Below are 143,004 nucleotides of genomic sequence, written 5' to 3'. Positions count from 1 at the left end.
TCCAAAAAAATATTAAAATACTGTAGTACATCAAACATTAAAAGCTTCCCTAAACAGGGTTGCCTTCAGATGTCTTCTAAAAGTCTGGTAGTTGTTGTTCTCTTTGACATCTGGTGGGAGGGCGTTCCACAGGGCGGGTGCCACTACCCAGAAGACCCTCTGCCTGGTTCCCTGTAACTTGGCTTCTCGCGGTGAGGGAACCGCCAGAAGGCCCTCAGAGCTGGACCTCAGTGTCTGGGTAGAACAATGGGGGTGGAGACGCTCCTTCAGATATAGTGGACCAAGGCCATTTTGTGCTTTAAAGATCAGCACCAACACTTTGAATTGTGCTCGGAAACGTACTGGGAGCTAGTAGCATCCATGCTGCTGTTGTCGCTAACATAGTCTTTTCTGATCCTTTGGGATGTTGGTACCGAAAATTCCTAATAAAAAGGCTTCTGGGTTTTTTTAACAAAACTTATTTTAAACATTTTTTTCAGTTCATGATATATCATTTCCCAGAAAGCCTTTATTGCCTTACATGACCCCCACATATGATAAAAGGTACCTTCTTTACATTTCCAGCAGGTATTTGTACTTGCTTAGTTTTTCGACAGCTCTTCTCCCAACTGTTATCAGTAGATCCTGTGCGCCTCCATAGACTCATGTTCACTGTAAAAATCATAAACTGGGCACTTTATGGCACTTTTTACTCCAGATTTTTGAGTCACCACCGATAAGCTGGCTTGAGTTTTGCAAAGTACCTGGTGGGTCTGAATTCTCAATGGAGGTATCACCACAGTGGTAGATCTTGTCGTTTTCTTCCCTTCCCCATGCTCAGAGAATGACGGTGTGGGTGTGGCTTTGTGTTTGTTTGGATGTTATTCGAGTAACATGTTGTGCAAGGATTGACACTGGCACAAAGGGATTTCTCCCCTCTCTCCTCTCTGTGCTCCGGAACAGATACAGGGCTAAGAGAGGGGGAGAATGTTCTGTTGTGCAAGGAAAAATCCCGGTGCTGATGGAACATTCGCTTTAGTGCTCTGTTGAATGCAACCCTTTTAAGTTTAGTTTCGTGAGCACTTATCAGACCCCCTTGAGGGTTTGCCTGAGTTTGTCAATAACACTTGGGGGTGCCATTGATTTTCAGAGCAAGAACAGCTACTCTCACCTATCCGTAATTTATTTTAAGCTGTGCACAAATGGACTCTCAATATTCTCCACACTCTTTGTGGGACAGAGACGTTCACTGGCATGGATGGGGAGAGTCATTTAAACGAATTTCTCCACGGGGAGAAGAAATTTCCCATTTTTCTTCAGGAGCAGGGCACACCGTTAGCAGGGGCAATAGCACAGCTTTTTCTTTTCCTGAGGTCTGTTTGTTAGCTTGCTCAGCTGCTGCAAATGTGTTGCCATTCTTGCCCACTGTTTTGCCTGTCCCATGGTGCCCTGGGCTTGTGGTTCTGGGGTATTGTCATGGAGAGGTGGTAGCTGCCTCTAAAGTTAAACAAAACAAAACAGTTGAGACTATTCAGAGAAAATTCTTCCAGGCGGGATGAGAAAAATAAAAATCAGAAAAACCTCTTGCCAGGAATTTCAGCTCAGCTCTAATTTATTTATTTCTGCTCTCTGCTTCCAGTTCTTTTAAGTTGCTACAGAGACTTGCCCTTCTATTCCATGACAGTTTAAGGTTCCTTAGGCTCTTTGGGGGAGATAGTTTGTTGGGAGTGTTTGGGAAGTACAAATAAGGAATTGTTGTTGGCTCACACACCTAAGTAAACCAAACGATGAAGCAGGACTTCCTTTAAGGATGCTTTTTACCCCTTTGTTTTTTCTCTCTCCATGGCTCCCCGCAGGGAAACCTAAGGAAATAATTACGCAGAGAGGTTGCCCCGACATACAGTTCCCTGTGTTGCTTGTTTGGCTCCCCAGAACTTCATTCTCCATATTGTCAGATCAGCTTCCGTCCAGCAGCACTAAATCCACTTGCAAGATTTACAGAATGTGGAAATGAAATCAATGTGGCTGTGTTTTGAGTTATGTGAATATAATAAACTCGGCGTGTCCTGCTTTAGATGCAGTTTGTGCTGCCCATAACTCATCAGCTTGTTCATTAAATAAACAAAAAGGAGAGGTAGGCAGCTGAGCTATTAGTAGACATCCCCCCGGGGGCGGGGGGGGGGAGGCAAAGGCAAAGGCAAAAAGGCAAGCAAGTCTGTCCAGGAATACCCTGAGCTCTATCCAAATCCCACCGCATTAGCATTCTGCTCTCACCAACTTCCTTTGCAAGCTCAACCAAATAGTCTCCCCAGGCAGAACGGTCAAAGGGCTGTCATGGAATTCTACTCAATAGGATCCAGAGCAGAACTCCAGCATATAGTTAGCAAAGTAAAAACTTAAACACACTGCGGGATTCCCCCCCAAAATAGACCAGAGGCAATTGTATTTCATCCTGCAGAGCTTTACTGCTCCTGAAGGCAAATGAGCAGCATGGTTGCAAATCCAAAACATTCAGGATTGGCCCTGTCCATAAGAAATCCAGTTGCGGCAGACTTAACTTAAACTTACAATAATTTATAATAAGTCTAAACCTGAACACTAAGCATACTATGTACAGAACACTACACCAGAAGGGAGAGATAGAAAGATAACATGAAATCCAGGCTCCTTCTGGCCTTATTATTATACAGTGGTACCTCAGGTTACATATGCTTCAGGTTACAGACTCCGCTAACCCAGAAATAGTGCTTCAGGTTAAGAACTTTGCTTCAGGATGAAAACAGAAATTGTGCTCCGGCGGTGTGGCGGCAGCAGGAGGCCCCATTAGCTAAAGTGATGCTTCAGGTTAAGAACAGTTTCAGGTTAAGAACAGACCTCCGGAACAAAGAGGTACCACTGTACAGTCAAACCTTGGCTCCCGAACGACAAAAACCCGTAAGTAAATGCTCCGGTTTTCAAACATTTTTCGGAAGCCGAACATTCGCCACGGCTTCCGCTTGAGTGAAGGCAGCTCCTGCCACCAATCGGAAGCCATGCTTTGGTTGTCAAACATTTCGGAAGCTGAACGGGCTTCCGGAACAGATGACGTTCGACAACCGAGGTTTGACTGTAGTCAGCATGACCTTGACTAAAGAGATAACAGAGGCAGTTTAAGCCAGCTGAACTCGGCTTCTCTGAAGGAATAACCCAAACATCATGAACCTTCTGCTTGCTTCTTTCACACAGAGAAGCTTCCAGGACCCTCTTGAATTAATTAGAACAGGAAAGATCTCTCTGCACATTTGATCAATACTTTCTGTACCAAGAAATGCAAACTGCTGTGCATCTGATACTTGATGCTGTCATTTCTTCATTCACCTGCAGGTCCTTAAATCTTAACAAAATGACCTCTCTTTGAATATTATGTTCAGTGAAAATGCATGACTATAGCTGCACATATATTAGGGTTGCCGTACAGCAGGCTGGGCTGAAATCTGGATAAATCTGGACATATGGCATCCCATGTTGGCAGTGCCGTTTTCCCATAAAAATAGCTGAAAAAACAGCTTTTTGTGACCCCCCCCCCATTGCTTCAGGTGGGAAGAAAACTTGCTAAATTAGGATCTCTGGGAAGTATGTAAGTTGCAGTAAAGTGCCATTGATCAAGTTGTGACCGTGGTCCAAATTTCATTTTGGAGCCTAGTACAAAGATGTAATTTGGGTCCCCTTTCACAACCCCAATTCCAAAACTCCACCCTCTCATGAGTCACAAAGTGGAAGTTTCTGCTTTAAATCTGAAATGCCATTTTCCACATGTCTGAAATCAATACTATACATGGGGTTTTCTGCTATGCCCCCCCCCCCCGTTTCTTTTCTTTTTGCTATTTTTGTAAAACGTAACAGTCTGTTTGACTGTTTGGTAACATTTTCACTTACACTACTAAAGATATTGTCCTGTTGGTGTTTTGATTTTTAAAAATATCCTTATTATAGACGGACATGACTGCAACCTGCTTAGAAACAGACCACTTCACTTCATAACTTGATTTTTCTGGTCTTTTTCATTTGATTTCTTTCCACTTGTTCTTCAGCTAAAAGGATGGTCGGGTAAAAATAATGAATTAGCCCTCAAAGTCGATCTCCTTTGCAAAGTTCACATTTACTAGACAAAGTAACTTGGTTAATTGCTGCCATCAGTCAAGCACCAACAATTTGAATTGCACTCGGAAACATACTGGGAGCCAGTGTAGGTCTTTCAGGTGTTATATGGTCTCGGCTGCCACTCCCAGTCACCAGTCTAGCTGTCGCATTCTGGATTAATTGTAGTTTCCGCGTCACCTTCAAAGGCAGCCCCACGTAGAGCGCATTGCAGTAGTCCAAGCGGGAGATAACCAGAGCATGCACCACTCTGGCGAGACAGTCTGTGGGCAGGTAGGGTCTCAGCCGGTGTACCAGACGGAGCTGGTAGACAGCTGCCCTGGACACAGAATTGACCTGTGCCTCCATGGACAGCTGTGAGTCCAAAATGACTCCCAGGCTGTGCATCTGGTCGTTCAGGGGCACAGTTACCCTATTCATGGCCAGAGAATGAGATTCCAAAAACTATCAGGACCAATATTCAGTGTGAGCTCTTCTTTCTTCTCTTCTTCCCTTTACTATTCTGCTGGACCCCGGGGGGGTTTACCGAGAGGCGTGGTCAGAGTCCGGTCCTGAGTCGAGGGTCTGGAGACTGGCCACCAAAGGCGAAGTGGGGTCCAAAGCAAGAAGCCGGGCGTGGTCAGGAACTCCGGAAGAACAGGACTGGGTGCTGGCAGAAACAGGTTTCCAACGACGTTGCTCCCGCAACCTGGGACTGGGCTAACTGGCCTTTATCTCCTCTGGGGCCTAGGGCGGTCCCGGCCCACAGGTGACCCGCCTCTCCTGGCCTTAAGGCGAGCACTCCTCCTGGGAGAACTTAGTTCCCTCCGCCTCTCTGCCCTGAGCCTCTGCAGCTCCGGAGAGGCTGGAGGGTTACTGGACCCAGGGAGAGACTCACCTTCCCCTGACAGGGCTGGGAGAGGCACACCTGCAGGCAATGGGCCCTCAATCACCTCCGGAGCCAGAGTGGATACATCTGGTGTCTGGTCCTGAGGACCCGGCACAGGTGCAGGCCCTTCAGATTCAAGCCCCTGCCCCAGCTCAGCCGGCCCTGGAGGCAGGGACTCCTCTGCAGGCTGGGACTCCTCAGATTCAGCTTCTGAATCAGAATCCCAGGCCATCACAACTATGCATTTTCCTCACAGGTGAGGTTGCTTGTTATTCTGCCTTGTTCCCCACCTGAGCCCCATCATTGCCTCTTCCCCTCTTGACACAGCAACCAGCGGCTGGTTGTAAACTGATTAGGTATATTAGTAGCCATTTAACATTCAACACTTAGACTTCATAACTCTTCCCACGTTGTCATTCTTTATACTTATAAGACATCTGGCAAGTAATTGATCCTTGGTGGGACCTGCTGGTCATTCTCATTGGCGTATCTTTCACACAACGGGGCAAACCAGAGATTTATAGCAGCCACTAAAGGTTGCTTCCAAAAGTAGAGTCTCTCTCTCTCTCTCTTCCCCTTTGTGTATATGCTAATTTCTAATAACTCTTAGGCATGATAGCAATTACTGACAAGAGCCAGCCTCCGTTAATAGTTTATCACAGTTCATCATACATCCTTTGTCAGTGGAAGCACTTTGACAAGCCTGGGGTTAATTAAAACCAAGAAGACAATAAAATACACCTAATCAAACATTACAGGTACAGAAATCAATTAGCAGATTTATGGTTCTTTGGAACTTTCTATAATGTGCCAAATTCAAAGAAAACTGTCAGCCCCGTCTCCCCAAGACAGTGTAATTGAATTTTTAATTGAAACTACCTTTCAATGAGTAACACAATCTAGCAAAGTTTGGTTTGCATAAAGGGAGGTCTACAGAGGCCAAAAGAAGCCCAAAAGAACCTGCATCCCCCAAGCTGCTTCCTCATTACGGCATGATTTCAAGTGTTTGGAATCAATACGATGTAGAGGAATTGCATCTGATGGATCTCAGATGGTGTCAGATCCTGGCAAGGAAAGCTGAACTGTTCCTCAAAACAAGCTCTTGGAAGACTCACCCCATTAATGCAAACACACTAATCAATAATTCCTATGCCAGACCTATATGATAGATAAATAAAACTTTATTCGCATTAGCCAATGGCCATAGCAACAGTAAAACATTACAGTATATGCAGAAAAGGAAATTTGATATAAGAGCACAATTTAAAGTCCTGAATCAGCCGTCAGTTAGTGGCCCTTATTCTGATTGCCCCTGCTATGAACCTAGCTACCTTTGCTGTTATCTGCTCATTTTGATCTGATAGAAGAAAGGACATGGTGGCAGTGGTTGAGCGCCCTGGGATGGTTAGTACGAGTGGGGTGATGATTTCGTTCCTCAGGCCTTTGTAGAGAGTACAAGACAGGAGGACGTGAGCCGCTGTTTCGGTGCTACCATCTCCACAGGGGCAAAGACGTTTCTCAGGCAGGATCTTTTGGAATCGACCCTCAAGTACCGCAGGTGGCAAAACATCCAGTCTCGCAAGTTTGGTTTGCGCGTCTGTATTTTGGGATAATAAGTTTGTGCAGATATGGGGCCAGAGAATCAAAATGGAGAGGTGGAAAATGAACATACCAAGGGCAGAATTTCCTTATAGTGGCCAGGTTGTTTTAATGCTCGATATCTTTTACACGTTGACCAGTTAGACTGTTTGCTTTGTAGGCTCATCCAGACCTATATGGATTAATGATCAACAGGCTTTCATTCCCCTTCTGAGATATGGCATATTGGCATTTCCAAACAAGAACCCCAAAGCTCAGGGCAGTATCAGAGTTGCACCACCAGCTCCTGACTCTCCTGTCCCAAATATGTGGAGTGGAGACCAGTTCTGGTGACTTGATGGTGAAGGAAAAGCACTTGGTCTTTGCTGAGGGCACTAGGGCTTTACAGGAGATGCTACTAGATCTGAGTATGAAAGCTGGTGCCAAGGTTAATGCTTGGCTCAAATTAAGCCCTGGAAGGACTGAGAGTCCGGCCGGTTTGGAGGGACCATGGTGGGGGAATATGAAGAAGAAGGAGAAGGAGAAGGAGAAGGAGAAGGAGAAGGAGAAGGAGGAGGAGGAGGAGGAGGAGGAGGAGGAGGAGGAGGAGGAGAAGAAGAAGAAGAAGAAGAAGAAGAAGAAGAAGAAGAAGAAGTATACCCCACCCATCTGGCTGGGTTTCCCCAGCCACTCTGGGTGGCTCCCAACAGAATATTAAAAACACGATAAAACATCAAACATTAAAAACTTCCCTAAACAGGGCTGCCTTCATGAGTGAAACAGACAACGTCAGGGTTTTGTGTTTTTTTTTGGCAAAAATGTGACTCAAATTAGACCCAAAGTCTAATTTTCTGGGGTGCTGTGAAACGTGAGGTTTTCACTGCCAAACATTTTAGGGGGTCTTTTGCGAGTATTTGGCACCGCTTTTGACTGAATCCTACAACGTTGGGTTTTCAGTGAAATTGTGACCCTTTGGGTTTGGGGGCCGAGGGCTCATTTTGTGGGGTGCCGTGAAACTTGGGGTGTTTCCGAAAGCAGAAATCTTGCAGTGGAATCTGACTAAGTCATTCTCAAAGTGGACCCCCAAAAGAAATAGGCGGAGTTAGTCATGATGATGATTTCTATTGATTTCAACACATCTACTCAAAATATGACTAAGTCAGATATCACCCATTGGAATTAATGTTCCGCTGCTCCTTGATGTCACAGAATTATTAAACTTTTTAAGCTGCAATCCTAACCCCAATTACCTAGAAGTAAGACCCTCTGAATTCAATGAGACTTCTGGTTAGACATGGTGAAGCTTACAGCCTTGCTTGTATATCCCCGCCAAGCTTTCATAACGAGGGTGGCTAAAAATCTGAACGACTTGCACCCAGATGCAAATTAATTGAAACAAACAATGTACAGTGGTGCCCCGCAAGACGAACGCCTCGCAAGATGGAAAACTTGCTAGACGAAAGAGTTTTCCATTTTGGAGGTGCTTCGCAAAACGAATTTCCTATGGGCTTGCTTCGCAAGACGAAAATGTCTTGCGAGTTCCTGCGGGGTTTTTTCCCTTTTCCCCCCTTTTTCTAAGCCGCTAAGCCACTTATCCGCTTATCCGCTAAGCCGCTAAGCTGCTAAAAGCCGCTAAAAGCCGCTAAGCCGCTAATAGCGCTAATCCGCTAATCCGTCAATGGGCTTGCTTCGCAAGACGAAAAAACCGCTAGACGAAGAGAATCGCGGAACGGATTCTTTTCGTCTTGCAAGGCACCACTGTAGTTTATTGTACAAAACTCACATATACATACATTGGTCATGGATATGACCTCTGCTGTTTTTAAGCAGCATTTGAACACAGTTTGGCATGGAGCCTACTAGTTTTGAACAGTCACTGTTGATTTTTGGATCCCTGTAACACCCTTGAATCAGCGCCTGAATGAGCTTCTCCATAGTCGTACAGTCTACAGCACGGAGGCGACTTTTGCATATCGCTCACAAATTCTCAATGGGGTTTACATCCGGGGAATTCCCTGGCCAATCAGGTACCTGTATTTTCTTCTCTGTCATGAATTGCTTCACCACTTTCGATGTGTGACAGGGGGCTAGGTCCTGCTGCAATATCCCAGCACCCTCAGGATACCTCTTTTCCAGCTCTGGAATTAATCTCTTTCGTAGAACCTCAATATATTGTGGCGAGCGCATCATTCCTTCTATTGGTTGCAGGCTTCCGACACCATAATGATCAGCTGACTTTTCGTGTTTGTTTTGAGTACAGGATTACGAGTAAGATAGAAAACATGCTTTGTGTCAATTAATTTGCACAAGGCTGTAAATGTGTTTGGATATGTGTAAAAGTAAAGAAAAAGGGAAGAAGAGCTCAGTGCAGTTTGAACAATTGCCCTGTCCAAACAAAGAGTTGCAACTACCGTTTTTAAAGGTGGTTTCATCAGTTCGCAAGAAAGTTTTGGGGAAAGGACTGTCAGAAGCGTGAATATGTTTCGGCACTAGATTTACAGTGTCAGCATTATATCATAGCAAATATTGGCAACTACTACTTTTATTTTTAAAATTTGTTTATTTAGTTTTCAAATCAAAATTTTACAATATCATATCCAAATATATAACATAGAAACAAGATTCAAAGGAATCTTCAGGACTTCCCCTTTGTGGGTCCTATTGTTAATCATTTCCTTCTACATCTTTTATAATAAACCAAATATTTTACATCTCCATTATATCCAAAATTCACCATTAAACTACAAGTGGTATTCCAGTCCTGCTGACAGTTTTAACTGTTTACAATGGTTTTTAAGATATCATAAATTTCCCCCATTCCTTATTGAAATTTTGGTCTTCCTGATTTCTGATTCTTCTGGTCATTTTGGCCAATTCAGCATAATACATCAACTTGATCTCCCATTCTTCTCTGGTAGGGACTTTATATTCTTTCCATCTCTGGGCCAGTAACAACTGCGCAGCTGTGGTCTCACACATAGTCTTTTCTGCTCCCTTGGGATTTCGGCACCTAAGAGTCCTAAAAGAAAAGCTTTGGGGTTTTTAGAAAAAGTTATTTTAAACTTTTTTTTCTCAACTCATTATAAATCATTTCCCAAAATTCAACTACTGCTTTTCAGCACATTTAGTATCAATGATGTGTTAGAAATGTACGGCAACGGCTTGCCGAGCTTAGGGTCAGCCTATGTTCTGTGAGAAATTTGCTAAAGGAATGTGGGCAGCTGGGGAAAAATGGAGGTGCTTAACGGGTTCATAAAATCGTAAGATTGAAGAGTTGGAAGACACCCAGACGATCATCTGGCTCAACCCCTGCTTTGTTCCTCTGAAGTTTTGGACTAGCATTACAAGAGTTCATTTTAGATAAAGAATGGTTTAGATCCTTCCCAATCATTATTTTTTAAACAAACACCTATTCAAAAGCAATTATAGAATGCTTAAGATTTCAAATATCGCCACACAAAAGTTTAGGGGAAGAAGAGTGAGGTTATTTTGGAAAGATCTGCCTGTAGGTGTGTTTTTTAAAGAACCAGACGAAGATGGGCAAAACAGACCCTTCTGCTTTGGCGATCCCTCGTAGCCCAATTAAAATTGTCTTACACGGTCTTAACAGTGAGTCCGTAAGTGACTGTGGAGGCCAATTCTGGATCCATGTGTCCTTCCACAGTGGGGACATTGGTTTCCGGACAGGAGTTGATCATGGTTAGAGTTTGCCAAACGTGCCTTCCTCTTAGCACGTTTCTCCCTTTCGTCTGAATTCAAGTGTCTTCAAAGCCCATGACACCTTTGGTAAAGGCTGTTCTCCAATTGGAGCTCTCACGAGCCAGTGTTTCCCAGGTGTCAATGTTTATACTACATTTTTTTAGATTTGCCTTGAGAGAGTCTTTGAAACACTTTTGTTGACCACCAGCATTACGCTTTCCATTTTTAAGTTGGGAATAGAGTAGTTGTTTTGGAAGAGGATAATCAGGCATCCGCACAACATGACCAACAAAGTCGGTGTTGAAGAATCATTGCTTCAACACTGGGGATCTTTGCTTCTTCCAGTACAATGGCATTAGTTCGCCTGTCTTCCCAAGTGATGTGTATAATTTTACGGAGACACCGTTGATGAAATCTTTCGAGGAGTTGGAGATAGTGTTTATAAGTGGTCCATGTTTCACAAGCATACATTAAGGTTGGTATTACAATGTAAACAAGCATTTTGGTTTCCCTGCAAATGTCCTTGTTCTCAAACACTCTGCACTTCAATCGGGAGAAAGCTGCACTTGTAGAGCTCAGGCGATGCTGGATTTTGGCATGAATGTTGGCCCTTGTGGGAAAATAACTGCCCAGGTAGGAGAAGTGATCAACCACTTTCCAACGTTACACCACTGAGTTAGATTTGTGGCACTGCAGAGGGGTTATTTTGTGCTTGTTGGTGCAGCGTTTTGGTTTTTTGGATGTTGAGCAACAGGCCAAGTTTTTCATAAACTTCTGCGAAGACAGCAGGGTTTTAGATAAGGTGGGAAAGTTAGGTGGTTGGCAGGCAGGCACTGAATTCGCAGCTGAATTTCTGTTAAAGCAGAATTTTGAGATGAATTTAGAGGTTTTTGTTTGATGGGGATTCCAAGGAATTTTAAGCAATGCAAAAAGAAAAATGATTTGTTACAACCAGTGAGATTCCTGGGGCAGGGTCCACACATCCCTTGACCATGATAAGAGGGCAGAGTAAAGTTGGGTGTGTTTTGACTCTGGCTCCAGAAGGCTGCCCTTTCCTTCCACTCTTTAATGTGTTTTGCTTAGAAGTCTGCATCTTTTGTATATCTGCAATTTATTCATGTTCCTTTGCAATAGATAAAATTACTTGAATGCCATTCTCTGTGCTCGCAATAATGAGATTGAAGAGAAAATGCTTCTCCCCTTTCACCCTTCTACTTCCTACATTAAAAAAAAAACCGACTCGCAACCCAGCAGTTCACAAATATTACTCATGTCATTTGCGTGAAGAAAAGGGGAGCTGAATTAAAAGTGTTCAAACTGCACACAAGGAACATTGTTTGCATTATCAGAAAAATTAATCTCCATAGAAAAGCACGAGAGCCTGCAATTCAAAAAGCAAAGAATTAGGACAGCCCAGCTGAGGAAAATTTTCTAGCCAGTTAATTTAATTGCATAAATCATTCCTTTGTTAGCAATAAAGAGATATAATTAAAATGAGATTGCTTCTCATTTCTATTCTCTGGAAACTAAAGGAATTGATTCTGGGGCATGCATTCCCGAATACCACATTGGCAAATTACACACACCTTTTCAGAAAGGCTACACCATCTTGTGCCAATATTGTGGAGAGGTTTAATTAATTATAGATATGCCATATGATCTTAAAGAAATAATTTACTTAATACCTACTGAACTGAAGTTTGCAAATGTGTGCGTACCCTTTGGACAGAAGGTGTTCTGATTTCTACAAACAGGTTAGGAAGTCTAACTGGTAGATGTCAAGGGAAATGCAAGGAAGCACAAATTAATATGATGGTAACCAGGGGAGGAAGCAGAAGGCAAGAGCTGCCTTTCCCTAAATGAGACCAATGGTCCATTGCATCCCCATCGGCTCTGCTAAGCAGCAACTGCCCTTCGGGGTTTGCAAGTTACAACTTCTCCATCTCCATACGACTGTCTGGACCATCTGACTCAACGAGCGATGGTTTTGCTGCATCAACTTTTCATTTCAACTGGCTAAGAAATCGTGATCCAAAGCATTTGGAGGATCTTCAAAGATTTAACAGATTAAAATGGAAGATGCGTCAGAGAGAAGTGACGAAATACCAGCTAAAGAACAACGGCAAGAGAAACTGATAGAATGTGCTGAAATGGCAAAGTTAACTGAAAGACTTTGAGATAAAGACAACAGTGACTTTAAAAAAGACCGAGAACCATTTACCGTATTTTTCGCTCCATAAGATGCACCTGATCATAAGACGCGCCTAGTTTTTAGAGGAGGAAAGGGGGAAAGCCCCGGTTTTTTGAGGATCAGCGCACAGTTGTGCAGCTTCTTTTGCAAAGGGGAAAAGCCCCGGTTTTTTGAGGATCAGCTCAAAGTTGTTGAGCTTACGTTGCAAAGGGGAAAAATCCTGTTTTTATGGGGTTCAACTCACAGTTCTACAACTTCTTTAGGAAAGGAAAGGGAGCCGTTTCTACAGTTTCCAGACAGATAATCTAATCAGCCAGTCACATTTCACTGGGGAAACAAACAGCGTCCATCTGCAGAACATTCAACAATGGAGGCCTGGCCAAGGGGGCGGGGCCAGAAAGGGAGCCAGCTATCGACCACACATTCACTCCATAAGACACACAGACACTTCCCCTTACTTTTTAGGAGGAAAAAAGTGTGTCTTATGGAGCAAAAAATACGGTAGGTTGTATTTACGGAATCAATGTAAAGAAATGGACTCACTAGTAGGGTTTCAGTAAACACTTACAACGAACAAAACCAACATAGAAGCTATAAAGATGAGGTTAAAGTGATAAGAATACAACAATATCTGATTCAAAGAACATAATTTTGAAGTATAGTATCGCAAGCAGGACAAATTCATATGTAAAAAAATCCAGAAGGGGAATTTTGGGGTGAGGGGCAGATTCAGTTTTTTATTATTTGTTATGATGTGATTGTGCTAAAAATGCAAAACCCAATAAAAATATTTTAAAAAGAAGATATGTCAGAGAAAATTATATGAAAATGATATATCAATGGTATCTAACACCGAGAACGGGCAAAAATTCCAAAATAAAAATAAAGCAATTGTCCAGTAGCACCTTAGAGACCAACTAAGTTTGTTCTGGGCATAAGCTTTCATGTGCATGCACACTTTTTCAGATACCCAGAAATGTATAAATCTAAATCAAATAAGTGTTGGAAATGTAAAGAGAAAGAAGGTTCTTTTTAATCATATGTGGTGGTCTTGCAGTAAGGTTAAAGCTTACTGGGAAATGATATATAATGAAATGAAAATGTTTAAAATAATGTTTGTAAAAAAAAACAACAGTCAGAAGCTTTTCTCTTGGGAATTATAGGGACAGAACTACCCAAATTGTTTGGAAACTTATTCATGTATGGCAGTATAATGGCAAGAATGTTTCTCTCCCCAAAATGGAAAGAAGAAGAAGTCCCAGCAAAGGAAGAATGGCTACAAAAGCTTGTGGAACATGCAGAAATGGAAAAACTTACCAGAAGAATAAGAAATCAAGACAACAAACTTTTTATAAAAGAATGGAAATGGTTTATTGAATATTTACAGATAATTTGTAAACAGATAAGAACATTGGAAGGATTATTGTAATAACCTGCAATCTGATAGGGGTATATATTTATAGAACATGAATAAATGAGCAAATAAAGTTAATTAGGATATGCAGAAGATATTGAAAATAAATTTAAGGAACCGCAGAAAGAGGGGGAAGAAAGTCAAGTTTTGAAATGCTAAAATGATTGTAAAATCTGTGAATTGTATAAATCTGAAAAGTATAAATAAATAAAAATACATATTAAAATAAATATTTTCACATTGCCAACCCCCGCCCCAATATTTTACTTTATTTTATAGCAATTCATAATTTCAGAAATGATGTACATAGTTCCAGTTTAGGACAGTAAGTTAGGGTTTGTATTATATTAAATGGCCCAGATTGGGTGTTGGTCCCAAACAAGACTTACAAGGTATCTTACAATGCAGCAATGTGGCTTCCACAAAGTAGTAAAAGTGTACCCTATGTTATAGGAATTCTAAGGTCTTATATATAAAAAAATAAATGTTCATAAATGTACAAGGCAACCACATACATAAGTATATAAACCATGTGTCTGAATAGTACAGGAGAACAATCCTGAAGCCATGTTGACTCTTCCAAATTGACCTCAAATATTTCTCCACAAGGAGGGAGGAAATGGGAAAAGCGATTGTCTTTGGACTATTATACCTCCCTGTAAATACAGTCTGGCAAGTATCTGTTAAGCTGAGCACACTATCAATATGGGTAAGAGATTCAGGAACTTAAGTATTTACCATCTCCAAGGAATGGCCAGGCCACCCAGAAAAGGCAATCAGATAAGGCTTTATCCTGGCAGACAGGAGAGATGCAACACACTCAAATTTCTGCTGGGGACCACCTAATTCTGTGATGTTTTGGGGGGGTGGTCTTGAGATACAGGGTGGGCAGTTTCAAAAGTCTATATAAGAGCTTGCACACCAATGTTCAGGGTCCCTCCTTCCTCCTGCGTGTGGGGAGTGGGGACCCTGTTGCAACAGTTTAATAAAGATCAGGCTTACTAGCTGCTTTGCTTCTCAATACTCTCTGGTTGGCCTCTGTTATTTTCTCCTACCAATAGAGAACCTACTTAAGGACTCTCTATGGGCTCTTAGATACCCCATAAGGGAAAGGAAGCAGTATTTTTCTTATAACACCTATGATGTAATTGTTGTTACCAGAATCTCCATAAAAAGCATGACAGCTTACTAAGCATGTCGGCAGTTACCGTATTTTTTGCTCTATAGGACGCACCGGACCACAAGATGCACCCAGTTTTTAGAGGGGAAAATCAAGAAATCAAGTTTCTCGGGGCTGTGGGGGAAGCCCGGGTTTCCCCCCCCCCAGCCCCCAAAAGCAAAGAAGCCAAGACAGCGAGCGGGATCCATCCTGCTGGCTGTCTTGGCTTCTGCCATAGCCGTGCAACCTCTCCAGCTGGGAGCTAAACCTCTCCAGCGCAGCTATAGAAGCATGGCTAAAGAAGCCAAGGCAGCGAGCGTGATCCATCCTGCTCGCTGCCTTGGCTTCCTCTTTAGCCTTGCACAGCCTCTCCTGGCTGGAGAGGCTGCGTGCGACTATGGCAATTCCCCCACCTCCCGCAAAAGCCCACAGGAGCCGCACACCCTTTAAGGAGCACACGGTTCCTGCGGGCTTTTCTACAAGGAGGGAGAAGGGACTGACCGGCCACGTCAGTCCCTTCTCCCTCCTAGGGAAAAGCCCGCAAGAGACGCGTGAAGCTTGTGTGCAGCTCTTGGGGGCTTTTCATGCCTGCCTCCCCCCTGCATTCGCTCCATAAGACGCACACACATTTCCCCTTACTTTTTAAGAGGGGAAAAGTGTGTCTTATGGAGTGAAAAATACGGTACCCATAAGACTGGCGGTTTGGAAATGCCATAATTTGTGTTGGATATCTAGATAGCCAGACCTTTCGTATCTTCTAATGTTAATGTTATTACTTTAATACTAGGCTCTTGAACTAAAAGCAGCATGTGTGCTAAACAAAACACTAAAATTAAAACCACTTTCACTCTATTTTTAGCTATGGTCTTCTACTTCCTCCATGGAAACAAGAGACTGTAGCATTCACAAGCACTTTTGCAGAGGTCCGGCTCCTAGCGTTCAGAGAATTTCAACTGCAAGTTTCCACTGCAACGTGTCAAAGTGGACAAAAAATCCCAACAGTCAGTTTAACATACAGTGGTACCTCAGGTTACATACGCTTCAGGTTACAGACTCCGCTAACCCAGAAATATTACCTCGGATTAAGAACTTTGCTTCAGGATGAGAACAGAAATCATGCTCCGGCGGCGCGGCAGCAGCTGGAGGCCCCATTAGCTAAAGTGGTGCTTCAGGTTAAGAACAGTTTCAGGTTAAGAACGGACCTCCAGAGCGAATTAAGTACTTAACCCAAGGTACCACTGTATAGAATAAGAGAACAAGAAGAACATACATTTAAAGAAGATTGAATATATGGGAAATAACTGTGTACAGCTTCAAACGCTGGCAACATTAAGATAAATTCAACAGTGTGAACAAGTTTTGATGGCTGTAATAATGGAATACTGAATGGTTTAGTTTTTGTAAAATATGCAGGGATTTATGATCTGTAAAATGAACCATGGAAAGAGAAGGGGAGTCATTAATATCTTAAGGATGTAAAATGAGTATTTTAAATTGTAAAACAGAAAAAAATTAATAAAAATTACATACAAAAAGAAAACCCAACAGTCAACATTTGACTTCAAATGAGGAAACATCTAAAAATGAGGGGATTGGTAAAACAAAGCTGAAAGGGACAGTCAAGAATTCAAAATCTTCCCAGAATGCCAAAGACAGCAAAATGTCTTCAAAATGCGGCCAAGAAGCTGTTCGAAGCAAACACTTCTGCTGTGCTGATAATTTCGGCTGGTTTAGGCTGTGTGAGTTTCACCATTTCCCGTGGGGAAGGGATGCAAAGAGGCTGTTCACAAAAAGATGCAAGTTCAGACGTTTGTGTGCACATTTATGGCGCAGGGTGTGTGCTTTGAAGGTTTGTATACTCTTGATCTTGCTTTAAAAAGACAAGGTGTCGAAACAGAAATCAAAACAGCATTGCACTGGCTTCTCAGCCTCCCGTGCTTTTTTAAAAATGCCCGTCTAGATGACATTACACCAGAACCCCATATAAAGTAGCCCTCTGAGAGTCCTAAGATCAGGGCCTCTTTCCTGGGCTTCGGGTGAGGATGAAGAAATAGCTAATGGAGAGGAGATGCCGATACAAAGAATGCAGAGATTGCTTCTAATATGGCAGCAGTTAAAAGGGTAAAAAGGTAAAGGGACCCCTGACCATTAGGCCCAGTCGTGGCTGACTCTGGGGTTGCGGCGCTCATCTCGCTTTATTGGCCGAGGGAGCCGGCGTACAGCTTCTGGGTCATGTGGCCAGCATGACTAAGCCGCTTCTGGCGAACCAGAGCAGCACACGGAAATGGCGTTTACCTTCCCAGCAGAGCGGTACCTATTTATCTACTTGCACTGGTGTGCTTTCAAACTGCTAGGTTGGCAGGAGCAGGGACCGGACAAAGGGAGCTCACCCCGTCGCAGGGATTCGAACCACCAACCTTCTGATCGGCAAGTCCCAGGCTCTGTGGTTTAACCCACAGCGCCACCCGCGTCCCTAGTTAAAAGGGTACCAATTTATTAACTTGCTAAAAAAAGCAAAAACCATCCAACATCACAGAAGACTCAGCTGAAAGAAACTGATACATCTCCAAGCCTGTGATATGAATTGCACAATAGGTGTTTGCACTGACTTTTAGTCGGTGGCTGTTTTTTGTTTTTAACCTTAGCTGCTTGTACAATTTCAAAGTAAAAAAATTAACTGAGTGTGGTTTTCATCAGAATCCGTTGACAGCCCAATTGCTTCTACTTCCTTCCTGCCCACCGGGTCCTGTTTCCTCCTCCTTTAGGAATTTATTCTGCAAGCTCCCCCTGCCTGTAGCTTGTTACTCCTATAGAGCACCGTGCATATCAATGGTGCAATATCAATTATACCCATAATTGCTTAGAAATTATAATAAAAATAAATTGAACTGCTGTGGGAACCCTAAGACTCTGGATGGCCTTTGGCTAGGACAAATTAAGTTTCACTTTGAAAGAGCTTCGTGGCACAGGAACTCCTAGTTTAAAAGAAAATTAATTGACTTAAAGGCTCTTCTCATTTGAGACATGCAGGATACAATACACTTCGTTTTTAAAAGTTGCCTTTTCATAATAATAATAATAATAATAATAATAATAATAATAATTTATTATTTGTACCCCGCCCATCTGGCTGGGTTTCCCCAGCCACTCTGGGCGGCTTCAGCAGAATTCAGCAGAATTTCAAATCTTGCTAGCCCCTTTGCTGGAAGTTCTGAGAGGCTTCCTACATGAGACAGTGGCATATTGCTCCCTTCCCAAGAAATCCCATCTTCCTAGAACAGCAGTGTCCAGAGACCCAGTGTGGTGTAGTGGTTAAGACTGGTGGACTCGTAATCTGGGGAACCGGGTTCGCGTCTCCGCTCCTCCACATGCAGCTGCTGGGTGACCTTGGGCTAGTCACACTTCTCTGAAGTCTCTCAGCCTCACTCACTTCACAGTGTTTGTTGTGGGGGAGGAAGGGAAAAGGAGATTGTTAGCCGCTTTGAGACTCCTTAAAGGGTAAAGGGACCCCTGACCATTAGGTCGTCGCGGATGACTCTGGGGTTGCGGCGCTCATCTCGCTTTATTCGCCGAGGGAGCCGGGGTACAGCTTCCAGGTCATGTGGCCAGCATGACTAAGTCGCTTCTGGCAAACCAGAGCAGTGCACGGAAACGCCATTTACCTTCCCACCGGAGCGGTACCTATTTATCTACTTGCACTTTGCATGCATTCGAACTGCTAGGTTGGCAGGAGCTGGGACCGAGCAACGGGAGCTCACCCCGTTGCGGGGATTCGAACCACAGACCTTCTGATCGGCAAGCCCTAGGCTCTGTGGTTTAACCCACAGTGCCACCCTTGTCCCTTGAGACTTCTTAGGGTAGTGATAAAGTAGGATATCAAATCCAACGTCGTCTTCTTCTTCCAAGCTTTTTTCAAAGAGGGCCAGCAGGCAGTGATCTAAAGTGAATGGCTGCGCACGGGAAAGGGAACAGGGCTCCAGGGCAGGGGTCAGCAAACTTTCCACGCTTAGGGCCAGTGTCCCCAGCGCCGATCACGCGGTGGACCAGAGGGCGGGGGAGCGCGTGCCCATACACATGCACACGTGCTATTTCCGGTGCACTTCCGGGTCGGAGGAGCACCGGAAATAGCTTGTGCACATGTGCACCGGATATAACGCTTGCACATGCACAAATAACACTTGCGTATGTGCACAAGCTATTTCTGGTGCTCCTCCGACCCGGACGTGGGCAGCCAAGCAGCGCCGGTAAGAGTGGGTGGCAGGGGTCACCACAAGCCGGATAAACGAGTCCCTCGGACCTTATCCTGCTGCGCAGTGGCGTAGCGTGGGGTGCAGGGGGGGCCGGCCGCACCGGGCGCAACATCTGGGGGGGCGCGCTCGCCGCCTCCGGAGTCGCCGAAGAGCCTCGGGCGCAGGCTGTAGCACAGCCCCATGTCTTGCGGAACCGACGAGCTGTGCGCGTGTCCGGGCTGAAGGCGTCCGGCAGGCAGCGGCTCTCAGCGCTCGCCGCACGTCAGGGCCGCGGAGGGCGCGCCAGGCAGCCCCTCCTCACAGCCCCACCGCTGCTGCTGCTGCAGCAGCTGCTGGGCCATGTTGCATTTTCCTCGCCTCTCTGCCCTCCTCCTCCTCCGGGCAAGCAGCGTCGTTTGGGCGGCAGCGCGAACGGCAACTCGCCTCAGATCATCTGATACGGACCCGCCGCCGCCGCCGTGGCTACCTTACCGTAAATACCCCAGCCCAGGCAGCAGCAAGAAGCTGGCAGCGGCGGCAGGTTAGGGGTTAGTGGCGCAAATTACTTGCCTTGCCCCGGGTTAGGGGGCGCAAATTACTTGCCTTGCCCCGGGTGCTGACAACCCACGCTACGCCGCTGTGCCTGCGGGCCTTAGTTTAGGGACCCCTGCTCCAGGGTCTTCAGCCCCTGATCATCACGGGTGGCAAACTGCTGCTGCAGAATTCCCCTCACTTCGCCTTGCCTGCTTCGTCCGCGCAGCACCTGCTCGCTGAGCTCCCGAAGAACGGTGCAGCAAGAGCAGCACCAACCAATCACACAGTGCCGCCACCGAAAGTGCACCAATCGCAACCCACCCTGCCTGCCTCTAGCCTTCCTTGGCTAAGCGTTGGCTCCAGTGAAGAGCAGAGCAGAGCAGCAGGCTCTCGGGGGCAGCAACAGATTTTTTCAAATTGCCTGTGGGGCAATTTTAAACTGGGCCTCGGGCCACAATTGGCCCCCTGGCCGGACTTTGGACATGCCTGTCCTAGAACAGGAACAATTATCTGCTGGAAATGTAAAGAGAAAGAAGGTACCTTTTACCGTATGTGGTGGTCGTGTAAGGTAATAAAAGCTTTCTGGGAAATGATATATCACGAACTGAAAAAAATGTTTAAAATAACTTTTGCAAAAAAACAAACAAAACCCAGAAGCCTTTTTATTAGGAATTCTAGGTGCTGATATCCCAAAGGAGCAGAAAATACTTTTTATGTATGCAATGACAGCCACACAGATGCTACTAGTCCAGAGATGGAAAGAACGAGTCCCTACCAGAGAAAATAACAAACCAAGCTGTTAGAATACGCTGAAATGGCAAAACTGACCGGAAAACGCAGGAAGCAAGAGGACAAAAACTTCAAGGAAGAATGGGGAAAGTTTATCTTTTATTTAGGAGACTACTGTAAGCAGATAAAAATATTAGCAGGATTTTAATCTCATTTGTAATGTAACAATTACTATGGATAATATGGATAAATATAAAATATAGATTATGGTATAATATGCAGTTGAAAACGTTGACAATAGGACCCATGGAGGGGATTGGGGGGGGGGGATCTCGATATTCAGAGACATCTCTTTCTATGGGAATATAAAGAGCCCACAGACTGTCTCGCCTAAGTGGTGCATGCTCTAGTTATCTCCCACTTAGACTACTGCAATGTGCTCTATATGGGGCTACCTTTGAAGGTGACCCAGAAACTACAACTAATCCAGAATGTGGCAGCGAGACTGGTGACTGGGAGGGGCCGCCAAGACCATATAACACCAGTCCTGAAAGACCTACATTGGCTCCCAGCACGTTTCTGAGCACAATTCAAAGTGTTGGTGCTGACCTTGAAAGCCCTAAATGGCCTCGGCCTACTATACCTGAAGACGTGTCTCCACCCCCATTGTTCTACCCAGACACTGAGGTCCAGCTCTGAGGGCCTTCTGGTGGTTCCCTCACTGCAAGAAGCCAAGTTACAGGGAACCAGGCAGAGGGCCTTCTCGGTAGTGGTGCCCTCCCACCAGATGTCAAAGAGAAAAACAACTACCAGACTTTTAGAAGACATCTGAAGGCAGCCGTTTAAGGACGCTTTTGTTTGATGGACTACTGTATTTTAATATTTTGTTGGAAGCTGCCCAGAGTGGCTGGGGAAACCCAACCAGATGGGAAGGGAATGAATGAGTAAAGTAAATGTCTTTGGTTTTGTTATAAATTTATATTTGTAAAATCAAATAAAAAAGATTTTTTAAAAATGCACCTGCATCTTCCTGGCTGTAAGAAATCAGCGCCTCCTATAAACTCTCAGGCTAACTTCCGGGTTGGCGCCATCGCCGAATGGCGGACTCCCTCCGAGCTCCGGAGGGAGCCAGCTCGGCAGGGGCTGGGTCCTACCGCGCAGGCGACGCGGGGACCCTCAAAAACCATGGGCGCTGAAACCCATGGGCATGGTGACTCGGCGGGCACCGTTTGCGCCCCCCCGACCCACGAAGGAGCCTTTTTAAAGGCTGTGGAGCGGGTGCCGGGGGGGTGTGGTGCTATGAGTCCTCCGCTTCCCCTGCCGAGCGAAGCCGCATGCCATTCGGCGGAGAGCGCTGACTTCTTCCATTGAAAATTTGGATCAAAAAGAACAACCCGTGAGTAATTGGAAACTGGACTTAAAAAGGGGGAAAAAAATTAAATTCGGAGCGAGCGGGGGAGGTGCAAAAAGGAAGTCAGTCTCCCCCTGGTTGTAGAGAAATTAAAGCAAAGGATTTGACAACTAAGATCGAGTGCTACCTTATTTTGATAAAGTTACTAATTTCACGATGGAAAACTATAAGATTGGGCTGGAGGAGAAAAGTAAAATGTGAGCTAAAAGGCAACCCCCCCCCGTGAACCGGGAGCGATCCACGAGAGCGCCGGGAGAGGAGCAACAGAGGCTTTGACAGCTGTCAAAGGAGCTGTCAAAGTTGAAGAATAAAAAGAGAACTTTGTTACGAGGACTTTGCCGGTTATATTCGTTACAAATTGGATATTAACTGTTTAAAATAAGGAATAACAAGTTACTTTGACTGTTGGGTGTGATCTGGAAGGAAACTGAGTTACTATAATCCCTCTAGAGGGGATGTGGGACACTACAAGTATTGCTGGTATGGAATTTAAATAGGATTTTATCTCCTGGGAAACTGCAGAAATGGAATACTATTTTGTCTACAGAGGTCTCTACAACTAAAGGAGACAATGGATTTATCTATTGAAGAATGGAAGGGACTTGACGTAAAGTTTTGTTCCTGAATAACAAAGCCTCTGTAGAGGATTTAGAAGCTTTTGGAATTAGAACATTTTTGCAGGGGAGCAGGAAATGAAACTAGAAGAAAGTGAGGAGAGAGAATAACAAGAACAACATGAACAATAAGAATTGGATAAAGTTGGAAGTGGGAACATTTGGGACATCCAGATTTGAAAGGCCTAAAGAAACAAAATTGGAGTTTTTGCTCTTGAATACAGAGATTTGGATGGAAAAAATGGGCCTTTTTGAGATAGAGTTTTTCCAAGATTGGACGTTCAAAATTAAAGATGACCAAAAAGGCGGCAAAGACTTTTAAAAAGACGGCAAAGTGGACTTGTGAAGGATTTCGGCCTAGATGTGGGATCTCCAGGATGACAGCAGGGATGGACACTGGGGAACGCAACCGGGAAAGGGGGGGGGGGATATTGGAATCCAAAGGGTGTTAAACTATACTTTATTCTTTTTTCTATCTTTTTTATTTTAACCTGTTCTGCATATTAAAGAGGGGAACTCGTGGAAGGGAGCGGGGTCGATTTTAGGGGATGGAAAAACATTTTTAACATTGGGTTAATCATAATAAGTTTAAAATTTGGGGTAAGAACTTGTTGAATCTATTTGAAGGAATTGGAATACAAAAGGGAGTGGGGCGGGGAAGTCCTGAAAGGATATCAATGAAAATAAGGTTATAAAATGGATGTTTTATTTTTATTTTTTCTGTTATATTTGAAAATGTTCAATAAATATTATTAAAATATATATATATAAACTCTCAGGCTATTCCCCAAGGCTGTTTGTCTCTTGCCCTCTTTATCCTCACCGCACCCCAAACTCAGGACTCTTTTTTCAGTTCAAGAAAAACCCAGGTAGCAATTCAAAGTTTGCATCAACTATAACCCAGCATACTTTTTGCTCTGCTTCTGCATGTTAACGTAAGAAATTGGTCACAGGCATTTTGACTAAACCCCTCTGGATCACCCGCAAGAGCATATAAATGGGCAACGGAAGCATGCAGGCCTTTTGGAGCAATCACAGTGACATGCAGGTCTTTCAAAGCTTCCTTTTGAGGAGCTGGCAAGAGGATTCACCTTTGTCCTGGAGGATGGAAATAAAGATTTGTTCAGCTCCGTGTAATATAAATTTCAGGGTGCAACAGTGTCACCCAGTGGACACACATGGAACTTATTTGTACAGGGACACTTCCTTATTCTATCTATTCTCGAGAATGCAAAGGGAGGTGGGATATCACAAACATAAAAACTTGGGCATCCCAACAAAATGTAATAATGCAACATTCTTAGTAGCACAAGTGACCTACTTCACAGCAAATAAATTAATTCCAAGATCCAAATTCTATTTTAACCACTGAATAGATTTAGAAGAAATAATATATAGCATTTACATAGTGGCGCTGTGGGTTAAACCACAGAGCCTAGGACTTGCCGATCAGAAGGTTCGGTGGTTCGAATCTCCACAACGGGGTGAGCTCCCATTGCTCGGTCCCAGCTCCTGCCAACCTAGCAGTTTGAAAGCACGTCAAAGTGCAAGTAGATAAATAGGTACCACTCCGGAGGGAAGGTAAACAGCATTTCCGTGCACTGCTCTGGTTCGCCAGAAGCAGCTTAGTCATGCTGGCCACATGACCCAGAAGCTGTACGCCGGCTCTCTCAGCCAGTAAAGCGAGATGAGCACCGCAACCCGAGTTGTCCGCGACTGGACCCAACAGTCAGGGGTCCCTTTACCTTTATACATAGCATTTTCTGTGAATTACATACACTCCACAAACACACATTACAGTAAACGTATATCAGCCTCTCTCTTGCAGATGAGGGACTTGGGCTCCCTTTTATGGTGTTACAGGAATTCTAAGGACTCAAATATAGAATAAATGTTGATAATTTCACAAGGTAAACAGACATAGGTAAAGCTAAAGGGAGGCAAATTCTGGATCCACACGTCCTTCCACAGTGGGGACATAGGTTTCCAGGCGGGAGTTCATGGTGAGGGTTTGCCAAGCGTGCCTTCCTCTTAGCACGTTTCTCCCTTTCATCCAGAGTTCAAGCGTCTTCAAAGCCCATGACACCTTTGGTAAAGGCTGTTCTCCAACTAGAGCACTCGCAGGCCAGTGTTTCCCAATTATCAGTACTACATTTTTTAAAGATTTGCCTTGAGAGTCCTTAAACCTCTTTTGTTGACCACCAGCATTACAACTTTCCATTTTTAAGTTTGGAGTAGAGCAGTTGCTTTGGAAGACGTGGCTTATAGCAGATATAGTGAACATGTGCATGCATCAAGAAAATCTTGGGGGAAATGGTTTCAGATTTAATGTACTGTAATAAAGAAATTGATTATCTCCATGTGTATTAAGCTTTATTGCATACATTTATTTTTTTTAAAAAAAAAAACATGGTTCCCAGTTGTAGCGACAAAATCACATGCTTCCATTTTCAAGTTGTGGGAAGCCTCCAAAGCTTACTAGCAGAAATTGACATGAACTGGAGCTTGCATTTTCTGACATCAAGGACCTCGCCTGTTTGCGCAGCACAGCCATTCCTTAGAGAAGACCAAGCCTACCACTAAAGATCTGCAAATGCTAGAATGGTTGTAGCATAGGAACAAAATGAAATAGCAAACAGAAATAAAGTACAGATGGCCTGAACAAAGCACTCCAGCAGGATTTATTAGTTGGTACAGCTAGGTCTAGTTTTGCTCCCCTCCCGCGCCAATCAAGGCCAAAAGAATGCTTATTTTACCATTGATCACGTGCAGCTGAAATACAACCTTAAAAGATGAACGAGACAGAACAAAATATGTACAAATCAGTTGCAGAAATATGAACTCAAAGCAGTTTAGTTAACTCAGCGATCTTCTCTTCTCTTCCAGATGTCGTCTTTTCCACTATACTTGCCAGAAGTTCATGGTATTTATCCAAGCCAACCCTCAGGCTAAGGCAAAGCTCCTTTTGGGGTCAGGGTGGGGGAGAGATAGGTAGAGTTACTTGTTACGAGCGAGGAAAAAACATGCTGGACAAACCTATAGGTGTCAATATCCCTCTGCTATAATCTATATAGCTCAGAATACTTCTGACATGTGCTAAGCTCATCAGAGCAGGACAAAACTGGACTGCTGTCTTCAAAGCATTTCATATAATGGTATCATCTGCAGCCTCATCTCATCTCTGCCACATCCAAGGGCCATGCAAGGACTTTATATGACCCTTAGCACATGGTGCATAGGAAAGCTCTATAAATGACAGCCAGTGTTTTGTTGCTGGCCATTATGGAATTCTGGGACGCGGGTGGCGCTGTGGTCTAAACCACTAAAGCCTAGGGCTTGCCGATTGGAAGGTCGGCGGTTCGAATCTACACGACAGGGTGAGCTCCCATTGCTTGGTCCCAGCTCCTGTCAACCTAGCAGTTTGAAAGCACGCCAGCACAAGTAGATAACTAGGTACCACTCCGGCAGGAAGATAAACGGCGTTTCCGTGCGCTGCTCTGGTTTCGCCAGAAGCGGCTTAGTCATGCTGGCCACATGACCCAGAAAAACTGAGGGCAAATGTTGGCTCCCTTGGCCAGTAAATGAGATGAGCACTGCAACCCCAGAGTTGTTCGCGACTGGACTTAACTGTCAGGGGGCCTTTACCTTCACCTTTATTATGGAATTCTATACAAACTGCACCACGCTTTCTGAGCTGCGTCCTAGTGCTTCAATGATATTTCCCAAAATTTTAAGCGCACAACTCAGTCATTTTTCTTGGCAAAGGCTTTACCAGCATACCCACCATTTTACCATCTTGGATTAGTGATAATAATAATAATAATTTATTATTTATACCCTGCCCATCTGGGCGGCTTCCAACAAAATATTAAAATCCAACATTAAAAGCTTCCCTAAACAGGGCTGCCTTCAGATGTCTTCTGAACGTCTGGTAGGTTTTTTTTTTCCTTTGACATCTGGTCGGAAGGCATTCCACAGGGCGGGTGCCACTACCAAGAAGGCCCTCTGCCTGGTTCCCTGTAACTTTACAGGCAATGAGAACATGTTTTATATTGGGAACCTAAATATGTTCAGGGCCATTGGCATGTGTGTTGTGTGTGTAGGAGGATGTGTTGATTTCAAGCAGAAAGAAACCTCTATAAAAATGTTCCACAGGTTCCTCTCTGGGTCCACGCACGTTAAGTACTAGTGTGTATCTCTTCTCACCAGCAGAAGCCCCATCAGCATGATCTACATTGGCTCGCAGCACATTTCCGAGCACAGTTCAAAGTGTTGGTGCTGACCTTTAAAGCCCTAAACAGCCTCGGTCCAGTATATCTGAAGGAGCGTCTCCACCCCCACCGTTCTACCCACACACTGAGGTCCAGCACCGAGGGCCTTCTGGCGGTTCCCTCACTGCAAGAAGCCAAGTTACAGGGAACCAGGCAGAGGGCCTTCTTGGTAGTGGCACCCACCCTGTGGAACGCCTTCCCACCAGATGTCAAAGAGAAACAACTACTAGACTTTTAGAAGACATCTGAAGGCAGTCCTGTTTAGGGAAGCTTTTAATGTTTGATGTATTATAGTATTTTAATATTTTTTTGGAAGCCGTCCAGAGTGGCTGGGGAGGCCCAGCCAGATGGGCGGGGTATTAATAATAATAATAATAATAATAATAATAATAATAATAATAATAATTATCATTACCCACTTGGCTTCTGTGAAGTTTGACCTCTTCCACTTATGCATGTGTCGGCGTCATGTCTAATCTTTGCACTCACCTGAGCTTTCAACTTCTCTTTCTCCGCATTGTAATTTAGCTGCTGAATAGCACTTTTGAGCTGCTTGATTTCTGCATGAGTTGCTGTTAACTTCTCACAGACAGCTCCTCTCTTCTCCTGAAATTTGTTGCAGTACCTAGAAAATAATTAACTAGTTATTGTAGCACTAATCACAAATAAAACCACATAGATAAAAATTGTACTAGCAGCAAATGTCAGTTCACATACTGGCGATTCACTACATCTGGGGTTTTTTTCATGCTTTATTTTGAAATAAGACAAAAGCAGAACTGGGTTTCTCTACTCGTGAATGTTTAGACCAGTTTCCCAGACTTGGTTCTCCAGCTGTTTTGGGACTACAATTCCCATTATTCCTAGTTCTATTAGGTAGTAATGATAGGAGTTGTAGTCCAAAAACAGCTGGAGCAGTTTCTCAAGTTTGGGGAACCCTGGTCTAGATTAATATTACTCTATTCACAAAAAAATACAGTGGAATGAGGATTTTAGAATATGAAACATATAGCTGAGTTTACTAACAATGTCAATTGTTTCTGAAGTTTTGAAAATAACTTTGGGAGAAGTTTTGCTTGAATTCAGTTCTATTGGCATGGCAATAGAGCTACCTTATTTTTTTTATCATAGCTATCTTTTTTAAAAAGCTCCTTTTTCCAAAGGAGAGCAGTTCTAAGGATTATTCTTGCTTCTCCTATTCCGTCCCTCCATGAGCTCTCCCTGTCACTACTGCCCAAATTTACCAATTACAGTGGTACCTCAGGTTACATACGCTTCAGGTTACATATGCATCAGGTTACAAACGCTTCAGGTTACAGACTCCGCTAACCGAGAAATAATGCTTCAGGATGAGAACAGAAATCGTGCTCCAGCAGCGCGAGGCCCCATTAGCTAAAGTGGTGTTTCAGGTTAAGAACACTTTCAGGTTAAGAACGGACCTCCGGAATGAATTAAGTATTTAACCAGAGGTGCCACTGTACATAGGTCTGGTCGTGACCGACTCTGGGGTTGCGGCGCTCATCTCGCTCTATAGGCCAAGGGAGCCAGCGTACAGCTTCTGGGTCATGTGGCTAGCATGACTAAGCCGATTCTGGCGAACCAGAGCAGCGCACGGAAACGCCGTTTACCTTCCCGCCGGAGCGGTACCTATTTATCTACTTGCACTTTGACATGCTTTTGAACTGCTAGGTTGGCAGGAGCAGGGACTGAGCAAAGGGAGCTCACCCTGTCACGGGGATTCGAACCGCCGACCTTCTGAGCGGCAAGTCCTAGGCTCTGTGGTTTAACTCACAGCGCCACCCGCGTCCCACAGACTTTTGCTTATTTACTCAAAGACCTGCTGCTCACCTTAAGCCTCCAAGGTGAGATGGAGAAATAAGAATGGGCCTCGCAATCTAAGTAACTCAGGAGCTAAGCTGCGTCAAAGTCCTAATTCCTTGGAGGGGATTGGAACTGTGATGCGGCAAGTGTTGCCATGTGAATCTGCTGCAGCAGAAAGAAGAAACAAACCAACGAACAAGAGATGTGTTGCATCTCTTTCAGAAACAAGCACAAAAATTCCCTACAGGTCTCGAGATTTTTGATAACCAGAAGAGGCAGAAAATTTTGAAAGATTCATGAAAAGCAAACGGACTTTCGAGCGAGCCTTTGTGGCTCTTTTTCAAGAGAATGAAAGAAAGAAGCCTTAAATGAGGACTGTGCTCAAAGTCAACTTGCATTGCGACAAACCACCTGCCAGAAGCAAAACTGTCTTCACAAAGTAGCACAACCCCTTCCCAAAGGGTGTCATAAACATGTATGCTTTGGTCAGAATGCAAATTTTGAAACTGTATGATGATGTTTTAAGATGCCAAGCAAAATAAGAACAGACATATTAACTGATTCTTACTGAGTTATTGCTTGCTTGCGCTGTTCAATATCCTCACATGTCTTTTTAAGTTTGATTTCAGCAGTGGTGAGTTTCTCCCGCTTCACAGTCACTAGTCTCCTCAAGGTTATTTCCTCCATCTTGGCATTCTTTAATTCACTTTTGTTGCTCTCTATCTGGTCCTCTAGGGTTCGGATCTGATATGCAAAAAATACAAACAGCGGTTATATAGAGTCACTTCACAGTATTGTTGAGCTACTGAATTATGTTTGGGGTTGTTGTTTTTTTTAGAAATGAGCATACCTGCCCCCACTCACTTCAGATTTGCTAAGATATAAGCCAAGCTATTTATGGTCAAATCAGCAAATAGGTCAGTTCATTGCGCAGAAATGTTTCTTGTCTTGCTGGGGGTAAGAGGGGAATAATTCTTCCCCAGTTTAGATATTAACCCAAACTAAACTGACTTTGGTGGAGAGCCACAGTAGAAATGTTAGTTCCCAATTACATTAACATTTCTTATTCTCAGGCACAGGAAAAATGCCTCTATAGTAATAAGCTTAGCTAATGTAGACGCTCTGATCACAGAACAATAGAGCTGGAAGGGGACGCAAGGGTCATCTAGACCAACCCCCTGCAATGCAGGAATCTCAACTAAAGCATCCAAGAAAGATGGCTGTCCAACCTCTGCTTTAAAACCTACAAGGAAGGAGTCCACGACCTCCTCAGACCGTTCCACTGTTGAATAGCTCTTATTGTCATGAAGTTCTCCCTAAGGTTTAGTTGGACTCTTCTTCCTTGTAACTTGAACCCATTAGTTCTGATCCTACCCTCTGGAGCAGGGGAAAACAAGCCTTCTCCATCTTCCATGTGACAGCCCTTGAAATATTTGAAGATGGCTATCATATCTCCTATTATGCAAGGTTGAACATACCCAATTCCCTCAACCGTCACTCATAAGCCTGGATTTCCAGAGCCTTGATCATCTTCGTCTTTCCTTTCCACATGCTCCAGCTTGTCAATATCCTTCTTAAATTGTGATGCCCAGAACTGGACACAGTACTCCAGGTGTGGTCTGATCAAGGAATAGGGTGGAATTTGCTCCTCTTGATCTGGACTCTATACATCTGTTGATAACGCCAGCCTTTTTTGCTGCTACATCACATTGTTGACTCATGTTAAGCTTATGGTCTACTAAGACCCCTAGATCCTTTTCACATGTACTACTGGCAAGCCATATGTCCCCCGTCTTAGCTTTGTGCATCTGGTTCTTCCTGCCTAACTGTAGAAGCTTTATCCCTATTGAAATTCATTTTGCTAGTTTGGGCCTAGTTTTCCAGTCTGTTAAGGTCTTCTGTGGCATTAGCTACCCCTCCCAGTTTGGTGTCATCTGCAAATTTGATGAGGGCCCCATGTGCATAATTCCTTTGTCCAAGTCGTTTATCAAGATGTTGTACAACAATGTGCCCAGGACAGAACCCTGCGGCACCCCATTTGTCACAGGGTGATGAGGGACCATTATGGGCTGGACCAGTATGCAGATGATACTCAGCTCAACCTCTCATTTAAATTGAAACCAGTGAAGGCAGTGAAAGCCCTGTGTCAGTTTCTAGATGTGGTAGGAGGAGGGATGGCAGTCAATGGATTGAGGTTGAATCCCGACATAATACTAGAATTATGGGGGCATTAATTAAACTGAATGTTGAAAGATTCAAAAAAGTCAAAAACTACATTTGCTTCATAAAAACTACATTTGCTCTCACAATATGTAGTGATGGCCACTAACTTGGGTGGCTTTAAAAGACAAAATCAAAGAGGACGAGACTATCAATGGCTACTAGCTACAATGACCAAGTTCTACCTCCAGTCTCAAAGGCATCCGAATAAGGCAAAGGTAAAGGACCCCTGGACACTTAAGCCCAGTCAAAGGCGACTATGGGGTTGCGGCATTCATCTTGCTTTTAGGCCGAGAGAGCCAGCGTTTGTCCGCAGACAGCTTTCCAGATCATATGGCCAGCATGACCAAACCGCTTCTGGCGCAACAGCACATCGTGACAGAAACCAGAGTACACGGAAACACCGTTTACCTTCCCGCCACAGTGGTACCTATTTATCTACTTGCACTGGCATGCTTTCGAATTGCTAGGTTTGCAGGAGCTGGGACAGAGCAACGGGAGCTCACCCCGTTGCGGGGATTCGAATTGCTGACCTCCTGATCGGCAAGCAACCTGCAATCCACATCTGAATACCAGAGAAGCGCAAGTGGGGAGAGTGCTGCTGCACTCTGGTTCTGCTTGAGGACATTTCATAAGCACAGGGTTGGCCACTGTGAGAAGGTTGTCAGAAATATATGGCTGTGTGCTGCAAAGATTGCCCTAAGTCCACAGCCCCTTTTTGACTTTGCCCTTCTTCTGCACATACACAGGGACTGCCATACGATGGATCTTATTTTTCTCATTTCCCCATCCAGTCCTCCATCTTGATACCAGGAACCTACCAGGAATTAACCTCAGAGTTGTGCTAATGCCAAAAAAAAAAAAAGATTTAACAACAGTTCCATAGCTAAAATGTAAAGGAGAGAAATTCGTAATACATACCTCTGCTATTATATTTGACAGTTTAGCCACATTGGCTACTTGGGTTTCCATTTTTTTCTGGTACAACTGGATCTCCTGCTGGCACGGTGGTAAGATTTCTACCAGGTCTCTGTAGCTTTCATACTTCTTAATCACTTCTTGCTTTATAAATTTTTGAAAAATTGAGCAGAATTTTAGCATCCCATGCACTTTGTATAGCAACATTTTTCAGAAAACCTACCATACCTGGCCACTTTCAAGAACCTAGCAAAATTTTCTGAAGGATTTGTATGCATTTATTATTTATTTAATAAAATTTATATATGAGGCAAAAGAACAAAATGAAATTATTAGCAAACGCCATTAAAAGATTCAAAAAATTAAAACAGCAATAAGCTATAAAAACACATCAACATTCTATATATTCTAGGTAGATATTCTATTACAGTGGTGCCCCGCAAGACGAATGCCTCGCAAGACGAAAAACCCGCTAGACGAAAGGGTTTTCCGTTTTTTGAGGCGCTTCGCAAGACGAATTTCCCTATGGGCTTGCTTCGCAAGATGAAAAGGTATTGCGAGTCTTGCGATTTTTTTCACTTTTCCCCCCTTTTTCTAAGCCGCTAATAGGGTTGCTTCGCAAGACGAAAAAACCGCTAGACGAAGAGACTCACGGAACAGATTCTTTTCGTCTTGCAAGCCACCACTGTATACGTTTTCCGAAGGGTGCAGAAAAAGCATTCAATTCCTCCTCTGATGCAATCATACAGATAAGCAATCATAAGGCAGAAAAGGAAGATTTTCTGCATGTGAAGCATACAACAAGCAAGAGGAAAGTTGTTTTTGCTCACTTGTCCAGCAGGTTTAATTGCTGCTGATATATAAAATACAAAGGGGGAAAAGAGGACTCACCTTCTCTTTCTTGAGTTTTTGCACAGTCTGCTGGAGTTGTTCTTTACGAGTAGCCAGCTCCTCTGGATCATCTGCGATTTTGGACTTTAGTTGTTTTTGTTCTTCTTTTAGATTACATAGGGTTAGTTTTTGCTCATTCTAATTAACAAAGAATATAAATATTCTTAATGTTACCACAGGTTTAAATTAGATATTGAACAACCGTTTTAGAAGCACATCTTTTACTGGACTGAAGTTAGTGACAATTAGACTTTTTTTGCTTTCAAAACAAAACAAAGCCATTTCACTTGATTAAAGTCGTCAAGGCTTTCATTTCCGTGCACAGCACAAGGAGTGCAACATGCAGCCATTTCTGAAATTTCCAAACTTTGGAACCTGTTCTACAAAGAGCAGCATGCAGGTAATTCTTCCTTAAAGTAGCGGAGACACTATTCAACACTATAAAGAATTGTAAACAGCTGAATACAGAGTTTACCAACGTTTTACTTTACAAACTAATAAAAGGTATTGGCATTGCAGTGTCCATGATCACATGCTAGTTTAAAATATAACCTCCTAGATTTAAAGGGCTGTTGCTGTAAATCAGGCGCAAAACAACTCATGTGAACCTTGGGTCACTCAGAAGAACGAAAATAGAAACCAAAATCATGAGATATTTCAGGACTTGTGGAATGTTGAGAGCACGTTGTCTAGAGATGAAACGTGTGGCTTAATGCCAAACACAGAAATTTCTCTCTTTGCTGCTACGCTTTGTCTGGGGGCTGAGCCATGTTACTGCTCTATCACAATAAACACACAAGACGTAACTGGCTGTACTTTTGAATAGATAAAGTATACTATTCATTGTATCAAACTGTAAATTTCAACGGAAGTCTCAAAGTTCAACGGAAAAAGTAGACGACCCAGTGGATCAGTTCATTCTCTAACAAAGAATTTCTATCTGTGTCAAAACAAAACAAATTCCTTCCAGTAGCACCTTAAAGACCAACTAAGTCAGTTCTTGGTATGAGCTTTCGTGTGCATGCACACTTCTTCAGATACACAGAAGAAGTGTGTGTAAAATTTCTAGATGAAGAAAGGGTAAATGATGTGGGCTTGATGGATTATTGGACTCCAGGAAATAGACACTTATACATGTATGGACTTTATGCATGAACTGATTAGAGAATGAACTGATCCACTGGGTCTTCTGCTTTTTTCGTTGAACTTTATGAGACTTCCGTTGAAATTAACAATTTGATACAATGAATAGTATACTTTATTTATTCAAAAGTACAGCCAATTACGTCTTGTGTGTTTATCGAGTACGTTTCACGTAACCATAGGTTTGTTGCTGTTTTGTTACTGCTCTATCACAAGCATTACATGAATATTTGGGGGGGGGGATGAAAATTTGTAAATGCTTAGGACAGAATTTGAGAGTCCCATGGACTGCAAGAAGATCAAACGTATCCATTCTGAAGGAAATCAGCCCTGAGTGCTCCCTGGAAGGACAGATCGTGAAGCTGAGGCTCCAATACTTTGGCCACCTCATGAGAAGAGAAGACTCCCTGGAAAAGCCCCTGATGTTGGGAAAGATGGAGGGCACAAGGAGAAGGGGGCGACAGAGGACGAGATGGTGGGACAGTGTTCTCGAAGCTACCAGCATGAGTTTGACCAAACTGCGGGAGGCAGTGGAAGACAGGAGTGCCTGGCGTGCTCTGGTCCAGGGGGTCACGAAGAGTCGGACACGACTAAACAACAAAGGACAGAATTTACTCCATTTTTCAGCAAATTTGTTGTCCTAAGTTGCTGATGGTAACCAATAACAAAAACCTCTCAAATGAAAATTTCAGTGACAGGCATTTCTTAAGACTATTCTAAAACTAAGGATTCCCATATCAAATATAGCTACTTGGAGATAAACATATGCTGCTATTTCTTCAAGACTACCATTCCAGCTCCCCACTGAGCTCCACTTACCAGCTTCTGTGCTTTTTCTGCAACTTCTGTTTTCTTCTGGGAGATCTGTTCTTGCAAAATAGCCTAGTACGAAAGAACAATCACTTTTGCTAGTTAAGAAATGAAATTCGAAGGGGCTCACTCTGAACTCTAGAAGAACCTAAGACTTTTACCGTGTCCTTCAGATTATAGAGCCATTTTGTAGAAAGCTAGGGGAATAACATACCCACAGGACCATAGATGAAATAATGGCAGTAGATAGATGCCCAATGCAAGTAAGCTGGTCTCGTTCTCTCTCTCATATGGCTCCTGCACAGGGCTGTCATAAGCCCCCACTCAAATGAGAGAGATGCCAGCATGTTTCTATGGCTGGCTCTAGTAATTCAGAATTATTCCTGGAATCAGCTATCTTTTATTTTCTTGCTCTTATCTACAGCAGCACAGCATGCTGCAGCAGCACAGTGGAAAAGAAGCAAGATTTTTCAAACATATTTTGTTAAAAAAAGTGAATAGATTTTTCCATATTTGAACCATTTTATGTTCCCATCTCCTTTTCAGTTATTTTGGAGGTGGCAACCATTTTGCTCAGCCGCACCCCTAGCAACAACCATTTTGGGACTGGTGCCCATCATCTTAAAATTCCAAATGCACCCCCAAAAGAGCGGCAACCACTCATGCCATTGGCTTTAATGTTCCGCAAATGGTAACAAGAGAAGTTTAAAGGACGAGGCGTTCAACACTCTCCAGCAAAGACAAAAACTAAAGAAAAATTATTTAATAGCAAATTTTAATAGCAAAGCAACTTTGGATCCCCAGCAGACTTCTGTAAAAAAGAACACACACCGTTTTCTGCCGATATTCATGGTTCAGTTTTTGTTCCAGCTCTTGAATATCCTGAGAGAGTTCCTTGAACTCTGCCTCTTGATCTGCAGGAACAGTACTGCACATACAGAATAATAATAATAATAATAATAATAATAATAATTTTTATTTATATCCCGCCCTCCCCAGCCGAAGCTGGGCTCAGGGCGGCTAACAACAATAAAATAATACAACATTCTAAAATAATTTCATTAAAATTAATTCAACTTAAATTGATGGCAACCATTAGGCTAAAGTTCTGTGAAGATTTCCAAAGAAGGGAGTCAGGCTGTGCCCTGAGCAAAGGCCTGGTGGAACAGCTCTGTCTTGCAGGCCCTGCGGAAAGGTGTCAAGTCCCGCAGGGCCCTAGTCTCTTGTGACAGAATGTTCCACCAGATCGGAGCCACAGCCGAAAAAGCCCTGGCTCTGGTTGAGGCCAGCCTAACCTCTCTGTGGCCTGGGACCTTTAGGATGTTTTTGTTTGAAGACCGTAAGTTCCTCCGTGGGACATACCAGGAGAGGCGGTCCCGTAGGTACGAGGGTCCTAGGCCGTATAGGGCTTTAAAGGTTAAAACCAGCACCTTAAACCTGACCCTGTACTCCACCGGGAGCCAGTGCAGCTGGTATAGCACTGGGTGAATGTGATCTCGCAGCGAGGACCCTGTAAGGAGTCTCGCCGCGGCATTCTGCACCCGCTGGAGTTTCTGGGTCAGTCTCAAGAGCAGTATCCCACCAAAGGCTCTGCATGCAGCTGAGCTTTCCCTTGCCCATTCCCTATATCTGGTGGCGGGGAGAGCGATGTAGGAAGAGAGGGGGCGTTCTGGTGGGTGAGCTGAAGTTCACAAGTGCAATGACTTCACTGGATTCACCCCCAATTTTCACAACATACAGGATGCTGCTAATTTAGGATTTATTTATTTTTAAGTGAAGCATTCTCTCAACTAACGTCTCTCAGATAGATTTGCTTAAAAGACTTGTCTAAACCAAATGTAGTCCTACTGCATATGAGCTGTCCAGACTTCTTGGTAGTGGCACCCTCCCTGTGGAACTCCCTACCGTCAGATGTCAAGGAGATAAAGAACTACACAACTTTAGCAGATATCTGAAGGCAGCCCTCTCTAGGGAAGTTTTTAATGTTTGTTATTTTATTGTGCTTTATATATGCTGTGAGCCGCCCAGAGTAGCTGGGGAAAACCAGCCAGATGGGCAGGGTATAAATAAAAAAATTATTATTATTAGTAGTAGTAGTAGTACCACCACCACCAAATCACTCAGTTTAGAGAGGTTTTGAAGCTCTTCGAAATCATCTTCTTTTTTTTAATGACCCTGGACAATTTAGTCCCAATTTTGGGAAGCAGGTGGCGCTGTGGGTTAAACCACAGAAGCTAGGACTTGCCAATCAGGTCAGTGGTTCGAATCCCTGAGACGGGGTGAGCTCCCGTTGTTTGGTCCCTGCTCCTGCCAACCTAGCAGTTTGAAAGCACGTCAAAGTGCAAGTAGATAAATAAGTACCGCTTCGGCGGGAAGGTAAACGGCCTTTCCGTGCACTGCTCTGGTTCACCAGAAGCGGCTTAGTCATGCTGGCCACATGACCCAGAAGCTGTATGCCGGCTCCCTCAGCCAGTAAAGCGAGATGAGCACCGCAACCCCAGAGTCGGCCACGACTGGACCTAATGGTCAGGGGTCCCTTTACCTTCACCTACAATTTAGTATCATCAGCAAACTTGGTCATGTCACTGTTCACTCGTAACTCTAGGTCATTTATAAACAAGTTTAAAAGCATAGGTCCCAGTGCTTGCTAGCACGGTAACCTATTAGCATGGTCAGCAGACCTCTGCCTGCAGATTCCTTTGATATTACATATAAATTCCCTCCCACTTAGAAGACAGAAGTATTTATGCACAAGGAGAAAACAGAACAGCTGGAGATTAGGCTTTACTTTACTCTCTTGTAGGCAGGGGCTGACCTCTGTGGGAGAAAGGTAAAATGTTTCAATCTGACAGCACCCCCTGAACTTGGTGTCTGTTACTCCCTACCAGAGAAAAAGAGAGTTACAATTTCCTTAAAGTTGGTAGGTTCAAGAATGCATTGGCACGCTGGAATTAATGTTCAGCACTGAACAATTCCATCTAAGGTTAGTTGGCACATTGAACTAGCATGGCTTTATATGCAGCGCGATGTTAAAATGTAGTGGGAGGAACGAGCTGCATTGGCCCTGGCCCTGTGAGGCACCAGGACGGATGCAATTCGTTCCTCCTTTAGCTGCCGTTCCCACCTAGGGAAATGAGGTGGTTTCCCTCCGGTGCCTTGGCCAATACGGCTCATTCCTCCCTCTGCTTTTCAACGTCACAATATTGCAATGTTTGGCTGGGGATACATCACAAAGTTGGAAACTGGTAGCGCCCAGCCCTAGTAGAATGCAGAAAGAGATTGCACAGAGGACAGGTAAGCACTGTTTATTCTTGCCAGTTCCAAGTAAGACTACAGATTGTATGGAAAGGCATGCATGTCTTAAGGCGTAATTCATGTATTTCCATACTCTGGAGCCCTAGGAACTGTCCCTTAAATTCCAAAGGTTGCTTTAAAGCATGGGTAGGCAAACTAAGGCCCGAGGGCCAGATCCAGCCCAATCGCCTTCTAAATCCAGCCCACGGACCATCCGGGAATCAGCGTGTTTTTACATGAGTAGAATGTGCCCTTTTATTTAAAATGCATCTCTGGGTTATTTGTGGGGCCTGCCTGGTGTTTTTACATGAGTAGAATGTGTGCTTTTATTTAAAATGCATCTCTGGGTTATTTGCGGGGCATAGGAATTCATTCATTCTTTTTTTCAAAATATAGTCCGGCCCCACACAAGGTTTGAGGGACAGTGGACCGGCCCCCTGCTGAAAAAGTTGGCTGACCCCTGCTTTAAAGTGAGGTATCCAACCCTTAGTTGACTTACTCAAGTTTCTCCAACTTCAATGTTGCCTCCTGAATTGCTGTTTGAAGTCGCTGCTCTTTTTCCACAGCTGATTTCTGCAAAAAGAGAACAGTTTACATTGCATGCAAACCAAAATGTACACTTAGGTCTACAAAACAGTTTGATCTTACAGGCCAGAGAACTTGCATATTACCTGGGCCTGTGCTTAGGTCCCACTGAAGCAGGGACTGTTTTTAGCCTATAGTACTGTACTTTATAGACTCAAGATTCCATGACTTTCTGAAGACAGTTGAATGTCATATAGAGTGATGACTGTCTGCAAGGTTCATTAACCTAGAGGCCTATCATGCTGGGGGGAGTCAAAACCATGAATGGCTCTTCCTAACTTCCACAGTGGAAATAGGAGCACTTTCCACACAGGGAGTCGCTGCTGCTGCTGCTGCTACAAAAGTAGGGTGTTCCAGCCCGACCAATTCTACTAAGCCCTGTCTCCAGTGAGTGATGTGAGAACTCACATTGGATCTCCTCCTCCTGTTCTGAGAGAGAACCAACTGGGTAATCATCAGTCTGTGAAATTCAGATCCCCATATCCTTCCCTCACTGCCTTTTGGGTTTTGCCACACTTGTTAGTCTTTATATCCAGAGTCCTGTATCTTAACTAAAAGGTTGTTTAAAAGGGAATAATTTCATTAGGTGTGGATTTTTCTCTTAGTTCTGGCAATAAATAAATAAATAAATAAATAAATAAATAAATAAATAGGTGGCATTCCAAAAGAACAAGAACCCACCTGGCAATCCTGTATCTCCCTTGGCTTCCTACGCCATAACCACCAAGTCCCTAAACTTTGCCTCTGAAGTCCCTTTCTGCGGTCACCTATTACCCCTCCTATCTCTGTCAGAATCTTCTTCCCTTCCTTGACCTGCCTTTTCTTGAAACCCATGCCTCCACCACCCACTATTTCTCATAGTTGCTGTTGAAAGGAAGATTTGAGGTGTCCTGTAGAACAAAGAGCTGGTAGGGAGGAGTTAGGCAAACTAAAGGAAGTAGGATCAACTTTCTAAACTGGGATATTTTTATCTTGCCTCCTGCTGTCCCACTTTCTGCCAAACTGACCTTTATTCAAAAGAAACTGAAATACTGCATATATCCTATTGCCCACAGCTTCATTTTGTCAGTACTAGTCTATGATTCTATGAAATGATACTATGGAGTGATCTTTGTGTTGTGACATGCAAAGTCTAGAAACCCCAAACCCTGTAATTAATCTTACAAACGTGCTCTGGATTTCCAGGTAGACCTCACGACGCGAGTCACGGAAGAAAAGGAAGTTAATGAGGCCACTCAAAAAACGAGCTGTCCTCTTGGCTTCTGGAAGAGCAACATAAAAGGAAATGCTTTTGTAAGACATATGGGGCATACAATTTTTCAAATTCAAAAAGCCGCCTGAAGTTTAAACCCACAATAGATGGAATCTACCACATACAAATGATACGTAGAAACTCTGGAAGCCATGAATATTGTGTGCGGGGTACAATCAAGGGAGTTAATCGTAAAGTTTCAGAAAAGAGATCCCCTTTGAGCTGGCCACAGCATGTCTAATGGAATATTTTCAGGAACTGTACATGTAGTTCTGCTATTGTTTTTTCAGACTTTATCCTAATGCTGTTGTTGGAAACTGCAATAAGAACCGGAAAACTGAACTTTCATACAAAAATTCATCACAACTCCCGCCGCTCCCAGTATCCCAATTCAACAGCCTAAAATTGTGGGAGGTGGGGTGGGTGAGTTTTAACTATTATCATGCAATCTTGCTAACCTTACTGAAAATCACCCAGAGATCAACACTAGTAGATCCTGATCAATCTCTGCAATAAACAATATGGTTCTTTTTGCACTTAACACCAAGCCAAAACCAGGGCTTTACACAAATGCACAAGTTCCCAGAAATAAGAACGGCACCTATGCATTCTTCCCCCGCCATCTCCTGCTGCCATGCTACTAGAGCTAAGCCATGGTTTGGGCTCAGTGTGTCATCCAAACCTGGATTCATAGTTTGCCCCCTCCACACAAATCATGAATTGTAAACCAAGAATGAACCTTAATTACAGCTAAATTACTAAAAAAAATGTGCAAGCTAGTGACTCTTATGGGCTCATTTATGTATTAAAGATCTGTACTGCTTTTCATCTGAGGATCACAGGGTGGTTTGCAATATGAACACAAAAACACATAACACAGTAACTAACAAAACAATATTTACAGGGCTGTCGTAAAGATCCACCAGGGAAATGAATTAATTAAAACTTCAGTTTTCACGCTGGCGGGGTCGTAAGACGAGAGGAACATACTGGCATACTGGTACACAATTTCTAGAAGCGGGCTGCTATGGAGATTGGTAATATTGTTGGCAGGCAGGTCACCTTGGACGCTAAGGCATGTCTCTTATCCGTTTTTGATGATAAAATGTTAATGGAATAAAGTTCAGGACTTGTTTCCTCCTCCTGTAGCAAGATGCGCCTTCCGCTTGGCTGCAATTCTACCCTGTGACGGCAACAATTGTAACCGGAAGACCTGACTGGCCCAAGGTTCCCCCCGTGATCTTTACAGCTTAACCAGCGATACAATAATCTTTGTCCCATACAGAACGACGAAATTGAAAATCTACATCAGACATTCAGAAACCAACAAGCCTGCTATCCCAGCCTGGTTAGCCCCCTAAAAACTCTGATACCCCATAATTAAATACAATATACTCCCATAGAGATTACCTTTAAAGGTAAAGGGACTCCTGACCATTAGGTCCAGTCGTGACCGACTCTGGGGCTGTGGTGCTCATCTCGCTTTACTGGCCGAGGGAGCCGGCGTACAGCTTCCAGGTCATGTGGCCAGCATGACTAAGCTGCTTCTGGCAAACCAGAGCAGCGCACAGAAATTTACCTTCTCGCTGGAGCGGTACCTATTTATCTACTTGCACTTTGACATGCTTTCGAGCTGCTAGGTGGGCAGGAGCAGGGACCGAGCAACGGGAGCTCACCCCGTCGTGGGAATTCGAACCGCCAATCTTCTGATTGTAAAGTCCTAGGCTCTGTGGTTTAACCCACAGCGCCACCCACGTCCCTAGAGACTACCTTACACTGCGTTTAAAACCAAAATCGCATTTGAATAGAAACTGTTTCTCAGGCGGCTAGTCCTAGTCTTTATAACCCTGTACCTTCTTCCAGAAGGCCAAAGCTGAAAGAGATCATTTCCGGGGCGCGCACTATCCTGCACTAATTTGAACCTGGGCCTCAGCAGTCCTAACAAACTGTAGGACAGGCAGTTGTGCAATAAAAATCCATGACTGCACAACACATCCTGGGTACAGTGGTGCCTCGCAAGACGAAATTAATCCGTTCCGCGAGTCTCTTCGTCTTGTGGTTTTTTTCGTCTTGCGAAGCACGGCTATTAGCGGCTTAGCGGCTATTAGCGGCTTAAAGAAAAAGGAAACAAACTCGCAAGACGTTTCGTCTTGCGAAGCAAGCCCATAGGGAAATTCGTCTTGCAGAACGACTCAAAAAACGGAAAACTCTTTCGTCTTGCACGTTTTTCGTCTTGCAAGGCATTCGTCTTGCGAGGTACCACTGTAGTGCTAGTGCGGAAATTCCCCCAGACGAACCCTTGCTGTGGGGAACACTGCGACTGCGAAACAGAATCCCAACCAAACTGCAACCAGTGAGCCCTCGGTGGCAATTCCCTCAAGATGAAACCGAGAATTGTTCAAGACACAACACATTAGAACACACAAGAGACATTAAAAGCTTACTTGGATTTAGAAGGTCAGCAATCTGGAAGTCGTTGACACGGCAGAGCGGAAAAAAGCGTTCCCTGTCAATTGTACAAAACATTAAGCATTTTTAAAATAGACTCAACATATACTTATAAACTTATTATTAGGGCAAACGATTAGAACCTGACAGATCTTTTAATGGGGTTACTCCCTAGTAAACATGTTTAGGATTGCAGATTTTATCTTAGCGCTCTGAATCTGAAGAATTAAAATTTGTTGTTGTTTTTAAAATAAAGATATCTAGCAGAAGCATGGGCTTAACTCTATGAAACACACTGCATGTGACACAGCACTTGAAAAAGCTGTGGTGCAAAGCCTGGCTGAGTAGAACTTTGAACTCGGCTTGCAAATTTAGCAGAACAAGGTCAGCCGTTACACAAGATTTATGTATTTGAGAAAATGCTCTTCCCTCACTATTACAACGCCCAATGTAGCTTCAAGAAAATTTAAAATTACAAAAATGAGTCATGAAAACAGTGCAATAAAAGCAAGAGATGGGCACAACAGATTAAAAACACACTGAGGACGAAGGATCATTAAGCTATTAAAAACTCAACAGCTCCAACCTGCTGAAACAAAGAAAAGTTTTTTTTTAAGCATCAGGAGGGGCTAGATAGATCTCCTGAGCCAGGCAGCTCCATAACCCAGGCAAAGCCACAATATCTATACCTGAACTCACAAAACCTGCAACAAATTTAATGTCTTACTAGAATAAAAGATGAACACAATGAAAAAAATTGAATCAAACTATACAAAATACATTCACAGATCCATTTCAAATGATAAAAATGAGTGTACAGAATGTGATTTCAGCATACTCACATGTTAGTAAAGAGATTCGCTATTGGCAGGAAGCCATCAAAAATCTGGGGATATGGAGTTTCAAAGGACACTGGCATCTAGGAATCAGTAAACAGATTCAGTAAAGAGATGCAATTTCTTTACTTAATTCTTCAGACAAATCTGATAAATTTCTTTTCGTAGTATTATTATCTGCTCACCCCCTCCAGGGATAACACAGCATTTGCGGCTCAGTGCCTTTACTGCCACCATCTGGCATACCACTGTGGGTCTTGCTTCCTGTGACCAACAGGAGACAAATTCCCCTCTCCTGGTGGCTGCTGGAATTCAGAATTCCTGCCTGTGATTTGTCCAATCATGTGCAGACAGAGCATGTGGGCCTGAGGCTGATTCTCAGGAGTCTTCAGGATTCCCAGCATTTAAAAGCCAGAATGGCCTTCGCTCAAGACCTATATTCATGGTTTATAATGTTCTGTTTTTCAATTGCCTTGTGGACTTTATGGACTTTGCTGCGGTCATTACTGTCACCGCATTTGGGTCCAGGCAGGAATTTCTCCCATCAGACAAATTGGGTTTTGCCTTCCTTACAGCCATCGTCACAACACTGGAAGATATGGCATTTGGGTTGGTTCCTAGTTGTTGGCAAAGGGGGAACTGGGAGCCTCTGCTTCCTCTTCTGGGGTGGGGTGGTATCCCATTAAAGGAATGCCAGGGAAGGGGCTTCTGTCCATAAGCCCAGGCAGGGGCTGAGGGCCACAACACTACACAACGCAGCAAGACTGTGGGGGTTGCATCCATTTGATGTATGCCATGGGTCAATCCTTGATTCAGCCTTGACCCCTCGTATCCCTCCAGCCCACCTGCTGGATGGTGACTGACCCAGTGCCATGCCAAACACACTGACATTTGCAATCAATAAAGTTGTGGACCAATTTTAACCCATAAAATGTAGCCTGTGGTTTTGGTTTACTGAGATGTCCTGATGTTCATGGCACCAAGGTGCACAAAACTAAGCTGCTTCTGGCAAAACCAGAGCAGCGCACGGAAACGTCGTTTACCTTCCCACCGGAGCAGTACCTATTTATCTACTTGCACTTTGACGTGCTTTCAAACTGATAGGTTGGCAGGAGCTGGGAGCTCACCCCGTCGCAGGGATTTGAACTGCCAACCTTCCAATCGGCAAGCCCTAGGCTCAGTGGTTTAGACCACAGCACAACCCGTGTCTGCCATAACTCTGCATAAATACACAAGAACTTCAAATTAGCATTATCTCCTGCGTTATGAAAATGACTGACTGTTCTGAGTGGGGAAGCCATGTTTGCTGTAATAGGCTAAGAATGTTGAAGACTCCTTAAGGCCTAATGTTATTTCTTGCAGCCTAAGCCAAACAACGGCTGCACTCACACACCACAGAAAGCCCTAGTGTGGATCCCAATAAACAATGATCCCTGGTTTGGATGCAACACTATGTCACAGATTGTGGCTTGCTTTTCCTCCAATGTGAAAAAGGAGAGGCTAAATGGGCATAATTTGCTTGTGAGTGCTGAACAATGATTTATACTTTCCCACGACTGGCAAATATAGCAAATAAATTTGTTGTTTTTTAAGGTGCCCCAAACTCTCCACTAAAAATAACTATGGTTCCATTATACTCTGGATTCATTGCACTTTTCCCCCATGTCTTGTTTAAATACTTACCATATAAAAGTGTTCCAGGCGGATTCCATACACAACTTGCAAGGCTCTCATAAAGATCATCTGCAGCACTTCAGGCTAAGAAGAGGCGAAATTTTATTTGCCATGGCAAACCAGACTAAGTTTAGATTTTATTTATTTCACTTTCCACTGCCAGAGGCAATTTTTTTAACAAATGCATAAATTAATAATAGTATGTTTCTGCAGAATAGCAACATTTGAATGCCACACTAAACCATGGGGAATGAGCTACAGGAAGCCTCAGGTTCACACTTCACCCTCATGACCAGTACAAAAATAGAACGTAAGAAATTATAAAAACAGCCACAGATCTTAACTACGGCTAGTTGGAAGTCAGCTTGGTAATCCACAGTTTTCCAGTAGCAAGTATTAACATTAACCAGTTTGTTGGTCCAGATGATGCAACAAGCTATGGTTAAACAAACACAGAACAAAATGCTTCGAAACTCCTCCCTGAAGCGTGGGGAGCGGGTTTGTGGGTGCCAGTCCAATACTTGCTGCATCTCATTGATATTACACTAGCCATATGGAAGATGGAGCAAGCTTATTTTTTTCCTGATCCAGAGGCTAGAACACAAACAAAGAGATTCAAGTAACAAGAAAGGAGATTCCAACTAAACATCAGGGAGGTCTTTCAGAAAATAAGAGCTATTCAACAGAGGAATGGACTCTTTAAGAAGTTGCTTAACTCCTTCCTTGGAGGCTCTTAAGCAGAGGGTGGGTGGCCACCTGCCACCGCTGCTTTAGTTGAGATTCCTGCATTGGCAGGGGGTTGGACAAGATGACTCTCGCGGTCAGTTCCAACTCTACAATTCTACAATTCCACCCCCTGAGCTGGGTCTGTTTTGCCATACAGTCATATGCTACGCTACCATAGCGCTGAGTTAAAGCGACATATTTACATGCAAACAGCTACTTTGGCTAAATTCACTCATTCTGGCTCTGTACACAGGGGAAAAATCAAATGCATATTTTACCCACCGCAGTGCTGCACTTTGATTCTGTGCCATAAATCCACTCTCTTACAGCACTTACCTTGACGTTTGGAAACAAGTCACCCTTGGAGAAGGTTTTGGCCTCGTTTGCTGTGAGCAAGCAGCTGCGGATGTGCGTGATGATGTCGTTCTCACTGTACCTCGGAAAGGTGCAGTTATCCATTTTGTAAGCCGGTCTGCCCTAAAAAGAAAAAGTCAACTCCAACTTTTAAACCGCTGCCAGGTGGGGAGGTGGGAGGAATCAACGACCAGTTTCTGCAGTCCCTGCCCAAATTCTCTCACCAACCTTTGTGAAATGTATGCGTGCAAAGGGGTTGATACCGAACAGGTGATTGCTTATTTTTAATTTCAGGGGTTCTTGGAAGTGGGAACTATTGGGGAGGGGGGGGCGCGGTTAAAGGTTCCCCTCCCGCCTGCTTATTTCGCCCATGTTGTGTGTTTCTTTACTTTACTTTTCTTGAATTTTTATGCTGCGGTGTTGGGACCGAGAGCTGCCTGTGAATTTAACTAATACAGTGGTACCTCAGATTAAGTACTTAATTCGTTCCGGAGGTCCGTACTTAACCTGAAACTGTTCTTAATCTGAAGCACCACTTGTTTAGATAAGGCTGGGCAACAAAAACAAAAACAAGGCAACCTCCTTTAGCAGTGTCATGGAATTGTGTTTAAATGTTAGCGTATGGTTCTGCTTCATAGCAGCACTTTAACACCGTTAAACACTTAATAAAGAAAAAGAAAAGTTTCACTGGAATAATAATAAACCTTGTTCAACAAAAAGCAAAAAACAAGGTAGTGTCATTTAAGCAGCGCAGTGGAATTGTGTTTAAATGTTATCCTATGGTTCTGCTTCATAGCAGCACTGTAACACCATTAAACACCTAAAAAAGAAAAGTTCCACCGGAATAATAATAATAAACCTTGTTCAACAAAAAGAAAAAGCAAGGTAGGGTCATTTAAGCAGCGCAGTGGAATTGTGTTTAAATGTTAGCCTATGGTTCTGCTTCATAGCAGCACTGTAACACCATTAAACACCTAAAAAAGAAAAGTTCCACCGGAGTAATAATAATAAACCTTGTTCAACAAAAAGAAAAAGCAAGGTAGGGTCATTTAAGCAGTGCAGTGGAATTGTGTTTAAATGTTAGCCTATGGTTCTGCTTCATAGCAGCACTGTAACACCATTAAACACCTAAAAAAGAAAAGTTCCACCGGAGTAATAATAATAAACCTTGTTCAACAAAAAGAAAAAGCAAGGTAGGGTCATTTAAGCAGTGCAGTGGAATTGTGTTTAAATGTTAGCCTATGGTTCTGCTTCATAGCAGCACTGTAACACCATTAAACAAAAAAGAAAAAAGAGCTTCACTGGAATAATAAGCAAAATAAAATAATAATAATAATAATATTAATAAACAACAACAACAACAACAATAATAATAATAAACCCAATATAACAACAACAGCAGCAGCAGCAATAATAATAATAATAATAATAAACCCAATATAACAACAGCAGCAGCAGCAATAATAATAATAATAATAATAATAATAAACCCAATATAACAACAGCAGCAGCAGCAGCAGCAGCAGCAGCAATAATAATAATAATAATAATAATAATAATAAACCCAATATAACAACAACAGCAGCAGCAGCAATAAACTATGTTCGCGGTGGGGAGCTATAACAATAACAATAATACTAATAATTCTAATAATAATAATCCATGTTTTGGGGGGAGGGGGGCTCTTTCTGGCTCCTGCCGAAAAACATTCCTACCCGGAGGCCTATGAAGTCTCCTCGGCGCTGAGGTCTCCCTTCTTCAAGCCCGGACGAGCCGACGCCTCCTCTTCGGCGGTTTGAATTTGGCGGGTAACGCCTCGCGCACGCGCGCACAAAGACCAGCCCGGCGTCTCGGATGACGTCACGCCCAATCAGCGGCCCGGCTCGCGTCGTTCCGCTCCTTCCCTCGCTCGCGCGTGCGTGCGTTTGCGTCTTGTCCTTGACGTCACGCCCAATCGGCTGCCGAGAAGCCTTTTGTTTTTCTTGCTCACCTTCTCTCCTCCACGCCCCCCCCTCCCCGCTATTCGGTCCTTGAAGGTAATACGTGTCAGGATTTCTGTTGGCCGCCCTCAGATTTAAAAAGTTTTTTTAAAAAAGCACGTTAAAAAAAGTGGAGATTACGAGACAAATGGGGAAAAGGAGGTGGGGAAATTGCTCCGCTCTTTATTCTCCTGACGGAGCTGTGTTTATTCTACTCAGCTGCCAGGAGGGTTTCTGCCTCTCTTGCCTCTGGTGTCATGGCGGCGGGAATTCACGGAGTAGAGTGACAAAAAAGTCAAAGGGGAGAGAGCAGTGCTCTGAACACTGAATTCCCTTCCTGTTTTCATTTATTTTATCTTCCACCTCGCAGGGAACATCAACAACATAAATTAATAATAATTTTATTATTTATACCCTGCTGAGCAAACTTGGGAGCTTACAGCACATAAATTGTAAAACATTAGACATTAAAAAATTCCCCATACAGTGTTGCCGTCTGATGTCTTCTGTAAGTCAGATAGGGGAGTAATAATAATAATAAAATTAAAATTTTATTTATATCCCGCCCTCCCCAGCCGAAGCCAGCTCAGAGTGGGTAACAACAGTAAAATAATACAACATTCTAAAATCATTACATTATAAAATTAGTTCAAATCAAATTAATGGCAACTATTGGGCTAGAGTTCTGTGAGGATTGCCAAAGGAGGGGGTCAGACTGTACCTTGGCCAAAAGCCTGGTGGAACAGCTCTGTCTTGCAGGCCCTGCGAAAAGATGTCAAGTTCCGCAGGGCCCTAGTCTCTTGTGATCTCTGATTTTTATATGAATATAATAGTTGCTGTAACTGTGACTGTTAACCCTGGGAATGCCTTTCCCACCTCCTGTCTGGGGTTTTTTTGGGGGGGGGGGCTTTCTCCCCTTCCTTATTTAATTCCCACAACAGCCCTGAGATGTAGATTAGGCTGAGAGGGGGTGTCTGGCCCAAAGTCGCCAAGTGAGCTTCATGGCCGGGGGTTTGAGCCCTGGTTTCCCCAAGTCCCAGTCCAACACACTGAGCACCACACTATGCTGACTTCCTGTCTATTTACCTGGGAAAAATATTCCAAAACAAGGCTAGATTTAAGATGCAACAGCCACAGGGTGTCACTGTTGTATTTTTTCAGTGTCTATCCACTTGGCATTTGGGGTGACAAGCAAACTAATGCCAGTGTGCTGGAAGAAGCAAAGATCAGTGTCGAAGCAATGATTCTTCAACATCAACTTCTTTGGACTGGTCATGTTGTGTGGAGGCCTGGTTATCATCTTCCAAAGCAACTACTCTATTCTGAACTTAGAAATGGAAAGTGTAATGCTGGTGGTCAACAAAAGAGGTTCAAAGACTCTCTCAGGGCAAATCTTTAAAAATGTAGTATAAACACTGACAACTGGGAAACACTGGCCTGCGAGTGCTCCAGTTGGAGAACAGCCTTTACCAAAAGTGTCATGGACTTTGAAGACACTCAAACTCCGGACAAAAGGGAGAAACGTGCTAAGAGGAAAGCACACTTGGCAAATCCTCACCGTGATCAACTCCCGCCCAGAAACCAATGTCCCCACTGTGGAAGGATGTGTGGATCCAGAATTGGTCGCCACAGTCGCTTATGGACTCACTGTTAAGACCGTGTTCATGGAAGACGATCTTACTCAGCTACGAGTGATCGCCAAAGAATCCACTCAGAGCCAGTTCGTCTTGGGGGAATCTCTACGACTTCTTCTGGTGCCACTCCAATGTAAGATTTGGAGCCACAGGGAACAACACCCTGTTGCATATGTCTTGTCAGGAGGCAGTTGGAGAATGGATGGCGGCGAACAAATTAAGGTTGAATCCTGACAAGACAGAAGTACTTTTCTTGGGGGACAGGGTGTGGGGGACTCCCTGATCCTGAATGGGGTAACTGTGTCCCTGAAAGACCAGGTGCACAGCCTGGGAGTCATTTTGGACTCACAGTTGTCCATGGAGGTGCAGGTCTGTGTCCAGGGCAGCTGTCTACCAGCTCCATCTGGTATGCAGGCTGAGACCCTGCCTGCCCGCAGACTGTGTCACAAGAGTGGTACATGCTTTGGTTATCTTCTGCTTGGACTACTGAAATGCGCTCTACGTGGGGCTACCTTTGAAGGTCACTTGGAAACTGCAACTAATCCAAAATGCGGCAGCTAGACTGGTGACCAGGAGTGGCCGCCGGGACCATATAACACCGGTCCTGAAAGATCTTCATTGGCTTCCAGTACGATTCTGAGCACAATTCAAAGTGTTGGTTCTGACCTTTAAAGCCTTAAATGGGCCTCGGCCCTGTATACCTGAAAAAATCTACAGGACTGAAAAAAAACGGAATCTGAACAATCAGTTTGTTCAGAAGCACCCTCAGCCAAGGGCAAACATGTAGGTTTTGTGTTTTGTGGAATGAAAGCATGAAAATATGCTTAAATAGATATCATTGTCTCATTTCAAAGCTTTACTGAAATCCACATTGAAGAAGCTGAATTTCAGTGTTCTGTTGCAAGGTTTTATGGGATGCTATCTATTTGAAAAGATAAAGTGACGAGGAAATGGGACGGACAGGCTAAATATTAGAGTTTAGCAAAGGAAGAAAGGATTTGCTGAAGAGAGTTGGTGCACTTGAGAATTATCTCAGCTTATCTCAACTTCACTCACTGAGTCTGGGAATGGATTGTCTATGTCCAGTTCTGGCACATTCAACAGATACTTGTTTTTATGGAAGGCTCCCACGTCTTTCTCTGCCATTCCTACTTCCCATATGGGAAAATTAGGAGCCGTCTTTAACCAGTGATCTTCCATGGGACTTTTGCCAGTGAACCACCACTCCTAGGAGAAATAAGGAAACAGGAACTGCTCAGAATGTTACTTGAGAGAGTCTGTTTGGGATAGAGAGAGAGGAGCGGAGAGGAATCCATCTTTTGCCTGGTACTATATCTATCTGTCATGGGCTGCACCCTAGAATTGTGACATAGTTGTGAAAGAGCCACTTTCTGGCCAGCACACCACTCTGCTAGGTGGGAATTGACAAGGAACATAGCCAGTGCTATTTTTTCCAGGGAAATAGGTGTCAGAACTCACCATGAACTTCTTCCTTGCTGGGACTGAGTTCTGGCTGAAAAAAAAGGTACCGAGCATACCACATGGAAAAGAACAGGCTGCGCAAGATATGAAGCCACTCTGATGTTTAATCGTGTGCAATTGAGGTTTTTTAAAGTTGTTGCCTTTTTATTAAGAAATACAGATCAGTCAAAATTCCACACCAGCCATGCCATTCTGTATCTAGTCGTCTCCCAGGAATATTGGTCCAATCTCAGGATTGTCCCATTTATATCTATATCTATATCCCCTATTTCATTTACTCCCAATCTGTTACATACCACCATGTTATTCTTGGGCATCACTAATAATAATAATAATAATAATAATAATAATAATAATAATAATTTATTATTTATACCCCGCCCATCTGGCTGGCTTTCCCGGCCACTTTGGGCGGCTTACAACATGTCTAGAAAACATCCTTTAAAACGACCCTAAACAGGGCTGCCTTCAGATGTCTTCTAAATGTCAGATAGTTGTTTATTTCCTTGACATCTGATGGGAGGGCGTTCCACAGGGCGGGCGCCACTACCGAGAAGGCCCTCTGCCTGGTCCACTGTCCATTGTCCTTGGAGAAATATTTTTTACTGACTGGCGATCTCAAGACTTTACCTTGGTAATTTCCAGCCAGGATTGCTCCAAATGGTTTCCATACATCTCGCTGTCCTCAAATGCCTTCTCAAGGAAGCTTTGGCTGTTTTCGTCCTGCCCAAGCATGAGTTGGACGTAGGCCTTCATATGGTAAACCCTTGAATAGTAGACGGGGCTTGTGGAGCACTGCATCATTGCTTGTTCCAAATTCTAATGGGAGCAATAGGAGAATCATGCCAGGCAGAGTCAGAAGGACGGCGAGGTTGAATAGGAGAAGTAGGTTGGGAAACAAAGACAAAACACGACTTCTCCCTTTTTAGTTCGGACAACACAGGGAGCCAAACTGCTGTCCAAACCGTGGCTTGCGATGAAGCCCTCACCTCACTAAAGACAAACTGTAGCCAAGGTTTGTTCACGGATGCAGCTCAGGGTTAGAGAGGAGATAGCGTAACCGCAGGTCACAGCTCAGGCTATAAACCTCGGCTTAGCTCAGTATGGCAAGGAGCAAAAAGACCCAAGGAGAAGCAACATAGCCCATCTCAGAATCAGCTATTTGGTGGCTATTATCTTGTATTTAATGTGTAGTCTCAAGAGGCTAAGGCAGACAATACATGCTGTGACTCCTATCTTTTGGCGTACTGTAAAGGTAAAGGGACCCCTGACCATTAGGTCCAGTCGTGACCGACTCTGGGGTTGCGGCGCTCATCTTGCATTATTGGCCGAGGGAGCCGCGTACAGCTTCTGGGTGATGTGGCCAGCATGACTAAACCACTTCTGGCGAACCAGAGCAGCGCACGGAAACACTGTTTACCTTCCCACCGGAGCGGTACCTATTTATCTACTTGCACTTTGACATGCTTTCAAACTGCTAGGTTGGCAGGAGCAGGGACACTTGAGACAGAGGAAATTTCCAGAGCCCACCTCCAAGCCCTTACTTTTGTGATCTTGTTGCGCATCTCACGAGCCTTCCCGGGCCTTTCCTCGATATATTTCCTCAGCAGCAGAGCCTCACACTCCACAAACTTGCAGAATCCATGGTTAGCATAAAGCGACGCGCTCGTTCTCCTCACCAACCTTCTCGCCTGTTCAAACAGCTCCATAAAGTCATCCCACTCTTGAAGTCTGCCACACCTGTAAGACGAAGCGGTGGCAGTTACAGGTCAAGAGGAGAGTCCTCTTTCTAAAGCTGTAGACTCTAAGCTCCAATTTCCAGCTCAAAAGGACAATAGATCTAAAATGCTGTCAGAGGCGGATTTAGGGCAACGCGACCAGATTCCCCACAAAGGGTTCAGGGGCCAAGTGGATGCCTTTCCACCATCTTCCCAAAGGCCAGTAAGCACTTGCTTTGGGAAGGGGGTTACAGCGTGAGGGTGCTGACATGTCTTAGAATCGCCCATCTGGCTGGGTTTCCCCAGCCACTCTGGGCAGCTTCCAACAAAACACTAAAATACAGTAACCTATTAAACATTAAAAGCTTCCCTAAACAGGGCTGCCTTCAGATGTCTTCTAAAAGTTTGGTAGTTATTTTTCTCTTTGACATCTGGTGGGAGGGCGTTCCGCAGAGCGGGCGCCACTACCGAGAAGGCCCTCTGCCTGGTTCCCTGTAACTTGGCTTCTCGCAGCGAGGGACCTCAGTGTCCGGGCAGAATGATGGAGGTGGAGACGCTCCTTCAGGTATACTGGACCAAGGCCATTTAGGGCTTTAAAGGTCAGCAGCAATACTATGAATTGTGTTCAGAAACATACTGGGAGCCAGTGTAGGTCTTTTAAGACCAGTGTTATATGATCTCGGCGGCCGCTCCCAGTCACCAGTCTAGCTGCCGCATTCTGTTTTGTTTTTTTAAAATGATATTTATTACTTTTAAAACTTACAAAAAAGAAGGGAAAAAAAGGAACAACAGGAACAATACAATATAGACAATACAAAACACAACCTTAACACCTAAACACAATAAACAAAACAAAACAAAACAAAAACAACTTAAAAACACACATCATACCTTTACCATAATCTATCTTTCATTCCCTTGTTTCATTGACCTCCTCTCACCTCCCTTTTTGTATTCCACTTCTATAAGTTATCTCAGCAATTCCTTTGTCTTAAAATATTTTTAATCTTATTTCCCATTAAAACTAATATACCTATTTACACTTAACCTCTTAAAACATTTCCACTAAGGCCATAAAATTTCATTCCAAGATTTTTCTATCCCTCATTAAATTTTACGAAATTTCCCTATGTAGACTTTAAATTTTCCGAACTTCTTCCACCGTCTCCTCTTCCTGGTCTTGGTCTCTTCCATCAACCTCATACAGTCCATCAACCTGGAGATCTTATGTCCGAGGCTCTTAACTCTTCTCCACGTCCCTTCTGCCAGTCTTCTTCATATTCTTTAATTCTAGAGAGCAGATCTCGGGGAAGCTCCGACCCAACAGTACTTTTATTCCTTCTCGACAGGTCAGCCAAATTTCCGTGATTAAAACTAGGATCCATAAAGTATTTCAAATCTTGTTTCAAGGTTCCTCCAAATCCAAAGGCCCCCAAAGCTCCGATCTCCTCCTGGCCCAAGTCCATATCCCAAATGTCAATTGAACCCTGCATAAGGGGATCTCTCCAACTTTCCTTTTCCAGTCCAGGCCAGGCTCCAATCTTCGAAATCTGACTTTTTCTAGTTTCAATCATAAAGGGCCTCAACTTGTAACCCTCAATTTGCTTCTGTGAGGTTAAGGCTCCCCCTTGTATTGGTTCGACATCAACAATTTTCTCCTTCTCCTTTTCAACAATTTGCCCTATTAAAATAGATTCCTGTGCCAGATCCTGAGTTATTTCTGTGTTGGTACTCACTTTTAGTCCCGAAATGTCAATTTTAGTAGTCATAGCATCTATCTTTTTATGAAGCTGTTCCAACAGATGGCTTATCTTACAAAATGCAGACAGTAATGCCTCTCCTGCTGACATTCTTAAATGTCCACGGTCAATCTCCGGTTCTCACAATTCTTATCGTACAGCTGGATTCCTCAGCTCGACTCTTGTAACAGTTTCAAAGACTCTCTCTAGGGGGGAACAGTCTCCACTTGTATCAATCCTTTCCAACACAATTCCAAAAGTAAAAATAGTTTCAATTTTCAGTTACTTTTTCTTCCTTTTAAAACACAGAAGCGGGCAATGGAAACAATATATTTCTCTTATTAACTGACTGTTTTTCGCTGTCAATGAACTCTTCCAAAACGTCAATCTACTGGCAGCCCGTTCCCAGTGGTTCAGAGCAGTGGTAATTTAATTTTTATCACTCTGTCCTGCAGGATGCACGATCCACAATTTCCCTCCTCTTCCCCTGCTTCCAAGGGGGGTTTAATAGTTTCAATCGATGGAAATTTAATCCTTTACATGAGGCTTTCCAAGACCTTAGCTTGCAACCTCTTTGCTTCAGTCTATTTACAAGAAGGGAAGGCGGACTTCCTGTTTTGAACCTTCCCCGTTCGGTGCCAAATTAAGGTATTTAAAGATCCAATTTTCTGTTCTACTCACGGGTTGTTGTTTAAAGTCCAATTGTCCACAGGAAAAAGTCAGCGCTCTCCGACAATAGCAATGCGGCTTCACTCCGTGAAAGAAGCAGTCGATTCAAAGCACCGCGCCACTCACCCCACGTCGCTCCGGATCCCCAAAACAGGGTTTCCCCACGAGTAGGGGAGGCGCGAAAGGTGCCAGCCGAATCCCAAGTTCACAGGCTTCTTCTGTCTGTGATTTCAGTGGGTCTCCGCCTTCGCCGTGGTGGTTCAGACCCTACTTTTTACGGAGCAAGTTCCTCCCGATCGGAGGAGCTCCGCCATTGCCGGAGGTGCCAACCTGGAAGTTAGCTTCCGCATTCTGGATTAGTTGTAGTTTCCGAGTCACCTTCAAAGGTAGCCCCACATAGAGCACATTGCAGTAGTCCAAGCAAGAGATAACTAGAGCATGCACCACTCTGGCCAAACAGTCTGTGGGCAGGTAGGGTCTCAGCCTGCGTACCAGATGGAGCTGGCCGACAGTCGCTCTGGACACAGAATTGACCTGTGCCTCCATGGACAGCTGTGAGTCCCGAATGACTCCCAGGCTGCGCACCTGGTCCTTCAGGGGCATAGTTACCCCATTCAGGACCAGTGAGTCCTCTACACCCGCCCATCTCCTGTCCCCTAGAAACAGTACTTTTGTCTTGTCAAGATTCAACCTCAATTTGTTAGCCGCCATCCATCCTCCAACCGCCTCCAGACACTCACACCTTCACCGCCTTCACTGGTTCCGATTTGAAAGAGAGGTAGAGCTGTGCAACTGAAAAGCGCAACCTCAAAGACTGCCCCCTCCAAACAGTGGCAAATAAACATAGTACTGTATTGCCCATAGAATAAATGGCTAAAAACATGGAAATTAGTGTGTGTTGCTTCAATATTTTTCAGTCTTTTTCACCCACGGCATTTTGTTTCTTTCTAAGAAACTAGGCAAGTGATGCAGGGATGCCATCTATGGGGCAGGCCCCCCCCCCCATTCTTTCTCTCTCTCTAATTTTTATTAGATTTTCTGTTTTCCAATTTAAAAAACTCGTTTTACATCCTTAAAATATCAATGACTTCCCTTCTTCTCTTTCCATGGTATTTTGCATATCATAAATCCCTGCATATTTAACATAAACTATACCATTCAGTATTTTGTTATTGCATCCATCAAAACTTATTTACACTGTTGAATTTATCTTAATGCTCCCAACATTTTAAAGTGTACACAGTTTCATCCCATATAGTTAATAAATGTTTTCCAATCTTCTCTAAACCTATGTTCTTCTTGTTCTCTTATTCTATATGTTAGGTCTGCAAGCTGCACATATTCCATCAGTTTAAATTGCCATTCTTCTTTGCTCATTTTCCATTTTGGGGCTAACAAAACATGGGCCACAGTAGTAGCATACATAAATAAGCTTTTCTGACACCTGGGAATTTCAGTCCGAATTATCCCCAACAAAAAGGACTCTAGTTGTTTTTTTTGAGGGGGGCGTTGAAAAGTACTTTTAAACATTTTTTTTTCAATACATAGTGGATTATCTCCCAATACTCTTTTACCCTTTTACAAGTCCACCACATGCAGTCTTAAGATTGAGATGAGTAACACCGAGTGCTAAACTTTACCAAATCGCCAGAGAAGAATACAGGCCAAGCATGATGCTGTTTTGAGACATAAGGATGCAGTTCATTTGCTGGTTCAAAACAAAGTCCAGGCAGAAGTCAAAGGACTTAAATGAAAAACCTGCAAAAGAAAAGACACCTGTAAACAGGCAGCCTGCCTCTGATCTCACAGGGAACGAAATAAATGTATGCAGTGCTTTTTCTGGGGGTACGCAGGGGTACGCATATCCCTAAACATTCTGTGAATTTAAGTTTGGCCTCATTGAGGGGCAGTATTTCAATATGAGTAGGAAAATGAGAGTACCCCCTAACGATTTTTTTATATAGAAAAAAAAGCATTGAACGTATGGATTTCAATTCTGAAATGACATCCTCTGCATTTATGAAATTTCATCGTGAAATTCAGTTGGGACATTCCAAGTATTCCCCAATGCAGAGAGCCGGCCCGCCCATGAGGCAGGGTCATGCACCCGCCTCAGGCAGCGGAAGTCCAAGAGGCGGCACTCTGTCTGCCCCACTGCTTTCGTAGTCTCGAGGGAGGAGTTACCTACAGAAAATGCTTTTCCAACTTGAAAACATGCCCTTTGGTACAAACCTCATCCTTCTTTTCCTTTAACCAACTCCTTACCAGCCTTAACAGCTGTACATTTTGAGACCCATGCTTTCCAGTTACAGTGGTACCTCGGGTTACAGACGCTTCAGGTTACAGACACTTCAGCTTACAGACTCCGCTAACCCAAAAATAGTACCTCGGGTTAAGAACTTTGCTTCAGGATGAGAACAGAAATCGCGCAGTGGCAGTGGGAGGCCCCATTAGCTAAAATGGTGCTTCAGGTTAAGAACAGTTTCAGGTTAAGAACGGACCTCCAGAACGAATTAAGTTCTTTAACCCGAGGTACCACTGTACTTGCTTCTTTTCTTTGGCATTTCTCTCTGTTTTCTTCTAGCTCAAGATGCCTTGAGAATATTTTGCTACAAGGTGGGCTATCAATGTTTCCAATAGCTGCTTGTTTCTTGGAAGTCACACGCAGTGCAATTTTTCTAGAAAAAGAGGTGCTGGAAGTCACCACGAAAATCTCCCTTGTTCTCTTGGAATGGCAATGGTGCTGTGGCGTTTGCCTCCTAGGTGGGTCATAAGGAAAGGGTTAAATGAGTGTGAAGTGATTGGCCAGTGGGAACCCAAGGGGAGCAGTTAGAGTTGGAGTTGTGTGGAAGTCAGCTGGGAGTTGGAGAAGGAAGATGGAGGATAAGTCTGTGGGTTGGTCTAGTTTTAATGTGAGAGAGTGAGAGGACCTGTTAGGTGGAGTCAGATAGATAGTTGGGATAATCAGTTTGAAGTTGTTAGGAACGTATAGGTCAGTAAAGAAACTAAGATTAAGAAACTGCCAAGAAAAATGAACTGAAACCATAAACTTGTTCATGCTTATAAAATAAATTGATGATTTGTTCATGTTAACAACTGTCTGGACTCGTGTGTACCCGAGAGAAACGGGTTGGTGGCAGCGAGGAGGCAATCACAGTGGTGGCACAGGGTCAATAGATCGTCAAACGTCCAGGGACCCTGTGCGCCCACCTGAGAGGTGTCGGAAATAAGTTCCAGCGAGTTCCAGCTGAAAAAAGCCAACCACATAGTGATAAGTGCACAGTTCTTACCAGCATAAAGCATGAGATCGAGACAGCCGGTCACAAAGCAGGCCTGCCCAATGACATTATCATCTCGCATGGATAAGTCCTCCAGCCAGCTCAGCACATGCACAGAGTCCTGGTATCTAGAGAGAAGCACAGGGTTGGGGGGGGAAAGTCTCTCCAGGCAATTCTGGTAAGGTACTGCAGTTCTTCCCAAAGCTGGCTTGGTTTGTTGTCAAAACTGTTAGACTTCCTGCTCCATGATTGCAGTCATGGGATTTTTGTATATCACATGACAGTACCAGTGGTACCTCGGGTTACATACGCTTCAGGTTACAGACTCCACTAACCCAGAAATAGTACCTCAGGTTAAGAACTTTGCTTCAGGATGAGAACAGAAATCATGCTCTGGCGGCATGGCGGCAGCAGGAGGCCCCATTACCTAAAGTGGTGCTTCAGGTTATGAACAGTTTCAGGTTAAGAATGGACCTCTGGAACGAATTAAGTACTTAACCCGAGGTACCACTGTATATGTTTTGACTCAACAGAGTGGGAAGTGACGGAGACAGAATGTTTGTGTTACTGTGTTCCGTGAAGTGGGACTATTGTCCTTTGTTCTTTCTCTCTTTGGTGTCTGATGCTAGAGAGAGAGGGAGCCATGTTGCAGTGCTCCATGTGCACTTATATGTAAATAAAGTAGATTAGCCAAAATGCTGAGAGGCTAAGTTCTGTTACGCAACTGCAGAAACTCTGCGGATCCCTGAGTGTGCCGGTGCCGGTTGGCATCGGTCGCTGTGATATTCGGGCTGAAGAAAGCTTTGAATCTCCCAAACGATCGACCAGGGGGGAGGGAAAATGCCAGTTGGGCGTGTGTCTCTGCCACGGTCCTACTCGAGTGTAGGCTGAACTCCTGACAGCAACATGGTGGGTGGGCATTTTTCTGGCCATACTAGGCAGCCGCTAACTTATCATAGCTGTGCACTTCATGTAGGCTTTCCAAACTGTTTGTTGCCCAAAGCGCTTTTTTTGTGAGAATGCAAAAGTTGTGTTGTCCTCTTTGCAATGCCGTTCACAAGAAATAGCATGTGAGGGGCTTAAAGGTGACTTGAACCCAGTGCTGGCTTTACGTATAAGCTAAACAAGCTATAGCTTAGGGCCCCATTCTCTTGGGGGCCCCCAAAAAATTTAAAGGAAAAAACCCCCACTATATGTACATTTCCAAAATATAAGATATAAAACAAATAAAATAAAACCTACATACAGCAACAGTGTTTTATGTTGTTTAGGCTCCTATGATCTATGATGTAAGTAATGGGGCCCCCCTGCTAGCCTGCTCCCTAAAATTTCACTGGTTTGCTCATTTCTATATACAGTGGTACCTTGGTTCTCAAACCTAATCCTATTTGTTATGTGCAAATGGCTTTAGATACCTATTAGGTCCATAAATTACAGTGGTACCTTGTGTTACGGACGGGATCCGTTCCGGAGGCCCATCCGTAATGTGAAATGCCCACAACTCAAAGTGCTGCGTCTGCGCAGGCACACAGCGCGATTTGGCGCTTCTGCACATGTGCAGAGCATGATTTAGTGCTTCTGCGCATGTGCGATCGGCGAAGCCCAGAAGTAAACTGTTCCGCTACTTTCGGGTTGCTGTGGGACGTAACGTGAAAAGAGGAAGCAAGGTATGACTACCATATAGCATATATTCAACACAAAAAACAGTGACAATTTGTTGTCGACAAAGGACAGCTGGACATATAAAGGGCCCCATTACCTTCAGTAGCTTAGGGCCTCATCAAACCTAAATCCGGCCCTGATAGAGACTCAAGGATGAAAGCACGCTGAGTTGTATCTACACTACAAACTGGTGTCAACATGGGGCTTGAAAGATCTGTGCATAACATCCACCCGTAGTATTGTTGCTACAGGAAACATAGGTATCCCTCACCAGATAATGTCAGTGTATCCCACTGTAATTCATGTTTCTGCATAAAGTGTAGAGCTACCTTTTGTGGTTAAGAAAGTCAGGCAGCCTACTGGGCATTGCGATTGGGCCTGATTCCTTCTCATCTTAAGGATGAGTGTATGGGCCGTTTTAGTGTATGGGCAATCTATCTGGAAGATAAATTGTACTTTGAGGAGTTCGTGATCTTCCTGCCTCTGTTCCTTCAGTTCTTTGATGGCATGAAGAACAGCATTTAATGCCCTAATCGGTTGGAAGGAAGTAATAGTGCTGGGTACTGTTAAGTTGTGGGTGAACATATCAGACAACACAGCGATTCTTCAAACAGCTCTTGTTTATTCACAGGCCAGAACAGAACTGAACTGAAGGGTTCAGCCAGCCTGCTTATATAGCGCTCCACTAGAACGCAACAGTAACCATTTTCTGTAACTATCCAAACACTGAACGTCACTTTCAATCCCTTATTTGCATATGTGGACCTGAGTGAAAACTATCTACAGTATCCCCCCTGCTGGCCCAGGGTGAGAACTTCAGTACATAACAGGTACCTTCTTTGATGTTGGACATTGTTTTGAGAAAGTGGGGCATTGGGAGGGGGTAGCTAACGAATAATCTGCATGTAACCAGTAATGAATGATCTGCACATAGCCAATCGGGCAAGCCACACAAGCTAGCTAGCTATAAATCAGATGATTTTGGGCAGAGTCTTTAGAGAGAAGCTCATGCATGGCGGCCGTGTAAACTGAGGCTACCTGGGGGAGTCACTTCACCGCTTCTTGAGAGCTTCCAAGTGGCAGATTGAAGTGCTTGCTTGGTTTTCGAACAGCTTAGTTTTCGAACGTTTTGGCTCCCGAACGCCACAAACCTGGAAGTGAGTGCTCCAGTTTGCAAACCATTTTTGGAAGCCGAACATCCAACGGGGCTTCTGATTGGCTGCAGGAGCTTCAGATGCCATGCTTTGGTTTTCGAACGTTTTGGAAGTCGAACGGACTTCCGGAACGGATTCTGTTCGGCTTCCAAGGTATGACTGTATATTGCTTGCGGTTTAGAATAAAATCTTTAATCTTCTCACTCACTTGTGTTTTATATTACTTCTGAGTCTCATTTTAAAAGAACCACCTTCATTTGGCAAGACAACAATGGGAGATGCACGAGGCAAAGTACCTTGTCCTGAGAAAAAGAGCGTTGAAAAGGTCATTGAGAACAATGCAGTCGAGTTTGGGCTTCTTCAGTTGCACACACAGCTCGTGCGCCCGGTAACCTGAAAAGAAAGCAATGCATAAAATTGCCTCTCTTTCGATCCCAAAAGTCATATTTGGGAGCCGGCCAGCTGACTTACCAAGCTGGACAGCTAAAGGCAAGTTCCCCAAGCAGAGCTTCATGTAGGCTAGTGACGTTGCCAGCTTAGCTATGATTAAGAGCTCTTCTCCAACAACTCGAAGGTGTGTGCTACGTTGGATAGCCATTAACTCATATTTCATCCATTCATGCTGGTAGCCCATCAGCTGACAGCAGAGTGAGAATTCCATGTAGGAGGAGATTATCTAGGGCGATGCAAACAATAAGACAAGTGAACTTTGTCGCCTATTGAGAGCTCTCGATCAGAGAGCACTCGAAATGGATTTAAGGAAGCATCTTGATAGATCAGAAGCCCTCTGAATTGATGCCGTTCTTCCCTTGATAACAATAACTATAACTGTAATTTTCAATAAGGCTATGATTTATGTTTGTCTGTTTTGTGTGTTCGTTTGTTTATAATATTGTGAAAACTAATAAAATTTTTGGGAAGATGCTGTTCTTCCTTTGACCCTTTTCATTTTTTAAAATTTTTATTATTAAAATAATTCAACATTAATACATACATGTTACGAATATACAAACATACAAACATACATTTTGTACAATCCTTAAGAACATTCATACATACCTACACTCAAACCCACAAATACTTCCTTTTCCCACCACCATCCCTCATCCCTCACCCCACCCTTGGGATAAACTTCCAATCTACTCAATTGCAATTTCTTTCCACTTCTATTACTTTCTTTCACATACTTTTAAACCAGTTTTCTGCTTCTTTTTCTGTTACACACTGTTATCCATCTTATGTAGTATTTCAGTATTTATAACGGAACTTGTTTATTCTAAAAGGAGTTCTAATTTTTCAATATAATTTTGCAAGTATCCTTTAAACACCTTCCAGTCCCTGTCTATCTTCTCTTTTGAGATCCTTCCAATTTCTCCCATTGTTTTGGATATATTGTAATACTCCAATAATTTGGCAAGCCACTCTGTTTTTGCCGGTATAATACCACTTTTCCAATTTTTCGCAATCAATAGCCTTGCGGCTACTGTTGCATATACCGTATTTTTTGCTCTATAAGACTCACTTTTTCCCTCCTAAAAAGTAAGGGGAAATGTGTGTGCGTCTTAGGGAGCGAATGCAGGCTGCGCAGCTATCCCAGAAGCCAGAACAGCAAGAGGGATGTGCAGCAATCCCTCTTGCTGTTCTGGCTTCTGGGATTCAGAATATATTTTTCCCTTGTTTTCCTCCTCCAAAAACTAGGTGCGTCTTATGGTCTGGTGCGTCTTATAGAGCGAAAAATACGGTAAGTATAATGTCTTGTCTTCTTCCTTTAGACTTCCTGGTAGTAGGGGAATAGGACCCTTTTCATTCTGACTTCCACCCCAGTGAGAGGCCCAAGGGGGGAGTCAGTGGCTCTGGTGGGTGGGTAACATTTCTCTGGAGATGACCCAAGTTTAGGGTCTTGTGCACACTCAGCCCAGGAAGGACAAAGGGCCAGTGACAAACATGAAGCTCAGGGAGCTCCTAAGGTGCACTAATGCAAACACATAACACACGCTTCTGGTGGCTGGGCAGCTGGTGCGCCTCCCTGGACTTGTTCTCTGAGCTTGACTGTTGGTAAGGTAAAGGACCCCTGGACGGTTAAGTCCAGTCAAAGGCAACTATGGGGTTGCGGCGCTCATCTCGCTTTCAGGCCAAGGGAGCTGGCCTTTGTTCACAGCTTTCCAGGTCATGTGGCCAGGAGGACTAAACCTTCTGACACAACAGGAGACCGTGACGGAAACCAGAGCGCACAGAAACGCCATCTACCTTCCCACCACAGCGGTAACTATTTATCTACTTGCACTGGCGTGCTTTCAAACTGCTAGGTTGGCAGGAGCTGGGGCAGAGCAATGGGAGCTTACCCCGTCGCGGGGATTCGAACCGTTGACCTTCTGATCGGCGAGCCCAAAAGGCTCAGTGGTTTAGCACCAGCTGTGCCAGGACTGTTGGAGCAATGGATGGCAATGTCTACACTACAAAATCCAGTACCCTCGTCTGACGGTCTAGCACAGACCCCTCACCATCTTCCAGCTCTGGCACAAAACCCCATAAATCTCTACCCCCTTCCCCTGCATCGGCCTCCTGCCCCCCCAGCTAATCCTGCCACTCCTCAGAGCCCTGCTATTCCCTGACATTTAGAGGCGATAAGCCTACTTCTGAATGATGTGGTCGGTGTGACCTTTTACTTTGCTTTTGGAGAAATATAGAGCTAGGTGTGTCCTTTTTTGGGGTCTCTAATTGTCACTGTGGGTCAAACCACAGAGCCTAGGGCTTGGCAATCAGAAGGTTGGCGGTTCGAATCCCCGTGACGGGGTGAGCTCCCGTTACTAGGTCTCAGCTCCTGCCAACCTAGCAGTTCAAAAGCACACCCAAAAGTGCAAGTAGATAAATAGGTACCACTCTGGCGGGAAGGTAAACAGCGTTTCTGTGCGCTGCTCTGGTTCGCCAGAAGCGGCTTAGTCATGCTGGCCACATGACCCGGAAGCTGAACGCTGGCTCCCTCGGCCAATAAAGCGAGATGAGCGCCGCAACCCCAGAGTCGGTCACGACTGGACCTAATGGTCAGGGGTCCATTTACCTTTACCTAATAGTCCAGGAGGCTTTCCCCTCTTTTAGACAGCTTAGATTTTGCTATGCTGGTCCTTACTTCCATATCGACCAGGTTTGATCATTGCAATGCCATCTAAAGAGAGCTGCCAATGAAAATGATTTGGGAGATGCAGTTGGTGCCAAGTGCTGCTGCACACCTCACAGGCAAATTTTCCCATGAAGGAGCAGCCAGCAAAAAAGCGGGAGCAAAACTTTCTGTACCTGGGACTCGTCTTGAGATTCCTCTGCACAGTTCACATTCATGAGAGCTGCTAAGCGGGAGAACTTTTTGCTGCTGCTGGCAAGATCCAGGCTGAAGAGCTGCCACAGCAGGGAAAGGCAGTGCCCTTGCTGGTACAGAAAAGCTAGTTTCTTCTCCCTGCTATAAAAGATACCATAGGAGTGCAGGGGATCAGAAAGCCTCAGGCTACCCACTCTCCTCACAATCCCCCTTCCTATCTTTGAGATAACCCAGGAAGTTCCAATTTACTGGTGCAATTAGTCCACTTACCTCTTTTGGTCGGAGGGCGGCAGAGGCTCACGTGGGACCCCACCGAGAGAGGCATGGCCTCAGTGCCCCTTCTGGATGGCTGTAAGGTTACCAGACATCCCCGTTTCCTGGAGACAGGTCCCCGGATTTACAAATCAGCCCCCATACAAAATCCATTGAAGTTGAAAAGTGTCCCTGGATTCACTGGAAAAAAATCTGGTAACCTTACTCCACCACCTACCAGGAGCCGAATCCTAGCCTGCACCCCACTTTGGCGAATGGGGATGCAGGCTCGGACATGGGCTGTGCCAGGGGGCGGAGCTGCGGAGCAGGAAGGCTTCCCTTGGGTCCGCCCCCTGGCCATTTAAATAGCCCTCACCCAGGGCCCTGCTGACTTTCCTTCGTCGGGTTCCCCTGCCCGCCCACCCTCGGTTTAAGCTGTTAGTCAAGGACTTTGCTGTGGCTACAGAGGTCGCCGTTTTATGGGGCCAGGTAGGAATTTGTCTGATCGCCAAAGAATTGATACTTTTGAATTGTGGTGCTGGAGGAGACTCTTGAGAGTCCCATGGACTGCAAGAAGATCAAACCTATCCATTCTGAAGGAAATCAGCCCTGAGTGCTCACTGGAAGGACAGATCCTGAAGCTGAGGCTCCAATACTTTGGCCACCTCATGAGAAGAGAAGACTTCCTGGAAAAGATCCTGATGTTGGGAAAGATGGAGGGCACAAGGAGAAGGGGACGACAGAGGACGAGATGGCTGGACAGTGTTCTCGAAGCTACCAGCATGAGTTTGACCAAACTGCGGGAGGCAGTGGAAGACAGGAGTGCCTGGCGTGCTCTGGTCCATGGGGTCACGAAGAGTTGGACACGACTAAACAACAACAACAGGAATTTGTCCACCAGGCTAATTGGCTCTGACCCAGTGGTTTTGCCTACCTCATAGCAACCATCACAACTGATTGGGCATTGGGGCAATACTTTGTTTTGGATGGAGGGGAGATTGTAGTCTCCGCCTGCCCCTCCAAACGCTGGGGTATCCCATTAAAGGGATCCGGGGGGAGTGGACATGTCCACCTGCCCAGGCGGGGCCAGGGCCGAAGGCATTCCCCCAGAAGGCGGTCCTTCTGGGGGTCACATTATTTGATGTAAGTCTTAGGAATCCCCACCTGAATTGACCTATGCGTCATAGCTGATGGGACAGGTTGGAGTTACAAGGCTGCAAACTGACCTTGCACCAGGTGATGTGGGAGCACAAACATAGGTGCAGATGCAGAGAAAAATGTACAGTGGTACCTCTGGTTGCTGATGGGATCTGTTCCGGAGATCCCAGAGGGACCACTTCTGCACATGCACATGGTAGAACGCTTCTGCGCATGCGCGTGCAGTGAAACACTTCCAGGTTTGCCGCTTTTGCAACCCAAAGTTTACGTTATCCGAGGGTAGCATAATCCGAGGACCTACTGTATTTCTCTTCTCCAAGAAGATGAGGAACAATTGTCCATCTTATGCACAGTGACTGGGATAAAATCCAATCCAACACCTTAATCTAAGGTAGGTCTCAGCTAAGTATATTATGAGAAAAGTTTATGGCCCAAGCAGCAGTTGAAGAGAACAATATGCTGCCTAGAGGGGGACAGAGTTGGAACAATTCCTCGATTTGAGAAGCTTCCTACAGGCACCCAACTGTAGGTTACTTCAGATCTCGGCGGTGGACCTGTTGATCTACAATACCCCTTTCAATTGTATAACTCAGCAGCACATCCACTCCACCTTCTAAAAACAATTTGCCAGAATCACCATACCCACTGGCCATTTGCCAAGGAACCTGCTTCTTCTGATGAGACAAGTGTTTGGAAGTTTCCACCATGGACTTGAAAAAGGCTCCTATAATGGTCATTGGGAAGCTTCTCTTCAATAAACGCAAAGCCTTCTTCACCAGTTTTTTTGCCAAATTGATTTGACCCATGTTGTAAGAGACCTACAGAGACGTGCGGGAGACAACAATGCAATGGTTATTGGCAAGTTCTTTAGTATCACCTGATAACTTCACTTCTCGCAGTGAGGTAACCAGCAGAAGGCCCTCGGAGCTGGACCTCAGTGTCTGGGCTAAACAATGTGGGTGGGGATGCTGCTTCAGGTACACTGGGCCGAGGGCATTTAGGGCTTCAAAGGTCAGCACCAACACTTTGAACTGTGCTCAGAAACGTACTGGGAGCCAATGTAGGTCTTTCAGGACCAGTGTTATATAGTCCTGGTGGTTGCTCCCAGTCACCTGTCTAGCTGCCACATTCTGGATTAGTTGTAGTTTCCGGATCACCTTCAATCACCCCACGTAGAGCATGTTGCAGTAGTCCAAGCAGGAGATAACCAGAGCATGCGCCACTCTGGCCAGACAGTCCGCGGGCAGGTAGGGTCTCAGCCGGCGTACCAGATGGAACTGGTAGACAGCTGTCCTGGACAGCTGTGAGTCCAAATTGACTCCCAGGCTGTGCACCTGGTCTTTCCTGGGCATGGTTACCCCTTTCTGGACCAGGGAGTCCCCCACACCCACCTGCCCCCATCCCCCCAAAACAGCACTTCTGTCTTGTCAGGCTTCAACTTCAATCTGATAGCTGCCATCCTTCCTCCAGCCACCTCCAGACACTCACACAGGACCTTGACCACCTTCACTGGCCTCCCCCTGAATCCCAGACACCTTGTTTAACCATGGACCTACAAGAGAGCCTCTTGGGCACATCTTTTCGTGGGGGTGGGTTGATATGGGGCAAGGAGTATTGCATTTGTGCAGCAAGACTCCAATGGAAATAATGTTTGGCCATGATCATCCACGTTGCCTACGCAGCAATTGCGAGTATGTGACTACAAGAGGGGCTGCTGCAAGAAGCAGAGTGAAGTTGCTCATAAAAGTGAACACCACTACTTAATGTTTGCAAAGAAAATCGTGGGGTGTCCACCAACTCTGCTCACCACGCAGCAGCAACGACTTCTGTAGGAATAGCCACTTTCCCCAGAGGGGGTGAGAAAAAGAAGGAGCTTACTCAAGGGGTGGGAGATGAAGGTTATCCCAGTATGGAATGCCCAAGAGATGGGTTACCCTCAACCACACCACGAGGGAGAGATCAGTTGGTGGAGCACAAGACTCTTAATCTCTGGGTTGTGGGTTCGAGCCCTGCGTTGGACGAAATATTCCTGCACTGCAGAGAGTTGGACTAGATGGTCCTCCTGGCCCCAGAGCCGTCTTTCCCATAGGACTTAGTGGTTTGTTGCACCAGGGCGCCGGCCTCTCAGGGGCGCCCCAGTGAGTGGGGGAGCTGTGTGGCTTTGCCGGTGGCCTCCCCTTTCCCTGCACACCCGCCAGCTGCGCCTTGCCAACCATATGGCTGGCGGACGTGCAGCTTGCCTCCCAAGCCTCCATGGGAGGAGAGAGATCCCTGCAGAGGCTTAGGATGGAAGCTGCACCCCGCCAACTATATGGCTGGTGGGCTGGTGTGCAGCTTCCTTCCCAAGCCTCCCTCCCTCCCTCACCCCACACCCCCAGTCTTCCCTCTGTGAAAGTAGCATTTATTACTACTCAGGAGGAAGTGGCGGCAGCAGCAAGATGAACATTTGGGGGCGCTGGGCAGATCTTTGCACCCTGGCATCACATATGGTAAAGGCGGCCCTGCATGGCCCCTTGCAACACTACAATTCTATGATTCTATTATCTGATTTTGCCATTACAGGGTCATTTTCCTGCCTCCATGTGAATTAGTGGCTCCATTAGTTCCTATGGGGGGGGGGTGGAGAAACAGCTTGTGGGAGGAGCAAAAAGGTTAAGCCACCCTCAGAGGTCATTCACAGGACGGTGGCTTTCTGCCCATACTGTCCAGTATTAACCAACTTGATTTTTAAGAATTGAGAAGGTTGCTATTTTTAAAACCCTTCACTGCTTAATGAATAGTAATTTCAATTTTAACAAATAACTTGAGTGGAATTAGCATCTCGGCCTGCAGAAGACGTCTGACAGAGCAACTGGGTAGGAAATGATGGATTGATTTAAAAATAGAAATGGGGGGAAAGGGGTCATACTTGAGAAGAAAGGGAAGCCCCATAGCTCTAGCCCTCAGGCCATCTCTATGGGCATGTGTGCACCAAGTGATAAGGTGCACATTGTTCGTTCTGTATGCAGACCAACCATTAAAAACTAATAGAATAGAATTAAGGGTGTGTTTGTGCATGTGTGTAAGATCTATGAAAGCCATACAAATAAATGCAATTTAGAAAGCACAGCGTCAGCCCCCTCATTAAAAGCAGTCAGCTCCCAAAAGACTGTTGGAAGAAGGAGGTCTTCGCCAGCTGGTGATGCGACAACAAGGAAGGAACAAGTCGGGCATCTCTAGGGAGGGGGTTCAAGAGTCTGGGAATAGCCACCGAGAGGCCCCCCACCCCAGGGTGCTTGTGAGGGTGTCAGGACCAAGAGACAGGTCTCCCCTGAAGATCGCAGAGCCTAGGGAGGTTCCTATGAAGGAATACAGTCTTCCAGAAAGCTTGGACCCAATCCATGTAGGGCTTCATACTTTGAAATCTCCACCCTCCCCGTATCAACCAAATCCAGCAGGTCCTCTTACCTCTCCCTTGAGGCTGTGCAATACTGACTCCTCAAACAAGCTAATGTTTCTTTGCTTGGGACTCACAGATTTCAGCATGAGCTCTGCTGTGTTCAGATACGTAAAAGCCTCAAAGAAGGACAACACAGAACAGAATATTTACTTCCTTGATCTCTGTTTACTCCCATCCCTTGCCCATATTTTTTAAAAAAATAATATTTATTAAAGTTTTAAATGTTACAAAAAGAGAAATAACTCCAGGTTAAACAAAAACTTGACAACACATAAAGAGAGAAGAGAATAGAATTTTTTTTAAATAAAAAACAGAAAAACAAAAATAGAAACAATTAAAAAACACAACGAACCTTCCCATAACTTATCTTTCATTTGCTTGTTTCCTTGACCTCCTCGCACCTCCCTTTTTTTGTATTCTAGTTCGGTTAGCTATTTCAGCAAATCCTTTCCATCTTTCCCAATTTTTATCCTATAATTTATCTTAATATAATATAACTTTACCTTTCCTCCTTTCATCCATTAACAATCTATTTTTACTTAATCCTTTATAATATTTCTGCTAAAGCCACATAACTTCATTCCAGCCTCCTTCTAACATTCCTTAATTTTACAATGTTTCTGTAGATAAACTTTAAATTTCTTCCAATCCTCTTCCACCCCCTTGCCCATATTCCGGTGCATCTGGGGTTGAGCTCAGAACTCTCCATTCATCAGAGGAGTACCAGGAAACGGGCAAGGTGACAAGATTTCCTCTTTGCCTTTCTGACAAGTCCGCTCACCCCTCTTAGCGCCATGGCATTGCGGAACGGCAGAGGCTTCAAAGAGGGAACTGGAACTTCAGGGCCCTTCCTGATAGGCGGTGGGAGCATAAGCCCCCGTCGCCTATCGGAAACCAGATCCTAGCCTGCATCCTGCTTTGGCAAATGGGGCTGAAGGCTGAGATTTGGGCTGTGCCAGGGGGCAGAGCCGACGGAGTGAGTGGGCTTCCCTCGGGTCTGCCCCTTGCCCATTTAAGCAGCCTACACCTGGGGCACTACCTGTTTGTTCCTTCGCCAGGTTCCCCCACCAACCCACCCATCCTAGGTTTAAGCTGATAGTCAATGATTCTGCTGTCGTTACAGCCATTGTGTGATGGCCTGGGATTCCGATTCAGAGGCTGAACCGGAGGAATCCCAGCCTGCACAGGAGTCCCCGCCTCCAGGGCCGGCTGAACTGGGGCAGGGCCTTGATTCTGAAGCGCCTGCACCTGTGCCAAATCCTCAGGAGCAGGCACCAGGTGATTCCACTCTGGCTCCAGAGGTGGTTGAGGACTCAGTGCCTGCAGGTGAGTCTCCCCCTGGGCCCAGTAACCCTTCAGCCTCTCCTGAACTGCAGAGACTCAGGGCAGAGAGGCGAAGGGAACTGGTTTCTCCCAGGAGGAGTGCTCGCCTTAAGGCCAAGAGAGGTGGGTCTCCTGGGGGCCAGGACCGCCCCTGGCCTCAGAACAGACAAAGGCCAGTCGGCCCGGTCCCAGGTTGTGGGAGCAACGTCGTTGTTGAGTACCTGTTCCTGCCCGGACCCAGACCTGACTCTCCAGTGCCCCTGTCCCCGCCCGGCTTCCTGCTTCAGACCTCGCCCCGCTCCTTGTGGACTGTTTCCAGGCTATTGACCCAGGACCGGACTTTGACTACGCCAACGGTAACCTTCCCCCCGGGACCAGCACACATTGCCACTTTATAGGGCCGGGTAGGAATTTGCCCACTGAGCTAATTGGCTTTGACCTGGTGGTTTTGCCTACCTCATAGCAATTGTCACAACTGATTGGGCATTGGGGCAATCCTTTGTTTTGGATGGAGGGGAGATTGTAGTCTCCGCCTGCCCCTCCAAATGCTGGGGTATCCCGTTACAGTGATCTGGGGGGAGTGGCCATGTCCACGTGCCCTGGGGGGGGGCAGGGCTGAAGGCACTCCCCCAGACAGCGGTCCCTGCGGGGGTCACCCTATTGGATGTAAGTCTTAGGAACTCCTGCCTGGATTGACCACGGTGAGCGGACCAGAAGTACTGTATTTTTCGCTCCATAAGACGCACCTGACCATAAGACCCACCTAGTTTTTAGAGGAGGAAAACAAGAAAAAAAATATTCTGAACGAAACAGTGGATGCATGGTTTTTGTGGTTCATGCTGTGGCCACAGACATGATATGTGATTTGACGGTGAGTTTCTCTCCTCATTGCTTGCTTTAGTATTCCTGTCTCCTCTCTTTGCAAGTTCGCTGTCTTTACCTCCCCCCTCCCGGGCAGCCTCCTTTATCGTCAGAGTCCTTTATCTCCCTCCCGGTCGCTTGCTGATCAGCTGCTCAGCGGCTTTGTTTCAACACCCCCTTCCCTCTTTCTGGGGAAAAAAAAAAGCACGATCTGCTTTTTGCCCCTGGGCAATTTAGCTCCAGGGACCACGCATTCGCTCCATAAGACACACAGACATTTCCCCCTCCTTTTTAGGAGGAAAAAAGTGTGTCTTATGGAGCGAAAAATAGGGTATTTAGATTGCCCCATGACCCTTGCCAAAACTCTTTCACCTGTATTCAATAGTGTTGTGGCCTGTTTTGACCCAAAACCAGTCTTACTGGACTCTTATTTATATGGGTTGGGGTATGGGGAGCCCAGTGTCTGGTCCTGCAAAGCTCAAATAGTTGCCCAAGCCCAAGCCATTTTTGTCCATTGACAAAACTGAGCCTCTCACCCGCTCAACCAACAGAAGAGAGGGAGCAAACTCACCGAGCAGGGGAAACTAGCCTGCAGTAGAGTAAAATAAAACTAGCAACGGTTCTGTTCCCCACGTGGAACTACAAATAAGAGGACAAACTTCTACCATACACAGTTTTGCCCTACCACTATCCTGCGGCTTGGACTTTCACAAAACTTGACACATGCAATGTTGTGCGCGTTTAGGGTAGCCTCTGACTGTGGAGAAGGAGAGAGGGATGAAGGACATGGGCAGCTGGAGTGGGGAAGATTGAGTAGGTCTAACTCACCATATAATTGTTGGAAAGGTGGACATAACCACATGCAGACTCCAACAAGTAATAAAAGGCCCGAGGGGTATCTTCCACAGCCACGCAGTGTTGAGACAAAGGTATGATGATGTACTCCACAATCTCTTCACATTCACAGGAGCTCAGGTTCTTGATTCTTTTCTTGCCCATCTCAGTAAGCATGATGATTTCATCCATCCTCTCTAAAAACTTCATTTCTATATCTTCCGCTCTGACCAAATGGGGACAGTGGGAGGGGGGAGGGATCTCAGCAACTTCTAACATACGCTTGGCTCCTCAACCCAGGACAGAAGGACTTAAGGCTTGTCCACCCTTACCTTTGCTACGCATTTCTAATATTTAGAATATACTGGACCCCATTGCATTTGTTTAAAAAAGGACTACCTAAGGCAGTCTGTTTCAGGGGCCTAATCCGGCCCACTGGTCGATATAATCTGGCCCCTGTGGCAGTTTATTTCCTGGGGTAAGATCCTTAAAAAAAAACCTCCACAACTTCAACCCTAAAAGAAGCTCAACAACCCCAATCTAAAAGAAAATTTTGTGGTAAAATCATAAAACAGCTCAACAACTTCAATCCTTAAAAGAGGTCAACAACCTTGGTTGGCCCTTTGGTCGGCCCTCACGGCCCTTCACTTCATCAAATCTGGCCCTCCTTGAAAAAAGTTTGGACACCACTGATCTAAGGTATCTAACTGTTGGAGATGCAATAGGTATAATGCTTCTCTAAAATGTATGTCTTTTGATTGTCCTATATGGAAAGATTTTTGGCAGAAGGTAACTGAAACCATCAACAGAAGTGTACAGAACAACCATACCTTTACAGAGCAAAACATCCTTTTGAATTATATGCCCAGTACATGGAACCTTACAAAAGGACAACGTGCATGGACTCTCTGTGCCCTTACCACAGCAAAAAGACTGATGCTGAGGAATTGGAAAAATAAAAGTGCAGCTCCCCTTCTACAACTGAAGACTTATACAAACTCGCAATGTATGAACAACTTGCATATAAATGCAGACTTGCCAAGGACAAATTCAATGATATTCGGAATCCACTTGTCATGGACCCGACAGAAAATCGTGAAGAGTAGCCGGAGCTAGAAAGTGGGCAGGCAGAGGAAAGACAGGAGACTCACAGATTTCTCAGGCAGCGAGAGACAGGGGGCAAATGCCTCCCCTTTCTGAAGCCGTTAGTAATGCTGCTTATCAACAAAGCGAAAGTGGGCTGGATGAGAGCCAGCTCTCTGAAGAATCTCAATTTCTCACGGCACAAAGGGGGAAGAGGAATGCCTCACCCGAAGAGGAGTTTGTTGAACCTGTCAGTCCAAAAACTAGGCAAATGGAAAGGGTCAAAGACAGAAGGAAAACCAATAAACGTAAGGGGAGAAAGTTCAGGATATTCTGCAGTAGCCGGAAGTATTCTTCAGAAGACTCAACTTGATTGTGATTTATGGACGCTCTGAGAGAGAGCAGCCAGAGGTTAATTGCTTGTATGCAATAAATCTTCTGTAAATTACCACTTGCGTGTTGTTTTCTCAAGCCAGCAGCTGGCCAGCTCCTGACACCACTCTTACAAATACTGTAATAGGTTGAGATCTGGTGAAGTACAATAGCCACTTGTAAATTATACAGTTTGGGGGGGTTTCCCCTGCCCCCTTTATTTCCCCTTCTACACAGGTGCTGTCCCCCCTTTTATTTACGTCTCATCATGTTTATTAGCACATATAATTATCTACTTTTTGAACTTTTTGAAAATTAAATAAATACAACCTTTGCTCCTCATTTCTAGGCACAAGTCCAGGATTTTCAGGTCCAGATCCAAGACTCCCCCCCCCCCAATACTTTCCCTGCAAAAAATCATCTCTTTACGGCTGAATTGGAACAAACAGCAATCCGTGGAAATTCCAAGTTGCTGTTTCCTCCAGTTAAAAGAATCTCGTGAAAATTCATCAGCCTTCATGCGCAAATTTCTCCTAATCAACATTCTTATTTGCGCTTTTGCCTAATATACACATTTCTGTACAGTGGTGCCTCGCAAGACGAAATTAATCCATTCCGTGAGGCTCTTCGTATAGCGGTTTATTCGTCTTGCGAAGCAAGCCCATTGACAGCTTAACGGATTAGCGCTATTAACGGTTTAGCGGCTTTTAGCGGATCAGCTGATAAGCGGCTTATTAGCGGATCAGCTGATAAGCAGCTTAGGGCTTAGGAAAAGGGGGGGAAGGGAAAAACCCCCGCAGGAACTCGCAAGACATTTTCGTCTTGCGAAGCAAGCCCATAGGGGAATTCGTTTTGCGAAGCGCCTCCAAAACGGAAAACCCTTTCGTCTAGCGGGTTTTCCGTCTTGCGAGGCGTTCGTCTTGCGGGGCACCACTGTATGATATTTGCACTAATATAGACAGCTCCTTCATTCCTTCCTCATAAGGCTTAGTTTCCAGACCCCTGATCATTTTAGCAGCCCTCCTCTGCACACATCCCAGCTGGTCAACGTCCTTCTTAAACTGTGATGCCCAGAATTGGAAACAGGACTCCCAAGTGTGGTCTGACTAAGGCAGAAGAGCACTATTACTTCCCCTGACCTGGACACTAGACTTCTGTTGATGCAGCCTAGAATAGCATTAGCTTTTTTGCTGCTGCAGCACACTGTTGATTCATTTTAAGCTTGTGGTCCACCAAGACCCCTAGATCCTTTTCGCATGTACCGCTAGTAAGCCAGGTGTCCCCCATCCTATATTTGTGCATCTGGTTCTTCCTATCTTAAGTTCAGAATCTGACATTTGTCCCTACTGAAATTCGTTGCGGCCCAGTTCTCTAGTCCAGGAGTAGGCAATCTAAGGCCCGGGGGCCAGATCTGGCCCCCAATTACCTTCTCAATCCAGCCCACAGACAGTCCAGTCCACAGACAGTGTGTTTTTACATGGGTAGAATGTGTCCTTTTATTTAAAATGCATCTCTGGGTTATTTGTGGGGCATAGAAATTCGTTCATATTTTCCCCAAAAAATATAGTCCGGCCCATCACATGGTCTGAGGGACAGTGGACTGGCCCATGGCTGAAAAAGGTTGCTGACCCCTGCTCTAGTCTGTTAAAGTCCTTTTAGATCCCGATTGTGTCTTCTGCGCCATTAGCTACCCCTCCCAGTTGGGTATCATCTGCAAATTCGACGACCATCTTCACAATTCCTTCATCCAAATCATTTATAAAGGTGTTGAAAAGACAACGGGCCCAGGACAAAACCCTGTGACACCCCAATCCACACAACTGCTTTGGAGCAGAGCAGGAAGTTAATTAACTGTCGCAGATAGAGAGAAAAAGAGGGAGCGCCTGAGAAATGGGGTATCAGGGAAACCATGAAGAAACGGGGTGAGGTGGGGGGGAGATGAGGAAATAAAAAAGTGAAAAAGTACAGAACTAGCAGGGAAGCTAAAGCATTCTAGGGAAGGGAGAGAGGGAAGGAATGGGGGCAGTGAGGTTCAAAAGAAATCTGTGGAGAGAGGGAAGTATATTTTGGGGTTATGAAGAATAAAGATGATTAATAGAGAATGGCTTTAAAAGAAAACATGGGATTGAAAAGTCAACAACATATTTTACTATATTGTGACTGAACCATCTTTTGAGTCAAAATATAAAACTGGTAAAGGTAAAGGGACCCCTGACCATTAGGTCCAGTAGTGGCCGATTCTGGGGTTGCAGTGCTCATCTCGCTTTTTTGGCCAAAGAAGGCGGTGTACAGCTTCCGGATCATGTGGCCAGCATGACTAAGCTGCTTTTGGAGAAACCAGAGCAGCGCATGGAAACGCCATTTACCTACCCACCAGAGCAGTACCTATTTGTCTACTTGCACTTTGATGTGCTTTTGAACTGTTAGGTTGGCAGGAGCAGGGACTGAGCAATGGGAGCTCACCCCGTCGCGGGGATTCGAATCGCAACCTTCTGATCGGCAAGCCCTAGGCTCTGTGGTTTAGACCACAGCGCCATCTGCGTCCCTATAAAACTGGACCTCAGAGCAATTTCAGCTGAAAAGAGCTGAGTCCCCAATTCTAACCTCTAAGGAAGCTCACTGTGCCATATTTATCATGACATAATTATATCATGAGTTTCCCCATTTCTGCTGCACGTAATTACAACTTGGGGGGAAAACAGGGAGTAGCAATGTCACATCAAGTGATGAGTTGCACCAAATTATGGGGAGCAGAGTGCCCTGTGTCTCCCAGATCTTTAGTTCTGCCCAAACTACTGCCCTACACTGGTGGCACTGTGGGTTAAACCACAGAGCCTAGGTCTTGCCAATCAGAAGGTTGGCAGTTCGAATCCCTGCGACGGGGTGAGCTCACGTTACTCAGTCCCTGCTCCTGCCCACCTAGCAGTTCTAAAGCATGTCAAAGTGCAAGTAGATAAATAGGTACCACTCCGGCAGGAAGGTAAACGGCGTTTCCGTGCACTGCTCTGGTTTGCCAGAAGTGGCTTAGTCATGCTGGCCACATGACCCGGAAGCTGTACGCCGGCTCCCTCGGCCAAAAAAGCGAGATGAGCGCCGCAACCCCAGAGTTGTCCGCAACTGGCCCTAACGGTCAGGGGTACCTTTACCCTTTAAGCTACTTTGTACTCTTTGGAGAAAGGGTGGTGAAATGCAGCCAAGAAAAATGAACACTGAATCTGCCAAGATACATCAGATATGGATTCACAGATGACTGTAAGCTCTCTATTTTCTGACTCTCGGTAGACAACCTCTGATATTGACAACTATCAGTGGGCTTCTTATTTAATCCCCTACATTATCTCTAAGCTAAGGGCTCCCAGGTGAACAGAGCTGAAAAAGACCCCCAGTTGATCAACCAGATATAATAACAAATACCAGCCAACGTTTTTAGTACCAGGTAAGATGAACTATTACTCTGATTTCATATAAGAGAGATTCTTAGACCCTTAAAGTACCCCAGTCATAGCAGAATGCCAAAGAATATAGAAGTTCTTTTCATCAAACCTAAAGGACTCTTGCAAGCTGGGTCTCCCCTGAAGCTCTTCTAGAAAAGGAAGGGAAGGGAAGAATGATAAATGCATTGCTGCAGACATTTTGGTTTCTTGTTAAGTAAGAAAAGGAATGGAATTCATAGGTATAAATGAGACTAAACCAAGCACTCATTTGTGTGTGTGTGTGTGTGTGTGTGTGTGTGTGTGTAAACATGGAAGCATCATATGGGGATTTTTCAGTCATGAGCTGTTAAATACGGTTGAGCCTACCTTTGCTAAGATTGCGTCTTGTGATTCTATTTTCCATCCAGGTGTCAGAAACAAGAATTTCTGAGGGAGGAAAAGGAAGATGCATCTGATATGATTCCATCATTCAAGAAAGCGGCTAATTGTGTACATCTGGGGTTTCGGTGAAATCCGTTTACCGTTACTTGATCCTAGAAAACGCTCTGAAGCACACTGTTTAATGCTGGAGAGGTATACTGTAAAGCAAACAAAATTCAAGAATAAGTCCAGTGTTAAGCCTACTAGCATCTCGCAGTACCTGCATTAACATTAACTGTTTCTTGGTTACAGGACACTGGTTTTCAATCAGTTTATTGTGCATAACCAGAGGCAGTGGCGTAGCGTGGGTTGTCAGCACCCGGGGCAAGGCAAGTAATTTGCGCCCCCTAACCCGTGGATTTGCGCGCCCTAACCCGTGGATTTGCGCCCCCTAATTCTAACCCCCAGATGTTGCGCCCGGTGCGGCCGCCCCCCCTGCACCCACCACGCTACGCCACTGACCAGAGGCCGCTACAATGCATAGCAGAGGGCAAGGCAAGGCTTCCCTCTGAAATCGCATGATAGATATACCCTATAAAAAGTTTACAGCATAAAACTTTAAAATTAACATATCCAGAACAGAGCTTCTTGGGTGCCAGAGCAAATTTGGCTACCAGATGCATAATCTGTAGGTCTTTATCAGCTAGGAGCTCAAGCGTCCCCTCCTGGGGTATCATTCTGAGAGACAGTCAGTCAGTCAGTCAGTCAGTCAGTTTTATTGCACATAGCCAAAGGCTGCCGCAATGTACACAGAATTATTTGACAATTAAAAGAAACTATACTGAATTGATACAAAAGACTTAAGACATTTATATTATCAAAACATTACGTACTCTAAACAGAGCTATAAAAGTACCCCAATGTACAAATCAAGACATTAAACAATACAATTCATAAGCTAAAATCTTCACATGGCCACTAATGTTAAAAACAATGTCAATTAATGCAGTGTGCAATTTATGCTCAGAGTTTGGTGACAAAGATAGAGCATAGCCTGAAGTAGATAGATAGGATCAAATAAATTCATCTCCTTTACAGTTAATGGCTACTTTGGCTATATAATTTGCTCTAATTTTCCTAGCAGCAGTTGCAAAGAGTGCTACACGCCAGGTCACATGCTTATCTGTGTCTGCGAGGAGATATAAAATCATGTCAAAGGGGTTCTGGCCAGGGGTCCTTGTCATTATAGGTGCTAAAAATCTTTTTATTGCATCATTATATAAGGAACAGTGCAAGATGTAATGCATAAGGTCCTCTACTTCAGAACATCCCCTAATGCAAACACGTTCGTTTTTTTGGTATGCCTCTGTGTCTCCCATCTCTATAAGCAGAGTTTATTGTATTTAGTCGTAATTCTGTAAAAGCTTTCCGAAGTTTCTTATGAATGGCTAATATCTGTCCTTATGAGTTGTGAACTGTGTTATACTATTTGTGGTTTGTACGAGTTCGCTGTTTAATTTGATTTGTTTTGTTGTGTTGTATTGTGGTTTATGATGGGCGCAAAGCCGAATAAACAAACATTTTTTTCTTTCCGAAGTTGTGCAAAAGTCAAGAGAGACAATGAAGAACAGGGGATAAAAAAATTTCTCTGGGGATTCAATATAAGAAGCAAAGCAGGAGGTAATGCATGACTCCCTTAACCTGATTGCATCCATAAATGCACTTGCGTTCCATATGGGCAATTCCGAGGTACCGTATTTTTCGCCCTATAGGATGCACCGTCCCATAAGGAGCACCTAGTTTTTTTGGGGGGAAATAAAGGGGGGGAAATATTTTCCCCTCAGGCACGGGGCTGGGGCGGGGGAAGCCTGAGCTTCCCCCAACCCCAGCCCCCAGAACAGGCAGCTCCCTACAAGCCGTGGGAGCCCAGCGCCGGCTCCCGCTGCTTGAGAAGAGGTGCGCGAAGCCTGGACGCGCTGAGCTCAGCGCGCGCAGGCTTCAGCATGCAGGCAACTCTCCGCAAGCAGCGGGAGCACTCCCGCTGCTTGCGGAGAGGTGCACGAAGCCTGGAGAGCGAGAGGGGTCGGTGCGCACCGACCCCTCTCGCTCTCCAGGCTTCAGCGAAAGCCTGCATTCGCCTCATAGGACGCACACACATTTCCCCTTCATTTTTGGAGGGGAAAAAGTGTGTCCTATAGGGCGAAAAATACGGTATTTCCCCTCTAAATACAGCGAGAGCATCTGTTGGAACCTTAGTTCAACAAACGCCCTACACCGCTGCAGGAAGTCAGTGTCTCAAGGTAATGAAGGTTTAAGTGGTTGATCTTGATTTGGGGGTACCAAACAGAATAACGGGCAGCCATAATGAATGCTCTACCTTGGTGGGCATCCTGATCAAAGATCCAATTTCGCATGGACCGAGGGCTAACTCAGGGCTAAGCCAAGTTACAGGGAACCAGGGAGAGGGCCTTCTTGGTAGTGGCACCCGCCCTGTGGAATGCCCTCCCACCAGATGTCAAAGGGAAAAACAACTACCAGACTTTTAGAAGACATCTGAAGGTAGCCCTGTTTAGGGAAGCTTGGTTCTCTGTAACTTGGCTTAGTCCTGAGTTAGCCCTTAGTGCATGCGAAATTGGATCTTTGATCAGGATACCCACCAAGACAGAGCATTCATTATGGCTGCCCGTTATTCTGTTTGGTACCCCCAAATCAAGATCAACCACTTAAAGCCTCATTACCTTGAGACACTGACTTACTGCAGCTGTGTGGGGTGTTTGTTGAACTAAGGTTCCAACAGATGCCCTCGGTGTATTTAGAGGTGTATAGCTGTCAACCTTCCCTTTTTTTGCGGGAAATTCCTTTATTCCAGTGCCGTTTCCCGCTGCTTCCCGCTGCTATCCCAGATTATTAGATATCCCATAGACTGTCCCCGGGACAGGTGAGGCTGCTGACCCCTTGTTTTCGAGGCTGACGATCCCTTATTTTCAAATCTGAAAGTTGACAGCTATGAACAGAACAACTTTCCACTGGATCCTGCCTCCATCCATTCTTCTCTGAGCAATCATGGACTTAGGGGACTCAGAGCCCCATGGAGAGTTGGGCAGCAAAAGCCAAACCCCAAATTTCTACATCATGCTATCCCATTCATCCTCCAATCAATATAAAACTTCCAGAAGGAGTTTTACCTGTTTCTGATGTTGGAGAAGATCCTGCAATGCTGCCTGAAGATTGGAACGGAACAAACATTGAGGCATCTTCATTCAGACCTGCAGTTAAAGGGAGACAGGAGCTGATGTGAACACTTCTTGCATTTGTATTTAGCATCAGTACAAACTCTGGGCTGCACTTCGGAGGGATGGAGAACTTTTTGCTCCTTGGGCGACCATGTTCCCATGAGGGAGCCGCATACCGATAGTGGGTGAAGCAGGGCCACAGCACAAAGCTGGTGGACCCAAAGCACAAAAAATAGGCATATATCTCACACAGCACATAGATATGTTTAACATATTAAAGGTAAAGGTGCAAACAGTAATGAACATGCAAATGAAAAAATATGTCTGGAGGGGGCCATGCAGATTGCTTTTGTATTAAAGGTAAAGGGACCCCTGACTATTAGGTCCAGTCGTGACTTTGACGTGCTTTTGAACTGCTAGGTTGGCAGGAGATTATAGCCTGTAGATATGTGTATACAGAAAGGGAAAGGGACCCCTGACCATTAGGTCCAGTCATGACCAACTCTGGAGTTGCAGCGCTCATCTTGCTTTATTGGCTGAGGGAGCCGGCGTACAGCTTCCGGGTCATGTGGCCAGCATGACTAAGCCGCTTCTGGTGAACCAGAGCAGCACACGGAAACGCTGTTTACGTTCCCGCCAGAGTGGTACCTATTTATCTACTTGCACTTTGACATGCTTTCGAGCTGCTAGGTTGGCAGGAGCAAGGACCGAACAACGGGAGCTCACCCCATCGTGGGGATTTGAACCGCCGACCTTCTCATCGGCAAGTCCTAGGCTCTGTGGTTTAACCCACTGCACCACCTGCATCCCTTATGTGTATATATAGCTCACAGTAAATATACTGGAACCTGGAACTCTGAGCATTTCTGCTAAAGCACCGCGGAGAATTCACGACAGAGTTTCCGTCCGTTTTCAGATTACTTCCTGCCCTCTGGGCTCTCTGCAAAGTGACAACGCTCACACCCAAACCCTCCCGTCCTTCACGCGTCACCAGAGTTTCGCACCTGCTAAGGCCATGGCTTTTACCTCCTTGATCTGTTTGCTCCATTTTTTTCAGCGTTATGGAAACGATGATCGAGGCGGCCTCATTCAGGATGCTTTCCTTGCTTCTGGTCGCTTTCGTTCCCTGCGGGTCTATGTTGTGCAACATGCCATCCACGGCATAGCGGTGGAAGGGGATGAAGTCTCCTCCTCCACAGCACAGGCATCGGTGAGCCTGACTCTCCAGGTAACTGGCGCACTTGAGATGCAGGGCTCTCTTCTGGCTCTTAAGCCACAACTCGTAGGCTGCTTCTTGCAGCAGGGGCGTGCAAAATCCCATCACCTTACACTGCATCACGGACTCCTCTTGCTTCAGCCTGTTGGCAACGACCATTCCAAGATCTGAAAGCCAAGGCGGGGTTTGCTCTCAGCTCTATTATTATTATTATTATTATTATTATTATTATTTTATTAGTTGAATATAAGAACAACATATAATCAAATATAGTGGTACCTCAGGTTACATACGCTTCAGGTTACAGACTCCGGTAATGCAGAAATATTACCTCGGGTTAAGAACTTTGCTTCAGGATGAGAACAGAAATTGTGCAATGGTGGGTTGGTGGCAGCAGGAGGCCCCATTAGCTAAAGTGGTGCTTCAGGTTAAGAACAGGTTCAGGTTAAGAACGGACCTCCAGAACGAATTAAGTTCTTAACCCGAGGTACCACTGTACAGTCATACCTCATGTTACGTCCACTTCATGTTACGTTCTTTCAGGTTACGTCCAGCGGTGACCCGGAAGTACCGGAAAGGGTTAGTTCCGGGTTTCGCCACTTGCGCATGTGCAGACACACAAAATGATGTCACGTGCATGCACAGACACGGCGAATCGCGACCCAAGCACAGGCAGACACTTGTTGCGTTCTGCTCATGTTGTGAACGGGACTCTGGAATGGATCCCATTCGCAACCAGAGGTACCACTGTATTATTATTATTATTATTATTATTATTATTATTATTATTATTTTGAATATTTTATTAGTTGAATAGAAGAACAACATATAATCAAATACAAGCAATCAAATACAGTTTTCCCCCTAACCACCCCCCTCCAAAAACAACCCCAACTACGTCCAGGTAATTACATTAGTAATATAATCAAAGAAAAAAATATTTCTACAGTTGCTGGTTTAAAAAATACCATTCCACATGCTCCCACGTGTCTTAGGTGGTTTAAATGCATGCTCTTTCTTTGATGCATATGTAATAAAGGAGGACCACGTTATGTAAAAGTTATGTAGTTTCTCATGTTGCTTTCTTTCCCGTACCCTTTCTGTAAACTTTTCCATCAAAATTAATTTTAATATTATTATAACATCTTTATTGAAAGTTCAAAAGTACATAATTATATGTGCACTAAACATTGTGAGACGTAAATAGAAGAAAGGAAAAGAGAAACAGAACCCATGTAGAAGAGGAAATAAAGGCGAGGGTGGATAAAACCCCAAAACTGTATATTTTACAAAGTTATTATTGTACTTTACCAGATCTTAACCTATTACAGTATTTGTAAGAATGGGTTCCAAATATCATTGAATTTGTCCATGGCAAGTCTGCATTTATATGCAAGTTGTTCATATGTTGTGAGTTTAAGTCTTCAATCCAATCGTAGAAGGGAGTCGCACTTTTATTTTCCCCATTCATCAGTATCAGTCTTTTTGCCCGTGGTAAGAGCATGGAGAGTCCACTTGTATTGTCCTTTCGTAAGGTTCCATGTGCTCTCAGCTCTTATCAAAGCACAGAATCCCTCCCACACAAAACTGCAGCGGCTAGAATTTCAATGGTTCTTAAACAGTAAAAGGTAAAGGGACCCCTGACTGTTAGGTCCAGTCACAGACAACTCTGGGGTTGCGGTGCTCATCTCACATTACTGGCCGAGGGAGCCGGCGTACAGTTTCTGGGTCATGTGGCCAGCATGACTAAGCCGCTTCTGGAGAACCAGAGCAGCGCACGGAAACACCGTTTACCTTCCCGCCAGAGTGGTACCTATTTATCTACTTGCACTTTGATGTGCTTTCGAACTGCTAGGTTGGCAGGAGCTGGGACCGAGCAAAGGGAGGGATTCGAACTGCCGACCTTCTGATCTGACCTTCGAATGGCAGGGATTCAAACTGCCGACCTTCTGATCAGCAAGCCCAAGGCTCTGTGGTTTTTAGACCACAACATCACCCGCATCCCTTCTTAAGCAGTAGGACCAGCTAAACTCATTAAAATTGAAACAATTAAAAAATTAAAATTAAAAATTAAAATTAAAGACAATTAAAAGCTGGTATCTAACACTGAGTAAATTGGCAAAAAAAAAAGTATAAATCTAAATCAAATAAGCATGTGGCAGGTCCACGGAATAGGAATTGTCTGTGTGAGTGTGTGTTTCAGGCTCAGAGAATCGGGTATTGCGAAGACATCCCTGCTCTCATTTCTGCTCCCTCTCTGGTGTGTTCTGCAACAGGAAAATGCATCCTGAAACACAGCAAGGGAAAGCAGCCTCACTGTGTCTTAAGCCACTAATACATACAGAGCTTAGGACTCCTTAAATACCATATTTTTCGCTCTATAGGACACACCTTGTTTTAGAGGGGGAGAACAAGAAAAAAAATTCTCCCCCTCTCTGCTCAGCGCACCTTCAGCGAAGCGGCAGGAGAAACAGAGCCCCTTCCATTTCTCCTCCTGCTTGGCTGAAGGGGTGCCGTGTAGCTCTCCCTCTCTGCTGAAGCCAGGAGAACCTGAAGCCTTCGGAGTGCAGTGCAAGTTCCCGCTGCGCTCCGGAGGCTTCAGGTTCCTTTTGCTGAAGCCAGGAGAGTCTATCCCTGAAGCCTGGATACCGACCCCTCTCGTTCTCCAGGCTTCAGCGAAAGCAACGCGAAGCCTCCAGAGCGTGGAGGGAGCGCTCCCTCTGCGCTTTGGAGGCTTCGCGTTGCTATTGCTGAAGCCAAGGAGCCTGCATTCGCTCCATAAGACGCACACACATTTCCCCTTAATTTTTGGAGAGGAAAAGTGTGTCCTATAGAGCGAAAAATACAGTACATATACATTACCAGTTCGACATGAAATGCACATATAGAAACACCCAAGATCTTGTGAAATCACCCTTTTCCTTTTGAGTAACCAACTTGGAATATTCTGGAAAGCATCAGTTTCCTAGGAAAGTGCTTACCGGACTCTTGTCCCATTGATTTCACAGCTTTGGGGGAGAAGCAGAGCTCATTAGAAAGTTCATCCTGAATTTGGTTGGTGTTCATTTCTTTCCTTTCCCCAAAACACTTGAAGATGTGAGATTCCACCAGGGCTGCCAAGGTCTGGTTCATCTTCATCTTGGTCCATTCAGGGAGGATGTGAAACAGCAACTCTGTAGAGAAGGTCACACCAATAATAGCTGCACATTTCACCACCATCTGCTCAGAAGGGTTCATATTATCCAACTCAGCCAGAGCAATCCCTAGACAGGGTGGGGAAATTAAGTCATGAAGTGAGAAAACAGGCCAACATTAAAAATGCCGCTGAAGGATGAATAGCACAATCAAATGTCAGCTTTATCAGAGAGGAAAGCTGGATATTCTGTTTAAAATCCTTGGCTTCTATAATTTGTACAAAGATACTCAGCTGGCTAAAAACCCCTCTCAGGGAATTTCCTCCATATGTGGTGGGCCTGTTCTAAAGTGAAAGCCTTCTGGGACACAATATATAACAAACTGAAAAAGGTTTTAAAATATAACTTTAATAAAAAGCCAAACGTCCCATGCTGTACATACTTCAGGAGGAAGGATTTCACAGAGACGGGCCCAATGCCTCACCTTTTAATGTCGGAGGGAGCATTATGTTGTGCATCTTCACGTTCTGTGTGATGGTGCAAATGTATGAATCCGACTCCCTGGAGGTCCTGGAGGTTTGAGTCTTGAGAGCAGTAACAGCTGCACGGAGAAAGAACAACGAGATAACAGGGTTTAAATACCGTGTTTTCAAGGGTTTGGGGAACAAATATCACAACTGGAGAGAGAGCTGTTGGAATGTAATGTAAAAGTGCTGTCTAAAATGTGTAAAATATTATTGGAATGGGGGACAAAGGATGAGCAAGTAAAATCCTCAATGAAACATTGGGCAATAGATATTGGTCATAATATAGACACGGAAGGATGGGAACGATTGCGGAATATGGATATAAAATTTGCAGCATCTTATAATCTGAGAGAAAATTATATGAAAATGATACACTGATGGTATCTAACACCAAGTAAATTGGCAAAAATGTATAAACCTCAATCAAATAAGCATTGGAAATTTGATGAGAAAGAAGGTTCTTTTTATCATATGGGGTGGTCTTGTAGTAAGGTTAAAGCTTACCGGGAAATGATATATAATGAATTGAAAAGGATGTTTAAAATAACGTTTGTAAAAAAAACCCAGAAGCTTTTCTATTGGGAATTATAGGGACAGAACGACAGTACCTAAACTGTATAGAAACTTATTCATGTATGAGACTACAGCAGCAAGAATGTTACTCTCCCAGAAAGAAAGAAGCAGAAGTCCCAGCAAAGGAAGAATGGATATAAAAGCTTAGTTACGACTAAGCAGTGTAATAAAATAATAACAATAACAATTTTATTATTTATACCCGCCCATCTGGCTGGGTTTCCCCAGCCACTCTGGGCGGCTCCCAACAGAATATTAAAAACACGATATAACATAAAACATTAAAAACTTCCCAAAAAAGGGAAGTTAGACCGGACTTCCGGTTGGCCGCGTGATTAGTGGCGGTTGGGAGTTCTTTCGGTTGAAAGAACCCCAGCGCTTTGAAGATTGGGGTGACCGCGAGAGTGTCGTGGAACCCCGAAAAAAACTCAGATGGAGCATTCCGAGGACCTGGTGTTCCTGCGGGTACCCCTTGTGACTCCCCTGCTCCCTGGTAAGCAGTGACTCCTCTTGGATTTCCCTGCAAAATCTGCTGGTCTGCGTCTTGTTGCACAGCCGGCTCCTGTTGCCGTTGCAGGCCAGCTGTGTGTCATTGAGCCTTTCCTAAAGGAGATGTTAGGATGCTGCCAAAATGGGAGAGCCATCACTAGCACCGAGCGCCGGCCATTCTACAGGAGAATTGGCACAGAAATCCACGCCAGTTAATAAGCGGCCGCTTACTGAAAAGGTTGTCCCACTCGTCTTCTCTCTCTTCGTCTTCCTCTAGCATGTGGAACTGAAGGACGTTGTTTAAGTGGAGATTCCGCAGGAGTTCCTCGCAGTACAATGGGTTCCCATGGCTTCTTTGTATTAAGAACCTGGGGGCAGAGAGTCACAAGTGAGTTCTAGGATACGGTTACCAGATTTTTTTTCAATGAATCCGGGGACACTTTAATTATTATTATTTTTATTTGCATTTTATTTATTTGTTAACTTTCTTATATTAAATCGGTAAATGTTACATTACAGGACTTACTATAATATAATTTCCAACATGTATACAAAAATTATATACAAATTTTATATACCTTAAAAGAAAATGAAATAAGAAAGAAAGAAAGAACAAAGAGAAAAAACAAAAACAATTTCCCCCAAAAAATCATATACATACCCAGACACTAGACTTCCTGTCTTTCCTGTTGTATATTCCTTTTTTACAAATGAATGTACTCTTATTATTGTATATTTCTTTACATATTATCTAATACATTCCTATATCAATATGTGCTCTTAGTCTCAGGTTACATATGCTTCAGGTTACATATGCTTCAGGTTACATACGCTTCAGGTTACAGACTCCGCTAACCCAGAAATAGTGCTTCAGGTTAAGAACTTTGTTTTAGGATGAGAACAGAAATCGTGCTTTAGCGGCGTGGCGGCAGCAGGAGGCCCCATTAGCTAAAGTGGTGCTTCAGGTTAAGAACAGTTTTAGGTTAAGAACGGACCTCCGGAACGAATTAAGTACTTAACCCGAGGTACCACTGTAGTGATGTATGGAAGTGAGAGCTGGACCATAAAGAAGGCTGATCGCCAAGGAATTGATGCTTTTGAATTATGGTGCTGGAGGAGACTCTTGAGAGTCCCATGGACTGCAAGAAGATCAAACCTATCCATTCTTAAGGAAATCAGCCCTGAGTGCTCACTGGAAGGACAGATCGTGAAGCTGAGGCTCCAGTACTTGGGCCACCTCATGAGAAGAGAAGACTCCCTGGAAAAGACCCTGATGTTGGGAAAGATGGAGGGCACAAGGAGAAGGATGAGATGGTTGGACAGTGTTCTCGAAGCTACCAGCATGAGTTTGACCAAACTGCGGGAGGCAGTGGAAGACAGGAGTGCCTGGCTCTTCTGGTCCATGGGGTCACGAAGAGTCGGACACGACTAAACAACAACAACAAAATGGTTCAAGAGAAAATTTTAAAAGATCCACTGGACAAGCACTTCCCACTTACGTCTCAAGCTCCCTGGCAATGCTGACCACCCCAAGATCTTGGCAGGCCTTCTGAACGATGACTGAAGGGGTCAACTCCCTTAGCTGAACGTAGGTGGTGTCTTCACTGCTCATGAGCCGCGCTGCCGCAGCGCAAGGCAGTCTCCCCTTGCGGGGTGATGGAGACAATGACATGACCACAAAGATGCCGATATCGCTTAGCAGGTTCTCCAGGAAGTCCCACGACGCCGGATCCATGAACTGAGCTTCATCAATGACAAAAATGAGAACTTCTTTCATCACTGCCTAAAATGACAACAAACCCCACAAAAAATGAAGTGATAACTCTTGCAGGGAGCCGTACTTTTTAACTCTTCCCTGGGTTACCAGGAGCTTTTATCTTAGATGGTTCGTGTCTGGTACGCATTTTAAATTGTTTCATTATTTCTTTACACTGCCTGGAAGGCATTATAGAAGAGTTCTAATAAAGAAACTCACTGTTTAGCCTTTGATTTAGTCACTACATATATTTTTTGTTGTTGTTCTTATTTTATTACTTATCAAATTTATAGCCCACTCTTCCAAAGAATGTACCTAGAGGCAGAAAACTGAATTTTCTTAATCCAGTTTGCATGATGCTGCTGGTGGTTTTTAAAAAAGTAACTGTAATATTTTCAAAACCACCCTGCAACCTGATGGTCCCCTCTCTTTCCTGATGTTACTACTATTTTTCCTAATACTGTACTAGTCATTGTAAAACTAAAAAAAAATCTTCCCCCCTCCTTATGGCTGAAACCATGACCAAAGCAGTTTCCACACCATGATTAAAATGTGTGTGGCTGTTAAGAGAGAATTACATGAAAATGATGTATAGATGGTATATTACACCAGTGAAAATGGCTAAGATGTTTAGGAAAGAAAATAATAGATGTTGGAGATGTAAGGAAAAGGGAGGAACTTTTTATCATATGTGGTGGGAGTGTAAATGTATTAAAAATATTGGGAAATGATATATAATGAATTGGGAAAAATGTTTAAAATGAATTTTGTTAAACATCCTGAAGCCTTCTTGTTGGGTATTTCAAATCAAGAGCTGCCAAAAGAAAAATGGACACTGTTTATGTATGCCACAACAGCAGTTAGAATGTTAATTGCACAACATTGGAAGACAGAAGAGATACCATCAAAGGAACAATGGCAAGAAAAACTGATGAACTATGCCAAATTGGCAAAGCTAACAGATAAACTACAAGAGAGGACAAAAGGGACTTTAAAAGAGTCTAGGAGCCACTTACAATCTATTTGCAGAAACAACAAAACAGACTGGATTCATTGGCAGGTTTTGAATAAACGTTCACAACTTTATTACAGTAACATATACAGTGGTACCTCAGGTTACATATGCTTCAGGTTACATACACTTCAGCTTACAGACTCCGCTAACCCAGAAATATTTGCTCAGGTTAAGAACTTTGCTTCAGGATGAGAACAGAAATCGTGCTCTGGCGGCGCAGCGGCAGCAGGAGGCCCCATTAGCTAAAGTGGTGCTTCAGGTTAAGAACGGTTTCAGGTTAAGAACAGACCTCTGGAACGAATTAAGTTCTTAACCCGAGGTACCACTGTAATTTAGAGAAATGATAAGGGAAGTTACTTTTATATAAAAAATGCAGGAGACAATAAATAAAATCAGACAACTCAGTAGAGGGGGAGTTGAGGGAAGTCCGGGGGAAGAGAGGGAGAATAACGTATATAATATGATGATTGAGATTTGTATTTTTATTTGTTATAAAATTCAATAAATATTCTTTTTTAAAAAATGTGTGGCTGTCGGGGGTGAGATAAAGATTGTATTGAGAATCGGATCCATGTGATAGGGACCCAGTTGATCAGCCATGTTTCAGTGGTTAGGATCTATGGGTTTGCCTAGAGATAGATTCCCATATACCATGGTCTGGTTCTACAGAATCAGCTTCAAACCAGAAAGATTAAGGCATCAACTGAATGCAAATGGTTCTGAGGTTCTTGTGGAAAGGTAAATGTGATCGAGATCAGTGGGTCATTCTTTCTTTTTTATATTCAATTTTATATATAATTTTTATTAAATTTTCTATTTTACAATTTCAAATACTCATTTTACATCCTTAAGATATCAATGACGTCCCTTCTTCTCTTTCCATGGTTCATTTCACATATCATAGAATCCCTGCATATTTTACAAAAACTAAACCATTCAGTATTCCATTATTACAGCCATCAAAACTTGTTCACACTGTTGAATTTATCTTAATGCTGCCAGCGTTTTCAGCTGTACACAGTTATTTCCCATATATTCAATAAACGTTTTCCTATCTTCTCTAAGTGTATGTTCTTCTTGTTCTCTTATTCTATAGGTTAAGTCTGCAAGTTGTGCATAGTCTGTCAACTTAAGTTTCACTGTGCATGAAAAGTATCACTTACATTCTTTAGAATATTGACGAGAATGCTCTCCAGCTTTTCATTCTTTGCTTCATTACTCATTTTGGAAACCTCTTCTGATGTGGGGAACTGACCAGAGAAACCAAACAAAGAAATCACACAGTGCTTTTGTTAGCAACAGAGAGTTCTACATTCCTTGTCAGAAGTGCATATGTTAAGAAGCAACCTCAAATCCATTTGAAACCTCAAGGTATTGGTTTCTCACCCTGTGAACTTGGGACTCAGCCAGACTGATAAGGAAAAGATCGTTTTATATGTGTTGTATATGCATTATAAAGGTAAAGGCACCGCGGACCGTTAGGTCAAGTCGTGGACGACTCGGGGGTTGCGGCGCTCATCTCACTTTATTGGCCGAGGGAGCTGGCGTACAGCTTCCGGGTCATGTGGCCAGCATGACTAAGCCGCTTCTGGCGAACCAGAGCAGCGCACAGAAACACCGTTTACCTTCCTGCCAGAGTGGTACCTATTTATCTACTTGCACTTTGACGTGCTTTCGAACTGCTAGGTTGGCAGGAGCTGGGACCGAGCAACAGGAGCTCACCCTGTCACGGGCATTCGAACCACCGACCTTCCAATCGTCAAGCCCTAGGCTCTGTGGTTTAGACCACAGCACCACCCGTGTCCCTCTATATGCATTATAGGCAAAGGTAAAAGACCCCTAGAAGGTTAAGTCCAGTCAAAGGTGACTATGGGGTTGTGGCGCTCATCTCACTTTCAGGCCGAGGGACCCAGCGTTTGTCCACAGACAGCTTTCCGTGTTATGTGGCCAGCATGACTAAACTGCTTCTGGCGCAAAGGAACACTGTGACGGAAACTAGAGCACACGGAAACGCCATTTACCGTTTTGGGGATGCTGGTGGCGCTGTGGTCTAAACTGCTGAGCCTCTTGGGTCTACTGATCGGAAGGTCGGCAGTTCGAATCTATGCAACAGGGTGAGCTCCCGTTGCTCTGTCCCAGCTCCTGCCAACCTACCAGTTTGAAAGCACGCCAGTGCAAGTAGATAAATAGGTACCGCTGTAGCGGGAAGGTAAATGGCCTAGGATCTCTGTTTCAATGGGCATCTGTCCTGGATGCTTTATCTGAAATGTCTGAAATGCTGGGGGCTGGACTATTCAGGGCTCTTTTATTTTGCCTAACTACAGTCAGCAATGATGAAGAATACATTGGTGGGAGTGTCAAATTCATTTAGCCGCCACAATAGGAGTGTTTTTCACTTCTTCATTGCCTTCTGTAGTGTATTAGTGCTACTGGTTTGCCACCCCAGAAACTGCCATCTGCCCTCTCCATTTAAAACAACACCATACAATTTTAATCAGTCATGGCTTCCCCCAGAGCATCCTGTAAAATGTAGTTTAAGGGTTCTTATGAGAGATGTTAGGAGACATCTCCTATTCCCCTCAAAGAGATATAATTTCCAGAATTTCCTGAGAAGAACAGGGAATCTTCTGCAAACCAACATTGTTGCAGCTTTTTTTTTAACACTATGTCAATGTATTTTATATTAGTTTGTGCTATCAGAATATGTAAAACAAACAAACAAACTGTTATGAACTAACCTTGGACCCTAGAACAACAGGCAAGTAGGATCCTAGGTAAAGGGTAAGGGGACTCCTGACCATTAGGTCCAGTTGTGACCGACTCTGGGGTTGCTGCGCTCATCTCGCTTTATTGGACGAGGGAGCCGGCGTACAGCTTCCGGGTCATGTGGCTAGCATGACTAAGCTGCTTCTGGCAAACCACAGCAGCGCACGGAAACGCCGTTTACCTTCCCAGCAGAGCGGTACCTATTTATCTACTTGCACTGGTGTGCTTTCGAACTGCTAGGTTGACAGGAGTTGGGACCTAGTAAGGGGAGCTCAACCCGTCGCGGGGATTTGAACCGCCGACCTTCTGATCAGCAAGTCCTAGGCTCTGTGGTTTAACCCACAGTGCCACCTGTGTCCCTAGGATCCTAGAATGCAACAACTGATTGGCCTGCAGGAAAAGACCAATCAGGCTCCAGGATGGAAGCAGAATCAGCCAATCAGACGGGACTCATTGTGTAAATAATGTATATAAAAGCCTGAGGTTTGGGGGGCAATTCAATCACTGTTTTACAAGCTGCAATAAAGAGCATGAAATCACTACAGGACTCTGAGTACATTTCACAAACCAACCACCAAGCACCCGGAAAATGAATTCAGAAGAGATAAAGGTCTTGCCTGCTTGCATCTTTACCTTAACATGATAGAGATTGTTGAGAAGGCAGAAATACTCTTCCTGAACTACTCCTCGGATTCTGGTCACAAGGATATACTGTCTTGCATCGTAGGTCTTGCAAGTATCAATCCCCAGAAACATAGCCATGAGGGTCCGGATGACAAAGAAGTTCTGCCACACATTGATCTTTGTGAGCTCCATCGCCACCACCCTGCATGATGACAAGAACTATTGGTGAAAAGGTTTCACTGCATCTTCCACGACCGATGGAGAAACATTTGCTGCTGGGTGGGGGAACATCAGGCCCTTGAACTGGGTGGTTAGCCTCCTCTGCCTGAACGTACAAGGGCACAGGTGACTGTTGCCCACCAGAAAGTAACAGCTGGGAAGGGCTTCTGGAACGGATCCTGTTGGGAAACTGTGTACGTGCAGCTACTCACACAGAGTCAATTAAGGTTTGGCAGACAGCCACAAGGCAATCTGAAGGAGTAAGTCTGCCTGGTGATAACAGAGGCATTGAGACAGCTCCCTGATTGGTCAAGCTCTTTCAAGGGAGTGATAATTAGAAGAGTTTGGATTTGATATCCCGCTTTATCACTACCTAAAGGAGTCTCAAAGCGGCTAACATTCTCCTTTCCCTTCCTCCCCCACAACAAACACTCTGTGAGGTGAGTGGGGCTGAGAGACTTCAGAGAAGTGTGACTAGCCCAAGGTCACCCAGCAGCTGCATGTGGAGGAGCGGGGAAGCGAACCTGGTTCACCAGATTCCGAGACTACCGCTCTTAACCACACTGGCTCTTAATTAATTTATGGCCTACTAACTGGAATGTGTTTGTTCAGTAGTTCAGTATTCAGAGGTTCAGAGTTCTGTGTGTCAGTGTAGGAGTTGTGAGTCATGTCAGAGAGAGCTAGCAAAAGATCCATGTTCTGTTCCTGTAAATAGTCCACTGTATATAATAAACACCTAACTACAAGTTCCTGGTTCCTACTTCGTCTATCCTGTCTGAAGCCAAGTTGCCAATTGCTTCCGTGGATTCTGCGTTTACTCTGCTAGGTCTGGCTAAGGTCCTGCAACTAGTCGGAAAGTTGCAAAACACCAAATTGGTTTTACCAATAGATCCTGCTTACATGGGAGACAGGGAAGTGTTTCTGGAGTTAAAGACTCTTGCTGCCCAGTCCTGAGTCAAGAGAGTTTGGAATACACAGCAAAGTACGGTTAAAAGCATTAACCTGTGGCCTGTGTCTTGTCCTAAGTAGGCAATCTCAGCCAACAGCTGGCTTTTACCATATCCCATGAGGCCTTCGTAGATGATAATGCGGCTTTTTCTGTCAGCTTTAAAATCACTCAGCAAGTTTTCAAAGAGATCCGTCTCCTTCTTGCGGCCTAGGGGAAGCAAATAAAGCCAGTGGGACTTCTTCAAAAGAGGAAGCCTTGCACAACTCAAACAAATATTCGTGAAATTGTTCAGATTTTGAATTCAAAATTTACATTTGCGTTCTGAATGCAAAAAGCTTCCACCAGTGCTAACATTTCAGTGCTGTCCTACACCTGAATTTTTGAGTGCTTATTTGTTTTTGTTTGTTTGTTTGTTAAACCCATACCCCACTTCTTGCGTGCTGTTAGCTGCAAGTCTACGCTTTAAGAAGCTTGTGTTGGGAAGGACCCAGGAGTCGAGAAAGGAGGTGGGAGGATGGAGAACAAAGAGGCAGAGAAAAATATTCTGAGGATGTGGCAATATATTATGAAATGTGTTCTTTATAGACCATATCCTGGTTTTTGTTGACGCACTATTTCTACATGCCTATCCCCAGAACGAAAGCCCTGCGTCAGATGCGAACATAGTGTATATAAATAAACGCTGCCAGATTTAAAAAATAAGCCATTTTACATGAAAGACATGATCAAGTTTAAGCTTAAGCATGCGGCAGCCCCATTGCTCTCAGTGGGAGAGTTAAGCCTAGTGGGGTTTCAAAATCTTTTAACTCTCACTTGATTAAGATGTCATTGGTCTGGTCTGGTCTGGTCTGGTTTTGTGTTTTGTTTTGTTTTGTTTTGTTTTGTTTTGTTTTGTTTTGTTTTGTTTTGTTTTGTTTTGTTTTGTTTTGTTTTGTTTCTACAGGTTAGCATGGCTCCCTCTCTGAAATCTGGCTGGATTGTATTCTTGGTACTTAATGATATCCTTTGATCCTCTGGGGCAGTGATGGCCAAACGTGGCCCTCCAGCTGTTTTGGGACTACAATTCCCATCATCCCTGACCACTGGTCCTGTTAGCTAGGGATGATGGGAGTTGCAGTCCCAAAACAGCTGGAGGGCCAAGTGTGGCCGTCACTGCTCTAGGGCATTGCAGCTTTTGAAAGTTCCCCTCTTAAGATTCATTTTGGGGAGGAGGGAGGTGGGGGTTATGTCTGCAAACCTTGCCCCCCCCAACCCTACTGGTACCTCTTTCTGCATGGGTGTTGCTGTTTGGGCTACAAAGGCAACAATAATTGCACCTGAACATCAATAACAGAGCTTATTATAATATGTAACCATTTCACTATCACAGATCCATAGCCTTTTCTCTCTCTTGCTCCAATAAATAATCATCATCAATGTCGCTGAATGAAGGATATGTCACCTACCCAGCAAAGGGTAATATTCGCATCTCTCTCTGCTCAGATATGCTTTGTAAATCATTCTAAAGGAATGAGGACAAGAAAAGGAAACCTCGTAAGTTCTTCAACTCAAATTGGGAGCTGCTTTCGTTCCCTGAGCCCATTCTTTATTCAAAAGTGTCCCACGCCAGGGTTTTAGTAACCCATCATGACAAAAAAACAAAACAAAACCCTTTTATTGCCCAGCTGTACGCGAAGGTAATACTTACGTTTTCTCCGTGACCCCAAGGAATTTATATACTGTCCCAGGGTTCAGAACACCTTTCATCTCAATTAACGGGAGCTCTTCAAAGAAATAGGATGGCAACTTGGATTTGGCGCAAGTGACAGCATCACAGGTCACTACCCCGGGATAATACATCATCATCCGAGCCGCAAGGTTCACTTTCCGGCCGATGACTGTGTCACGGTAGAAACAACAAGGACAAAACATACTTTGTTTTTCTTCTAGCTGGCCTCTTAGCACAGAGAAACAGGAGCGGCGTTACGTCTGGGCCACCTCAAGCACCGCCTTGCCCCGGACAACACTTCTGACAAGACAGAAGTACTGTTTTGGGGGGACAGGGAGCAGGCTGGTGTGGAGGACTCCCTGCTCCTGAATGGGGTGACTGTGCCCCTGAAGGACCAGGTGCAGAGCCTGGGAGTCATTTTGGACTCACAGCTCTCCATGGAGGCGCAGGTCAATTCTGTATCCAGGGCAGCTGTCTACCAGCTCCATCTGGTATGCAGGCTGAGACCCTACCTGCCCGCAGAGTGTCTCACCAGAGTGGTGCATGTTCTAGTTATCTCCCGCTTGGACTACTGCAATGCACTCTACATGGGGCTACCTTTGAAGGTGACCCAGAAACTACAACTAATCCAGAATGTGGCAGCTAGACTGGGGACTGGGAGCGGCCGCCGAGACCACATAACACCGGTCTTGAAAGACCTACATTGGCTCCCAGTACGTTTCCGAGCACAATTCAAAGTGTTGGTGTTGATCTTTAAAGCCCTAAACGGCCTTGGTCATGTATACCTGAAGGAGCGTCTCCACCCCCATCGTTCAGCCCGAGCGCTGAGGTCCAGCGCCGAGGGCCTTCTGGCGGTTCCCTCATTGCGAGAAGCAAAGCTACAGGGAACCAGGCAGAGGGCCTTCTCGGTTGTGGCGCCTGCCCTGTGGAACACCCTCCCATCAGATGTCAAAGCGATAAACAACTACCTGACATTCCAAAGACATCTGAAGGCAGCCCTGTTCAGGGAAGTTTTTAATGTGTGACATTTTAGTGTATTTTTGGTCTCTGTGGAAGCCGCCCAGAGTGGCTGGGGAAACCCAGCCAGATGGGCGGGGTACAAATATTAAATTATTATTATTATTATTCTGCCAGACCAAAAGATCGAACTTCCTGTGGCACAGCAGCAGCAGGCAAATAAATGACAGAAGTGCCGCAGGCCCATCTCATGGAAACTTGCTTGATTCCCTCCCTTCACAGCACTAGGTCTCAACAAGACCTGATGGAGGACTCTCTCTGGGAGGGAGCATCCGAAGCAGGGAGATTTAGAGGTGTGGTCTGACTGTTAGGGCACCGAGTCTTTTTCCTTGTGGCCGCCTACTCTGGATGTCTCAGGGCTCGCCCAGACTTCTGTGTGTCCCTTGCTTAGAAAGCACAGGGGCCAAGTGGTTTTCTGCTTTTCCAGTACAGTGGTACCTCAGGTTAAGTACTTAATTCGTTCCGGAGGTCCGTTCTTAACCTGAAACTGTTCTTAACCTGAAGCACCACTTTAACTAATGGGGCCTCCTGCTGCTGCCGTGCCGCCAGAGCACGATTTCTGTTCTCATTCTGAAGCAAAGTCTTAACCTGAAGCCCTATTTCTGGGTTAGCGGAGTCTGTAACCTGAAGCGTATGTAACCCGAGGTACCGCTGTAGTGGTTTTGCCTTTGCTGCACAGCTTCCCCAGAGAAAACCCACCGCTCTTTAGCACTAAATCAGAGCAAATGGCAATTCATGTTTATAATAATAATAATAATAATAATAATAATAATAATAATAATAATAATAATAATTTATTATTTATACCCCACCCATCTGGCTGAGTTTCCCCAGCCACTCTGGGCGGCTCCCAATCAAGTGTTAAAAACAATACAGCATTAAATATTAAAAACTTCCCTAAACAGGGCTGCCTTCAGATCTCTTTTAAAGATAGGATAGCTGCTTATTTCCTTCACATCTGAAGGGAGGGTGTTCCACAGGGAGGGCGCCACTACCGAGAAGGCTCTCTGTCTGGTTCCTTGTATCCTCACTTCTCGCAGTAAGAGAACCACCAGAAGGCCCTCGGTGCTGGATCTCAGTGTCCGGGCTGAACGATGGGGTGGAGACGCTCCTTCAGGTATACAGGACCAAGGCCGTTTAGGGCTTGAATTCAGTGCTAAACCACAGGAGTTTCCCAGGAGAAAGCAGCAGGGTGTACTGAAGAGTGGATCAGCACTGCATCTTGTTGTTTCTTTAATGTTGCTGTGCATTCTAACACTTTATTTGGTTTTTTATTATTGAACTATTTTGTTGCTATGATATGTTTCTTTTAATGTAAGCTACTTTGGAGGCTTAAACATTTGCATAAATAGAGGACACGGGAAAATAAATAAATAGAGGACATGGGAAAAACCAATGCTATAAGCCAAAAGGATTTCAGCAGCCAGATTTCTACCCCCCCCTTTTTTTGGTATATAAATTTTGCTTTTTAATTATTGTTATTATTTTTAATTCATTACATTATTTTGACAAAGTAATAATCATACATAAATAAGAATAAAATGTGCACCCCACTCCCGAGATCATTCCATTGTGACTATCCAACCTCCCAAAATTTCAGCACCTCTTACAATGGTTTGACCCCTTTCCATTTTAACAGTACAAGTTCTCCAAATACCCTTCAAAATCATTTCTCCTGCATAATCAATGTTTTACCTTAATGGCACATGTAAATTTATCATTACTAACTATATCCCACACCTCTTTATACCATTCTTCCATTTTATATTCTGCTTGCCCCTTCCACTTCCTAGCTATCATAATTTGTGCAGCTGTCAATAAATTTGTGAGCAAGACCTTCGTAGCACGCAAACTTTCCACCCCATCGTAAGCAGCAAGATTTCTGCCCAGTTGTGCGGTACGGGAGAATCCTTAGAAGCAACAACCTAGAGAAGGCAACCCACCAAGAGATGATGATGAAGAAGAAGAGTTTGGATTTGATATCCCGCTTTATCACTACCCGAAGGAGTCTCAAAGCGGCTAACAATCTCCTTTCCCTTCCTCCCCCACAACAAACACTCTGTGAGGTGAGTGGGGCTGAGAGACTTCAGAGAAGTATGACTAGCCCAAGGTCACCCAGCAGCTGCATGTGGAGGAGCAGGGAAGCGAACCCGGTTCACCAGATTACGAGTCCACCGCTCTTAACCACTACACCACACTGATGAAACACTAGTTGGGTTGAGCAGCAAGGCAAAGGCTCCAGGCAGCGGTAACTGAAGCAGGAGTCTGCAGATGAAGGAAGCCGGTGCTGGGAGTTTGCCAAAGCACAGGCCATGAGGGGGCGAACAAGGAAGCAGTGCAGGGAAGCACTGAGGTGGGAGCAAATCTTCCACTTACTGCACGAACATTCATAAAACTGGCCTTGAACACAGGGAAGGTACAAGAGGCTACAGTCACAATACCTGTGTATTCATGTCTCAAACGATGGCCAACTACTCCACAGAAAACTGGCCCACTGGTGACTCCAATGGAGACAAGTCTGAAAGCACAAGAGAGAGAAAAGGTTAAGGTTAACCCTTGAACGGTTAAGTCCAGCCAAAGGCGACTATGGGATTGTGGCGCTCATCTCACTTTCAGGCCGAGGGAGCCAGCGTTTGTCCACAGACAGCTTTCCGGGTCATGTGCCCAGCAGGATTAAACCACTTCTGGTGCAACAGAAACACCATGATGGAAACCAGAGTGCACAGAAATGCCGTTTACCTTCCTGCCACACTGGTACCTATTTATCTACTTGCACTGGTGTGCTTTCGAACTGCTAGGTTGGCAGGAGCTGGGACAGAGCAACGGAAGCTCACCCCATCACGGGGATTTGAATCACTGACCTTCTGATTGGCAAGCCCAAAGGGCTCAGTGGTTTAGACCAGAGCACTACCCGCGTCCACCCGTGTCAATGTGCTCCCCAGCCCAGTTCTGTAGAATCATGTGAACCTTTTGTCTCTAGAAAGTGCTTTTTATTCCTGCATTATGCAATATTGCACCTACAGTAAACTTGCAGGGTTCAGTTCTGAGGGGAAGTGCTACCCAGCTCGCCTAGCCCAGTCGGGGCTGAAGTGGATGAGTCCAGTTGGTGACACTGGCTCAAGGGCGATGCTGACACCCGTAACCCTGCCAAAGACATCTCCCCGGCCCACTCGGTCACTTACCTTACTTTCATGAGAGCAGTGGAACAGAAAGCATGGATTTTATTGGCACTGTCCAGAGCATTTGCACCTTCGTCAGACTGTTTATCCCCAGGAAGGCCAAAGATGCAAAGCAACGTGCAACCCTTATGGGGACGGGGGCAAGAACATCGGAGAAGATGTTATAAGAGCAGCTTATTGCCATTTGCAAAATGCAGGTATTTATGCACGTAGGGTTTCTGTGTGCAGATTTTCAGGCTATGGTCTCCCAAAGCAGCCATATAAAATTCTAAAATAATTGTCCCATAAAAATAATACATGAAACAAAGCTAAGTACAATGGTACCGCGGGTTACAGACGCTTCAGGTTACAGACTCCGCTAACCCAGAAATAGTACCTTGGGTTAAGAACTTTGCTTCAGGATGAGAACAGAAATCGTGCAGTGGCAGTGCAGCGGCAGCGGGAGGCCCCATTAGCTAAAGTGGTGCTTCAGGTTAAGAGCAGTTTTAGGTTATGAACGGACCTCCAGAACAAATTAAGTTCTTAACGCGAGGTACCACTGTAGTAAAGGTAAAGGGACCCCTGACCATTAGGTCCAGTTGTGACCGACTCTGGGGTTGCGGCGCTCATCTCACTTTATTGGTCAAGGGAGCCAGCGTACAGCTTCTGGGTCATGTGGCCAGCATGACTAAGCCGCTTCTGGCAAACCAGAGCAGCGCATGGAAACACCGTTTACCTTCTCGCTGGAGCGGTACCTATTTATCTACTTGCACTTTGACGTGCTTTCGAACTGCTAGGTTGGCAGGAGCAGGAACCGAGCAACGGGAGCTCACCCCGTCGTGGGGATTTGAATTGCCGACCTTCTGATCGGCAAGTCATAGTCTCTGTGGTTTAACCCACAGCGCCACCCGCGTCTCACCACTGTAGTAGAAAACCCTAATGTCAAGTAAACCATACAATAAAATAGAAGAACACTATGTTTTCAGCACTGGCGGTTAGTTCTGACAGAGAGGGTTTGCAGTGAGGATGTCTTAACGCCAACTGGCTATCCACCAGCTCTGAGGGAGATGTTGCCCTGATTCAAATCCTGGCTCATTCGTGGAGCTCACTGGGTGATGTTGGCCGATCGCTGCCTCTCAGCCTACCTTGTAGACTTTTGGGAAGGAGAAACTGGGAGGGAGGAAGAAAGATGATTCTTCTTTTCTTGGAAGAAAAGTGGGTTAGTAAACGTGTTAATTAATACTGCACTGTATTAATTCCTTTGGGGAATTATAGGGACAGAACTACCCAAACTGTATAGAAATTTATTCATGTTTGCATCTCCAGTGGCAAGAATGTGACTTGCCCAAAAATGGAAAGAAGAAGAAGTTCCAGCAAAGGAAGAACAGATACAAAAACTTATGGAATATGCAGAAATGGCAAAACTTACCGGAAAAATAAGAAATCAAGATAGCAAACTTTTTATTTAAAAAAATGATAATGGTTTATTGAATGTTTACAAACAAACTGTAAATAGATAAAAACATTGGCAGGACTATTGTAGAAACCTGCAGTTTTATAAAAACTAACTTAATTTGCTAATTTATTCATCTACTTTAAAAACATACTCTTATAATATATATTTAAAGTAGATGGATAAATGGGCAAGTTAAGAAGATATTAAAAATAAATTTAAGGAACCGCAGAAAGAAGGGGAAGGAAGTCAAGTTTTGAAATGTTAAAATGATTGTAAAATTATTGAAATGTATACAACTGAAAATCATAAATAAAATATACTAATAATAATAATACTGCACTGTTAACAGTTGCAGAATGTGGAGCAGGGAGGGAATGTGAGGCATGTTTGGTTCACATAGCCATTTCCGAACTGGAGAGGAGAGGGGGTTGCGGGCTAGGGAGGCGTGGCCTGGTCCATTTAAGGCCAGGCACGACCAGGGACCACCCTCTTTGCCCCATTCCAGCTGACCGGTTTTCCCATCCCACCCACCCTTTAGGCTTAGCTAGCTATAACCTTGCTATGGACTCCGGTTGGTCGCCGCAAGGGGCCTGGTAGGAATTTTTCCAACTTGGCGCACTTCCAGCCTTTTGGTTTTTTCGCCTACCTCGTAGCAAACGTCACAACTTCCTCGGTATTGATGGTTAGGATTGGCTGGGGTAATTGTTATGCAAATGAAGGGGGGAGGAAGTGCCATCACCTTCCCCCAATGAAAAGGGTAGTCCGGTAGAGGACTCCGGGGGGCATTGCCTTGTCCAAAACCTAGGGAGGTAAGGGTCCGGCACGCCCCCGAGCGGTGACACCCGTGGGATCCTAGTTGGTGTACTTCAACAGGACCCCCACGGCTTGTGGATAACCCTTCCCGGTCTCCATGCCGAGTAGTCGATAGGAGCCAATGCCTAAGGCCAATACCTTCCTGTAATCAATAAAGTTGTGGCCTTTTTATGCCCATTAACCTTAAATAATGTGTCCTGTGTCTTCATTTCACATGGGGGAGGGGACTTGCCACGCAATGCCACTGACACCTCTGCCATCCCCAGAAGGGTTGGTGCATCCTGTTTCACTGCTTGGGCGATACAGGAAGTACCACTTCCACCATATCTGTTGCCACCAGCCCCACTTCTCCTCCTGCTCTGCCGCCTTTGCCGCTGGCAGAGGAGTGCTGCCAATATTGCCGCATGTCCAAATTACACACAATCTCGTGCGCTTGTGAGATGTCTCATAATTCTGGGTGTAATTTAGCCGAAAACTGTGCCCCTACCAGCGACGTTACTGTGTCCGCGTTGGGGGCAGGAGTTGCACCCACCGGGCTGCCGCCTCGGGGGCTTTCATCACCTGCTACTCACACCACATGACTGCAACAAAATTTCTCAAAGACCTACTTTGGCGCTCAGTATGTTTCCAATCACAATTCAAAGTGTTGGTGCCGACCTTTAAAGCCCTGAACAGCGTCAGCCCAGTATACCCGAAGGAGCGTCTCCACCCCCATCATTCAGCCCAGACACTGAGGTCCAGCTCCAAGGGCCTCCTGGCGGTTCCCTCACCATAGCTGTCAACTTTTCCCTTTTCTTGTGAGGAATCCTATTCGGAATAAGGGAATTTCCCTTTTAAAAAAGGGGACAGTTGACAGCTATGTCCCTCACTGCGAGAAGTGAGGTTACAGGGAACCAGGCAGAGGGCCTTCTCAGCAGTCGCGCCCGCCCTGTGGAACGTCATCCCATCAGATGTCAAGGAAATAAACAACTATCTGACTTTTAGAAGACATCTGAAGGCAGTCCTGTTTAGAGAAGTTGTTAATGTTTGATGTTTTATCGTGCTTTTAATATTCTATTGGGAGCCGCCCAGAGTGGCTAGGGAAACCCGGCAAGATGGCGGGGTATAAATTATTATTATTATTATTATTATTATTATTATTATTATTATTATTATCTGAGGGCACAGCTCAAAAGTGCCCACAGCTACCCTGATGACATGCGTACATCATATAAAGAATGTCTGTAGGACCCTCCATCCTACAGTGATCCGTGCCAATCCCAACTCTTGCCACGCTTTGCTGATAAGGACCATGCTTGTAGGTGACTCACTTTGTCAAACATGAAGACCTTGTTAATCTTGCCACTGAGCGGGTATATGATCGCCGCGATCTTCGTGTTGGCATCCTGAATGGCCTTACAGAGATGGTGAGTGTTGGCGCTTTCGTCAAACTGCAAATTCACAAAGACGATCGTCACAGGTCGAAGCTCTGATAAATATTCCAGGGGCTGGTTGTCATCGATCTGAAAAACAGGACAGGAGAATGTACAGGATGAGCAGTAAGACATGTTGGAAATGCAAAGATAAAGATGGAGATTTTTATCACATGTGGTGGACATGTGAGAAAATGAAACAGTTTTGGGAACAGATTTATAATGAATTGAAAAAGATATTTAAATACACTTTCCCGAAAAAGCCGGAAGCTTTCTTGCTAGGCTTGATGGGAGAGGAAATAGAGAAAGCAGATCAAAGGTTATTTATGTATGCTACGACTGCTGCCAGAACTTTGTTAGCCCCAAAATGGAAAGTACCAGAATTACCAACAATAGAGGAGTGGCAGACGAAGGTGGTGGATTATGCGGAATTAGCAAAACTGACCTGTAGAATCCGAAATCAGAAGCAAAATTCCAAAAAGATTGGAGTAAATTTATGGAGTACATCAATAATAACTGTAGAAATCTGAAGACTCTGGCAGGACTGAAATAAATCTTACGATGTAGATAGGATTGGATACAATAAGAAACTGTAGAAAAGTAACTGACATAAGAAAACCTGTTGAAGGGAGGGAAGGAAGTCAACACTCAGCAGAGTGTGGGGAAAGAAGGTGGGTAAATGATTGTTGAAATTTTACTGTATTTTGTTTGTTTGTATTAAACGAAACATCAATAAAAAGCATTTTTTCAAAAATCTGAAAAACAGGATGGACAGAGATGACTTTTCCATGAAGGTGTAAGTGATGAGGGCAGGCAGAAGCAGATCTAGGGGAGCAAGATCAGAGTTCATTGATAACTGGAAACCTCTAAAGAGTTCCCATATTTTTCGCTCTATAACACGCACCCGACCATAACACGCATGTAGTTTTTAGAGGAGGAAAATCTGTAGGCATGCCACCCGTAGGCATTTCCTCCATAACACGCACAGACATTTTCCCTTACTTTCTAGGAGGAAAAAAGTGAGTGTTATGGTGCAAAAAATACGGTATTTAAAAAGTAAGCGTCGCAATCTGAATTCGGTAGCAGCTTTTGAATAAGCTCTGTAAATAAAGATTAAATGGGTTAAAACAGATATATATACATAGATGTATATTCATATTTTATTATGATTTTGCTGACAAATTTAGGTAATAGGTTTATATTAAATAGTAGGTGGACATAGCAGACGACACAGAGATTTCTCCAAGTGGTTCTTTATACAGTGGTGCCTCGCAAGACAAAAAGAATCCGTTCTGCGAGTCTCTTCGTCTAGCGGTTTTTTTGTCTTGCGAAGCAAGCCCATTGACGGATTAGCGGATTAGCGCTATTAGCGGCTTTTAGCGGCTTATCGGCTTAGCAGATAAGCAGATAAGCGGCTTAGCGGCTTAGAAAAAGGGGGGGGGAGAAAAAAACCCGCAGGAACTCACAAGACATTTTCGTCTTGCGAAGCAAGCCCATAGGAAATTTGTTTTGCGAAGCGCCTCCAAAACGGAAAACCCTTTCGTCTAACGGGTTTTCCGTCTTGCGAGGCATTCGTCTTGCGGGGCACCACTGTAATAAGCTGGAACTGAACAGCAAACAGCTCAGCCGGCCTGCTTTTATAGGCAGCCGGCTGTCAACATTGTAACAACCACCCAGGGCTTCCCGCCTAAATTAACTGACGTGGACCTGAGTGAAAACTATATACATGATACTTCTGGTGGCCAGGGTGAGAACTTCAATACATAAAGTTTATGAGAGTGAAAAGATGTTGAGAGGACGGGAACTCAAATTTATGAAGATATATACTTCTTTGATGGAAGTTTTATTTTGATGAGTTTGATTTACAAACTATGTAAATCAGTGTAAATGTCTTTGTATGTATGTAAAATGTCTTTGATGTATGGATGTAACTATGGTTAATAAAGCATTTAAAAATAAGAAAATAAAAGAACTTGGCCGGTATATATGTCGTGTCTGTCTTGTTTAGGGGAAATAATACACACAGAATGACAATAGCACTACCTGTTTGCAACACGCCACGTAATACAGTGGTGTCTCGCAAGACGAAATTAATCCGTTCTGTGAGGCTCTTCGTATAGCGGTTTTTTCGTCTTGCGAAGCAAGCCCATTGACAGCTTAGCGGATTATCACTATTAGCGGTTTAGCGGCTTTTAGTGGATCAGCTGATAAGCGGCTTAGGGCTTAGGAAAAGGGGGGGAAAGGGGAAAAACCCCGCAGGAACTCGCAAGACATTTTCGTCTTGCAAAGCAAGCCCATAGGGAAATTCATCTTGCGAAGCGCCTCCAAAACGGAAAACCCTTTCGTCTAGCGGGTTTTCCGTCTTGCGAGGCGTTCGTCTTGCGGGGCACCACTGTAGTAAGAAAGCAACCGTCAAGCACTGAAGTACCTTCTTTAGGATATTCCTCATCACGTATTTTCTCAAACACTTCTCAAGTTTGTCATTTGGAGGCAACACAGAGGCATTTCTCAAAATCTCTAGGGAGGAAAGGGGAGAGCATTTTCATGGAGGAAAGAAAGACGTGATTAGGAAAGTTTAGAACAGGATGGAAGCTTCTCCCGATATGCGCAGCACCCATGCACCCACCTGCGTATTTGTGCAGGGCTGCGCAAAATGTATGGGGGCCAGTTACAACTCCACAAATTGCCAGTTGATTATCCCTGCGCTAAGTGATTTTGGGGTGGTGGAGGGTCTGGTGCCATTTGCTTGAGCCATTATGTATATATGTCACTAGACATCATACGTATTTATGTTAGGCAGCTATTACACCTTCTGCCCGGACACTGAGGTCCAGCGCCGAGGGCCTTCTGGCGGTTCCTTCCCTGTGAGAAGCCAAGTTACTGGGAACCAGACAGAGGGCCTTCTCGGTAGTGGCACCCGCCCTGTGGAACGCCCTCCCACCAGATGTCAAAGAGAACAACAACTACCAGACTTTTAGAAGACATCTGAAGGCAGCCCTGTTTAGGGAAGCTTTTAATGTTTAATAGGTTATTGTATTTTAATATTCTGTTGGAAGCCGCCCAGAGTGGCTGGGGAAACCCCGCCAGAGGGGCAGGGTATAAATAATATATTATATTATGATTATGATTATGATTATGATTATGATTATGATTATGATTATGATTATGATTATGATTAACTAACTAAATGCCCAACCAACGTTTAAAATGTAAAAAGACAGGTGTTTTTGATGCAACAGACTAACCCTCTGTAATATCTTGGACTAAATGAGTTGTTCTGTGAACACAGGGAATAAGTGAATGAGTTAAGAGTTTCTTGGTCTGTCTGAGTGTGTTTGAGGAGGAGATTAAATTTTTTAGGATAATGCCTTAGAGCTTCCTTATGGCGAGAGGCCCTTTCCTTTCCTTGACAAGGGCAAAAAATGATTGCATGAGCGCTGTCTGTGCACATGAAAGAAACGGTCTCTCTGTGTTGCCACCTTTCAAGCACTGGTGCTTTGTGCCCCATCTCAAAACTGGGCATATGTTTCCTAGGAAATCTTCTACATTTGCAATTTATTGCATGAAGCATTTGATGTGTGGTATGACTTGAACCTGTGGCTTGGCTCCTTTCTTGAAAGTTCTGCTCTTTACGAAGACAATTTGCTGCCTTTGATATTTGTAGTGCAGGCGCAGTGGGTTAAACCACAGAGCCTAGGACTTGCCAATCAGAAGGTCGGCGGTTCGAATCCTCGTGACGGGGTGAGCTCCCGTTGCTCGGTCCCTGCTCCTGCCAACCTAGCACTTCGAAAGCACGTCAAAGTGCAAGTAGATAAATAGGCACCGCTCTGGCGGGAAGGTAAACGGCGTTTCTGTGCGCTGCTCTGGTTCCCCAGAAGCGGCTTAGTCCTGCTGGCCACATGACCCGGAAGCTGTACGCGGCTCCCTCGGCCAATAAAGTGAGATGAGCGCCGCAACCCCAGAGTCGGTCAAGACTGGACCTAATGGTCAGGGGTCCCTTTACCCTTTACCCCTTTATATAGCCCAGTCTGAGTTTTACCATGTGTGAATAGTACTGTTTGATACTGCAGAGGACTTATGAACATATAGATAAGGAAGGCCTTGCCCAGATCTGTGTAACAGACAGGGGGAAAAATTGTGTTGTCTTACGGCTCGTCTACATTTCTGCTTCTGTTCCCATGCCTAGAAAGCACAGTTTCAAGCAGTTTTCAGCTTGGCTCGCACTTTCTAGGCATGAGTCCAAGCAGTTTCCTCCTTGCCCCTTGGGAAAGCCCCACTTTTTAAATCAGAACAAACCTCAATCTGCAGAAAACCCGATTGCTATTTGCTTCGACTGAGCACTAAAAGAGCAGTTTTCCCTGGGGGAAAGAGGTGTGGATAATCCCAAAGGGTGAGTAAACCCTTAGAAACGATGGGTATAATGCAATCCGAAATATCCTAATGTGTTGTTTTTTTAATGTATGCAGATTATAAAATGATCTGCAATGATATGACATGTGCTTTGTATGCATATAGTTTCAGGTTCACTCCGTAGCACTTATTTAATGTATTTTAGGGCTCTTCCCTATTATTGGTGCCTTTGCCTTCTGGTTCACATTGGGAGGCAGATTTCGCCTGCAGAAAATGAGAATGGGAGCCCCCACCATATGACTTGCTCCAGCCCAGCGCCCATTCAAGGGACATCTATGGACCTCTTTCTAGACATCTTAGAATAGCCAAAGAACTCACCAAAATTGTCACAGATGCGGTTTTGGTACAGGTACTGTGTGCATCTATCAAAGAACTCCTCAGTGTCAAAATCCAGGGTATTTCTAATGTATCGAACCTGGCAAACAGAATTACAGCTGTTTAACCATCTTCACCCCTGTTTCTGCCAGATATGACCTTTGTCAGTCAACTTCCCAACATTAATCTCTCCCCGCACCACGAGACCCCAAGCACACTTCCTTGGATGCAAATTACCATCACATTCCCCCCTTATCTGCCTCCTCATGTCCCTACCCTGTTCAGCACCAGTATTATTTTTAAGTCCAGCTACACATGTAATAGGAGGGACGTGGGTGGCGCTGTGGGTTAAACCACAGAGCCTAGGGCTTGCCAATCAGAAGGTCGGTGGTTCGAATCCCGGCAATGGAGTGAGCTCCCGTTGCTCGGTCCCAGTTCCTGCCAACCTAGCAGTTCGAAAGCATGAAGTGCAAGTAGATAAATAGGCACCACTCCGGCAGGAAGGTAAACGGCGTTTCCGTGTGCTGCTCTGGTTTCGCCAGAAGCAGCTTAGTCATGGTGGCCACATGACCCGGAAGCTGTCTGTGGACAAATGCCGGCTCCCTCGGCCTATAGAGCAAGAGTCATCCCCAGAGTCATCCTCGACTGGACCTAACGGTCAGGGGTACCTTTACCTTTAGACATGTAATTTTCTTACAGTTACAAATCATAAATGCTTTGGGTTGTTTTTCCCCCACTGTAAACCTTGTATGTCACTGCAATGCATTGCTCTGAAGTCATTTCTGCACCACGTAATGTAATTTCAGCCCCCCAGTTTCCCCCACAGACCTGTCCCTGTCCCTGTCCCTGTCCCTGTCCCATATTTTGCCCAACCTGTCCTTTATCTTGCCTGACCAAAGGTGGCAACCCTAGCTAAGGGAGGAATACTTCCCTTCTGAGTTAGTGGGGAAAGCTACAACCAGAACACCTGCGAGGCTGAGCCCTGGGGAACAGAAAGAAGCTCTGCCAGGAGGTGGTTGGGATTGGGAGGACAACGCAATCCCTGTTCCTGTATGAAGCACCCTCTATCACTCTCCTTGTTCCCAGGGCTAGGAGGAGGAGCAGGCGAGGAATTACAGAGCTTCAACAACACACCTGCGCCAGGACCATCAACCCTCTGGGTGGCCTTGCAAGGCTGACCAGGGTGGTGCTATTAATCCTGACCTGATTCCATCCCTCCCTGGAGAATACATTCTCCTCCCCCAGTTGCACAAAGAAATAAAACATTACACTGTGATGGGAGGAATTGCTACTGCTTGTGAAAAATTCTCCTTCTGATTCTGTGCGTGGAATCCTCCATTTTTCAAGAGTTGCCTTCAACAGAGAAGTCATTCCCCAGGGATGCCCACAATGCCCTGAATGCGGAAGGTCCCGGCCTCACTCTCCAGCTTCATTGGTGTGGGATAGACTCTAGACGAAGGGCTTATCACACTAACCTTTCCTCCACTAACCTTTCCTCCGCTCTTTCCAGGCATGCTCTGTGATTTAAAGCTCTGTGTCCTTTTTTCCACTCTGGATCTTCCCCCATGATAATCTGCTCTTTAAAGCACAAATGGAACAAAGAGCAATCTGTGGGAAACCCGCATTGACTTTTGTTCTGATTCAGCTTTAAAGAGTGGGCTTTTGCAGGGAAAGCTCAGGGCAAACAGCAGCAGCAGCAGCAACACAAATGCTTGGTCACAGAGTATTAAAGTGTGGACCTCTACCTGGAAAGAATGGAGCCAAAAGTAAGTGTGGATAAACCCTAAGATCACAGAGAGTAGCTGCCTTTTCTAACAAACAGCACTAACCTGGGAGGGCCAAGGATCTTGAACTCAGCCATGTTCTATTTCCTCCACCAGAAGTTTAAACTTTGTTTTTCTTTTTTTCCAAAAAAAAATTATTGATTTTCCAAATTTATAAACAAACAAACAAACAAAAATCCTAACTGTAATAATTCCACTTTTGTTGACATTATTAAGTGACTTCCTCGATTCCCCCTGGCTGAATTTCAATGTACCGTATTTTTCGCTCTATAAGACGCACCAGACCACAAGACGCACCTAGTTTTTGGAGGAGGAAAACAGAAAAAAAATATTCTGAGTCTCAGAAGCCAGAACATCAAGAGGGATCGTTGCGCAGTGAAAGCAGCAATCCCTCTTGCTGTTCTGGCTTCTGGGATAGCTGCACAGCCTGCCTTCGCTCCATAAGACGCACACACATTTCCCCTTACTTTTTAGGAGGGAAAAAGTGAGTCTTATAGAGCAAAAAATACGGTGTATCATTGTGATGGTTTTCCAAAACTAATTTCTCATAAAATTTACTTAATCAAATAACATCTTTCTTCCTTTTCATAATAAGTTTAAACATATTATTCTATAACATCACATATTTAAATCCTAAGCCAATCTGGTACTTGCAAGTATTTCTAATTAAGTTATTAGAAGTTTAAACTTTGGGTAGAGAGAAAGGATGCCAGAACAGGCAGCGGCAAGCATGTTGTCCACCGCCGGCACCCACCCACCTTAACAGCTCGCTCATCTTTGATTTTTTCCACCTCAATTAATTTCCGGTCGCAGAGCTCCCAGCAATTTGGTGACAGGATAATTTCACTTGCTTTCGCCAAGTTCTGGGCCAACCGCACTTCATCCACTGCCCGGCCGATTACCAGGAAATACTGGTGCCTGTTGTCTCCGACCACAACTTTTGAGATGTGACCTGCAGATAATCCTGTAGAAAGGTATAATATCGTAATCCGTTTGAACACCTTACAGAAATGGCTAGATTAACAATGGAGAGATTGCATGAATGAAAACATATAAAACAAAACAAAATCTAAAGGGACAGCATACAACACGGACAAAAATTAGTAGCTGGGGATTGAAATAATATTTGCTGCAGCAAAAGATGTTTGTTAAGCATCCCAGGTATAACATGAAATCATACGTGGCAATGGAAATTAATTCAATAGTTCATTTTGCATGGATATAATTCCCACCATATCTAGGGCCACAGCATATTCTCTTGTCAGTGGTGCAGCTGGGACTTAATGGTCTTTTTAAAAAAATTATCTTTATTAGTTTCAGTTAGAAAAAGAGAAGTCTATATATACAACAATATTCAATACAAAAGCTGGAACAAAGAAGAAAAAAGAAAAAAGAAAAGATAAGGAGAAAAAAGTACATAATTTTATACAATTCTTCTGTATGAATATAATAACAAATTGTCTTTTATGTTCATACAAATACAATTTCGTAAAAAGAAAGCAAAAAGAAAAAAAGATTTCTATAAATAAACTTTAAAAAGACTTCCAAAAATTCTCGTTTACTATGTCTATTCTTTCCCTTATAATGTGCAGCCTCATATTACATTCAGTTATCTTCATATGTCCTAACATAATATTATTTACACTTTTTGTTTTGCAAAAATCAGTCTAGCTCTGCCAAGAGAATTTCATTCTTATAATGATTTTTTAAGTATTCTTTAAATATTCTCCATTCCTTATTGACTCTCTGTTTCGTGTCGTTTCTTACTCTTCCTGATAACTTTGCCAACTGAAGGTGTTCTTTCATTAGAGCTTGCCACTCTACTATTACGGGAACAGTTTCGTTCTTCCAATTCCTCCCTTAATGGTCTTAAGGGTGAGGGGGATTTAGGTCTATCAAAAATGCTTTCTGACTTGGCCCTTCCCTTAGGTTGCCATATTTCAAAAAGTGAAAATCCAGAAACAAAAGTTGTTGAGCTACTTTAAGGACATTCACCCCAGAATCTACACTCCTGATGTTAAGTTGTGGGCGAACATATCAGACGACACAGCGATTCTTCAAACAGGTCTTGTTTATTCACAGGCCAGAACAGAACTGAATTGAAGGGTTCAGTCAGCCTGCTTATATAGAGCTCCAGTACAACGTTACTGTAACAACTTTCTAAAACTATCCAATCACTGAACATCACTTTCAATCCCTTATTTGCATAACTATCTACAGTATCCCCCTGCTGACCCAGGGTGAGAACTTCAGTACATAACACCTGACATTTCCTAGACATTTCAGTGATTACTGCCCGGACACTGTTTCCGACGGCCAATGCCAAGGTATGTCCGGGAAATTCCAGATGTATGGCAGTGTGACGTTTCCTCCTTATGGCTCCTTACAGTCTGGAGAACAAGGAGCTACTCTGTCCCAAGTCAAATCTTAAAAAACGTAGCATAAATACTGACAACTGGGAAACACTGGCCTTGGAGTGCTCCACTTGGAGAACAGCCTTTACCAAAGGCTTTGAAGACACTCGAACTCAGGACGCAAGGGAGAAACGTGCTAAGAGGAAGGCACACTTGGCAAATCCACACCGCGATCAACTCCCACCCGGAAACCAATGTCCCCACTGTGGAAGGACATGTGCATCCAGAATTGGCCACCACAGTCACTTACGGACTCATTGTTAAAACCATGTTTATGGAAAACGATCTTACTCGGCTACGAGTGATCGCCAAAGAAAGTGTTATGTGCTGAAGTTCTCAACCTGGGCCAGCAGGGGGATACTGTAGATAGTTTTCACTCAGGTCCACATATGCAAATAAGGGATTGAAAGTGACGTTCAGTGATTGGATAGTTACAGAAAATGGTTACTGTTGCGTTCTAGTGGAGCTCTATATTAGCAGGCTGGCTGAACCCTTCAGTTCAGTTCAGTTCTGTTCTGGCCGGTGAATAAACAAGAGCTGTTTGAAGAATCGCTGTGTCGTCTGATATGTTCACCCACAACTTAACAGAAAGAAAGAAGACTCTGTGAAAGGAACAGTTAAGTAAGGGCTCGTCAACACCTTGCAGGGGTCCATGAGGGTTTCCATGCTCCCCATGCTTTCTAGCGGTTTTTACATTGCCCTGCCTCTTTCCCCGGGGAAAGCCGCTCCTTATTACTGAATTAGAGCCAACGCCAATGCATGGGAAACCTGATGGATGTTTGCTCTGATTCCGCAGTAAAGAGCTGGTTTTCCTGGGGGCAAGCAGCTGGACAAGTGGGACTGTGGGTGAGCCCTGGCAGACCATGGGAGGAATAGAAGAGATTTAGGTAACTTCTGTGTGATACATGGCTGTTAAGTGAGAGGGATTGCCTGCTGGCTAGAACCAAGGGTTGATTCCATCAATGGTGTCTTCAAAAAAATTTACCCATCACTTGGGAAGACAGGCACACTAATGCCAGTGTACTGGAAGAAGCAAAGACTACCAATGACAAAGCAATGATTCTTCAACATCAACTCCATTGGATTGGTCCTGTTGTGCGGATGCCTGTTTATCTTCTTCCAAAGCAGCTACTCTATTCCGAACTTAAAAATGGAAAGCGTAATGCTGGTGGTCAACAGAAGAGGTTTAAAGACTCTCTTAAAGCAAATCTAAAAGAAATGTAGTATAAACACCGACAATTGGTGTTATGTACTGAAGTTCTCACCCTGGGCCAGCAGGGGGATACTGTAGATAGTTTTCACTCAGGTCCACATATGCAAAGAAGGGATTGAAAATGACGTTCAGTGATTGGATAGTTACAGAAAGTGGTTACTGTTGCTTTCTAGTGGAGCTCTATATAAGCAGGCTGGCTGAACCCTTCAGTTCAGTTCTGTTCTGGCCTGTGAATAACAAGACCTGTTTGAAGAATCGCTGTGTCGTCTGATATGTTCACCCACAACTTATCAACTAGGAAACACTGGCCTGCGAGCGCTGCAATTGGAGAGCAGCCTTTACCAAAGGTGTCATGGGCTTTGAAGATGCTTGAACTCAGGACACAAGGGAGAAACATGCTAAGAGGAAGGCACATTTGGCAAACCCTCACCATGATCAACTCCTGCCCGGAAACCTCTGTCCCCACTGTGGAAGGATGTGTGGCTCCAGAACTGGCCTCCACAATCACTTGCAGACTCACTGTTAAAACCATGTTCATGGAAGACAATCTTACTCGCCTAAGAGTGATCGCTAAAGAAGAAGAAGAACCAGGGGGAAATTATAGCAAGAACCCCTGAGTGTTCCTGCCTTGCTGTGCCAGTCTGTGCTCCTGTCTCTCTCAGGCAGAGGCACACATTTCGACTTTCCACGCATCACAGGCTCTGAGCTCCATGTAGAGGAGGATGAAGTACCTATCTTAACGCGCAATTCCAGTCCCACCTCTGTATCACGAACCCCGTACTCTTGCTGGATGCTGAAGCTACATTTCAGAGCCAGAGTGATGATATCATTTATATGGCATCTTTCTACCTTCCAGAGTGCCAGCAATGCATCCCCTAAAGAAACCAGAGAGAATAACAATAATAATTATTATTATAATTTATTTATATCCGACCCATCTAGCTGGGTTTCCTCAGCCACTCTGGCCGGCTCCCAACAAAACATTAATAATAATAATAATAATAATAATAATAATAATAATAATAATAATGTGATAAAACATCAAACATTAAAAACTTTCTTAAACAGGGCTGCCTTCAGGTGTCTTCTAAAAGTCAGATAGTTGTTTACTTCCTTGACATCTGATGGGAGGGCGTTCTACAGGGTAGGTGCCAATACTGAGAAGGCCCTCTGCCTGTTTCCCTGTAACCTCACTTCTCACAGTGATGGAACCGCCAGAAGGCCCTCGGAGCTGGACCTCAGTGTCTGAACGATGAGGGTGGAGACGCTCCTTCAGAAAGACTTGTATTTGTGACTGAAATTCCCAGGGGTCAGAAAAGGTTATTTATGTATGCCACTACTGTGGCCTGTGTTTTGTTAGCTCAAAATGGAAAATGAGTGAGGTCCCAACCAAAAAAGAAAGGCAACTTAAGCTGACAGAATATACGCAGATTGCAGACTTATCATATAAAATAAGAGAACAAGAAGAACATAGGTTTAGAGAAGAGTGGAAAACATTTGTTGAATATATTGAATCGTGTACAGTTGAAAACGCTAGCAGCACTAAGATGAATTCAACAGTGTAAATAAGTTTTGGTGGATGCAGTAATGGAATACTGAATGGTTTAGTTTTTGTAAAATATGTAGGGATTTATGATATGGCAAACGAACCATGGAAAAAGAAGAAAGGAAGTGATTGATATCGTAAGGATGTATAAATGAGTACTTTAAATTGTAAAATAGAAAATTTAATAAAAATTATATACAAAAGAAGAAAGACTTGGATTTGTAGAACATACAATTGAAAGCACACACACACACACAGGTGTGACACCCACCCACAGAAGGGTCCTACCTGCAAATTTCAAGACATCGCCTCCAAACACCAACACCTCTGCAAGGGAAAGAGAAAGGGAGAAGGGTTACAGAAGTAGCTTCCATTGCTTTCACAGTTCTTCTTGTTGTGACGTGGGGTTTGTGATTTCAGCTCTCTTGACATAATATGCTGGAGACAGTTCTCTAGTAACACTTCTTTATTAAGCAACAAGACTGAGACTTGAGTAGGGGAGAGCTACATTTATAGGGACAGGGAACTAGCAAGAAAGGATACATTTTGGAGGGAACAATATCAGGCAATCACAGTCCTGCCTTTTGGAGGCAACCAATAAGACAGAGGATCCAAATACAGCAGCTTAAATGAACCAATAGTAGCTGTACCCTCTGGAACCAAAAGGCAGTTACTTTACCCTAATGCAAATACAGACAGTAATAATACAGATATAAAATCCTTTGACTCAATAAACAACACTTCTAACTCTCTGTGTGCTCTTAATACCTTAAGAAGACAGACAAGGGTATAAAGTTTTAAATTGGGGTTGCTTACTTCACCACCTCAGCCCCTAAGATAAAGGTAAAGGGACCCCTGACCATTAGGTCCAGTCGTGACCAACTCTGGAGTTGCGGCGCTCATCTCGCTTTATTGGCCGAGGGAGCCGGCATACAGCTTCCGGGTCATGTGGCCAGCATGACTAAGCTGCTTCTGGCGAACCAGAACAGCGCACAGAAACACCGTTTACCTTCCCGCCAGAGCGGTACCTATTTATCTACTTGAACTTTGACGTGCTTTCGAACTGATAGGTTGGCAGGAGCAGGGACCAAGCAACGGGAGCTCACCCCGTCATGCGGATTCGAACCACTGACTTTCTAATCGGCAAGTCCTAGGCTCTGTGGTTTAACCCACAGTGCCAACCGCGTCCCACCTCAGCCCCTACCAGGAGGAAAAAAGAAAGACAACTAAAGTTACAACCCAGAAAGGGCACTGCCACTTTCTGCTGCTTTTCCTCCCTGTGGGCATTAATTAGAGGCTGTTATTAGTCCACCAGTATCGATCGCCCTTATAGCAACTGTGGGTGCTGGTGGGCCACAATTCCCAGTTTAAAATCCAGGCTCGAGCCCTCAGGAGAGTTCAATGATCCCAAAATGATCTGAGATTTGAACCTTGATCCAATCAAGAGAGTATTCTGAACTTGGGCTCAGCCATAGGACAGTGCCAAAAGGGGGTGCCCTCCACTTGCTCCCCAATTTCTGGACTCCTGGAGTCCAGGTTTTGGTCCATCTGGCCCTCGATTGCCTGTCGTGACTGGCAGTGGCAACAACGCCCCAACCTTTACAGCTGGAGTCTCTCCTAGCCCTGATGTCAGAAATCCTTTGAATATTCCAACCTCTGATCTTTCACTTTCTACTTAGGGCTTAGGTCAGCTCAAAATTGGTCCTGGCCATATTTTAGCCCTTGCAGGATCGCCTGGCACTTCCCAACACTGTCTGAGTGCTGGGACGATAGAATATCACTGGAACCAAAGTGAGGGTTGTGATGTGAGGTTGTAGCCTCTGCCTGCCCCTCCTCATAAGGGTATCCTGTTCAGGGGATCCGGAGGTGTGGATCCTGTCCGATGCCCAGATGTGGGCTTGGGACATGCCACAACTCCAATAGGGACCCCTCGGGGTGCCCCTATGTGATGGCCTGGGAATCCGATTCAGAGGCTGAATCCCAGCCTGCACAGGAGTCCCCACCTCCAGGGCCGGCTGAACTGGGGCAGGGCCTTGATTCTGAAGCGCCTGCACCTGTGCCGGATCCTCAGGAGCAGGCACCAGGTGTATCCACTCTGGCTCTGGAGGTGGTTCAGGACTCAGTGCCTACAGGTGAGTCTCCCCCTGGGTCCAGTAACCCTCCAGCCTCTCCTGAGCTGCAGAGGCTCAGGGCAGAGAGGCGAAGGGAACTGGTTTCTCCCAGGAGGAGTGCTCGCCTTAAGGCCAGGAGAGGCGGGTCTCCTGGGGGCCGGGACCGCCCCTGGCCTCAGAGAAGATAAAGGCCAGTCAGCCCGGTCCCAGGTTGCGGGAGCAACGTCGTTGAAGAGCTGTTTCGGCCAGCACCCAGTCCTGTTCCCCCAGAGTTCCTGTCCTTGCCCGGCTCCTCGCTGTGGACCCCGCTTCACCCGTGGAGGACTGTCTGCCGACCCTCGACTCAGGTCCTGGACCTCGCCCCACGGTAACCTCCCCTGTGGACCAGCACACCCTATTTGATGTAAGTCATAGGTATTGGCAAAACCTATTTGGTGTTTTGCAACTTTCCGACTAGTTGCAGGACCTTAGCCAGACCTAGCAGAGTCAATGCAGAATCCACGGAAGCAATTGGCGACTTGGCTGCAGACAGGATAGACGAAGCTGGAACCAGGAACTTGTAGTTAGGTGTTTATTATATACAGTGGACTATTTACAGGAACAGAACACGGATCTTTAGCTTGCTCTCCTATACACGACTTACAACTCCTACACTGACACAGAACTCTGAACCTCTGAACTCCTGAACAAACACATTCCAGTTAGTAGGCCAATAATTATCACTCCCTTGAGAGAGCTTGACCAATCAGGGAGCTGTCTCCATGTCTCTGTTATCACCAGGCAGACTTACTCCTTCAGATTGCCTTCTGGCTGTCTTCCAAACCTTAATTGACTCTGTGTGAGTAGCTGCACGTACACAGTTTCCCAACAATAGGGCTCTGTTGGTGGTTTACCCTTAGTTGGATGCCCTGCAGACGGGCAGGAGTCAAGATATAGCATGGCTTCACCCCAATGCATAAGCCAAACCGCTTACATCTGTAACCAATAATGTTGTGGCCTATTTGAACCCATAAACCAAAATGTGGAGTGATGGGAATGTACAGTCATATGTGGTGGGGTTGTCTGTTAGTTAATGAATTCTGGAAACAGATTGGTATAGAAATATCGGGAATTGTGGGAAGGAAGGTGGAAATAAATTAATGGTTCTTATTACACTGAGTAGTACCGAGTTAAAAACAAAAGAGGAATGCAAATGGGTAAATTTGATGGTAATTGCAGCCAGACAGGTTATAGCGAGTAATTGGAAAAATGCAGAAGAGCTAGGGGTGAACCAATGGAGGAAAAAACTGAATAATATTATAATTTTAGAATACCTGACTGTGAAATACATAGAATGAAAGGGTTTGAGGTCAGTGAGAAAGAGGAGGATTGATTTGAGAATATATTGAATTATTTGAGTAGGTTTGAACAATTTGGGGCTTATTAAAATGTTAAAAGTTAAATACACCTTGTGGAGGGAGGAGTGTTAAGGTATATGGAAGTGTACATATGGTTAATTTGAATATGTTATTATTGAACTTTATTGAATATGTATATTATTGAATATGTATATTACTGAATATTGTATACCCAATGTATCAGCCGCCTGGGGGGGTTTCACTGTTTGTGTTTTGGTGGTTGGTAAAAATAAAAAATATATAAAAAACCAAAATACTTGTGTATGTGTGCTCATTATCTACTAGAGAACTGCAGGGTCACAGGGTCTTGGCATTCAGGTTGCTCTACTTACCTTCCACGATGTCTCCCACATAGTTATTAAGGGCCAGCGTTAGCTCATCAGCACCGCGGTCGAGGTTGGTGGTCATGCTGAACTTTTCGGTCAGTGCCGTGAAACCTTTAAGATATGTAAGCACTTGCTATTAGTGAAACACAGCTTGAGTTACAGCCAAGAGGATGGAAGTGGGAAAGGCAGGCGGAAGGTTTCACATCACTTTGGGAGACGGTTTCTTTTCTTCCCTTCCCCCCACCCCCCAATATTTTATTATTGGGGGCTGACTGCTTTTATGCATGGCTGGCTTCTGTTTTGGATACAAGCCTATGAGAGAAGCGAGAGACCCTCTCGGGGTGCAACGCTTTGAACTCCTCCCCATCAGGCTCAGGTTGTATATCTGTGTAAATAACCCATATGTCATAAAGACACCACAGTCTCCACTTTGCTGCATTTCCAAACTCTGCGTAAGCACTGGGACCCCTGGATTCTCGCCCTGCTGAGGAGTTTGGGGTGGCATGAAGCAATATGAACGCCTGAGAAGCTGGGTTTATTTTCAGTATGGAGGGACTTGCGCATCCTTTACCCATCAGGACAACAATTTGAAGTCCCTCAACTCTCTTCCTTTCTTTCTTTGAAGTGCCTCCGAAATCTGCTCCCGTCCCTCCCTCCCAACGCCGATCTCCCCTTGCCTACCTGAAATGTCCACAAAGAGCAACACGCCATCAAAGCTCTCAATGAAAGGCACTTCCTGGGAGAAATCACCATAAACTATGAGGTCGGGGACATGAGCGGCTACTTTGCCGAGGTTCGAGATCTCAAACTGCTTCTTGTCCTCACTCGTCATTCCTGCTGAGCAATTATGGAGACGCTGTCTCAGAGATGCCGGAGAGAGGCATTGGGACTTCTTACCTGGTGCCTAGGGACCGGGAGGGGAGGGCTCCTTCCCGCACCTGTGTCGGCAGCATCTCTTTTGTCAGCCCCATGTCACAATGAAGTGACAGAGGGCTCTTCTCCAATAGCAGTTACTTAAAGTTGTTTCCTCCCTAACAACGGTTGCTAGGCTAAACGTACTCATTTTGCCAAAGAACCTACTGGGACGCAGGTGGCGCTGTGGGTTAAACCACAGAGCCTAGGACTTGCCACTCAGAAGGTTGGTGGTTAGAATCCCCGTGATGGAGTGAGCTCCCATTGCTCGGTCCCTGCTCCTGCCAACATAGCAGTTCGAAAGCACATCAATGTGCAAGTAGATAAATAGGTACCACTCTGGAAGGAAGGTAAACGGCGTTTCCGTGCGCTGCTCTGGTTTGCCAGAAGCAGCTTAGTCATGCTGGCCACATGATCCGGAAGCTGTACGCCAGCTCCCTCGGCCAATAAAGCGAGGTGAGCGCCACAACTCCAGAGTCGGCCACAACGGGACCGAATGGTCAGGGGTCACTTTACCTTTTCAAAGCTGTTTCCTTCCTAACAACAGTTGCTAGGCTAAACATACTCATTTTGCCAAAGAACCTACTGGGCCAAGGGCCACTGCAGGCCCCCACCCCACCCAAAGGGCAAGCTAAACTCCAGCAAATTCTTTTAGCCGCGGGCCGGTCCACTGTCCCTCAGACCTTGTGGTGGGCCAGTGAAGCAGCACTGGGGGGCAGAGCTGGAAGAAGAGGCGAAGGGGGCAAGTAGTACCACCCCTCAGCCCCAGCCCCTGTTTAAAATGGCGCTCAGCCAGCTCAGCCCAGCCCCCTTCCTCCTCTAGGCAGGGCAGGGAGAAGCCATTTTGCATCCATACGATATCAGTGACTTCCCTTCTTCTCTTTCCATGGTTCATTTTACATATCATAAATTCCTGCATATTTTACAGAAACTATATCCATTCAGTATTCCATCATTTTGTTGTTGTTTAGTCGTTTAGTCGTGTCCGACTCTTCGTGACCCCATGGACCAGAGCACGCCAGGCACTCCCGTCTTCCACTGCCTCCCACAGTTTGGTCAAACTCATGTTCGTAGCTTCGAGAACACTGTCCAACCATCTCGTCCTCTATCGTCCACTTCTCCTTGTGCCCTCCATCTTTCCCAACATCAGGGTCTTTCCCAAGGAGTCTTCTCTTCTCATGAGGTGGCCAAAGTACTGGAGCCTCAGCTTCACGATCTGTCCTTCCAGTGAGCACTCAGGGCTAATTTCCTTAAGAATGGATGTGTTTGATCTTCTTGCAGTCCATGGGACTCTCAAGAGTCTCCTCCAGCACGATAATTCAAAAGCATCAATTCTTTAGCGATCAGCCTTCTTTATGGTCCAGCTCTCACTTCCATACATCACCACTGAGAAAACCATAGCTTTAACTATACGGACCTTTGTCAGCAAGGTGATAGCTCTGCTTTTTAAGATGCTGTCATTCCATCATTACATCCATCAGAACTGTTGAATTTATCTCAATGCTGCCAGCGTTTTCAGCTATTCACAATTATTTCCCATATATTCAATAAACATTTTCCAATCTTCTCTAAACGTATGTTCTTCTCTTATTCCATATGTTAAGTCTGCAAGCTGTGCATAGTCTGTCAACTTACCGTATTTTTCGTCCCATAGGACGCTCCGTCCCATAGGACGCACCTAGTTTTTTTTGGGGGGGGGAAATAAAGGAAATTTTTTTCCCTTTATTTCCCCCCCAAAAGCAGGTGGGGGAAACCGAACCAGGTCGAGGAACAGTGGGATGGCGGCGCTGCGCCTCCCTGCTGTCCCCCGAGCATGTGGGGCTGGCCGATGTCTGCCCGGCGCGAGGGGCACTCTGCTTCAGGGTGCCCTGCGCGCCGGGCGGCAGGCTGCTATCCGTAGCGTGGGGAGCCCTGTGGGGAACTCCTGCAGGGCTCCCCACTCTGCGGATGTCTGCCCGGCGCGCAGGGCGCTCTGCTTCAGGGTGCCCTGCCCGCTGGGCGGCTGGCTGCTATCCACAGCGTGGGGAGCCCTGTGGGGAACTCCTGCAGGGCTCCCCACGCTGCAGATGTCTGTCCGGCGCGCAGGGCGCTCTGCTTCAGGGTGCCCTGCCCGCTGGGCGGCCGGCTGCTATCCACAGCGTGGGGAGCCCGGCGAGGAACTCCTGCAGGGCTCCCCACGCTGCGGATGTCTGTCTGGTGTGCGGGGCACTCTGCTTCAGGGCGCCCCGCCACCGGGTGGCAGGCTGCTATCCGCAGCGTGGGGAGCCCTGCGGGGAACTCCTGCAGGGCTGCCTAGGCTGCGGATGTGTTCCCGAAGCGCCGGGCATTCTGCTTTCAGACCGCCCGACGCTCCGGGAAGCATGCTACTATCCGCAGCCTAGACAGCCCTGCGGGAACTCTCGCAGGGCTGCCTAGGCTGCGGATGTCTTCCTGAAGCCTGGAGAGCGACAGAGGTCGGTGCGCACCGACCTCTCTCGCTCTCCACGCTTCAGCGAAAGCCTGCATTTGCCCCATAGGACGCACCCAGATTTCCCCTTCATTTTGGGAGGGGGAAAAGTGCGTCCTATAGGGCGAAAAATACGGTAAGTTGCCAATCTTCTTTAGTTGGGACCTCGCTCGTTTTCCATTTTGGGGCTAACGAAACACTGGCCGCAGTAGTGGCATACATAAATAACCTTTTTTGACACCTGGGAACTTCAGTCTGAATTATCCCCAATAGAAAGGACTCGGGGGGGGGTTGGGGGGGAGTATTTTAAACATTTTTTTCAATTCAGTATAGATCATTTCCCAATACTCTTCTACCCTTTTACCCTTCCAAGGGCAAATCTATAGCACAGACTTAAAGTAGCTTTACTGTCCTTGCTTCTCCCCAGGGAACTTTGGGAAATGGCCTCATGCCCCCCACCCCAGTTAGAATTCCTGGGATATTTGGTGGGAAGCATTGCTAGGTAAACTTGCATAAGACCAATATTGGCTTATGGTGTAGACATGTCCAAAGAGAAATAAAGCCAGTTTTACCCGTATCCTAGAGCCTTATTGGCACAATGGTGAAGAACAAGTCTAGTACCCACCAAGGAAGAATGGCAGTGTAAAATGTTCAAATATGCTGAACCGGCTGGTCTGGCGAATAGGATAAGAGAAAACGAAGATGAGGAATATAAGGAGGGATGAATAATGTTTATTGAATACTGTAAGAACCAGTATAGACAAATACAGTGGTACCTCAGGTTACAGACGCTTCAGGTTACAGACACTTCAGGTTACAGACTCCCCTAACCCAGAAATAGTACCTCAGGTTAAGAACTTTGCTTCAGGATGAGAACAGAAATTGCGCCACGGCGGCACAGTGGCAGCAGGAGGCCCAATTAGCTAAAGTGGTATCTCAGGTTAAGAACAGTTTCAGGTTAAGAACGGACCTCCAGAACAAATTAAGTTCTTAACTTGAGGTACCACTGTACATAGTTTAGCAGGTCTCGAGTATATATAATGTCCAGTAGCACCTTAGAGACCAACTAAGCTTGTTCCGGGTATATAAGCTTTTGTGTGCATGCACACTTCTTCAGATACACTGAAATGGAAGACACCAGACCCTTATATATAGTGGGAGGGTGGGGTGGGGTATTTCTCAGAAGGGTAGTAGGAGATGGGTGATTGACTCAATGGCTATGGTAAACCTATTGACAACTGTTAATGACTGCAATTAGTCCTATAGGAAAAAGCAAGGGATAGTATGCAGATGATTAGCATATGTAATAAGGCAGGAATCCAATATCTCTATTAAGACCAGGTATTTCCATAGTTTTCAGTTTACAGTAGTAATAAACTGCAGTCATTAACAGTCGTCAACAGGTTTACCATACCCATTGAGTCAATCACCCATCTCCTACTACACTCCTGAGAAAGAAGTGTGCATGCACATGAAAGCTTGTACCCTGTGATGGCCTGGGATTCGGATTCGGAGGCTGAACCTGAGGAATCTCAGCCTGCACAGGAGTCCCCGCCTCCAGAACCAGCTGAGCCGGGGCTGGGGCCTGAGCCTGAAGGGTCCTCACCTGTGCTGGATCCTCAGGTGCAGGCACCAGCTGAGTCTGCTCTGGCCCCTGAGGTGATGGAGGACCCATTGCCTGCAGGTGCTCCACTCTCAGCCCTGTCAGGGGAAGAGGAGGTTGCCTCTGGGTCCACTAACCCTCCAGCCTCTCCTGAACTGCAGAGGCTCAGGGCAGAGAGGCGGAGGGAACTAAGTTCCCGCAGGAGGAGTGCTCGCCTCCAGGCCAGGAGAGGCGAGTCACCTGTGGACCGGGGCTGCCCTATGCCTCGGGGCAGATAAAAAGCCAGCCAGCCCCAGTCTCAGGTTGCGGGAGCAACATTGTTGGTAGCCTGTTCCTGCCTGCACCCTGTCCTGCTCTTCTGCCAGAGTTCCTGACCTCACCCGACTCCTTGCCTTGGACCCCGCTTCAGCCTTGACGGACAGCCTCCATACTGCACCATCGACCTCGGACTGGACTCGGACCTCGCCTCTCGGTTAGCCCCTGGGACCAGCACATACCCAGAACAAACTTAGTTGGTCTCTAAGGTGCTACTGGACAATTTATTTATTTTTATATATATATTTCGACTGCGTCAGACCAACACGGCTACCTACCTGAATCTAGCATAGAGTTTTTAATAGATAACAAACTGGATGATTAAAAAGATGTGGATTACGTGGAGCAGTAGAAAAGCAAAAGGAACCAGGAAAAGGATGGAAGGGAAGTCATATGGTATATGTATACATGCTATATTTGGTATGAAGTTGTAAGTGGGACAGGGGGAGGGGAGGGGGGTTAAATATGCTCTTTGTTCCTGTTTTTGAAAATGCAAATTTTTTAAAACAAAAAACAAAAAAACAAAATATATGACCTAGGCAGTAACTCCTTGATACATCATCACTCCAGATTTGTGGGCCAAACTGGTGATGTCATAAAGGCAACTGGTACCAACTGGGATGACATGGGAGCTGGTCCAGCAACAGGAAACACTTCTCCTTTAGTGCTGAAGGGAAACCCTTCATCTTCCGTTTAAAGTGTATAGGATGGGACATCTTCTGCCCTCTCTCCGTACTTCCACACCCTTGTGGATAGCCGTTCTCATTGTAATAAGATGGACAGGAAAGGGCCTTAGCTGTCCGTCAAAGTGCAGCTGTGAACAAAAGACAGTGAATTGCAGCAGGAAGGCTTTAGACAAAGTTCCGGGCTCAATTCCGCTGACCACCAGGGAGTTGATTCTGTCTGACAACAAACTCGTCACGTTGCCAGTATTAGAGATGAGCTATCTGAACGAACTGGTCTATCTGGACTGCAGCCACAACCTGTTAGAAATGGGCCTAGATTTCACCTTTCCCGGTATAGTCAAGTTGACGTACCTAGACCTCAGTTTCAATAGACTCTCCTTTGTAACCCCTTACACTTTCTCGCAACTCAACAAGCTGCTGCTGCTGAATCTCTCAAGCAACCCCTTGTTGGTGGAAGTGAAGGACAAAGCCTTTGACAGCAACCCCCTTCTGAGATTTGTGGATATGAGCGACTGCGGCTTGACGTACGTTGGCGGTGAATTATTCAAAGATCTGCACAACCTTCATAGTTTGAGACTGAAGGGGAACCCCTGGAATTGTGACTGCAGTTTCTTGGAGTTTTGCAACTGGATGAAGAAAGCTGATGTTGTGTATCCAGGTGAGACCATATTCCAGGTGTGAATTCTGTGGGGCGCCTTCTCCTGTTCGCAGGCACCAAGGACGCGGGACGAGGCACCCTGAGAAGTGGTACCAAGGAGGAAGAGGAAGATAAGCATGAGGAAATGGGAGACAAAGGATGAGCAAGTAAAATCCTCAGTGATAAATTGGACAATAGATATTGCTCATAATATAGACACGGAAGCCTGGGAATGATTGTGGAATAGGGATATAAAATTTACAGCATGTTATAACCTAAGAGATAAATGATATGAAAATGATATATCGCTGGTATCTAACACCGAGTAAATTGGCCAAAATGTATAAATCTAAATCAAATAAGTGTTGGAAATGTAAAGAGAAAGAAGGTTCTTTTTATCATATGGGGTGGTCTTGTACGAAGGCTAAAGCTTACCAGGAAATGATATATAATGAATTTGAAAGGATGATTAAAATAATGTTTGTAAAAAAAACACAACAACCCGGAAGCTTTTCTTTTGGGAATTATAGGGACAGAACTACTTAAACTGTGCAGAAATTTATTAATGTATGCTACTACAGCGGCAAGAATGTTTTTCTCCCCAAAATGGAATGAAGCAGAAGTCCCAGCAAAGGAAGAATGGATGCAAAACCTCATGGAATATGCAGAAATGGCAAAATTTGCTGGAAGAATAAGAAATCAAGATAACAAACTTTTTTATAAAAGAATGGAAATGGTTTATTGAATATTTAAAGATAAATTGTAAACAGATAGGAATATTGGCATGATTATTGTAATAACCTGCCATTTCATAAGAGTATATATTTAAAGCAGATGAATAAATGAGCAAATTAAATTACAGTGGTGCCCCGCAAGACGAATGCCTCGCAAGACGGAAAACCCGCTAGGCGAAAGGGTTTTCCATTTTGGAGGTGCTTCGCAAAACAAATTTCCTATGGGCTTGCTTCGCAAGACAAAAATGTCTTGCGAGTTCCTGTGGGGTTCCCCCCCCTTTTTCTAAGCCGCTAAGCCGCTTATCTGCTTATCCGCTAAGCCGATAAGCCGCTAAAAGCCGCTAAAAGCCGCTAAAAGCCGCTAATCCGCTAATCTGTCAATGGGCTTGCTACGCAAGACGAAAAAACTGCTAGACGAAGAGACTCGCGGAACGGATTCTTTTCGTCTTGCGAGGCACCACTGTATTTTGGATATGCAGAAAATATTTAAAATAAATTTAAGGAACCGCATTATACATTTCACTGATTTTACAATCTTTTTGACATTTTAAAACTTGACTTCCTTCCCCCTCTTTCTGCAGTTCCATAAGTTTTTGTATCCTTCTTCCTTTGCTGGGACTACTTCTTCTTTCCATTTTAGGGCAAGTAACATCCTTGCTGCAAATATTGCTCTATTTCCTTCACCGCCCCCTTTTGACACTTGAAGTGTAGATTTTTAAGTATTGTGTTTTAATGTCGTAACTCATCCTGGGACCTTAGAGTGAAGGGCAGCTAAGTAACGATGATGATATGCTGCTGCTGCTGATGATGATGATGATGAAGAAGAGGAATACAGTGGTACCTTGGTTCCCAAACTTAAACCACTCTGGAAGTCCATTCCAAAACCAAAGCATTCCAAAACCAAGGGATGCTTTCCCATAGAAAGTAATGCAAAATGGATTAATCCATTCCAGACTTTTAAAAACAACCCCTAAAACAGCAATTTAACAGGAATTTTACTATCTAATGAGACCATTGATCCATAAAATGAAAACAATAAACAATGTACTGCAGTCACACAATCAATCAGTAGCTGAACTGGGTTTTACACAAAAAACGAAAACGCAAAATAAATAGCAAAAACAGACAGCGTAACACTCAAAACAGAAGTGTGGCACTCAAATCGGAAGCGTAACACTCAAAATGGAGCACGTTTGGCTTCTGAAAAAAGTTCTCATACCGGAACACTTACTTCCGGGTTTGCAGTGTTTGGGTTCCAAGTTGTTTGAGTACCAAGACGTTTGAGATCCAAGGTACCACTGTATATTAAACTTTAAATCTAGCTTATGTGGAGAAAGGTCAGAGAAGGTGGAGATTGTTCATAATATACTGGTGGTGGTGGAATAGGTCTGCTCTAGAGCATGAATGTCTGACCCAACTGAAGATGCCCTGGACTTCTGTGAGCCAGAGAAGTTTCCTCCCTTTCACGATCTCTCCAGGGTTCTTCACTCGTTTTTTGCTTGTCCTTGGTCTGTTAAGGCACATTCCTATTATAGATCTACCACTTAACAAATTAAAATGCTGACTGTAACTCCTCTTAAATTTGTTTGTTTTTCCCTCTCCCCAGACTCTGAGGAAATGACCTGCAACAAACCAGAACTTCTCAAGGGTCTGACAGTCAATGTGGCCGAAACGAAGCTCCACTACTTCTGCCTTGTCCATTTAGACTTCCAAGATTTCGTCTTCTTGGGTCTGATGGCCATCTGCATCTTTTTTGGAGGGACTCTGGTGGCCTGGCTGGTTGGGCTAGCCACAGTGATATATTATCACCCCGTAATGAAGGTGGACGAGGAACTGGACGAGGAGGAATACAGAATGATTTAGACCTGCTGTTTTGGAGCTCTGAGGAGTGTCAATGGCTTGTAGACCTTCTGTTTCATTGCAAAATCCATTTGCTGACGTTTCCCCACCTATTGAGGATGGTCTCACTTTCCCCCTCCTTTGTGTCCACAAGTATAACCTTGCAGTATAGAACGGGGCATGACTCTGCCAGGTGTCAGCGCCAGGGTAGAGAACATGGGAGACTGGGTGCTTCTGGGTGTGCTGGGCCCAGGGCTTTACCCAAGCAACATGGTCCAGGTCCGGTCCCGAATCCCAGGGTTCCACGAGGTGTCAGGCAGGCAGGACACGAGGCAGGAAACCAGGCAAGGTCAGGCACAGGGTCTCAGGCAGGTTCTAGCAAGGAATTCGGTGCTGAAGGATCCTGACATCTTCCTATGCAAGGTTGATGTCTGGGAATTTGTTTGATGCATTGTTGTTGTTGTTTAGTCGTTTAGTCGTGTCCGCCTCTTTGTGACCCCCTGGACCAGAGCACGCCAGGCACTCCTGTCTTCCACTGCCTCCCGCAGTTTGGTCAGACTCATGTTTATAGCTTCGAGAACACTGTCCAACCATCTCGTCCTCTGTCATCCCCTTCTCCTTGTGCCCTCCATCTTTCCCAACATCAGGGTCTTTTCCATGGAGTCTTCTCTTCTCATGAGGTGGCCAAAGTATTGGAGCCTCAGCTTCATGATCTGTCCTTCCAGTGAGCACTCAGGGTTTGATGCATTACTGTATTTTAATATTTGGTTGGAAGCCGCCCAGAGTGGCTGGGGAAGCCCAGCTAGATGGGCGGGGTATGAATATTATTATTATTATTAATATTAATATTAACTAACTAAATGCCCAACCAATGTTTAAAATGTAAAAAGACTCAGCTGTTTTTGCTGCAACAGACTAACCCTCTGTAATATCTTGGACTAAAGGAGTTGTTCTGTGAACACATAGAATAAGTGAATGAGGTAAGAGTTTCTTGGTCTGTCTGAGTGTGTTTGAGGAGGAGATTTAATATTTTAGGATAACGCCTTAGAGCTTCCTTATGGCAAGAGGCCCTTTCCGACAGCCTTTTATCTCTGTTGGGGTAACGGCCGGTCCTGATCCACCAGTGACTCACCTCCCTGTCTTGCCCAAAGACGAACGCTCCTCCTGCGAGTACTCAGGTCTCTCCTTCTCTCAGACCTCAGTCTCTGCAGCTCGGGAGATGTCGGTGGGTTACTAGACCCAGGGGCCGCCTCAGCCTCTCCTGACCCAACCAGTAGTGGAGCAGCTGTAAGTGATGGCCCAGCTGAAGGCAATGAGGGAATCCCCGCATCTGGAGCCAGGACAGGCTCAGGCTCCTGACTCAGCCCAGCTGGTGTTTGTTGCAGGGGAACCTGTGCAGACTGGGGCTCTTCAGGATCAGGCCCCAGACTTGGTTCATATGTCGCCTGAGGCAAAGGATCTGGTGCAGACTGAGACTCCTCTGGTTCTGAGTCTGAGCCCGAGTCCCAGGCCATCACACCGGGGTGAAAATCCAAGTTTTGGCCCCTGAGACATCAAAGGAGTCAAGTGGGAAGGAGGTTCCTGGGGGGTGGGGAGTGTGATAGCCAATAACTGGTGGCCCACCTGCTCCATAAGAACTGAGGACATTTCTGAAAGGGCCCCCAAGCAAAGGACAATTGCGGCCATTGATTTAGAGGAGTGGGGTCAGATGTTGTATTTGTCTCTGGGACCCTGTGTGCGCTTCACACATGACCTTCAAACATGCTTGCACAAAGGGAATCTTTTATGTGGGTCAGCTGCCCACCATGCTGGAAAAAAATGTCAAAAAGAGCTCCAAAGTCAGTATTTCATTCCCACGACAAGAGCACAAATTTAAATGGCGTTCCTTGCAGGGGAGGGAGAGGGGAGAATTCTGTTAATCAATGGGGTGCAGCATTGAAACCAAATCACGAGTGCCTTTCTCCTAATACAGTGGTACCTCAGGTTACATATGCTTCCAGTTACAGACGCTTCAAGTTACAGACTCCACTAACCCAGAAATAGTGCTTCAGGTTAAGAACTTTGCTTCAGGATGAGAACAGAAATCGGGCTCCGGCAGCGTGGCGGCAGCAGGAGGCCCCATTAGATAAAGCGGTGCTTCAGGTTAAGAACAGTTTCAGGTTAAGAACAGACCTCCGGAACAAATTAAGTACTTAACCCGAGGTACCACTGTACCTGCTACATTCATACTCCCAAATGAAACAATAAATTCCTAAAAGAGAGAGAGAGGGCTCATACTAACAATAGCGGTGGAAAAGGGGTGGGAGCCTGTTCATTCAACAAGAAAACTCCCCAAAATGAAGAAAGATTGGAAGTTACCTATTCGGTGCTTAGAAGAGCTCTTGCAGATGTATACAGGTTGCAAAGCTGTGTGTGTGTGTGTTTTATTATGTATTATTATTCTATTTTGACAAAGTCATAATCAGAATAAAAATGTGCTCCCCACCACCGAGACCATTCCATTGTACACTAGTGGCCCAAATTGTGGAAACCTTGTGGGGATAAATGTATTTCCGAGGTCGGATGGCTCACAACACCACTTTTGGGGGGAGTAACACCATAAAATTATATATCAATGGAAGGATAATTTAATGAAGAACGTAGTTGAAATACTTTGTTGTCACTTGTACAACTTGTATACAGTGAGATTACACAAGCACCCCCCCCACACACACACTCTGCTCTCTTAGTCTTAATTCCCCCCATTTACTGACGCACACCCAGCAAACCCGGAAGTCAGTTGCCCTGTTGTTATCTTTTCATTCAGCAGCTTAACAGCCCACGGACAGAAGCCATTCTTTACCCTGTTGGTGCGACTAATCATACTTCCATATCTTCTGCCTGAGGGCAGGAGATCAAGAAAGTGCCGGCCAGGGTGTGAATCATCCCTAAGAATTTTCCTCACTCTCCTGAGGCAACATTCTTCCGCTATTTCATCCAGCGGATTCACGGGACAGCCCATAATATCTTGTGCTGTATTCACCACCCTCTTTAGGCACTTCCTATCAGATGATGTCCAACCAGTGTACCACACCGTGATGAAGTATGAAAGGACACTTTCTATTGTGAACCGGTAGAAGGAGATCATCAAATGTTGATTGACATCGTTCTTCCACAATACTCTGAGGAGATGGAGTCTCTGTTGGGCTTTCTTAACCACCTGGGCATAGCTGTCAACTTTTCCCTTTTCTTGCGAGGAATCCTATTCAGAATAAGGGAATTTCCCTTTTAAAAAGGGGAAAAGTTGACAGCTATGCACCTGAGTTGTATTTATTTATCTGAGGTAAAGGTAAAGGGACCCCTGACCATTAGGTCCAGTCGTGACCGACTCTGGGGTTGCGGCGCTCATCTCGCTTTATTGGCCGAGGGAGCCGGCGTACAGCTTCCGGGTCATGTGGCCAGCATGACTAAGCTGCTTCTGGCAAACCAGAGCAGCACACGGAAACGCCGTTTACCTTCCTGCTGGAGCGGTACCTATTTATCTACTTGCACTTTGACATGCTTTTGAACTGCTAGGTTGGTAGGAGCAGGGACTGAGCAACGGGAGCTCACCCCGTCGCAGGGATTCGAACCGCCAACCTTCTGATCAGCAAGTCCTAGGCTCTGTGGTTTAACCCACAGTGCCACCCGCGTCCCTCTATTTATTTATTTATGTAATGCACTCTCAAAGATGGGAGGGGAGTTTACAAGTCTGAATTAAGCTCCATTACACAAGGCCTGTCTGCCTGCCTGCCTTCTCAGTCTTGGTCTCTCTAAAATTTTCTTGGCGATTGCCAGCCACTCTCAGGTACAGAAGACGTACACTCTCTCTTGTGTACACACACAAAGCATGCCCAAAACCTGTGTAGGGATGAACCTTGGATGACATAAAGGTGTCAACTGGCAGTCAACACGATACAGAACAGCAAGTGGCCGTTTTGCACATTCAAGAAAGTGAGCTCTCTGCCCCAGGTGCTTCAGTTGGCAGTTTGCCTGGCGAGCGAAGAGTTTGCAGAAAGCAGAGCACCTTGAGCTCTCCACAGGATCGGTGTGGAGAAGAAATGGCTCCCCGCCCAGAATGGAGTGGAGAAGATCGGGGTGCAAAGGGAGTCGGGTGCTGCTTGCGGTGGGTGGTGCTGCTCCTAGGAATTGGCAGGACGGCAGAAGGTGTGTCGTGTCCCCAGGGGTGCACTTGCGAGTATCTGGCCGTGAACTGCACAGGGAAGAGGCTCGCAGAGTTCCCGGCGACCATCCCTCTGGACACCAGGCAGCTGATCCTGGCTCAAAACCAGCTCAGCTACTTGCCATCCGTGGAGCTGAACTTCCTCAGCGACTTAATCTATCTAGACTGCAGTGGCAATGCTTTGGGCCAAGACCTGGATTTCACCTTCGTGAGCATCATCAAGCTTGTCTACTTGGACCTCAGTTTCAACAACCTCACCTTGATCACGTTTGGGACCTTTTCCCAGCTCGGCAGCCTGGTTGTGCTCAAGCTCTCCGACAACCCCGGCCTAGTGGAGATTGAGAAGGACTCCTTTGCCAACAATACCTGGCTGAGGCACCTGGATGTGAGCCGCTGTAGCTTGACGTTCATTGATGCAATTACCCTCAGGGACCTGCCCAACCTGAGAAGCCTGGGCTTAAGCGGGAATCCCTGGTTCTGCAACTGCTCCTTCATGGAACTGTGCAGCTTCATAAAAGAGAGTGGCATAACTATCCCAGGTAAGTGGGAAATGCTGAACATCTAGGGGACGGTTTCCCATCTCCAGGTGAGCTGTAGGGTGCTCACTCAGCTGCTGGGCTGAGAGGGTGAGCAGTCTGTGGACTCAGGACAACTATGGCGTTTGGCCTTTAAAAATAAGTCCTCTGCATTCCTATGCTTAGAGCAAAGGCTTGTACCACTACTTTGCTCCCCTGCCTCATAACAGTCAAAGCCAAGGAGGGACAGCAATAATTTGCTTTTCAATGAAGTGGCAGTACAGTGGTACCTCAGGTTACAGATGCTTCAGGTTACAGACTCCGCTAACCCAGAAATAGTACCTCAGGTTAAGAACTTTGCTTCAGGATGAGAACAAAATCGTGCTCCGGCGGCGTGGGGGCAGCAGGAGGCCCCATTAGCTAAAGTGGTGCCTCAGGTTAAGAACAGTTTCAGGTTAAGAACAGACCTCCAGAACGAATTAAGTTCTTAACCCGATGTACCAATGGGAGAATAAGAAGCTCTTTGAAAATGTCAAGTAAACACACACAAATATTTCGTCTTGCCCCCTTCTCCCCTCATCAGCCATCAAGGCAACAGAGAGCCCTGGTGCTGTTTATCCTGAATTTCTTGTGATTCCAGAGTCAAAATATTGTGTGCAAGCTTCTCCACTATTCTGAGCTGAGTGTTTCTTGCTTTATTATGTGCGGTTTTGCTGATGCCATTCTTTTCAGCTGTTGTTGCTTCTTATTGTTGAAGAACCATCTAAAAGGCTTGCCGTATTATCATGGTAGTTTTTTGGGGGGGAGGGGGAACCCATGCAATTCACAAAATTTCTTTTTTTTACACGTTACAATATTTCTTTTATTATTATTATTATTATCAATTCTTTATTGATTAAAAGGCTTGCATGTCTATACAAACATTATGTACTATCTCTTAACAGGTAAAAAAAAAAGAAATTATATAAAATAGAAAATTTATAAAGAAATAAAGAAGTAACAAAGATCAGAAACAAAGAAATCAAATTTTAAAAAAGAAAAAAGAGACAGAGTTATTTACATAGTAAAAGTATGCAGCACAATCCTTTCCACTGTTTGATATAACATTCTTTTTTACACAGGTTTACACTGTATAATATCATTTCTTTCTTTCTTGTATACATTCCTTTGATCTTTTTCTTTACAAATATCACTCAATTTCTGCTAATACGGACTTTCAATCCTTCCTTCGCGCGTTTACCAAAGCGGAGGCCCTTTTCCATTAATTCCGATACACAACTCCCTTTCTGGATCCTTCCCTCCCTTCCCGTATCCTAAGCAGAGACAAAGCTATGCTTCTAGAAGAATATTTCTATTCCTGCGTTGTAACTCTCAGAGAAGGGGAAGGGGAAAGAAGGAGGCTGTTTATGTGTCAGGGAAGGCAGTTCTGTTTCCCACTTATGTCACACAACTCACCTTATAGCCTTGCCACGGCTGTTTCAAATAGCGAGCAACACTGTCGGTGTGTGAAACAGACACGTCCCTCTGCATTCCTCTGCGCCTTGTTTGAGAGCAGCGGTTAAACTTTAATGCTGGCTGCAAGATTATCTGGCAACGAGAGCTCCTCTTTCCTTCTGGAAACGAAATAAGACACACCCTCCTCCATGCCAGCCGGTGGCACAAGATGGCACATCATGATAACTTTGCGGCTCCACTTGACCGCTGTCTTCTACAGTATGAGAGTGAGCTCACGGCAGGCAACCTGTCTCCCTCCCAGTCTTTGAGAGCTGCACTAGGCGAATGGTGAAAGTCCAATAAAACTAGGTGGTTCTGGTGCCAGAGTTGGGTGGTCCAACACTGCATGAGTTCTGCCAATGGCATCACCACCGTTTGGGCAACTTGGGAAACGGCTGGCACTGTGCTCTAAACGACTGAGCCTCTTGGACTTGCCAATCAGAAGGTTGGCGGTTCAGATCCCCGCGACAGGGTGAGTTCCCATTATTCTGTCCCGGCTCCTGCCAACGGCTCCCCAAAGATCTCTCCAAACTAGGAGATGGGTAGCAAAATGGGCAAATGAGGTTCTGTGTAAGGAAGCACAGAGGGACCACATCGCCACAAAGATGGAGTTGGGCTAGGTCATCTTGCCCAACTCCCAGCCAACCCAATGCTACAGCATCCTTGGTACATGGGGGATGTGGGTGGTGCTGTGGTCTAAACCACTGAGCCTCTTGGGCTTCTCAATCAGAAGGCTGGTGGTTCGAATCCCTGTGACGGAGTGAGCTCCCGTTGCTCTGTCCCAGCTCCTGCCAACCTAGCAGTTTGAAAGCAAGCCAGTGCAAGTAGATAAATAGGTACCACTGTGGCAGGAAGGTAAATGCCGTTTCCGTGCGCTGTGGTTTCCGTCATGGTGTCCCGTTGCACCAGAAGTGGTTTAGTTCTGCTGGCCACATGACCCAGAAAGCTGTCTGTGGACAAACACCAGCTCCCTCGGCCTGAAAGCGCCCCATAGTCGCCCTTGACTGGACTTTACCGGACTTTACCAGGCCCATAGCCAGGTGAATGTGACCCATCTGCAGGGCTGGCCCAAGACATTTTGGCACCCGAGGCAAACCACAAAATGGGGGGCTTGCCACTGCCAGGGGAGAGGGAAATAATGCTTGCGCATGCGCACAAGCTATTTCCAGTGCTGCTCCGATCCGGAAGTGGGCAGCCGTGCAGCGCAGCACCAGTAAGAGAGGGCGGCGGCAGCGGGCGGTGGGGGTCGCCACGGGCCGGATAAACGAGTCCCTCGAGCATTATCCGGCCCACGGGCGTTAGTTTGGGGACCCCTGTCATAGCCAAATCACCCTTGGATTCACCCACTAACATGGACTAATAATAGCTTTTCATTCAGTATTCACCAAGACAATTATTTCAGAAGGATTACCAAGAAAACCCACCTCAGATGCAGAAATCTTTTCCCCCAAAGTGATGGAGAATTCTGCCTACCCCTCCAAGAATATCTGTCCCCTGAGAATGGGTCCAGTAATCAGTCTATTGGGCAGTAAGCATTCTGGCCTGCCATTTTAGATGCTTAGTAGAAAGATAACAACCATAAATGCTGATTTATTTTGTTTCCTGAAATGTATATACCACTTGACTGGAACAGACATGAAAGCAAGTTAGGTTGGAGTTTGAAGTGGAGGGTGTCTTACTGGGTCTGGAGAAGATCAAGGCCACAGGCCTCTAGACATGTCCTTAACTGATATGTTTTTTATGCACAAGTCGAGACTTGTTGTCCCTCTTGCGTTTCCTCTGCAGACTCTGACAACGTCACCTGCTACAGCCCAGCTTTTGTGCATGACTTGACGATGCTGGAAGAGGCACAGGAGCAACTGAATTATAAATGCTTCATCCATTTTGATGACCAAGACTATCTTTTCCTGGGTCTGGTTGGGTTCTGCATCTTCTCTGCCGGTACAGTGTTTGCCTGGCTCTTGGGAATTTGCGCGGTTGTATATGAATTCTTAACTGCGACAGGAGACAATGAAGACGAAGAGGACTGGGACGAATGAGCCTAGTAGACTCTGAAAACGGACTTGGTGATATATTGAGAGCGTCGTCCTATGTATCTTTACTTGGAAGTAAGCCCCGCTGATCACAATGTGACCAGGACTGCAGTCTACCACGCATGTCCTACGAAGCGATCCTTTTTGAAGACAGTGGGGCATACTTCAGAGTAAATAAGCATAAAATGCTTGAAAGTAAAGACATCCTCACAGTGGCGTAGCGTGGGGGGTGCAGGGGGGGGCCGGTCGCACCGGGCGCAACATCTGGGTGGGCCGCGCTCGCACTTGCAGCTCTCTGCCCCCTGCTAAAATCCACGGGTTAGGGGGCGCAAATTACTTGCCTTGCCCTGGGTGCTGACAACCCACGCTACGCCACTGCATCCTCAGAATCATATTTGAAACTCTATGAGAACAAATGCCAGCAAATTACCTTACTGGAATAGTTTGGCTTTGGAGAGTGATATTATTCTGTTAAGATGTTGCTGCTATGCCTGGCGCTAGATTGGAGTGCAGCTTTCCTCATATTTGGTAATGGCTCAGAATTGCTCTTTACTTGCAACAGAAATATTATTAGCAAGATGCAATGCGATAGCAACCCTTTCAGATGCTTACAGGAAAACATGAGATGTGAAGCACATAAAATAAGCTCCTTTCCAGCACGAACTACTGACTGCCAAGGAAAGACCCCCACCACCACCCCCCCAGTTTATTGAGTCTAACTACTGTATATCTCAGGTTGAAACCATTTTTCACTGGCTCTCCTCCTCAGCCTGATATGGCTGACCTTTAAAGCCCTAAACAGCCTCAGCCCAGTATACCTGAAGGAGCGTCTCCACCCCCATCGTTCTACCTGGACACTGAGGTCCAGCTCCAAGGGCCTTCTGGCGGTTCCCTCATTGCGAGAAGTGAGGTTACAGGGAACCAGGCAGAGGGCCTTCTCGGTAGTGGCACCCGCCCTGTGGAATGCCCTCCCATCAGATGTCAAAGAGAACAACAACTACCAGACTTTCAGAAGACATCTGAAGGCAATCCTGTTTAAGGAAGTTTTTAATGTTTGATGTTTCATTGTGTTTTTAATATTCTGTTGGGAGCTGCCCAGAGTGGCTGGGGAGGCCTGGCCACATGGGCAGGGTATAAATATTATTATTATTATTATTATTATTATTATTATTATTATTATTCACAAATTGACGAAGTGAAAGTTACTTTGGTATGCAATAAATCAGAGGTAGCTGTGAGTGGGGAAATTTCACAAATTAATGAAGTATTAACCTCTCTTACTTACCCTCTCTCAAACCCACTGCCATTCAGCACAAACTTGACCCACCAATAAAGACTTGTGCTTGTATATATAGCCTTGGTTGATGTATCGCCTTTTTCTTCAGGAACCGTGTGTCATAAAAGAATTGCCAAGTCTTTGGTGTTTTGACCTACATAATCTAATATATGAGTGTATGATATAACCTGCCACATTTTTGCCATCTAGTCCACATGGCTGGGAGAAGATGGAAGACGCCACTTGCTCAGCCGAGCTGTCGGAGGTATAAGGAACAAGCAAGATAGTGACTCTCTTCATAGCTACAACAGATAGTCACTGTCGATGTTGCACAATAGCATAAGCTTCATTTCCTTATCAGCTGTGTGCTTCAAAACTTCCCCACATTTTTGGCACTCCCACCAGATGTGGAAGAATGTGCCCACACTGCTTCACGAGCTTGATTTTTTTATATAATTCCCAAGGCTGTTCAATGTGTGCTTTTATCTGTCAGTATATAGTACAAATAAAAGGGACGCGGGTGGCTCTGTGGGTTAAACCACAGAGCCTAGGACTTGCTGATCATAAGGTCGGCAGTTCGAATCCTCGTGACGGGGTGAGCTCCCGTTGCTCGGTCCCTGCTCCTGCCAACCTAGCAGCTTGAATGCACCTCAGAGTGCAAGTAGATAAATAGGTACCACTCTGGCGGGAAGGTAAACGTCATTTCTGTGCACTGCTTTGGTTCGCCAGAAGCGGCTTAGTCATGCTGCCCACATGACCCGGAAGCTGTACACCGGCTCCCTTGGCCAATAAAGCGAGATGAGCGCCGCAACCCCAGAGTCGGCCACGACTGGACCTAATGGTCAGGGGTCCCTTTACCTTTATATAGTACAAATGCACAAAAGGACACAGCCACATTAATGCAAGAGACTTTCATAATCAACCAATCAGACGGTACTCATTGTGTAAATAATGTATATAAAATACATTATTTACACATGAGTACCGTCTGATTAGGGACACGGGTGGCGCTGTGGGTTAAACCACAGAGCCTAGGGCTTGCCGATCAGAAGGTTGGCGGTTCAAATCCCCGCAATGGGGTGAGCTCCCGTTGCTCGGTCCCTGCTCCTGCCCACCTAGCAGTTCGAAAGCACGTCAAAGTGCAAGTAGATAAATAGGTACTGCTTCGGCGGGAAGGTAAACGGCGTTTCCGTGCGCTGCTCTGGTTTGCCAGAAGTGGCTTAGTCATGCTGGCCACATGACCCGGAAGCTGGACGCCAGCTCCCTCGGCCAATAAAGCGAGATGAGCATTGCAATCCCAGAGTCAGCCACAACTGGACCTAATGGTCGGGGGTCCCTTTACCTTTACCTTACCGTCTGATTGGTTGATTATGAAAGTCTCTTGCATTAATGCGGCCTGAGGTTTGGGGGTGGAAGGAATTCAATCACTGTTTCTATGAGCTGAAATAGTGAGCATGAAATTATTACTCAACTCTGAGTATATTTCAGGGTCGCTGCAAAGCGTGTGAGGCCTCAGTATGGCCTTAGTACTTCTCAGAGCTTTGAATCTGTTATGTGCAGTGTGTTGGTCCATCTTTAGTGTGAGGGCTGGGAAAGGGGGGGGGTGTCACATTTTGGGCTTGCTCCCTGTCCCTCTGCCCATTCGACGAAGCAGTGTGCGGCCTGTAGATTATGGTTACCAGATTTTTTTCAATGAATCTGGGGACACTTTTTATTTTTATTTTTTGGAAGCTGAGTAGCAACAGGGAGTCAGTAGTGGGGATGGTGAGGCAAAAGACCCTGGGCCCAAGCACACATGCATATTGTATAAAGGTGCAAAGCCCTTCTTTCGCATCCTGTGAAACACAAATGCACGGTTTTTAAAAAACTGGGCAAAGGCCACCCACCCGCAACTCCCGAGCCTCCCCCAATCAGTCAAAACGAAGGGGGAAGGGGGCAGGAGATCGCACAAGACACATCATATGCGCACAAGACACATCATATGGGGACTTCCAGAGAGGAAAAATGGCAGGCACCACGGCAGCGAGCAGCTCCTGAAGCCAGCCAGAGCCCACTGCGCTACCAGGCTGGCTCTGGGCTGCTGAGGCTGCTGCTGCCACGTTTCCCGGGGACAGGTTTACAAATCTGGGGACATAATTTGTCCGGGGATAGATTTGCAAATCCGGGGACTGTCCCCGGGAACAGGGGACGTCTGGTAACTCTACTGTAGGTTGTGTGGTGAAATACTCTTGGAGCTCACTTTTTGGTATGAGAAGTTGGACCGCCCTGAAGTGCAGCATAGATAAGGGCTGCAGGTGGCGTTGTGGTCTAAAACCACTGAGCCTCTGGGTTTTGCCAATCAGAAGGTTGGCAGAGTGACAGAGTTCGGAAGCATGCCAGTGGAAGTCCCAGCAAAGGAAGAATGGATATAAAAACATATGGAATATGCAGAAATGGCGAAACTTACCAGAAGAATAAGAAATCAGGATAACAAACTTTTTATAAAAGAATGGAAATGGTTCCTTGAATATTTACAAACTGTAAACAGATAAGAACATTGGCAGGATTATTGTAATAACCTGCAGTTTCATAACAGTATCTATTTAAAGTAGATGAATGAGCAAATTAAGTTAATTTGGATGTGCAAAAGAAGATACAGTCATACCTCATGTTACGTTTGCTTCAGGTTGCGTCCCGAGGCGACCTGGAAGTAACGGAACAGGTTACTTCTGGGTTTTGCCACACGCGCAAAATGACGTCACACGCATGTGCAGAAGCAGCGAATCGTGACCCGCGCATGCACAGATGCGGGTTGTGTTCTTTTCAGGTTGCGAACGGGCCTCCGGAACAGATCCCGTTCGCAACCAGAGGTACCACTGTAAATTTAAGGAACCGCAGAAAGAGGGGGAAGGAAGTTGAGTTTTAAATGTCAAAAGGATTGCATAGTTAGCATAGCTGTCAACCCTCCCTCTTTTTTTGCAGGAAATTCCCTTATTCCAGCGCCGTTTCCCGCTGCTTCCTGCTGCTATCCCAGATTGTTAGATATCCCACAGACTGTCCCCGGGACAGGTGAGACTGCTGATCCCTTATTTTTGAGGCTGCTGATCCCTTATTTTCAAATCTGAAAGTTGACAGCTATGCAAGTTAGTGAAACGAAGATCATGGCCACTGGTCCCATCACCTCCTGGCAAATAGAAGGGGAAGAAATGGAGGTAGTGAGAGATTTTACTTTCTTGGGCTCCATGATCACTGTAGATGGTGACAGCAGCCACGAAGTTAAAAGACGCCTGCTTCTTGGGAGAAAAGCAATGACAAACCTAGACAGCATCTTAAAAAGAAGAGACATCACCTTGGTTTTCCCAGTAGTGATGTATGGAAGTGAGAGCTGGACCATAAAGAAGGCTGATCGCTGAAGAATTGATGCTTTTGAATTATGGTGCTGGAGGAGACTCTTGAGAGTCCCATGGACTGCAAGAAGATCGAACCTATCCATTCTGAAGGAAATCAGCCCTGAGTGCTCACTGAAAGGACAGATCCTGGTGTGTGTGTGTGTGTGTGTGTGTGTGTGTAAAAAAGGCTGACTAGGCAATGCTTTTTAAAAAACCATTATTAAATTTTATTTATATTAGGCCTAGCTAGACCTAACTTGCTAATATTCAGAGAGAGAGAGAGAGAGAGAGATGTACGGTACTCAAACTTTCCTTTCTCCATTGGAGAGGGCGCTCTTGCGCGCTCCGCGTTTCGGAGCAGCCGCGCCCTCGGGTGGATCCGCCCCGACGTGGGCCGGGCTTCCCGGGCAAGCCTTCGCTCTTGGCCCGGGGCGGCGCTGCGTTTCTCGGCGTGCACTTGCTGGGCGGCAGCGGCGACGGTGGTGGTGGTGAGTCCGGGTGGACGGGGCGGGCGGACGGGAGGACGAGGGTCTTCGGAGCCGGGCAGAGCTTCCCGCAGCCGTGCGCCCTGCTCGGCCCTTTCCCCGGCTCTGGGGCCCGGTGGCCCCTGGCTCAGCTCGGGCATCGCGGGCCAAGTTCCTCCCGCCCCGTCCGCCGGGGCGCTTTTGCCCTTCGCGGGCGGCTCCCTATCCCGGCGGCGAAGCTGGCGGCTCCCGGATCTCGAGTGCGAATCCTGCCGGCTGCAAGCCGCTGCAGGTCGGGCTGAGATTGTGGCGAGGCTTGACAGCGCGTCTCTGGAAGCGGCAGGGCTTGTGATCAAATAGCATAGAGATCATAGGGGTGCAAGGGGACCCTGGGCATCATCTAGTCCAACCCCCCTGCAATGGCAGGAGTATGCAACTGTCCCATGCGGGGATCGAACCTGCAACCTTGGCGTTCTCAGCACCACACTCTCACCAACTGAGCTCAACATGGCAGAAGATGGGGCTTTTGTCCAGGGCTGGCAGGAAGCTGCCAACCCCTTGCCCGGGGTGGGGGTGGGGGGGGCGTCCTTCAGCAGGGGGTGTCTTGACTTTCAGCCTTGTGGAATGAGCAAGGGCTGTTAGAGTAGTGCATTGGCGGCAAGTCGGTTCCCTCACATAATTTTGCCCCAAGCAACTGGTTTGCGATTTCCTAGTGCTGTTCCCATTCTCCGAAACCACATGCTAGGCTTTTCACACAAGCAGTTGACTCAGTGGAGGGGCTTTCTCCCCTTTGTGGCAAGCGGACACCTCTGGAATGAAGTGTGGGCTTGACCTGATATGTTGTTGTTGCTGCTGTTTAGTCGTGTCCGACTCTTCGTGACCCCCTGGACCAGAGCACGCCAGGCACTCCTGTCTTCCACTGCCTCCCGCAGCTTGGTCAAACTCATGCTGGTAGCTTCGAGAACACTGTCCAACCATCTCGTCCTCTGTCGCCCCCTTCTCCTTGTGCCCTCCATCTTTCCCAACATCAGGGTCTTTTCCAGGGAGTCTTCTCTTCTCATGAGGTGGCCAAGGTATTGGAGCCTCAGCTTCACGATCTGTCCTTCCAGTGAGCACTCAGGGCTGATTTCCTTCAGAATGGATGAGCTGATATATCTGGGGCAAATCACACCGCCTGCAACCTTCTCCGGAGGATCGAACCTTGCAAGGGAGGTGGGCACGGCAGTTGTACAGTTTAACTTGTTGAGGTGAAAGAACATCAGGTTGCAGATAAGCCGCCCCTGTGTGTTTGGACTTTGCACCTTAACGGCTCTTGGTGGGGCAACTTTACACAAGGCAAAGTCGCTCGCTGTTGCTTTTTCTTTCGGACCAGGC

General features: G+C 45.3%; 5 protein-coding genes and 1 long non-coding RNA gene across 10 annotated transcripts in view; 4 read left to right on the top strand and 2 right to left on the bottom strand.

The window, feature by feature from the left end:
- Positions 1 to 25,184: 25,184 nt before the first annotated feature.
- Positions 25,185 to 47,515, bottom strand: NUF2 (NUF2 component of NDC80 kinetochore complex). Its single transcript, XM_081866035.1, has 14 exons — positions 47,501 to 47,515; positions 45,768 to 45,908; positions 44,715 to 44,789; positions 43,038 to 43,114; positions 42,192 to 42,253; positions 39,660 to 39,757; positions 38,410 to 38,483; positions 35,448 to 35,544; positions 34,626 to 34,688; positions 32,664 to 32,801; positions 31,776 to 31,916; positions 29,203 to 29,378; positions 27,303 to 27,438; positions 25,185 to 25,504 (listed from the first exon to the last, which is right to left on the bottom strand). The coding sequence occupies exons 2-14, from the start codon at positions 45,888 to 45,890 to the stop codon at positions 25,385 to 25,387; spliced, it is 1,380 nt and encodes a 459-aa protein (XP_081722161.1). The 5' UTR covers positions 45,891 to 45,908; positions 47,501 to 47,515; the 3' UTR covers positions 25,185 to 25,384.
- A 2,768-nt stretch (positions 47,516 to 50,283) lies between these two features.
- ADCY10 (adenylate cyclase 10) lies at positions 50,284 to 120,060 on the bottom strand. 3 transcript variants are annotated; one of them, XM_081865633.1, is made up of 35 exons: positions 119,789 to 120,060; positions 119,114 to 119,218; positions 115,562 to 115,600; positions 114,459 to 114,602; positions 110,859 to 111,064; positions 108,320 to 108,416; positions 106,020 to 106,108; positions 103,490 to 103,681; positions 99,935 to 100,056; positions 99,194 to 99,270; positions 95,715 to 95,904; positions 95,473 to 95,528; positions 94,081 to 94,234; positions 92,869 to 93,061; positions 90,633 to 90,719; positions 88,198 to 88,481; positions 86,930 to 87,066; positions 85,594 to 85,710; positions 84,957 to 85,238; positions 81,786 to 82,142; positions 80,712 to 80,792; positions 77,688 to 77,744; positions 77,533 to 77,592; positions 77,276 to 77,315; positions 72,272 to 72,503; positions 69,268 to 69,375; positions 66,463 to 66,638; positions 64,392 to 64,551; positions 61,572 to 61,776; positions 61,397 to 61,493; positions 58,297 to 58,412; positions 56,647 to 56,764; positions 52,425 to 52,620; positions 51,511 to 51,699; positions 50,284 to 50,625 (listed from the first exon to the last, which is right to left on the bottom strand). In XM_081865633.1, exons 1-35 carry the CDS (start codon positions 119,937 to 119,939, stop codon positions 50,431 to 50,433), a joined length of 5,109 nt encoding a protein of 1,702 aa, XP_081721759.1. In that variant the 5' UTR covers positions 119,940 to 120,060; the 3' UTR covers positions 50,284 to 50,430. The 3 variants fall into 3 exon arrangements, with proteins under 3 accessions (XP_081721759.1, XP_081721760.1, XP_081721761.1); XM_081865634.1 differs by having other exon boundaries at positions 120,005 to 120,056; XM_081865635.1 differs by lacking the exon at positions 81,786 to 82,142.
- LOC309344003 lies at positions 70,973 to 77,777 on the top strand. The gene is made up of 2 exons (XR_014157516.1): positions 70,973 to 71,283; positions 77,574 to 77,777. It is a non-coding gene; the product is annotated as an uncharacterized lncRNA (long non-coding RNA).
- A 4,937-nt stretch (positions 120,061 to 124,997) lies between the features above and the next one.
- LOC309343918 (leucine-rich repeat-containing protein 52-like) lies at positions 124,998 to 128,309 on the top strand. The gene is made up of 2 exons (XM_081866146.1): positions 124,998 to 125,727; positions 128,047 to 128,309. The coding sequence occupies exons 1-2, from the start codon at positions 125,091 to 125,093 to the stop codon at positions 128,301 to 128,303; spliced, it is 894 nt and encodes a 297-aa protein (XP_081722272.1). The 5' UTR covers positions 124,998 to 125,090; the 3' UTR covers positions 128,304 to 128,309.
- Positions 128,310 to 132,358: 4,049 nt separating this feature from the next.
- Positions 132,359 to 136,685, top strand: LOC309344258 (leucine-rich repeat-containing protein 52-like; the record flags this gene model as incomplete). The annotated part of the gene is made up of 2 exons (XM_081866508.1): positions 132,359 to 133,019; positions 136,239 to 136,685. The coding sequence occupies 2 exons, from the start codon at positions 132,359 to 132,361 to the stop codon at positions 136,526 to 136,528; spliced, it is 951 nt and encodes a 316-aa protein (XP_081722634.1). The 3' UTR covers positions 136,529 to 136,685.
- A 4,825-nt stretch (positions 136,686 to 141,510) lies between these two features.
- The window catches only part of MGST3 (microsomal glutathione S-transferase 3), a 13,913-nt gene continuing 12,419 nt past the window's right edge, over positions 141,511 to 143,004 (top strand). Inside the window, exon 1 of one of the 3 annotated variants that reach the window (XM_081866195.1) lies at positions 141,511 to 141,645. The gene's annotated coding sequence lies outside the window, so the exon portion shown is untranslated. Of the gene's footprint in view, positions 141,652 to 143,004 lie in introns of all 3 variants that reach the window. The other 2 variants (XM_081866193.1, XM_081866194.1) reach the window with 2 other exon arrangements.

This window comes from Podarcis erhardii (assembly GCF_964252035.2).
Source record: "Podarcis erhardii genome assembly, chromosome: 6".
Classification (NCBI taxonomy): Eukaryota; Metazoa; Chordata; class Lepidosauria; order Squamata; family Lacertidae; genus Podarcis; species Podarcis erhardii.
The sequence above is the reverse complement of the archived record's forward strand: the minus strand, read 5'-3'. Positions and strand labels throughout refer to the sequence as shown.

What these genes read in the sequence shown, in the direction of transcription:
- LOC309343918 (XM_081866146.1), top strand. Translation starts at nt 125,091, where the DNA reads ATGGGACATCTTCTGCCCTCTCTCCGTACTTCCACACCCTTGTGGATA. An exon ending in AGCTGATGTTGTGTATCCAG is followed by an intron (nt 125,728 to 128,046) that starts GTGAGACCATAT and finishes CCCTCTCCCCAG; the next exon opens with ACTCTGAGGAAATGACCTGC.
- ADCY10 (XM_081865633.1), bottom strand. Translation starts at nt 119,939, where the DNA reads ATGACGAGTGAGGACAAGAAGCAGTTTGAGATCTCGAACCTCGGCAAA. An exon ending in TATTCTTCTCTGGCGATTTG is followed by an intron (nt 52,621 to 56,646) that starts GTAAAGTTTAGC and finishes TTCGTCTTACAG; the next exon opens with GTGTGGCAGACTTCAAGAGT. An exon ending in CCTGGCTGGAAATTACCAAG is followed by an intron (nt 50,626 to 51,510) that starts GTAAAGTCTTGA and finishes TATTTCTCCTAG; the next exon opens with GAGTGGTGGTTCACTGGCAA.
- NUF2 (XM_081866035.1), bottom strand. Translation starts at nt 45,890, where the DNA reads ATGGATAACTGCACCTTTCCGAGGTACAGTGAGAACGACATCATCACG. An exon ending in GCCTGGAACACTTTTATATG is followed by an intron (nt 43,115 to 44,714) that starts GTAAGTATTTAA and finishes ACTGATTCCTAG; the next exon opens with ATGCCAGTGTCCTTTGAAAC. An exon ending in TTGAAGTTGGAGAAACTTGA is followed by an intron (nt 35,545 to 38,409) that starts GTAAGTCAACTA and finishes CTGTATGTGCAG; the next exon opens with TACTGTTCCTGCAGATCAAG.